The sequence below is a fragment of the Cyanistes caeruleus genome, chromosome 9 (genome assembly GCF_971803275.1).
Source record: "Cyanistes caeruleus chromosome 9, bCyaCae1.hap1.1, whole genome shotgun sequence".
Lineage (NCBI taxonomy): Eukaryota > Metazoa > Chordata > Aves > Passeriformes > Paridae > Cyanistes > Cyanistes caeruleus.
The window spans coordinates 416,055-537,955 of NC_141709.1; the positions used below are offsets into that span (position 1 = coordinate 416,055).

General features: G+C 46.6%; 5 protein-coding genes and 1 long non-coding RNA gene across 24 annotated transcripts; 1 reads left to right on the plus strand and 5 right to left on the minus strand.

Annotated features, from left to right (window-relative positions):
* Positions 1-17,649: 17,649 nt before the first annotated feature.
* On the minus strand, positions 17,650-21,210 carry LOC111932688 (regulator of G protein signaling 1). The gene is made up of 5 exons (XM_023931856.2): positions 20,982-21,210; positions 20,528-20,611; positions 19,831-19,892; positions 19,100-19,263; positions 17,650-18,502 (listed from the first exon to the last, which is right to left on the minus strand). The coding sequence occupies exons 1-5, from the start codon at positions 21,083-21,085 to the stop codon at positions 18,317-18,319; spliced, it is 600 nt and encodes a 199-aa protein (XP_023787624.1). The 5' UTR covers positions 21,086-21,210; the 3' UTR covers positions 17,650-18,316.
* Positions 21,211-33,416: 12,206 nt separating this feature from the next.
* On the minus strand, positions 33,417-41,318 carry LOC147651418 (uncharacterized). Its single transcript, XR_015273714.1, has 2 exons — positions 40,501-41,318; positions 33,417-33,645 (listed from the first exon to the last, which is right to left on the minus strand). It is a non-coding gene; the product is annotated as an uncharacterized LOC147651418 (long non-coding RNA).
* Positions 41,319-51,985: 10,667 nt separating this feature from the next.
* Positions 51,986-57,353, minus strand: RGS21 (regulator of G protein signaling 21). Its single transcript, XM_023931543.2, has 5 exons — positions 57,270-57,353; positions 56,343-56,425; positions 54,843-54,904; positions 53,486-53,652; positions 51,986-52,567 (listed from the first exon to the last, which is right to left on the minus strand). Exons 2-5 carry the CDS (start codon positions 56,351-56,353, stop codon positions 52,364-52,366), a joined length of 444 nt encoding a protein of 147 aa, XP_023787311.1. The 5' UTR covers positions 56,354-56,425; positions 57,270-57,353; the 3' UTR covers positions 51,986-52,363.
* Positions 57,354-64,475: 7,122 nt separating this feature from the next.
* Positions 64,476-72,566, minus strand: RGS18 (regulator of G protein signaling 18). Its single transcript, XM_023931855.2, is given in 6 exon segments — positions 64,476-65,362; positions 67,214-67,380; positions 68,410-68,471; positions 71,553-71,654; positions 72,327-72,391; positions 72,393-72,566. Coding segments are annotated over 6 exon segments (663 nt in total). The 5' UTR covers positions 72,447-72,566; the 3' UTR covers positions 64,476-65,149.
* Positions 72,567-92,966: 20,400 nt separating this feature from the next.
* Positions 92,967-107,807, plus strand: RGS4 (regulator of G protein signaling 4). Of its 19 annotated transcripts, XM_023931854.2 has the most exons (11): positions 94,357-94,843; positions 95,834-95,964; positions 98,641-98,746; positions 98,915-99,024; positions 99,155-99,284; positions 99,382-99,623; positions 100,141-100,377; positions 103,147-103,251; positions 104,237-104,298; positions 104,986-105,152; positions 106,006-107,807. In XM_023931854.2, exons 8-11 carry the CDS (start codon positions 103,157-103,159, stop codon positions 106,255-106,257), a joined length of 576 nt encoding a protein of 191 aa, XP_023787622.1. In that variant the 5' UTR covers positions 94,357-94,843; positions 95,834-95,964; positions 98,641-98,746; positions 98,915-99,024; positions 99,155-99,284; positions 99,382-99,623; positions 100,141-100,377; positions 103,147-103,156; the 3' UTR covers positions 106,258-107,807. The 19 variants fall into 19 exon arrangements, with proteins under 19 accessions (XP_086757619.1, XP_086757617.1, XP_086757618.1 ...); XM_086901499.1 differs by lacking the exons at positions 94,357-94,843; positions 99,382-99,623 and adding an exon at positions 93,488-93,701; XM_086901503.1 differs by lacking the exon at positions 99,382-99,623 and having other exon boundaries at positions 94,218-94,709.
* A 737-nt stretch (positions 107,808-108,544) lies between these two features.
* Positions 108,545-120,667, minus strand: RGS5 (regulator of G protein signaling 5). Its single transcript, XM_086901505.1, has 5 exons — positions 120,459-120,667; positions 115,605-115,715; positions 113,008-113,069; positions 112,724-112,890; positions 108,545-112,254 (listed from the first exon to the last, which is right to left on the minus strand). The coding sequence occupies exons 1-5, from the start codon at positions 120,500-120,502 to the stop codon at positions 112,093-112,095; spliced, it is 546 nt and encodes a 181-aa protein (XP_086757631.1). The 5' UTR covers positions 120,503-120,667; the 3' UTR covers positions 108,545-112,092.
* Positions 120,668-121,901: the final 1,234 nt, after the last annotated feature.

Sequence of the window (121,901 nt, forward strand, 5' to 3'; positions counted from 1 at the left end):
ATGTTGTTTTTGACAGGTTATGGATGAGAGAGACCTGTCTGTGCTGCAGGAGGATGTTCGAGGGTCAGGCTTGCTTGTACCCAGCTCCCAGGGAGTCTGAAGGGAAAGAAATGTTTGTGTGTCCATACCCAGAAAAACAAGCCAGAAACCAATGCATTTTATCACTGAAGAGAAACCCAGAAGACCCTGGTAAAATTTCAGTACACTGTAGATCAAGTAGCACATCCTTTACATGATAATCAGCATAAACCTACACCAATGAATTCACATGAATACTCTACTCCATAGTTTAAGCAAACAGCTGTATTTCAAACTTAGCTTTTTATGCTGAAAGACTAAAACAACAGCAAATGCAGCAATGCAGATGATTTTTTTCTCCTGTAACGCATGGTCAAATAAACATTTACTTCCCAGGAACAAAATGATTTTTTTTATTAAATACTTTTAGTTTTCCCTAGTTTTTAGGGTTTTATTGGGAGAGGAAAACAAAACAAGAACTCTTCCTTGGGGAGGGAGAAGACAGTGCCTAGTGAATTCTATCATCAGCAGAACAGTTAAACAGGTTAATAATTGTATTCCTCTGCTGCCTGATTTCTCCTGTCTTCTTTAAATCTTAAACCCCTGAGTGCCAGAATAAACTTTTTAGCATTTTCAACCATTCTCTTCAATTTCTCATTGCATTGTTGCCATTAGTTTGAAGACTGTGCTTGAGCTTTTGGTAGAGCTGCGATTCAAGAAATCATGGGTAGGAATCTCTTTCCATGTGCCTGTAGATTATTCTCTGGGCTTCATCAGAGCAGGACCGTGCTGGCTCTTGAATATTCCTTATGACTGCTTTCCTTGCTGGACTGTCAGTGTTTATCTGAAACAGAAATGGAGATGGAGGAGTCAGTTCAATGCTGACTGCTGTGATTAGTGGAGGTCAGGAGCAGTGCAGAATGTGGGCTCACAGCTCCAAACGTGAGGGAGTTCAGCAGGAGGAGTTTGGAGTTTGGTTTGCTCCCTACTTCTTCCTAGGAAGAACACTATTTCTTTCTAGGAAGAAGAAGAGAACAGGGACAATTCAGGCAGGAGCTGTCCCGTGGACAGGGCTTGGATGGAGAGGCTGTAGTGCAAGGAGGAGCTGAAAGTTGTTGGTATCCAGCCCTGCTTTCCTCTGCTAAGAATTGTTCCTGGAGCTGCAGTTAAATTGCAGAAAAACCCCTGAATTCTGATGAGTGCACAGTACCAGTGGAAAAAGAATGACTGAAAGTGTTATGGCCTGAGATAAAATTGAGCCTAAATATCAACCTTGTTCAAGAAAAGTTTTAGTTCTGGGAGTTTTCCTGCTGCAATTCATGGTTTGTAGCAGACAAAGTGAAGCTCTGCAGGTTTGTGACAGCAGGAAGGTCTGGAGGACGGCAAAAACACCAGATGAAAGGAACCCTTTGATAATCAGCTCATGGAGAATTCCACTGGTGGTTTTCAGCTTGACCTTGTGGATTAGTGTGGAGATTTGGTTGGTGCTGGTGTCTTTCATGGGTTGAGGTCTTCCTCTTCCAGAGGGGTCATTTGAGTGGCCCCTTTTTAAATGCTGCTGGAATTTGAATATAAACTGTGTTCATATCCTCATGAGCATCTGTTTTTTAAGAGTGGTACGTAATTCTTGTGTTAATAGTGAACATCAAGAAAATGTGAAATTGGGGTGTCCTGAAGCTCCAGAAACCAGACAGCCAATAGCAAGATTCAAATACATGCTATTTAAATAGAAAAAATTGCACAACTTATTTACAACTGTCCTGATTTAAGCCCTTACATTTGATTAATGAATTTGTGGTTGGCAATACTGACATTTCTCTTTTGGAAGTGCAAATGTCTTGCTGAGTCCCCTATAACTGCACATACTAAAAATAAAAACTGAGGATAAAGGACAAGAATTCATTGTTGTGCCATTTGGCATTTAAAACCAACAGAGGGAACTTTAAAATTTGCTCAAGATTTGGATTAGAGGGAGTGGTTTAGTCATTTAAAGCAGCAATTTCTGTCAGCCACCATTTGGAAATCCAGCTGATTTGGGTTTGGCTTCTCCTCGGTGCCAGCAGGGAGGCTGCATTCTGAGACTCTGTAATAATTTCATTGTTACACATAAACCAGAAAATAATGCAGCATGACTTTCTGGTTCTGGCAGCCTGCCACAGGCAGTGGCAGTAAAAGCCAGCCCTGGCTCAGTTTTGCAAGGAGAGTAATGAGCAGGAATGTTTAAAGGTCACAGAACATGTCTGGCTGAGCAGGACGGACTTTTTTCTGTAGCCACTTGTCAGGGGGAAAAATCAAAAGTAATGTGCCTTGGAACCTTTCTTCTCACCCGTTTTACAAATGGGACAGCACTGGATAGAGCTTTTACTTTGCTCTTACATTTACATCTTTACATTTACTCTTGCAAAGACCAGACTGAGATACATATATACAGATATATGGAGAGATATGGATATATGTAGCAATGGCATGATCCCAAACATAGTGAAGAGGTATCAATGGCCTCTGGATCTGATGTTAAAAAGAAAAAAAGAACAGATCCAAGAACTTGGTTCTTTACTGAGTTGTGCATTTTGTGTGTGCTCTTGGTGGATGTAGTTGAAAGATTTGCCTACAGATGAGATGTGTATTCAAATATTAAAATTCTGTGCGGAAAAGAGTTTGGGGGGAGGATGAATAGGAAGTTCTCACTCTCTTTGGTGCAAGAGGAGCTGGGCATTTGTTGTTGGTCTGCTGTGTGACACTGCAGGCATTTCCATAAAATAAAGAATCACCTCATTGTGTGCCTGGGGTTGGATGTAACTTGTAAAGAGCTTCCTGGCCATGGAAATCCTTTTCCTCTGCGATGTTTTCTTCTTATCAGCTTCGCAGGCAAGCCAGAATTCTATGTTTTCATCACTGTGTTCTGTCTTCAAGTAGGTCTTGTAGATCATAGCCCCATCTGTAAATATTTCAGAAGCCAAAATTATATTGCCTATCTATATTCATTATCTTTAGAGTGCTTTGCAGGCAAAAGGGACATTTAAAAAGCAGTCTAATTCTTGATGATACCTTGTAAATATTATTAGATTATGTCAAATCAGGGAATTAATTTCAGCCTCTCGCTCCTACGCTTCAACCTTGCCCTTTCCTGCACCTGCAGGGCTCCCTACTAAATCTAATCCCACAAACACTTTGCCCACCTTTCCTCAAGAGCTGCAAATCCACTGGGTTTAGTCTCTGCCTTTTTATGGGAGTACACCTTTTCATTTTTGGATGTCATAAAACTTTTAAATTAATTACAATTCAATGAGTAGTCTTTTTAAATGTGATGAAAGAGGCATTTTAAGACGGGCATCATTGTGGCTACTGCTGGAAGCTAGAAGTGTTTTCTTTAAAATACATAAATAATATAAATAATATATTATATATTATTTATATATATAATATATATTTTATATATATAATTAAATAATATATAATATATAATATATAATATATCTTTATATAATATATATAATTAATTAATATATAATATATTTATATATAATTTATAATGGAAATAAATATTATAAAATATTTATTATTTTATAATAAATATAAAATTACAAATAATTTTATATTTACATTAAAAATTACAAATAATTTTATGTTTATTATGAAATATAATATTTATTATCTTTTTATAATAAATATTATAAATAAATGTTTATTTATTTTATCTCTTGCTGGTGCTGCATTCTGGCCTTTCAGATTTGTGAAGATGCTGAGCACAGCCTGTCGCCTGGCAGGGGTGGTGATCACATGTGTGCCTGCTGCTTCTGCTGGCATTTTGTCTCTTTCAACAGTTTTCTATTGAGGAGCTTCTCCCTCTGCTGTAACATACTCAGTTGTTTCCAGTTTAAGGTTTTAATCCAGTTAATTAATTTCAATTCCAGTGAAAGATTTTAGAGTTACAAATGCTGTTAATCTTCTCGCTCTTTGTCATTTTTCTGCAGTTTGAAAATACTGCCAGGGGTAATTTTTGGAGGTTAGTGCTGCGGTGTGACTTTTTCATCACTATTTTAAAAAACGTAATTCAGCAGTGATGTTCTGGGCTGCTGGCCGTATGAGAAATTTGGGAGAGCTCTGAGGCCTGTGTGAGGCAGAGGGAGGTGGAGTGGGAAAGTTCAGAACTGCTGCTGCATTTACAGTTCTCACCATCCCTGAATGCCAGAGCTGCCTCCCGGGGCATTCCCCCGCTGTGATTTGGTGTCTTTGGCGTGCACAGCATTTCCCAAGTGAACTTTGTCACTTTTCTGCTAATGTAAGGTGCTGCCCAGTGCTCTGAGTGGGGATGTGGCAGATAAACCAGGATGTGGCAGATAAACCACACCCTCATCATGTCTGTGAAGGAATGGCGTGTGATGGCAGAGATGGGAAGTTTGGGAAGGCGTTTGCGCTGTTTATTTCAGAGTGATGCGTGCCTGGCATGTCACAAAGCTGGTTTGCATCAGTTGTGAGTAAGGCAGCCTATATAATATATTGTATTACTGATTTTGCTTTCTGGGAACTTTTCTCAGCCATCCATCTGGGACACAAACACACAATTACTTACCTTTGCTTGTTACCAGGTTTGCAAAAGACTGGGACCACTGCAGCACTTCCTCCAAAGACACCCTTCAGAAAAGAGGAGAAAAATCATTAGTGCAGGATTAGCTGTGGCTCAAAGTATGAAAAAATTAATTATGTTGTTGAAAATCTGTCCCCTAATTTAAATATGAGCTTAAGTATGAAACTTAGATTTTAAAAGGCTTTCCTGTGTCTTCCAGGTCTTGTGCCTACTATGCTGAGACAAATATTTTTCTCTCTGTAACAAATGCAGTTCCATTTCAAGGTGCTCCATGTAATTCCTCTAGAAATGGCATTCACTTATTTAAACTGTGCTTAGGAGAAACACAAGAAAAGAAATGTCTTTCTTTTCTCCAAAGCAACTTCTTTGGAGACAGGAATTTATCATAGAACCTAGGAATCAAAGAATTCAGGAAATATCGATGTTTGTATTTAGTAGCAAAGTCTTTGGGGCACAAGATCTTATTGTGGTATTTAAAGGCCTTTAAAATCTAAGTTGACTTGTCATCTGAGAGCTGGATATAAGCTCCAAGCATAAGGTAAATAATGAAAGGTTAATGCAGTCTTAGCTGGAAGAGACTTCCATCTCTCACCAGTTGTTTACAGTGCAGTGTGACACATTATTACTAATCTACACTGCCCTTGGAAGTGACTAAAATCAGATTTTACTTTCATGTTTGCTGTTCTTAAGCAATAAGTTCATAAGCTTGTAGGAGTCTCCTGCCTGATTCTGGGAAAGAGCGTGGAAGTAGAGAGGTGAGAGACTAAACAATTTAAGGAAAAACAAATGTCTGAGGGCAGTAGCTCCATTTAAGTGCATGTAGCTCCATTTACACCAACTGATTTTCAAGCATTGCAGTTTTAGGACACCAGTGCTGGTAACCTGGAAAAAATGCCTATGCTTATGTCAGTAAAAGAAAGCCCAGGGGATGTGTTCCAGTGGGTGCTTTCCATCATGTGTCAGCCAAATTTGGAGTAAGATCCCCTCTCATTGAGTATTTGCTTCTCAGGGCAGCTGTAGTTTTGTCAACAGCTATTTAGTGTCACAGGGCTTTTTAAGATTTAAATTAAAATCAAAATTGGCTCTGACATGAGTGCTTCGTGATGCTTTATAGATTTCTGCTGAACAGCCATTACCTGCTCTGTAGCTTTTTTAATTGGTAATGATTTATAATTTATTTATAGCTTGATACAATTCCCTCTTCCTCTTTTGAAAGAGTACATGGTGTCACTAGGTGATTATTTTTTCAGGCTTCCCTGGTCAGTCTGACATGGTCAAAGAAATACAGAGTAAGAGAAATGCTGCCACTGTTGAGCTGTGGCATCAGTAAATCTCTAGTAACTCTGGCTTAAAAAAATGTATTTTTTTCCTTGTTGTGAGCTATTAGCCTTCTCTCTGTGAAAACTCAGGAAGCATGTGGTTATGGGGAGTGAGAATCTCTAGTTCTTTGAATTATTTTTTTTCTCCTTACAAGCTGCTTCTGAGTCATATTTGCTGTTCCTGACGCAGATAATTTTTCACCTCTGTCAGCAATAGCCCTTGTATAGAACGAATGACAATCTCGTCTGTCTCACTGACCATCAGCAGGAGAACCATCTTATTTCCATTTCTGATTATTTGTCTTTAGCATTAATCTGTGAAGCAGAAAGAATCCTGCCTGATGGGGCAGCTGACACAGAGGAAAACCTTTTTACCTTCATACTTTCCTCTAAAAACCAGGAAAGTATGAAGGGCAGTAAGGGAATGGGTTATTATGATCTGTATTAATGCCCCTTTTGATAGCAGTCCTGCTGATAGTAAATGTCTTGCTGCACTGGCTGCAACATGATTGGATTTGCTGAAGTACATCTATTACAGTACATAGTAAAATACATTCCTTTATTAAAAACAATTCTCCAAAAATAACCAAGGCTTTAGAGCTGGGACTCAAAAATTTCAATTGTAGTGTCCTGTGGGAGATGTTTTTCACTTATTGTACGCCCTGCACTGTGAGTGGCTCCCCTCACCACCATGGTGCAGAAATTCTCATCTGGTACTTGGAAACACTGGATTTCTGCCCTGACTTCACCCAAGAGGCAGTTTCAGGGGTCACCAGGTGCTATTGCCGTGGGGGATGTGTCTCAGTAAATCCCTTCTGGGGATCTGGTACCAGCTGAAGGATGGAATCACTCCCCCACCCCAGGGGGACACGTCCCCCAGTCCCTGGCAGAGACCCTGGTGGCACCTGAGGACTTGCAGAAGCCACTTGGCCGTGTCTCTTATGCACCACGTGAATGTTCAGCCTTTGCCAACAGCCTGAATTCTTTTAAAGGAGGGACCCAAAATATCCACCCTTGTAATTCCTCCAGGCCTGAGCGTGGACTCGATCCTGGGTGAGTTGTGCCTTGGTCTGGGGAACAGTGCTGGGGTTCCCAGGGACGGGCACCCCTGTTCTGCAGAGAGCAGAACCCCTGGAGCAGCTGCACCAACTTCAGCTTCCAGGGAAAACCTCCACTGGGAATTCTGAGGGATTTGCTTCTCTTACTCAGCTGCGTGGACTGCAGAACACAAGATTGTTATCCTTACTTACCTAGAACTGATCCCATTCTCTTCTTGCAAAGCCAACAAGTATTTGGGCTCATTCTCCTAAACATGGAAAATATGTCAGTTTTGAATCTGCTGTGCTGAGCTCTGGCTTTCTTATACAAAAACTTATACATATGGCACTGCAATCAATTTTAACAGCGTTCTTATTTTGTACATCTGATCTTTGCCTATGAGTCATTTCTGAAGCATTTGACAAAAATATATTTTGTAACATATGAGAACTTAAAAAAACAAACAAATTACCAGGCAGTCCAGTGGATGTCTCTCAGGGAAGAATAGAAATGTTAATAATTTTCCCTCTTTGCTTCTCCAATTATGAATGGAGATTGAAGGTTGAGCCTGACCCAAAGCAAAATTAAACTAGAAATCTTTTTTTCCCCTGAAAGCTCAGGGTGACCAGGATCAGAGCTCAGAGCTCAAAGTAAGCTGGACAAGGCTGAGTAAGTTGTTAAGTGTCTGAGATTAACATTGGTATTTGTCCAGCATGTATCTCCAAGGCAATGTGTCATATAAAACTTGCCTTTATATTGATATGATATCCATAAGAGATGGTGCTGTTTATTAGGATGAGGCAGTTAAAAATGTTTGTCTAAAAAAGACAAAATTAAAAAAAAAATCTCATGTGACACGGGGTACGTTTAGTCCTTCTCCTTTGGCTTTCAAGCAATGCCAGATGCTGAGTTTACATTGGACTGTAAGTTTGTATAGACCTGCCTGAAATCAAAACAGCCTTATTTATTTAAACTTGGAGTTTCTTTCAGATTTGGGGTTGACTGGCACATAATATTCCTACTGCCACTTTTTTCCTTCCAGCTGAAGCCCTCAGTAAAACACGGGACAATGTTCTGTCCTCTCCCAGCTTTCTGAAGCTGGGAAATGTTTCCTTTGCCTTCAGTGTTGTTTCCCTTCTTTCCCTGGGGTCTATATTCAGTTTTATATAAATCAGGGTCTTACCCAGTGCATTTCCTGCAGGGTATTGAAACTTCATCACTTTGCCCAGCTGCTGCAGCACGACCCCTGCTCACCTCCCCTGCAGCCCTGGAGAGCAGAATTCTGCCTGCTTCAGAATCCTCCCGACTGTGCTCTCTGCTAGGTCTCTGTGGCTTTTCAATGCTTCCACTAGAATTTACCCATCTCACCCTCTGCCTAAAAGTAACCTTTTAAAATACACACTATTCCATATTTAAGGTGAAATTATGCATTAAATTCTGGCATATGGTTATTATTTATCATCTTGTTTTAGGCTCTGTTGCCCAATGCCCTCCGTTTTGGGCATTTTCATATTGCAATCATTCATCTTCTGTACACTGAAATGCAAATGAAATCCAGCCTTGGTGGCTTTTTGAAACCTGGGAAAATTCATGTAGGTTTCTTATACAGAGATGCCCAAGAAATACTAGATGAAGCAATATTAAGTAATCAAATTCAGCTACTTCCATCTGAATTCAATGTGCCAATTATTAATTTTTTCTTCAGGTGATGGCTTTCCTTTGTGTAAGGAAATGTTATTGTTCTCAGGAGCTATTTTAATTTGAGTTAGAAGCTTTAAACTTGTTGAGAACACTCATTTTCCAAGCAATACACATCCAGGGCTTTGTGGTTCTCTCTTCTTTTAAAGTCAGACTCATTTCCTAACAGAGCAAGGAACAGGGCATGCTGACTTTACCTTTACCAGTGCTGATTTGGAACAACTTCCACTGAGGCATAATCTGTGTTTCATTAGTGTGACTTTGGTGTTTCTGCTGACAATGGTCAGCCCTAAAACAAGACAGGAGTAGCACAAAAGCTGCAGCACACCCTGGAGCAGGGTGTTAGTTCTGGATTGTCCAACCCCCACCAGAACAGCCTGTCCCCTGTTACAGTGTCCTGACATCTCTAAATTACATCTTAACTACATCCTTACAGCTCTGCAGTGTTCAGATGGCTTGGATTGTGGAATTTATGTATTTATGATGTGTAGTGTCCTCTCTCTTTGCTTGTCCTAAGACATTAGGCAACCAGGCCACAAGTTCTCTGATGTGTAGGAGCTGTGTTCTTCCTGCAGGAGTGGTGATCAACAGAAAGCCACATGGCTTCTGCAGAAGGAATTGCCTGAGGATAAATTAAACTCAGTGCTGGAATTATTCATGTCTGTAAATGATACAAGCAGTACTGGTCTGGAAATGACTGTTTAACTGTTTTTATGTTTTTTATTGGAGAAATATCAGGAAAACTGATTTGGTGCATCAAAAAATGTGATCTATTTACCTTTGAAATTACAACATGCATTTTAATTTTTCAGCACCCTGTGCCAATGAGTCTGTAAACTACCAAATGTCACAGCTTTTAGTGAACAGCATAACCTTCAGCAGAGAGAAACTGCTGCATCAAAGTTCTGACTGACTGCCCATGTGATGTTATTCAGATTATTTTGTACCAACCATTACACAGAATATTCACATATATAGGGCTAAAGCTGGGTACACACCAGAAACATTTCTAACATGAATGCCTTTGCAATGCTGAGAACTTTACATGCCAAGAGAAAAAAACATGTGTCCCCCACCTATGCTGCATTTTCCTGATCATATTTCAAAGTGCAAAATCTCATACCTACAGAAACTTCTTTTGGGTTGTTTCCCTTGATGTAAAAGCTTCATTTAGTAGTTGCATTTGCTGGGGCAGCTTTCCAAATTTCTTGACCTGCTTTTTTTGTTTTGTTCTTTTCTCTTGGTGTGGATGTTTTCAGTCCCCACTGTCTGTGCCCATGCTGCCCATACCAGTGCCTGGCTCCTCTTTTGGACATATCCCAGGCAAACAGTGGCCATGGCTGCCTTCAGGAAAAGCTCCTCTGGGCTCTGATGCTCCACTGATAGAGCCTGTTTGTACTGGAATTATCTTGACATCTCTACTGTAATGACACAAAGCTGTGCTTTACCTGATTGAAATCTTGCATGTGTGGTCCAAGCCCTGTGAGTAATGTTTTCCATCCCTTTATCAAAGCTCTTTCTATGAAATCTGAAGTCCATGCTGAAATGAGACAAAAAGCACGAGTACCCTTGCACTGAAACCAACTTTCTTCTTACAGGCACATTCTGGAGCCCTTGGGCGTGCTCTGGCTGAACCTTCTTCTGCTCTGACCCATCAGTGTTTGGATTTTGTGTGCTCCCACCTGTCCAACCTGCTACTGCACAGCATCTCAGGGATGTTAAAACTTTCTAAACCTTGTCTGGGATCCTCTGTCACTTTTCCTATAGCTGCTGTCCAGGTTCTGCCTTCATTTTCACTTGGGACTCGTCCACGTTTTGCTCGTTCCTCTCCAGCCAGCTGTTTGGAAGGAGCTGTGCAGTGCTTAGTGAAGTTTGGCAGGGAAAACCTGGCAAGACTGACTGCCAAGATTTGAGAGTAAGCACTGGCTCAGCTGCAGAGTGGTCAGGGGAGGGGATCTTTCTGGAGGGCTTTCTGTCCTCCCTGGGGCGGCTGAGATGGGGATCTTTGGGAATTTGCCATTGCCCATGAGGCACAGAGTGACCCTGTCAGGAGGGGAAGGTTGGTCGTGTCCCAGCCCAGCTCCGTGCTGAGATATTTCTTTCAGTCTTATCTCTCTGCTCGGACTCATCTTCCTTTCCCCTTACAGAGCCTCCCAGGCAGAGCAGGAACTGTGCAGGGCTGGAACTTAGACTGAGGTTTGAGGCTCCAGCAATGCAGTACATTTATTTTATTGCAGCTCACCCTGCTGGTACGCAGGCTTTGTGTCTGAGCTGTGCATCCCTTTTCCCCTGGTGCTGCTGGGGAGGAAATGTGTGTGCTGTGCTCACCTCCAGCAGGACCTGCGCAGAGCATTGAGACCTTGGCCTGTGCTTAGGAAGGGCAAAAGTCAACACTTTGCTGTTGATTGCTATTCCATTAAATCCCATTCTGTATTCATTGTAAGTTTACACAGGATTTTGGAGTATTTCTCCTTCCGTTTCTCTAAGGGGAATGGGCAGGAGCAAATTAAATTGAGTTGATTGTTCAAATAATCACAACAGTGAGATGTTTCAAGTTTGTCTCATGCCTCCTCATACTTCTGATGCTTCGTATGCAGGCAATTATATACTAAAGCACCTGAGGGCCTGAACTTGGCATGTTAAAATGTGTCTATAAAGAATCTCATTTGTAGAACTCCTTACAATTAAAATATGAAAAAACCCCCACCTTATTAATAAATGTGACTCTGGAAAAGTTACAGAATGAAAATCCCTATTATGGTGATAGTCCCCAGTGATTTCTACCAGTATTTAACCATTTGATCTACATTTATTTGGAAAAACCTTATATGTGCTTATGCATGTTCTTTTGCAAAGCCCTAAATATATCTTATTTTTTACTCTAAACTTTATTTGCATTAAAGGAAAACTCATCTAAAATATCATTATTAAAATGAACAATAATGAACTATTTAGGGTTTGGTTTCTTTTCTATCAGCTGATGTTCAGGGAACCACATATAAAATCAGATATCTTTATAAAGTTAAATTGTGCAATGGCTGAGAATCAGTAACCAATGACTTCATGTACAAACATTTCTTTTCTGTATTACAGGCATTAAAAAGTGCTGTAATACTGCTTAAAAGTGAAATAAACTCATCCTGGAGTTTACTCCTGAAGTTTTTTTTGCTATTAAACTGAAGAAAATCCTTCTGCAAACCTCTTGTACAGTGGAGTGGTATTTAGGTGCAGGATTTGTTGCTAGTTTAATGTTTTGTTGTAACCCTGACCATGCTCTAAAGAAAAAATTGAGACTTAATGGGTTGCAAAAACGATTTTACAGTGTGTTTCTCTGTGTCAGCTCTTTCTGCTACCATCACTTGTAGCTCGATACCCAGAACGTTCCCCCCCTCCTTCCCTTGCCAGAGTGCTTAGAGCCCATAAGAGTGGATATTTAGTTGTTAACCAGGTGTGTAAAATGACACGATTTAACCTAAATCCCAGCCTTCTCGTATTGCTCACAAATTCCACTAGATGTCATCTGGTGTCGTGGGAAGGAGAGCTTGGAAGCTCCGTGTCCCTCATCTCTGCCTGGCCCTGGGAGGGTGGAGAGGGTCTGGGAGGGGACACTGAGTGTCACCTTTCCAAATCCTCCCTCCTGGTGAGGCTCTGAGAGCTGCAGGTGAGCTCTGCTGTCCCCTCTGGATGTCCTGTGTGGGATGTGCTGCCAGCTGTGGGGCACAGCCCTGGCACCATGAAGGGATGCACCACACAGGACTCAATTATTGCTGGCTTTATTCCACAGCTGGACGAGAAAAGAAAGAAATGAAGGGAAATGGAGGGGAATCAAAACTGAGAAAATGGCCATGTCATATCAGAGCTGTTTATCTACTGTCAGAGCTGCTCCTTTTCTAGGGATTGACCCTCAGCTGCCACTTTAGCCAGTGTATGTTGACCATGCTGATAGCAACCACCTGTTCTTATCACTGACAATAATTCTCCCAGAGGAGTTCTTGCTCAGTCTTTCATTTCCTTTCCTGCACTCACTCACCTAGCATCACCTTTCTTAATTTTTGTCTTCTCTTCAGGATTCTTCCCCTTCCACAGTATAATAATATAATATAATATAATATAATATAATATAATATAATATAATATAATATAATATAATATAATATAATATAATATAATATAATATAATATAATATAATATAATATAATATAATATAATATAATATAATATAATATAATATAATATAATATAATATAATATAATATAATATAATATAATTCATATCATAAATATAATATAATAAATATCATATAATATCATATTACATATGTTTTATTAAATATTATATATTATATATATTATATATACTATATTATATATTATAAATTATAAATTATAAATTATATATTACATATTATCTATTATCTATTATATATTATAGATATATGATATATGATATATGATATATGATATGTTATATATTATACATTATATATTATATATTATATATTATATATTATATGTTATATGTTATATGTTATATTTTATATTTTATATTTTATATTTATATATTATATATTATAAATTATAAATTATAAATTATAAATTATAAATTATATTCTATTTCAGTAACTACAATGGGAAAATCACTTCAACCATAGATGTTTCCAGAGAAGTGTTTCTCTAATTACACCTTACTTGGTGGTTTTGACAAATCCTGCTGTGAATTTCCTGGCTATAAATTTCAAAATAACCTCACAAAAAGTTAGGTTCTCTGTGCAACAAAGTTCTGCTCACAGGGATGCAGAGAACAGCGTTCACAGCTTCAGTCTTTACAGCAGGTCAAAGCAACCAATAAGTTGTCTGCAGATAATGAGATGATGATGCGATTTTTGTTTCTGGGTAGAAGTTGGCATTGCCTGCTGATAGTCAGTGCCTGAGGAATCTGAACCATTTCCATGTTCATGGCTTTAGGTTTTATCAGTAAGGCTGGACAAATCTGACATTGTGACTCATTTCTGTAAACTCTGTCAACCATTGTCCTGCTGGGTGAGAACAGACTGGAGCCTAGAGAGCACTTCTGGAAACCTGACCTCACTTGTACTCTGTGACCTTTCTGTTCCCTTTTTATTCCTAAAACCTGTGATGTCATTGTGTGAGCCTGATGCTCTGTGGCCATCTCAGCAGGAGAGGAAATCATGCCATGAGAAGCCTGGACTGGTTTTTACAGGAACTTTCACCCTAGCTCTTCAGTAAAGCTTCCCAGAGGTGTGCTGTGGTTTGGGTACCCAGCACTGTGAGACTCTGGGTCACACCAAAGCTCTGCAGTGAACAGGACTTCTCACACCCCCTGCAGGGCTGTCCTCCTTTGGGAGATCCCAGTTCTTCATCTTGTCGTAGTTCAGTGGCAAATTATTGATTGTAGTGTGGGCCAAGTCAGAATGATTGAGCTTCTCCAGGGCTCCCCTTTCCTCCAGATGTTTGTTCCAGCACCCAGAGAGATCCTGGCTGGACTTTGGGCTTTGTTTGAACATCCAGAGTGTGTCCACCGTTTCCTCAGACTGGTATTAAAAATAAACATATTCCCAAACTCATGGCTGGTTGAATTCTGTTCAATATTGAGTCTCTTCTCTGGATCTGAAGCTGCTTTCTTGACCCTCATGGCTGACAAACCATTTACCACAGTAAATACATTACAGACTTTTTCCACAGGTAGTACGGAAATCATGGGTTACTGAGTTATTAGTGTTGTGCAAAGAGTGCTTATCTTGTTTTATTTTTAAAGTTAGCCCTCAAATAGCAGAAACCTTCTGGCCACAGTGCCTTGAAAAAAGCCCCAAACCCCTTGTGACTGCAGTGCTGCCAAGTTTGTAAGGCAGCTGATGCTGCCACTTCAGTACCTTGGCTGTGTCACAGGCTTTGAAGAGAAGCTTTGCTATCTGCTCTGTTTCTTTCTCTCTCTGAGGACAGGACTAGTGTGGTCCTGAAAGGTTTAAATTTCTGCATTTCATGCTCTCCTCAAGCTATTTTTAATTTTATTAATGAAAGGGACCATGTGGCAGCAGGTCACTGAACTAGTTTAGATAAGTGCTGTAAGGCTGTGTGGTGCTTGAAGAAATTGAAGGGAAGTGCTCAGTAGAATGTAAATGTTTGCCATCTCTGGGGGCTTTCAAGGGGGTAATTTCTGGGGATGTTTTGAGAAATGAGGGGGAATGAGTTTATTTCCAAAACAGGCACATTGGTTCTTGTTTGATGCAAATTCCCTTTTAGTGACTAAGACCCTTGAGGCTTTATCTACCCAAACAAAGACAGGGGATAACCTTAAGCTCCTCTAAATTTGTTTCTGAGCATGCAAGACAAATTTTAATCATCCAATAAACATTAAGCTTGTTTTTCAATTTATGTCTCTGTTTAATGACTAAAGATTTAATTTCTAAGAGCTTCATCTGTAGACATTGCACGCTCTGATATAATCAACTCATGTCTATGAATGCAAGATGAGAGCATCTCTTTTTTCCACTTTCTACTGTCTATTTTTTCTTTTCAGACTCATTTCACAACCATAGAGAAGGTGACATGTGAAAAGCCTGTTGCTTCAGAGTGTGGGCTGGGCTGGGTGGCACTGAGTGGTCTGTGGTGGTGAATTCAAACTGTTCATCACTATCTCAGCTTGAATTTCCTTCCTGTTTCACTGTTCATAATAATATAATGTTTCCATGGCTGGCCTGTTCAATATATGGGAGAGATTCATACTATGCTATACCATATTTTTATTTAGGATAGTATTGAAAAACATCTGTTTTGGGTAATTAAGTTTTCCAAATTGGGGTCAAAGACTAGTCAAAGCCAGTCTTCTAAATACACATTCAGGGTCTGCTGGACTCTTGAGCCCTTCCATAAAGAAAACAGCAACAGAGAGAAGTTAATTTGCTTCACAAATGTACCTGGAGATGGTACAGTGGTTGATTTTTCCACTGGAACATTAACAAACAATGAAAATGTTTTTTCAAGGGTAAGGTAGAACACTTAAAGAAAAGTCTGAGTCACTACTGTCAGATCTTAAAGCTTTTCCATGTGCTGTGTCCTGTTTTCCTGCACTGCTCTGTGGCTGATGGCCAGTGAGAGACAGTGAACAGAACAGCAAATTTCCATTCTCTCGTGGCACATCTTCTCCAAAGAGGGAAAGTGAAATGTCATTTAAAGAAGAGGACAAACCTGCAGCTGTGGAACCAATGTGTGATGTTGGGGCTGTTCCTGAGCCCGAGTGGAGGGGGATTAGTGCACCCACCTTGTCCTTGAACCAAGGGTGACAGGAGCCCTGAGTCCTTTGGTCTGTGTGTTCTGTGTCATCCACACCCCTCAGACCTTGGTAAAACCACTTTGGACAGGCCTGCTATAGCAACAGACACAAAATCCAGCATCCCAGAGCCAGGCCTGAATTTCTGCTGTGCTCTTCTTTGCCTGGAGAATTGTGGTCATGTTGTCAGGGGTGCTCGAGTGGGCTGGAATATCTCTGGAGTCAGCAATCTCCAATTTACTTTTATTGTTGATATCATCTACTGCAAATAAGGTGAGAGACTTGAAAATAGCCAAGGTTGTTGTGTTGTGCAGAGTCAAACAGCTTCTTTTTTAAGAAGAAAAATACGTTTCTGCTCTCTCACTCTACCAAATTGTGAAGTAGGGATAGATGCTTGTGGAAGAAAGTCAAAAGTCTGTTCTTCCCTCCTCAGAAACTCTGCTCTATCCTAACTGTGTAATACAAGTTGGTGCAATTGCTATGATAGCTAGCAACAAGCCATTCAAAAATAAATAAAAATCCTAAATATCTGTGCTGTGGGATATTATTTTAGTCAGAAATTTTGAATGGGTGTTTGGCTAAATGACAGCAAAACTGTGAAACCACAGGGGGAGCAAAGGAAGATGGGGGCCATAATAATTGAAGGGATTTACAGTCAGAAGAATAATGTCACTTGAATGCAGTGTCTGTTTAGAGGTCATTAGAGCTGATATTTTGAAGTTCTCTTTTATTTTCTGTGAGCTTGAAGTTAAGCAAGCAGAGACATTTGGTCCACCTAAACCATATCAGAGCAAACATGGTGATGCACCTTGTGTGGAGCACTGTGGTTATTCCTGCTTCACAGCAATTAGGTTTATTCCTAGTGATCCTGGAAAATCAATTCATGTAAGAATGCCAGCTGGAGATTGGTTTACATTATTCCAGGATCATTCAGGTCTTGCAGTCAGAATCTCAGGACCATATGACTTAAAAATAATACTGCAAGAAGTCTTTTCTTCTGCATTGATTAGTCCTGAAAACAAGATGTAATTTGCAATAGTTTCCAGATACTACAGCAGGTGATAGTGGAGGTTGGCACTTCTCTATGTTCCTTCCAGCTGTTTTGTTTCAGATTTTGGTTCTCTTCTGGAGGTCCCAAAGTCCCCAGAGGGTGGCAATAAAAGCATGGTCTGTTCTCACCAGGAGGTGATGTCTCTGAATTTATAGCTTCTCCCTTTGGTACAGAACAGAGCGGGGCTCACAAATCTCATGTTATTCTGGAAAAATGGAAAATTTGCAAGGGTGAGATAAAATCTTGTGTTGCCACCCATGTGATACCAGTGTCTCATGATGGGAACTCATCAAAACCAAGGCATTCTTTGACTTATTTTCATTATAAATTCTCATGTCACGAGGTCTCAAACACTTGAGTTTTGGGAGTGCTCTTGTTCTCGGTTACATATCTCAAGCACTGTCACAAATGTTCTTTTTTGGGGGTGGTGAGGATGGGTCTGTGTAAGTCAGGATTACCTGCTCCAGGTAACTCAGATTATGGTTGTGTAAAATGGGAAAAAAGAGAGGAGTGGTGGAGGTAAAACTGGTATTTGAATATGGAGATGAGAAGTAGTAGCACAGTGAGACTGAAAGGAATTGTGCTTCAGTATTTCAGTAACTACAATGGGAAAATCACTTCAAACAAGATGCAAAACCACCATGAATCTTTATTCCAAAGTATATTTTAATGAAGAATTGCTTATTCTTTTTCAATAAATTAAACAGAAAAGATGCTACATACCTGCCTGTTGAATACAAACTTAATAAAAATACAGCTTATATAATTCTTATATAATTTAAACCATACAGATTTTAAGACACATCAATTTAGAATATATTTACATAGCATAACAACATTGTGGAACTCACACTTATTAACACTTCATGAAAGTTCATCAAACATCACATAAAAGAGAGGTCAGTCTTGTCCTGGCATTTTCTTGTTATGCCCAAAATTGTCAGCCGTCCTAGTTTGTCCTGTGAGCTTGTCAATCCTTTCCCAATGCTCAGCTCCTGAGTCTTGCACTTGCTAACAATCAGCAGATCTTTGGGATGTAAGGCAAGGCTCAGTGTTCATAGAGCAGGTGAAACCTCAGTTTCCCTGTCCTGCCTTGGCTCTGGTGTGTGGGAGGAGGGGATTGTCTCCCTGTGCTGCTCTCACCCTTGGGACAGCCAGCTCTTATCCTGCATCCTCTGGCTGTGGAGCTGCTTGCATCTCCCTCTGCTCCTCCTCCCCAGACAGAGATTTTTCCTTGGCAAGATGCAGCCATTGTGGAGGGTCTCTTCACAGGGTGTTTGACAGAGTCTCCTTGGCTCCTCACGCTTCAGACACTTTATTTTGAAGTGTTAGTTTGCAGCTGGTTCAAAAGGTTCAGGTAGGATTTGGATTTTAAAAATCTGGGATATGAATCCCTTTCCATAAGGATGTACACTGTTTTCTGGGCTTCATCAAAACTTGTGTGAGTTGGGTCTTGAGCCTTTTTGGCTGTTGCTTCCCTCATCTGATAGTCAATATTGATCTGGAACAAAAATAAATAAATGCTGTTAAAAACTTAACTTCAAATGTATTCTCTTTCTATATCTTTGTCAATGCATCCATCTGCAGCCTTAGAACTCTATGATAGTTCAATGTCAGAACTGGAAATTGGGGGAAATCAAATGCCTGTATCCCAGTTAGACACAAAAATTGTTGTTCACTATAGAAATGTAGTTTATTCTGGAGTCGGAATTATTACAGCTCAGCTTGGAGGAACAGCCTCCAGTTACTCAGAGAAATCCTGTGCTGAATGTCTCCAGTTTAAGTGTGACCAACAGACAGAACTTTAACTTTTCCAGAAGGCTGACATATTTTAAAAGACAGGAAATGTTCTGTGGCCAACACAAACGATGTCCAAACACCATCAGCAATTCAAGCTGGGCTGGCCCAGCCAAGAGCAGCCTGTGCTGGGCTCTGCTGGGGGCTGTGAGTGTGTGAGGTCTGATCATGTCCCTGCAGAAGCTGTGATGCCAGAGGGGACCTGACAGCCTGTCTGTGTCTCCTTATGCCACTGAGTGAGGGTCTGGGCATCCCAGTGCAGCCACACCTCCAGCTCTGCACAGGCTGCCTTTATACACACCTGCTTAATGGCATCTGACTGGACAAACTCCTCGTAAATCCTCTCTGCTTTGCCATGTAAGTGATCAGACTTGCTTTTCTTGTAATCCTCACAAGCCAACCAGAACTCGATGTTTTCCTCGCTGAATTCTGACTTCAGGAACTCCCGGAAGACGCCTCGACCACCTAAAGCCAACACAAATAAATCATCATTTACTATATGATACCTGTGGCCAGGGGGGAGAAAATAAATAGCAGGAGTTGGATTGAAATCTGATGTAAAATCTTGCCAAAAGACACTTTTATTCCCTTCTTCATAGATATTCTAATATTAAGGCTCATGGGAGTCTTCCTAATTATGTTCAGTGTTTTTAGATCTGGACTCTGGGTCCTGATCCCATAACAATCCTATAAGAATGGATTCTAGTCCTTCCTAAATCGATTGTCTTTGGGTATAAGTGGTGAGAGAATTCCAGATTAAGGTGATGTATTAAATCCAAGGATTGAAGACTGATCAAAATGAGCTATTTGGGGGTTAATTGCTACCCTGAAAATGGGAAAAGACCCCAAAACCCAACCTGGAAGCCGAGCTGTAGCAGTGTCCAGGTTACACTGGAGCTGTAAAAAGCTGAGGTGTAGCTGCCCATTGTCTGACAGTGTTTATACAACGCTACAGCTTTGCCTATTTGCTGAGATTAGATAAAACTGTGGCCTCAGAGTAGGAACAAAGTCAGACTGAAGTAACAGACTTACTTTGGCTGGCCAAGAGCTTTTCCAAGGACTGTGACCACTGAATAACTTCCTCTGCAGAGAGCCTGAGGTGAAAGGAAAAGAAAAGGCTTCAGGCAAGAAACCATGGGGTTTTGTTTGGATGTCTGAAGGAGGCAACTTTTATAATTTATTATTATATTCCAGAAATATGTGCCAGGTATTTTACTAAATCTATGGCTTTGTCATCATCTGAGATCCTGGAGACAGCCCACATCAAGAAAAATAATCAGAGATGGGAAAAATATGGAGCTATGATGTTTAATTCTGTTCCCAGGAATATAGTCTTTTACTGCAATTGTGATAAAATCAGCTTGTACCTGTATTTCTGCTCCCATATTTTTGCAATAAGAATGGTAATACCCCTACTCCTCATTCAAGTGAAAAGTACTTTTTCTTGTCAGACTTTAGAGAACAGTTACAATGTCCCTCTGATAGAAATGGATTTAAATGAAGTGTCTTCTCCCTCACTGTTTGATGCAAACAAATCAAATCACTAATTGAAAATCATTAACTCCATGAGTAGTTTCTTATTACTTATGTTCACCTCTCCTGCATTTTGGAAATTCTAGATATTTTTACAAGATTTGTTGTTCTAGAAGCAGTTTAGAAATGAAGTAATTGACTATACATTAATCTAGCTGTGACTGTATTTTATAACTTGGTGTGTTTCTGTACTTACATGATATTTCTGGAGCTGGAAGTCTTGATCCCAGATTCAATATGTGGCACCATGCATTTCAAATAACTTTTGAGGTCTGCACCACTGAAACAACGAACAGACACATTTTAATCCATTAGAACTGAAGTTGCACTTAACTTCTATTTAAATTTTCTTCAAACTTTCAAACAGACTCAGCTCCATCCTACGACCAAATTCTGGGAAGTTACATATCCAAGGAATTTTTTAAAAAGACTGAGGCCCCCACAGTATCCAAATTCTCTTTCTGATTACTGAATCCAATAATGGGTATGCCTCAGCTCAAGCTTTTTTTAATGATGTTGCAGTCCTGGGCTTTGAGCAGGTTTTATTCTTTTAGCCTGAACCACAGTGCTAATTCTTAATCTCCAGGATTAGTAGGGTCTTATTTTCACTTCTAACACATTAAATTTTATACTAAGTTGCATGTACTTACAAAGCTTTTTGCTTCTTTTTGTGGCCTTTGCCTTCTGCCAGCTTGCAATCTTCTTTTCCATTTACTTCAGTCATGTTGTTGTGGGAGAAAAAGAATCCTGGCATTTTTCTGGGCTTTAAGGTGAAGCGCCCTTGGCCCCGCGGATCCTCCAGCCCCAGCTGAGAGCTCCCTGCCTCTGCTGTGCCTTTTATTGAGGCAGGCAGCCCTGCAGGCTGGGGGGAGCAGAGCTGTTTATCGTGGATCCTCATCACAAGCTCGGCAAGTTCCCCTTTCAGTGCTCAGTGACGTGAGTCTTTCTTGAGAAAGAAAACAGACAGCGGTGTCTCGTGGTTGAGGTTAAACCAGATGAGGCTGAATTGCTTTGGGGTTGTTATGTGTGACTGTCTATGTCTGTTACCAAAAAAAACCAGCAAACCAAACCACGACCCTCTAGAACTTTGAATTCTTGTCCATTTCTGATAGCTACTTGCAAGTCAGAAGTATTTTTTTGTTTGGTCAACAGAGATGCAAATACTGCAGTTTTTTCCCGACAAAATTCACTTGTTGCATGCCTGTGTCCTGAATTTCATACTTTTCAGTTGGTTAGGTGGGCTCAGCAGAAAACAACAAACTAAAATACCCCAGTAATTAAGTTCCATATGCAACAACCTATTTGCAAGTCCCCTGTTGCCCTTCAAACCACAACATTACCTTACACAGGTTTGTTTAGACAGGTTATGCGAAAATATTTACAAGTGGTTTTCTCAGGAAGGGGTTTTGAAGCAGCAAGAATTTAATTTAGTTTAATTTTTTCGAGTCAGGTTCTTTGGAAGCACAATACCATATTTTAGGAATACCTGCCTAATTTTTAAGTGACTTGGCATGTATAAATATTAATTAGGTTGGAGCTGTGGTTGTAAAAACAGTGTGAGTATCACAGGCTGTTTGAGGGAGGTGTGAGTTGTTCGTACACACTCGAGTTCCACTGCAAAAAAGCAGCCATGGATATAAAGCAAGACAAAGAATTAAGTGTAACTCTCTATTTATCTGTCCAGGATGGTGATTTAGATGTTGAAATATTTAATCTGGTCCCTGAGCATCTCAATTTCTGCCTGTTTGCTTGGGTTCTTTTTTTTTCTGTGATGCTTCAGAGCTGCTGTGGAGTTTTGTTTGTTTTTGTTTCGTTTTTTGTTTTTCACTGAACAGCGTGTATCACCTGTAAGCAGTTTGTGAGTGGTGTGTGCAGGGCTGCAGATGATGCTGGCAGCTCCTGACACATCCCCAGCTTCCCCTGGAGCTGTGATGTTCAGCACTGGGAGCCCGGGAGCCGCCGGCAGATGGGAGAGGACAGATGTGCCAGGACAGATGTGCCAGGACAGATGTGCAAGGGCAGATGTGCAAGGGCAGAGGAGCAAGGACAGATGTGCCAGGACAGATGTGCCAGGACAGAGGAGCAAGGACAGATGTGCAAGGGCACAGGAGCAAGGACAGATGTGCCAGGACAGATGTGCCAGGACAGATGTGCCAGGACAGATGTGCAAGGACAGATGTGCAAGGGCAGAGGAGCAAGGACAGATGTGCAAAGACAGATGTGCAAGGACAGATGTGCCAGGACAGATGTGCAAGGACAGATGTGCAAAGACAGATGTGCAAGGACAGATGTGCCAGGACAGATGTGCCAGGACAGATGTGCAAAGACAGATGTGCCAGGGCAGATGTGCAAGGACAGATGTGCAAGGGCAGATGTGCCAGGACAGATGTGCAAGGGCAGAGGAGCAAGGACAGATGTGCAAAGACAGATGTGCAAGGACAGATGTGCCAGGACAGATGTGCAAGGACAGACGTGCCAGAGAGATGTGCCAGGACAGATGTGCCAGGACAGATGTGCCAGACAGATGTGCCAGACAGATGTGCCAGACAGACCGACACCATCACCATGGTTCTAACGCAGCACAGCCGCTCCCCTGAGTGCTGGCAGTGACACAAAGGTGTTACAGGAATTTATCTCCACGCTGTCAGGTGAGCGCTGCCCTTCGTGCGGGGCAGAGCTGTTGACTGGCCCTTACCCCCTGGACAGGGTGCAGGAGGAAGGAAGGAAGGAAGAGATGTTATCAGTGCTGGATTTATTTCGTGTCTCACCTGCTGGGGTTTGACATTCTGCCCCGCTCAGTCTCATCGCGTTCCCTCACTCAGGAGCTGTCCTCGGTGCCAGCTCCCATTGCTGGGAAGGTCAGGGAGATGCTGCAGCCAGCCCTCCTCAGAGAGGGGCAGCAAAAGGGTGAAAATCAAATTCCTCAGCAGGGAAAATCATTTCCCGTCTCATCTCCCAGAACTCTGTAGCCTCAGGCTAAAAGTGGGGCATAGTCCTGAGCTTTTAGCAGCTGGTAATTATAAATAATCCACCAGTGAAGGTCTGTGAGTGTGAGGGATGGTGGTAATTCCTTGAAGAACAGGAAGGTTTGCTGTTTTGTACCTGTTATCAATGATGAGCTCTTGACAGGTCATTTACAAGATGAGGAATGCCTTTTCCCCATTTAAAATAAAGTTATTATCTTAATTTTTGGGGTTATTTTATATGTATCAACACACATAACAGGTGTTGAGTCGGACCTTCCTGTAGAAAGGAATTCTCATGCCACTGAGTCTCATTGCATCTCACCTTCCTGCAATAAATATTCTCTGGAGTACAGAAAAAATGGCATTCCTGTAATTTATGGCAGGGTGATGCTGCTGTCCCACAGCATTTGAGTTCTATTCTAGGTCACGCAATATTTGAATTATTTTCTGGATCCCACAATATTTTAATTGCTTTCCAGGTCACACAATATTTGAATTATTTTCTGTCTCACACAATATTTTAATTGCTTTCCAGGTACTTTATTCAGTGGAGGATACCAGTGGTGTTAGTGTGGGATAACTCCCAGGTGACTTGCTGCTTGTACAGGTACCATAACAAGGGACCCTGGGGGAGGTGATAACCTTTGCTTTTGGGGTCTTGATGCTACAGGACTCGAATGCAGTCAAAAGTGAAGTAGGAATAAGTGGAATACTGTACTATGAAGGAGGAAAAAGTTGTATCTACTAAGCAGACCACCTGGAATTAGCTGGTGTTCTTATGTTCTGCTGTTTTCATATCCTGAATTGATTGTGCTCTTAGCACACTGGGGAGTCCTCTCCAGTATTCCACCTCACTAACCCCCAATCCCTACATTACAACTGGTGCTCCTTATCCCTGGGGAAAAAAAATAAAATAATTTTTTTAAAAAATAAATCTATATTTCTCTACCTTTATCTCTCTATATGTATATATCAGTGCTGCCTCCCTGGTTCACCCTAAGCCAGGTCTATTTGTAAACCTGTGTAATGATTCATGCAAGAGGGTATGTGTAGAAATGTACAAATGTAGGGAGCTGTGAGTGTCTGATTTGGAGAAGGGATTAACATTTGGCACATAAACTCCTAGCTTAGGGTCACAGAAAGTGTAAAGACAATGTAAAGCCTCAATATCCTCCTATCTTCCTGTAAACACTGCTCAAACTCTGCAGAACCAAAACCTCCTGCATTCATTAGCAGACATATCAAAGTGGGATTATCAGTCACTTTTTTCCTCCACTGTGGACAAATCCTTTCTTCCTCTGAGTGAGTCTGATCTTCAGGGAATCCCTTTTGTTCTCAGTGGAATATTTCACTGACTGATTCCCTCTTTCTGTGCAATCTCTAAGATTTCACTTGTTGAGCCCAGTGCAAGTTTCCCAATCTCAAGAATGGGAAAAACTCCGTAGGAGAATTGGGTACGCGTACAGCTGAAGCGAGAGGGAAAAGAGGAACTGTAAGATTCATAGGGCTGGCAAGAATTTTATTTATTGCTGGAGCAACACTCTGCTGCTACAGACCACAGAAGAACCAGGGAGACACCTGCATGGAGTTTCCCAAGTTAAAAATTCTTTGCTAACTCTGACTTTGGTTACTGTAGGGGATTCTGCTTTATGAAAGAGCTGGACTAGGTCCCACAGGCAGGTTTAGATGCTGGTTCCCTGCATTTTTCATGATTCTATTGTCCTGAACGCTCTGACTTGACATTTTTGGTGACAAAAGTCTACTTATTTTCAACTTCAGAAACACAATGCTTCAAACCAATGTGTATTCATCCATATTCAGGGTCACTGTGCTTGTTTCACAGAAATGTCTGGTGGGATTTTGCGAGATACCAGGAGGAACAGTCATGTCCTGACCCAGCAAAAAGCTTCTCACATAACTTCTTCCCTCCTAATTTTCTCTGGATTTCTTTCAGTTTCATCATGGAATGGCTGGTAACAGAGCTGCCTTTTTAATCTCCCACAACCTTAATCTATCAATAAAATAAAATAATCAATAAAATAATTTTCTCTATTTCATCCATGATGGCCAGTTCCTGCTTGAAATACTCTCTTGCTTAATAACCAGTCTCTTTTCCTGATATTACAGGAAATTGCAAAAAAATATATTTTAAGCCTCATATTTTTAGGGCTTATTAGAATAATCCCAGTATTTGATACAAAACCCTCTTTGTCTTAAGGTTGGCATTGTCTTGGTTGATTCTGTCCAGTAAAAGGACAGAGAAAACCTTTTTGCAGGAACAGCAGCATAGCTGGCTCTCACCAGCTGCTTTCTCTTGGAGGCTTGTGAAGAGTAATTTCATGTTCACAGAAGATGCTTACAAATATTTGCTGATATTCAGCCTGTGTCTGTGATTCATTTTCTATTCTTTATGGTGTGGTATAAGAGAAAAAAAAGTGAGAAAATTTCCAAGGTTACAACACTGGACAAGTTTGGTTAAAGCAAAGAGGACAAAAAGTTCCACAAACTCCAAGTCCCATTTGCTGGTCAAAATGATTTCAAGCTTCTCCTTCTGACTTCTTCTTTTTTGTTTCTTGTTGGTCACTCTTGTCTGGCCATTCATTCTCATCTCTCTCACTCATTCTCCATTTCAGCCCTGCTTTTTTTCTGAGGTTTCTGTTTTGGCTTGGGCAGGTTGTTGTCTTCCTCACGTGGCCAATTCCCAGCTTTTCTGCTGAGCACAAACCTCCCTGGAGTGGATCTGTGCTGAGCTCCAGTGCCCAGCCAGGCTGCAGAACTCCCCTGGCCCATCCCGTAGCTGAGCCTTAGCTCAGCTGTGAAAACAAGTGATTTCTTTGAAATGCCTCTGTCTCTTATGTGACCTAAAGAAATCAACTACTGATAATCCATCTCTCTGTCACTTAAGCGAAATCGAAACTAATTTCTGTGGGAGAGGAAATAGTGTGCATTAAAAAAAAAAAGGTGCTTTTGAGCTGCAGTGATATTCATTTGAAATGTTAACATTTTCTCTCATATTGTGTGGTCAGTCCATAACAGAGTAATAGTAGCCATCATAAATTATTTTTAGAATTATTTTCTGCTACAAGCAAAGTTTTCTGGAAAGAAATCATGAGCCCACCAAGATAAAAATCTTGCTACTGGTTTTAGTGGGCTTGGACTGATTTGGTTGAAAATTGGGTCTTTTAGAGGGCTATTTGTTTATTTTTGAAGTTAAGATGTTCTCCATGTTAAGTTTTGCTCTTCATTAATTTAGTGAGTTCTAATTTTGCAGCCATTAAGGCACGAGTAGGGCTGAATGGCATCAGACTCCTTAAAATACAGGAGGAGTTCTGGATCTGAAAAATAAATGGAGCCCAGTGCCAACCTGCATCAAGGAGTGCCACAAGCTAAACTTTGAGCAGGGATAAACTTTGAGCAGGGATAAACTTTTGAGCAGTGATAAACTTTGAGCAGTGAAAACTCTGAGCAGCACCTGGGGGAGTCTTGTGGCATTGGGTCCGTGAGAGACCTGACACTGAAGGACAAGGGACCAGAGATTTCCTAAAATCTGTTTTTGGCTCTTTCACTTCCTCCCTATAAAATGCCAATGCAGGAACTTTCCTGCGAAATTCCAGTTCAGCCCAAAACTGCCCCGTCTGTCTCTGAAGTATCTGCAGAATGCTTTTAGGGGAAATTTTTTGTCCTTTGGTAGGGTTTCCCCCAGTTTCTGAGGGAGCCTTGTGGAATTTTGGGGGTTTTTCTGCACCGTGGAAGTGAAGGAGAAGCCTGGCAGAGGCTCTTGAAGTCACTGTGAGAGCACACAATGCTGTTTTCCCTGTTTGTATCAAATTATAGGGATGAAAATACAGTTATTAAAATCCATTCTCGTAGGCTTACTGGCTCTGTGCAGAGATGACAACAGGTCCTTCCTTTGTCTCAGCCTCTAAATGTCTCCACATTTGAGCACAGTGCTGTGCTCTCAGCTGCTGTGACTTCAGTTGTGTGCCCAACCCCTCTGACTGCTTCCCATGGCTGCTGTAAGTCACAATTACCTACAGGAAGTTTGATTTGAAACTTTGTTGAATAAATTTATTCTTATGGTTATTATTTTCTCTATGGCATCTTTTAAAGCTTTCAAACTTTCATGGCTTGGCTTTAAAGAAAAATATTATCAGTATTTTATGATGAATGTTGTTGGCATTAAGGGTTGTGTTTGCATGACAGTGCAAGGAATTAGATGTGCATTTCTTCATACTAAAACACATTTCACTGACATGCATATCCAGTAATTCCTTCTTTCTTATAACCATTTCTTAATTTGACTGTAATAAGCTTACACAGTTTATCAGAAACCTGATCCTTTTCTTTCTGGGGCTTTCTATCTGAAATAAATTTACTGTTGAATTTCTGTGAAACCAGGGGACTTTTTGTTCTCAGCAGACACCTGGATGAAGAAGAAATAAAAAAGAGAGAAGACTCTGCAGCACGGTGACTTCTGGGCGATGCTTCCTGTGTCTGCTGCTGGCTAGGGCAGGAAGTGCTCATTGCTCACCATCTGGGAAACACACACATTTCTCTTTACCTCCTCACATCTGCACTGGAGCAGCACCTTGTTCTCATGTGTTATAATATTATATATATATATAAAATAAATATATGATAGTATCTAATCCTCACATCTGCACTGGAGCAGCACCTTGTTCTCATGTGTTATAATATTATATATATATAAAATAAATATATGATAGTATCTAATCCTCACATCTGCACTGGAGCAGCACCTTGTTTCTCATATGTTATAATATTATATATATATAAAATAAATATATGATAGTATCTAATCCTCACATCTGCACTGGAGCAGCACCTTGTTTCTCACGTGTCACCAAGCAGAAGAGTGAGAGCAGGGCCTGTGGCACTGGGGTGTGGAGCAGTTTGCTGGGTTTCCACTGCCAGCATGGAAATGGAATATGGGAGCACAGCACAAGCTTGGCTTTCAAAGCTTGGAGGCTTTGGTTTCATCTGAATCTAAATGGAGAAAAATCAGATGCTTTTTTTCTCTCAGAGATGGTAAAATTCTGTATCTTTCAGTATTGTAATTACAATTAATTACATGTATTATATTATTATATATTATTATAATAATATATAATAATATATGATAGTATCTAATAATATATAATAATCTATTATATTAATTATATCAATCAAATCAAATTATTTGATTGAACGCAGCAAACTGAAACTCATGGTATCCATTTGAAAAATGCTTTTAAGAACTTTTAAGCCACAGAAATATTGCTGAAGCTTTTAGTGGCATTATGCTGATAAAGACATATCTGAAGAATTGCACTTTGGAGTGTCCATTTTATACTTGGTGTTATGAATTTCCTGATTGAGTTTTCACTTCAGTGCCAGCTCAGATTCAGCTCTCTTTAACAAAAAAACCCTCACAAGGATGGGTTCATCCGAAGATCTCCCTGTTAATGGAAACCATCCCAGACACAAGGAGGATCTGTCCTGACACTCAGGAGAACAAGCAGATATATCAGGACTCTATTTTGGCTAAGCAAGGAACTCATGATGGTGCTCAGATTAAAAAAAACTTAAGCAACAACAAAAGAACCCAACCCCAAAAAACCAAAAAACCCAAACAAAATGAACAACAACAACAACAACAAAACCCAAAAATACACAAAAACCCCCACCAAACCCCTCAAAAACAACAACAAAAAACCCCAAATACAACAACCATACCCATCAGCAACACTTAAAAAAACCCCAAAATACAAAAAAACACTCAAACAACAACCAAAAAACCCCAACATCTTACAGGGAGTGGACAAATGGATGTGCTAAACAGAATTGAATTAGAAGCATTGTCTAAACTATGGCTATAGAGAAAATCATCTTTGTGCTGGGTCCTCTCCATCCTTGAAGGTTTTCCAGACCAGACTGGGATAAAGCTGGGAGCAATATGAGCTGATCCTGATCCTGCTGAAAGCAGGGTTTGGACTAGAAACCTCCTCAGTTTATTCCCAGCATGATTTATCCTGAGATTCTGTGTATAACTCATGAATAATGACTGGAATATTCTAATTCAGTTAGAACTACTTGGCAAAGAATGGTAATTGTAGACATTAATCCAGGTTTCCAGCTTGACTTTTTTGAATGAGAAGTACACACTGGAAGTGCAACATTCAAATCCCATTTCTTCCATCTCCCTCTGAAGATACTTGCCTGGTACATAGGTGAAATAGCAGAAAGTTACTTCAAGAAATGGGAAAATTTAAGATAGCTATGAGGGCTCAGTTTAAATCTATAAAGATTTAAAAGCTACATGTTTTCCATTATGATCTCTGAGAAGCAGCTCTTCTTGTGATGAACCAGGAAAGGAAGAGAGTTTTGTTGTATTTCCTGTCATTTACCTTGAATCTCACCTGATGTCTAATTTCACTTCTCAGGAACTGGAATGTTTGCAACAGAGACTTGAATTTCCTTAATTTATCTCATTTACAGTTTTCTGCTGTGTCACAGGGACAGAGCCCATCCATGCTGTTGGTGACCTCCCTCCCTCCCTTCCACATGAATTTCACCCCGAAGCTCTGGGACACCTGGGAACGCTTGAGCTCAGCCTGGGCAGGGTTTTGGGGTACCTGGCCTGGCTGAGGGTGGCCCTGCCTAAGGCAGGGAGCTGGACCTGGCCTTTCAAGGCCCCTTGCAACTCAAAGCACTTCAGGAATTTCTGCAGTGCCTGCCCTGGACTGGCTGCTGCTGGAGAATGCTGGCACAGCCCTGCATCTGGTGGGGTTCCAGCAGCCAGCTTGTCATTCCTGGGAAGAATGGAGGCAAAGGCTCGTTATTAAACTGCAACTCTGCTGCAGTTCTCTGAGCACCAAACTCCTCCTGGATCACTGAACTCCCTTTCCTGGGAAGGATGGAGGCAAAGGCTCGTTATTAAACTGCAACTCTGCTGCAGTTCTCTGAACACCAAACTCCTCCTGGATCACTGAACTCCCCAACCCTAAGGACAGTTATCAGTAAGAAACAAGTGGGTCTGTGTTTGACAAGACAAATGCTCCTGCCTGTATTCACCCATGTCACTGGTGCCTGTGCCCAAGAATGAGTGAATGAATGCTCAGCAAAGCCTTTGGTGTCTGAGTTTCACTGAGCACAGCCTGATCCTTCACACACCTTCTCCTGGCAGGGTTAGGAACAGAGTTTTTGTAGGTGCCCACAGTTTTGCTAAAATGAATATACACCACTTTGTGTCCCTGCATCTCTGTCTCCTCTCTAAAGTGTGTGGGAAATGACTCTGCTCTAATTTACATTTAAATTGCAGGAGATGGGTCCCTGTAATTCTGAACCTCTGCTCAGTTCTTCATTAATCACCTGTCTGGAAGCCCGCAGACCTTGGCTGACAAGAGCACTGAAACGTAATCTTTGTGCAAAAAGAGGGGATGTCATATCCTCAGCATGGATTTTCCTAATATGTGTCATTGTGAAAAACCAAACTCCCCTGTCCCACCAGTTCCCCACCTGTGGTGAAAACTCCTTATTTCAGCCTTGTTTCTGTCACCTCCCCAGAGAACTCAGCCTGCCATTATTCCTGCAGCGTGGGCTGCCCTGCTTGGGATTCCCCACCGCCCGTGTGCCGTACGTGGCTGGAAACCAGGTGAGCTTTGACACATTCCACCACTTCCCTTTCATTTGAAATGAATTTGAAGACAAACACACAAAAAAATGTCGTTTTGCAAAGCAAGATAAGCAGATCTGGAGGGGAGGTTTTGTGTGAGCAGCAGGAAGCGGAACCCACTGAGTTTCATGACAATAATAGTTCTGCTCCTGACTGCTGAGCTTTCTTGTGCTGCTCTGAGTTACCCTGAAAGAGTCATCAAACACTGATGAACATGTTCCTCTAACCTCAGCCGTGGGCCTGGAAACCACAGCCTAGCAAACTTGAGAGAGATACCTGCTCTGCTGGCTGGCACTGCCCAGGCACTGCTGAAAGGAGGCAAAAAGAGACTCTGAAAAATATTTTTCTTTTTTTAAGAGTGTAGATATTTGTAAAAACATGTGTGGGCATTGAGATGTGTATGTAGAACTTGACATTATCTCCAAAATCCTTTTCTCTTTCCACATGTGATACATAACATGCTTGCAGCAGATTGAATGAACAAATGCCTGTTAGGAAATATCTGAAGATATCTACGTGTGTTTTATCAATAACGTTGTTCAAAAGGCACTTTGTGACATCCAAGTCACAAAGTTTCCTCTCACAGTTTATTCTTGGTTTTTATTTAAACCATGTCATGTTTTACACTGGAGCACTGAACTGGAACAGTGCTCAGTGACAGACAGAAGGACAATAAAAATCTACTAAAATTATTATTTTTCTGTATAGAAACACGGGTGTAATTTTCTTAGAATTGTTTAGAATTTGATTGCACCCTTCTTTTTTACCATGAACTCACATAATGTAGGAATAGCCACAGCAAGTGAAGGAAATGGAAGATGATTTAGTTTTTCTGGTGTCACATTCTCATTTTCACACGTGTGTTACTGATTTTGAAGTCCTACTGCTCACTGTATTTGGTTGGGATTTTTTTAAACTGAAGAATAACACCCCCAGATGTTTACTCCTAATGAAAAAGCAAGTTGGGTAATGATGCAATTTGAATTAAAGTCAGAGGTCCTGGTCTGATCACTGCCAAATTTCCCCCTTAACTGTGATGGTAAGAGACACTTCCCTCAGCTTGGAGGCTTTTTCTTTTTAGTTGTCACTTCCTTCCTCTCACTGCTGTTATTCAAACAGAGGAAACTCAAATTCACAGTGAGTATTTTTGTTCTGTTAACATTTGTGTGGGAAAGATGTGTTCTAGACTTTTTTAATAACAGATTGGGATCTATGACCAAAATAAGTAAAGACAATGGTTCAGCAAATAAGAAAGATCCCTTCTGAACTGAATAAGAAATAAGAGTTCACTTGCCCCAGGACACAGATAAATAGTGGAAAATTGATTATAAAATTTCTCCCATCAATACAAAATGGCCTGTACCTGCTTTGTTTATCTTTTTCTAGTGAATTGGCATGCCCTGCCACTTACTTCTCATGTAATAATCAGTTATGAATTACTAGCTTATTTCCAATAGGAAAAATTTTTCTGTGGTTATGTTTTTGTTTGGTCACATTTTGCTTAGAATCTCGAGTGTGGCAGCTTCCCCCTCACATAAACTAATAGTGCTGCTTGGAAAATGACAAAATAAGGATGTTTTATGACTACTGGGCAGGGATGAAATGTATAAAATGACATTCTGCATGACAGGGCCACTCTAACTTTGGCCCTCCACGATAGCACGAGCAGAATACACTAAATGGAAAGCTGCAATGAACTTTGATGAGCATTTAAAATATCATTTCTGTGTTCTCATGGCTCATGCAAACAACCCTGTAAAGTCAGGTCATAATAAAAGAGACCTGACAACACCAACTTGCGTCATTTGAAGCTCAGAATACTGTTTGCATATTGTTCTCTTTTTATAACTTGCCTTGACTGCTATTGTAGCAAGATTTGTATTTTATAAGCCAACCTCTTTTTGACTCCTCTTACGTCCATTGAGTAACCAGCACCACTTTCACTTGTCATCTGGTTTAGTCTCTCTGTGGGTTGCTATGGAACACTCCAAATATTAGGGAACTGCGGAACTGCATAGCCCAAGGCTCCATGTGGTTTCCAGTCACAGAGAAAACAACTGGAAAAATATGATCCATGAACCCAAGAGCCTAAAACAGGCCTCAGAACACTCCAACACGTGGAACACACATTTCATGAAGCTTGTGGCTCACGATGGAGTGAGGATGCTGTTTACCCGACCTGCCCGTTGGCAGGTTCAGGGCAAGACCAAACACGTTTTCAGAGTTTTCTGCTATTTCTGCAAATGTAATTTCTGTGAATTTTGCTTTCTTGCTTTCAGTGGCTCGTGCTGACACCTGTTTCCTTTTTGCCTCGCTTGTGTCATGCCTTGGACTCACAGAGAAGTAGGGGTTTCTTGCCTGATTTCCCAGTCCTGTATGGGCTGCTTGCATTTTCAAGGAAAAAAGTGAGGATGTGATGATGTGAAGACAAGGAAGCATAATTGTCTAAAACCTGTATATTTTTATTTATCAGCTTGGACCTGTAGTTTATCTGGATCCTTGTCCCCTTAGACCATCAACTTTTGCTTCTCATTCTCTTCTTTCTATGAAGCATCTCTTCTGTGCTGGGGACCGTTCAGCTCAGCCTCTCTCTCTGGCAGTGCTGCATGGAAATGTCAAAATGATGGCAGGGCTGTGGGGGAGGTCAGGCTGAGAGGGACTCGAACAGTGGAGCTGGAAAGAAAGAAAAAAGCAAAGGATTGAAAGAGTGAGAGGGCACTTTTCCCATACAACCTGCTGCTGTGCTGTGGAATGAGTCCCAACCCTGTACTTTCTCAAGGCAATAAAATAAAAAAACAACAAAAACTCCTCTCACATTGATTTTTTCCCTAAGTTTGAAAGTACAGTTCAGCTTGAAGCTTCATGTTCTGTGAAAATAGCAATGAAAGCTCAGTCCCAAATGCAAAACTTGCCAAGGGTGTGTGAAGTGAGGTTTTAGAATACATAAAAAGCTCTCAGATTTAAACTCTGCAGTCTCCTGAGCAGTGAGATGTCATTGTGGCACTCCTGGGCTGCCCTGCAGAAAGCTGCTGGCTCCAGAATCCATGCAGAGCTCCAAGGCACTCCTGAACTGCACTGACTGAGAAACACCTGGAGCAGCTGCGGCCACCTGAGCATCCGAGCTGCTCTCCCCAGGGGCTGGCAAAAGGAAACCACTTCAGAATGAGTGGTTTTCCTCTGTCTGGGCAAGGTTTATCAGCCTGTTTCAAAGGTAGCTGATTTCATTGCTACAGTGGCTGACAAGATCTGGTAGGGAGGGCATACCTGAAATTTAGGACAACCCCAGTGCCAGGATTCTTTGGAATAAACTTGAAAATGTGTCACACACACACAGTGCCTGTCTAGCATTCCCCTTCTTTATTCCCTCTGCATGAATTTCCCTCTGCCTTTGGTGGGGTCCCTGCTGAGTATTCATTCCTTTATTGCAGAATATATTGCAGAGGCTGATGAGGAAGTTTTATGCAGCATTCAAAGAGCTGTAGGATGCTCTGTGTAAGTACAAATAAATGACTGTTGTCAGCCTTCCCTGACAGTGAAAAGAACTGATCTTATTTCAAAGGCAGATGAAAGGATCTCTGAGAAATCTGTGATCTCTGAGAAAACTGCTGAGCATTAATACTGATTAGCATTAGGAAGTTTATTCATCATTCTTAGTAGACAGTCTTGGAGCGTGCCAGTGTATTTAATTAAAATGCTCTAATATAAAAACAATACTTGAGTTGCACCTGTATTAATGAGAAAACTCTCTCAACATAATTCAAGATGAATTTTCTGGTTCATTACCAAAAATCCAGCTCAGTGATTCCCTAATCACTGTTGAACCTGGCTAATGGTGTTTTTTCACTTAAACATGAGCAATTTGGAGTAAATACCATGCAAGCATTCTTATTTTAACATGCTATCCAGCCTGTTTGCCAAGGGTGTAATTTATCTAACACAGAGTTCTGGTTACTTGTTGGCTATTTATATAGAGGCATATTCTACACAATAGAGAATTTAAATTTTTTAATTTTTTAATTTTTTTATTTTGCTGAAGTTTTACTCAAAAAAAATACAAAATCCCCAGCACTAACAAAATGACAGCAAAGAAGTTTGGACACTCTGTTCTGGGGTGTATTAATCTTAAGCCCCAACATGTGTACCAGTCTATATTTGCAAATGCAGATTGTGCTTTGTGTGTTCCTGGGACCACTGCTGAATGTCACACTCCTGGTGCCACTGACACAGGTTTCAAACAAAAACAAAGCAAACAAACTAAAAATGGTAGGGGATGCTGCATTCTTTGGGCCTTGGGCCTGCAGAAGTTGAAACCATGAGCTTTTTCATAGAGTTTCTCTCTAAATTGTAATCTCTTTGAAGTTTTGTGAGGAAACAAGTGTCCAGAAGTGGAGATTCTTACACAAAGTGCCTTGTGAATCTGCCTGAACATCAAAACACCTTGAAGACATTTGTAGCTGGTGACAAAGCGGCCTTGTGCAGGCCTGAGGGAGGAAAGCAGACCAGCGTGCTCCCTCAAAATATACAAAGGATTGGAAAGTTGTACATTTTGAATTTAAATCCCTTTTGTCTGGTTTTGTTTGTAAGCTAAGGCCTCCTGTTATCTGCCAGCCCCATTTCCCTGCCAGAGAGCGCAGTGCACGTGTGATGCTGCAGAATTAGAACTGGATTAGAATTAGAGATATGAAAGCTGGAGCTCCAGAGGGCCTGAATCAGTGTGCTGCTCACACACCAGCATTATTTACTGATACAGCAGTGAGAACAGGACGTGAGCAAGAACAGAACGTGACGGAGCAGAAGGAAATAGATCAACTGTTGGCTACGAAAATAGCTGAGAAGTGTTGAGGAGATTGGGAGATAGAGAGTGGGGTTTGGTGTTAGAGCATGAGGCAGTTTCTCATCTGCTGAAACAAGTGTCACTGCAGCACTTCCAGAGTTCTGGGCTGAAACCTGAGTAAGCTGGGTCGAGTTCCTGTGCCTGCCATGGATTTCCTGGATGAGTTAGAGCAAAACTTGCTCTGCTGGATCCACGTCAGCTCTGGGCAGGGTGTCTGCTCCCACATGAGGCAGGGCAGGGTGTCTGGGGAGCCTGGCCAGCGCTGAGATGCTCTGTGGTGAGCTCTTCTGCCTGCACAGCTTCCTACAAAGCTCACCACGAGGTCCCAGAGACGGAGGGCAGTGAGTAAGAGCAGTCCCTGGCTGATTACTCCTCCTGTTAAAACGAAAGCAGACAGCCCCAGCCAGCCCCGAAGGGAAATTGGGGGGCAGAAGGATGTGGCTGTGAGCTGGGGACACACGTCCCACGGAAGCTGCTCTGACACAGCATCCCTCACATGGCCAAACTGGGCTTCACCTGTCCAGGCTAACTGCATGCATCGAATAAATCCATTTATTTATCACATCGATATTTATAATCCTCTCCCTTTACATCAATAAAGTGACAGCACATGTCCACGCCACTTAATAGACCTTCAGAACAAAAGATGCTTTCTTTTCTTCAATTATGCTAATAAGTCATTTTCCAAAGGAAAAAAAAAATATTCTTAAGTTTATTAATAGTGTGGTAGATCATCATGCTAGATACTAAACCTGTAAGAGTGTGCATTTTCAGCATGTGTAATTCAATTTTTAATGACTGACTTTAACAAATATTACAGTGGTTAATCCTGAGAAAAAGGGTTCTAACATATCTTAAAGGCCTGGTCAAAGGAATTTCTACCTCACTTATTTTAGTATTTGGATCTGAGGATGAAGCAGATGTTAAGCCTGACACTGAAAGAAAGATCTTTAATATATTTAATTGAGATTTCTTTAAAATGCATCAGTTATGGTACTATGACTCTGAGCCCAAGCTCAATCACGAAATTGTGATTCATGAACACAAAAGACAATTTATCAAGGAAAATAGGACTGATCAATTTTTGATTTAAACTTCTGTGATTCCAATGTATGTGACACGTAGTTGTGCAGTGAGATGTAATTTGTGTCTGTTTAGACCGTGGAGAGGGTGAGGAGATTTGGGTTTGTTTGATTTGGTTTTTTACCTGACTAATATTTACAGAAAAAATCATGAAGTCCCCCTAATACCACTCAGTGTGGGAAAAAATGGTTTGGAAAGTGAAGCATTTAATAAAAATTGTTAATGAAAAACCAAAGAGAATCTGTTGACACAGGATTAAGGGGATTTTTCTCTTATCACAGAATGCAGCAAATATTTGCCAGTGCCCCACCAAGGCTTCCATCTACAGAGCCCCATCTGCCTCCACCTACACTTTTTTTCTGGAAAAAGTTACATCTTTTGGAGAATATTTGTACCAGGCTATAAAAGCCAAACCCCAGGGAAGGGAGTGAAGCATTTCCTGTGGGCAGACCTGCAGATTTACCTGTGAAACCCCTGCTAATACCAGTGGCTGAGAAAAGAGCAAAGGTGCTCAGTGCACTAAACTGATACAGGTGTTACTCTTATGAATATGTGTAGACACAATCAGGTTTATTAACCTTTGCCTTGGACAAGACTACATAAAGGTTTAAGGGAAATGCTAATCATTATTGATATTTGTGGCTTGGGGATTTGTTTATTATTTTTAAATTAGACACAAAGGAAACAAGACTGTCCTGGTTCAGAGAGCTGTGACTCCAATTGTAAATGAACTCATAAAATTTAGATTTCATATGCATTCCCTTCCATTTCAAATGCACCATAACCTGGTCATCTTTCTGTACTTTTATATAATGCCAAGTTTAGTTTCACATTTCTGATAAAAGGGGCAAGATAAGGTGAAGTCTCTAAGAAATAAAATCCCCTGGTTCTGTGTCTGAAGTTGTTCAGGCCTCAGGCCTTCAGCTGGGATCCGCAGAAATGTAACTGGAGCAGTGCTCCCTAACCAAGGCCATTAATCATTGGCATGATTTTCATGCTCTAACAAATCCTGCTGACAATGAAACAGTGCAACTGCCAGAAGTCTGAGACTGTTTCTCACTGTTAATAGCAACCAGTGTGTATCATAGAATAAATGTGCAACAGCCAGGGTGTTCTGTGTTCTCTCTTTTTGAGCATTATTTGATTAATGTTGGTACACTCAGCTTGCCTGAAGAAAGATTTACTGAGGGGAAAACAGATGACAGGCACAGCTGTAATGTCCCTTGTGAATAGCAATAAACCAGCACCTGGTTCTGCTGATTCTGGAGTCTGTGTGAGGAGTTCTGGGGCTGGTGGGGTTTACAGTAAACTCTACAGTGAGCCTAGATGTCAGGTCACAGAAGTGCTGAGAAGATTAAAGGGCTAAAAAATACCTGCAAAATAAATTCATATAGTGATTCAAAGGTTTTTAAACCCCCCAAAGACCCAGATGACCTAGTTTGATGCGCTGCAAAATAAAAGCTTTACAACTGTGTGCAAGTCAAACCTTCTTTAGAATGTTAGATATCCAGTTTAGAGCTTAGTACCAGTCTATTGTGTCTTAACATGATCTTGTCATTAAACAGTGTCTCATTCTAGTTTGAACTGGTCTTGCTTTTGTATTTCTACTTCTATTATAGGCAATGATGACGTTATTTGTTGATCTGTTCCATGACAAATTAAATAGATTTAACTTATTTGTTTCTTTATTGGTAAGGAGATTACTGGGCCCCAATTATGGTTCTTTCTGTAAGCCCTTTAAATTTGGAAGGGATGGTTTTAACACATGGAGACCAAAACTAGGTATGGGATGGTATTTATGTCCCACTCAATATGCAAGGATATTAATGCCTCTCTGTATGAATAAGCAAAGTACAAAAATGAACTCCCTAATCACATTTGGAATGCACATGCATATGCTATATTGCATTTGGGGATGGTCTCACTCTTTTTTCCATATGTTGAGATTTTTACAGAGTAGTTCATGTTTTTGGAAAACATTTTTAACAAAGTAAAAAAGTCTTATTGGGAGTGTTTCAAAAAGGACACTCCTTATTTGCCAGGGTTGAAAAGAAGAATCCTTGATTTTCCCCAGTCTTTTAAAGAAGGAATCTCCCATCCTGATTTTTAAAGACAATAGTGGAGGTTTTTGTTAATTTGTGATGGGGGACTACATAAATGTTGTCATTCCTTAGTAATAAAGTGTCATCAAGTCTTGTGGAATATGAAGTCATGGAAAAGGACAACTATGACCAGAAATTGCTGCATGCATTTCAAAATTTCTTCCTCATCCCAAAAGCCAGAGAGTGTGAGGCTGCTGCCTAAATATAGGTGCATGCTGTCCCTGCAGGTGCCCTGAAATTTGGAAGGTACAGGGTTGTCAGCTGTGACATTGAACTTGCAGTTTCTGCCCTTCTGAAACAGCAACTAAGGGCAAGTAGGAGCCCATTCAGAATGTAAAATGGCACTAAAGAGCTTTATTAAATAAAAATTGAATCTCCTCCTGGATACTTTTGATGAAGTAGAACAGGGAGCTGTGTTTCTAATCCAAGACTGAGCCTTGTGGTCTGTGCTCCAGGGGTTTGCTGTCCCACAGGTCTGGCCGGTGAGCCTGGTGCTGAAGGCAAACAGGATTCGGAGCTGAGCCTTTCAGTATCCAGGTGATGTAATACCTGTGCCAAGTGGGCAGCTCAGTCATTCCTCAAGATGTTTTAGCTCCTGGAGCACATTTTTGTGCACTCTTGACTCTTTCTCTTTGGAAGCCTTTACCCAGGGATATCTAAACCCTGACCAGTCCCGTCTCCCAGAGCAGAGAAGCAAATCAGTCTCTGCATGTATAAAGCCTTGCTGTCCTCTGCTGGTGACAAACTTTAAATTTTTTAAAAAAACCTTTAGGCTTGCCTTAGCCTACTTTTCTGCAAACTACTGTTCTTTGTGTCCCTCTAAACCCTGGTAAATTTGATGTTTGTTTTATTTTTGTGCCTGTGCTGGAGTGGCTGGGGTCAGCGAGGCCCCAGCGTGTCTCTGACTCCCCCACTGCTCTCGCTTTGCCAGAGGTCTGCAGGCAGAGGGGAGAGAAGGTGTGAAACAGAAGGGCTGTGGGTGCAAGGATGGAACCTCGTGGAAGGGTGAGGTGGTGGGTGGAAGCAGGGTGAGAATTTGTCGTGCTAAGAATAGAAGACACGAGTTTCCCTAGAGAAAAGAAGCTGCCCTGGCCTCTGGGTTCTCACAGCAGCTCCTTTAAAAGGGTGGCACAAATGCTGAAGTCAGAGATTTACTCCCAGACTGGCAAGGAGATGTCTGTAAGCAGCAAAGGGGATGGTGGCCCAGCCTGGGGCAGGATGGGCAGGTCAGGAGTGGTGAGCAGGGGAACACTCCAGGATGACTCAGGCGTGCAGAGCAGCTGGGCACGTCGGCAGAAACTTTCCAGCCAAGTCACCCCCTTCTTTCTGGCTTTTTGAGATGGCCTTTAAACCCTACAGCTGTGGAAATAGCTCCAGTCTACATCTATATATAGATGGAGAGGCTCAAGTGTGGGCCAGAGTGCTATCTCCATCACCCTCCCCCAAGGCAGACAAACCAAAAAAAGCACATGAGGCCACAAGTCCACCCCCAGGCTGAGCAACACTCACCCTCCGTGGGCAGGGACAGGCGTGGGACCACATCACCAGCAGCTCAAAAAACAAACTGCTCCAAACCAAGGAAAAAGACAACGGGGGGCAATGGGAAGTCGGGGCATGAGGGGTTTGGCATAAAGCAAAGCCCCAAACCAGAACTGAAAGTGTGTTTCACCAGGCAGACAGACACCCCTTAGTCACAAGATAAGCAGTAGCTGGAGTGAGGGAGACTTGACACAGCTGTCCTGGGCTCTGCTGCACCTCCACGTGTCCCAGCTTAGCTTGTAAATCACTGGTTATTTCCAAATGAGGGAGGAAATATTGCAGTCATGAAGACAATAGTTTTTATTCTTGTTCTGTCCTCTCCAGCCATATCCTGAGGAAAAAAAAAAACCCAACTTTAAAAAATTTTTTTTAAATTTTTTTTTTAAGAAGTCTGGGGGTTCACTCATCGTTTTCCCATCAGAAAACTTTTGTGGAAAAATCCTGGCCTTCACATACAGAAACAGAATTTTTTTCAGACTGTTCATTCGTATTGCAGGGTCTGGACTTGTAAGGGTCTTGCTGATGAATGAGGTACAAAGAAGTTGAGAGCAAAAAATGTTCTCTGTTACAGCAATATCTGATGAAAGACTCCTCCAGCTGTGTGTCCCTCCACCTCTCTGTGCCCCACTTTGCAGATGGTTTGTGCATGGTGTTTCACAGCTGAATACCGAGGCAGTATTCAGCCCAGTCTGTCGCCTGGAAAAAACCCCAGCCCCAAAGTGCTGTGTTTTCTCAACATGGTCTGGCTCTTCCTCAGGCTTCTTCAGTGAGGATTTGCCTTTCTGCTCAGCAGCTGGGAGGGGAGCACGTGTTTGAGCACTCTCTGGACTGGCTAGAGGACATATGACGCGCTCTGTTGCAAGCACAGAGTGATAAATGGGTGCTTAGTGTGCAGAGGTTAAAGAAACTGTTTAAGAAACCTTCCTTTAATTAGCTCAATATATCTTCCCTTTCTGCTGCCTCTCTTGCCATGAGTTATGAGTTATTTAATGTAGCATCAAGGCACGGGCTTATAGCTCCCATAAATGATGGATATTTGGGGAGATTATTTGACAGGTCACAATCAACATTGCCTTATAGAGTTTGCAGGAGAGTTTGGAAAACACATGTCCCAGGTACACAAGTGCCCACTTAGTGGAAAAATCTTTTACTGTTGTTACAGGCTGGGGCACTCTGGTAACACAGTGGTGGCAGCCTTTAAAGGGCAGCTTTGAAAAGTGAGAGAAAGAGTCAAAAGTGCACATCTGGTGATTGTGGCAGGAGCCAGGACCCATCTGGGTGCCTCAGGAGAAAGGGGGTTTACTCCTCTAATGGGCACCTTGGCACTCCTTTGTGATTTCTTTAAATCTGAGCTAGAGAGGTAACCCAGGCACGGGGCTGGAGGGATTAGAGTGTGACAGGAAGGTGCCTACGCAGAGAATGTTCTTGAGAGGGTGTCAGAGAGCTATTGCTCACCTCTTCTCTTGCTTTGTATTTTAGCCTCATGCTGTACCCATGCCCACAACGATTTTGCATTTTCATATTTCATTGCTAACTTTAATCAAGAGTTTCAATGCACAGTCCCAACACTTCTCCCTTGGGGGTTCAGCTGGGAGCTGAGGAGCAGGAGGCTGGACGAGCAGCCCTCACAGAGACAAAAGCCTTTGCTTCAAATGTGCTCATTCATGCCTCATTTCTGTGCCAGTTTTATTCTCTTTTACACTAGGCTGGTGCTTACTGCAGTGAATGAAACAGAAGCACACCTGAGTTTCAGCTGGGATGTGGCCAGCTGCTTCGTATTTGAAGCATTAATTTGGAAAGACACAGAGCTTCCTTGTGCACAAAATAAACAACCTGTGAACTCCTGGTTTCAAACACAAGAAGTTCTCCTTCCTGCTCTGTGTTTTCAAATCAGTCAAAGCTGTAAGAGATGGATTTGTCCCCTGGGACAGTCTTCAACCAAAGCACAAGGAGTAAACAGCTGGTTCGTCCTGTTTAAGGGACGAGATCTCATTTCCTGCAGTGATGTGTAAAAGAAGGCTGAAGATGGCTGTGGGAGGGGCAACCCAAAAGCTCCTGGAAACATTAAATTTGTCATTGTTTGTCATCCTTCAGAGTCTCTAGGATTCAAGAGCAGGAGAGCCCAGAGGAGCTGATTAGCTGCTGGCCCAGGCAGGCCAGCTAAAATCAAAGCTTTTTGCATCTGGTGCCTCCAGTTCACCTAGCAGTATCTGGATTTCTGTATTCTTCTTTACAAAACATCATGTTTACCACAGTTACACGTCTGTTCACCTTCCAGAGCTTTCCATGCCATCCTCTAACCCTCACCATGAGAGCAGAAGCTGCTCTGAGTCCTCCCTCTGCACCTGGTTCTGGCTTCCTTCTCCTCGCCACCTCCGAGACAACAGGGGCAACCTGGGCTCCTCTCTTGGTTGCCTCTTGTGCTGCTGATACCTGCAGGCTCTCTGCAGCTTCCTGAGCTGTCAGTCCTACCTGGCAGGCAAGGCTGCTGCCTTTCCCACCTCAGAAACAGGCTTGCATGTGTCTGTATAAATGATTTTAAATAGCTTTGGAACGTTGATATCCAGCATTCACTGAAATACATTTAAAATTTGCTTCAAATGTCTGGTGTTCTAATTAATAGGAGGATGCAGATGGTGAAGAACACAGCTCAAAACTCTAATGAGAGCAAATGCTAGCTGTTCTAATTTAATTTTTAAAAGTCATTCAGAGTCTTAATGCCAACAGAGCTATCTATAAAGCTGCCACAAGGTGGTACCACCGTATTTTATAAGATTTTGACATTTTTGTACTAAACCAGCTATTTTCTTACTAGAGGTGCAATGTAGAAGAGATGAGGATGCAAAAAGGTGCCTTTATTTGAAGATAATGCCCCTTTAGTGCTGCAGAGGGGCTCCTGCAGAGGCAGCAGCAGCTGGGTCTGTCTGACAGCACCAAATTACCTGGGCACCAATGTTTGCACTGTGCTCTCCTGCCATAATTATGCAAGATGGATTCTTTAGGTGATGAAATTTCAGCATTAAAATTAAAATTTTTAATGTTTTCCTAACAATGGTATCTGCCTCAATAAGCAAATTAATTTTGGTGTCTGCCCTGATTTTTTCCCTTCCTTCTCCCTCATGTTAGCTGCTCTAAGGTTCTCCAGTTGTTAAGGACAGCTGTGCCTGGGCTGTGCAAAGGCATTCCCCTGAAAATGCCAGGATGTTTAAGTGCCCAGGGAACAGAAACCTGGACAATTCTGCTGTCTGGGAATTAAGCACCAGCTTGGTGTCTGTGTCAGGTGGGGTCAGTGTCCAGCTGGAGTAGGGGCAAAAGGGAATTCTTTAGGGTGGAAGCCCAGCAGCTGTGCCAGTGAGGGTTCCTCTGGTCCATATCTGAGTATCCAGTCTCTTGGGAATGCTGTCCTTTCCCTTGGAACCAACACTGACAATCTTTACAAAGCCTCAGTCTGTAGCTGTGAGCCCACGCCCCTGGTCCCTTGAACCACCCTTCCTGAGACAAGACACAGCCTGTCCTTTGGTTTTCAGCTACTTTAAAATTCATGCTTCACATCTTCTTGACTGACACACCGTGTTTATGCTCTTCTCTTTAATGTTTCTTCATAAATCAAACCTCTGTATCCCTAATTACCCAGTCACTGAGTGCTTGCCTCTCTCAGATAACTGTGGTGCCTCCAATTTCAAAATGCCAATGTATGGAAATTTTAGATAGCAACAGTTCTCTGCCTGTTGCTTGCTGATAGGATTTTGAAGAAGAAATGAGCCCTAAATAGTTCCAGACTGCAGCATTCTGGACATGCATTGGATCCTGGGACCCTGTGTGGGTCTGTATGTTCAGATCCATCTGGACTGCTTTTGCTCCTCGAAGCAGAGCTCGGTGGGTTCTTCTCAATGCGAGGCCAAGCCCCTGGAATTCAGTTTCTGCACTCTGAGCTCTCACTGAAGCCCAAAGGGGCATTGTATAAACTCAGATTGATGGCTGTGCTGGGAGCTGATACAAACCTGAATAAACAAGTTCCTGCACCAAGGCACACGGTGTCTTTCGAGAACATTGCTGTGAGCTGTCACCTGCCCAGGGGGCTGCATCCCAAGCTGTCTTCTCTCACTTATATTGCCTTAACACCTATAAAGCATTATAAAACATTTCTATTTCTCTGTCATTATCCTTATCCTGCTGCCTCTGTGCAGCTTCTCTGCAATTACATTGTACCCACCTCCCTTTTTAATGACAGTGGATTCAATTTGCATATGAATTTCCCTTGCTTTTATATAATTGAAGAATTTGAGAGATCTCCTAGTGGGATATAATTCCTTTTGTCATTTCTCTTTTGTTCATATGGACTGCCAACAAAAGATCAATCCCTCAGTTAGTTTTAAATACACAATCTCAAAAAAAAAAAAAAAAATGGGTAGTAATACAAAATAATATTGAAATTTATTGCAGAAATAAGACATGAGATACAATTTTCTTGTGCAATAAAACCAGATGATTTTGTAGCACAGACTGCAATGTTTTGTAGTGCTTTGTGAACACTCTGTGCTTTGTAAACATATTGGTGAGAAACGGCCCTTTGGAAATTGAAGTTCATTGGGAAATTCCTATGCATAAAACCCTGCTTATACAGAGGATGGAAAAGTGTGAATTAATTCATATTTTCACCCATTCTAAAAAGAAACAAATCAAACCACTCCCTTTAAGAAAGAAGGAAAGGGTTTATTTTTGTAATTATTAAATCTCTAGATACCGTTGCCCTGTAAAATGCATTTTTAGGTATAAAGTAATAATGGTGGCAGGCATGTATTTTTATTAATTCACTTCATAGAAACCTGGGGAGATTTTCATGAGCTTTTTTTTAAAACCAGACTCTTCCATTTGTGCCCTCCTTTACCATTCCTCTAATTCTAATTTCAATGCAGTTTACAGCCTTAACACCTCACCATGTGAGGCAAAACCCCCTGGTGTTAGTCCTAATAAAAATGAGAGAACAAGCCTGGAGGATTACCATTAACAGGCAACTGCAACCAGCAAGCTTATTTTAAAAACATCAAATTATTTGTTATTTAAAATCTATGCCAAATTGCAATCTTGCTATGAAAACCAATGTCTTTGTGGCAAACAGCACTGTCACTGCAGAGGGAGCCACACAAAGGGTGAGAAAAGCTGGAAAAGGGGAAAAATATCAGGAAGTAAAAAGCATGACCCAAGTACAGTTTGTTCTGGTAATTCCTGTCTCAGAAGATGTAATTTTCAATACTGAGTCACTATCAACAGTGAAAAACATTTGGGGCTGTAAAAGGTGTCAGCATTAATGAGTCTGTCTCGTTTGGAATGTGTTGTACTTGCCATTTGACATGAAAAGATATCATGCCACAAAAACCCCTTTTATGCCTTTTATCAAGCCACACTTTTCATTTTAATCCCCTAAAAAGCTCAGCCCTGGCAAGAAATTCAGTAAGTTCAAGAGTTTTTCACTAGTGCTGTTTTATCTCATTACAACAGGCAAAATGATTGCACAGAGATCAAAATCCAGTCCATTTGTTCTGGAAATTAAATTCAAATCAATTTGAAACTATTCCCATTGCAGAGTCGCTGATGGCACTTGGAGGCAAAGTGAAAGCAATGTGCAAGTTCAAAATGGTGCTGAGGAGTTTGGGGGAGAGACTGGGAAAACAGAGCCCAGAACTGGGAAATCAGAGCTCAGGACAGGGAAATCAGAGCTCAGAACTGGGAAATCAGAGCTCAGAGCTGGGGAAATCAGAGCCCAGGACTGGAAAGTCAGAGCCCAGGACTGGGAAATCAGAGCTCAGAACTGGGGAAATCAGAGCTCAGAACTGGGAAATCAGAGCTCAGAGCTGGGGAAATCAGAGCTCAGGACAGGGAAATCAGAGCCCAGAACTGGGAAATCAGAGCTCAGGACAGGGAAATCAGAGCCCAGGACTGGGAAATCAGAGCTCAGGACTGGGAAATCAGAGCTCAGAACTGGGAAATCAGAGCTCAGAGCTGGGGAAATCAGAGCCCAGGACTGGAAAGTCAGAGCCCAGGACTGGGAAATCAGAGCTCAGAACTGGGGAAAACAGAGCCCAGAACTGGGGAAATCAGAGCTCAGAACTGGGGAAAACAGAGCCCAGAATTAGGGAAATCAGAGCTCAGAACTGGGGAAATCAGAGCTCAGAACTGGGAAATCAGAGCTCAGAGCTGGGGAAATCAGAGCTCAGGACAGGGAAATCAGAGCCCAGGACTGGGAAATCAGAGCTCAGAACAGGGAAATCAGAGCCCAGAACTGGGAAATCAGAGCTCAGAACTGGGAAATCAGAGCTCAGAACTGGGGAAATCAGAGCTCAGAGCTGGGGAAATCAGAGCCCAGGACTGGGAAATCAGAGCTCAGAACTGGGGAAAACAGAGCCCAGAACTGGGAAATCAGAGCTCAGAACTGGGAAATCAGAGCCCAGGACTGGGAAATTAGAGCTCAGGACTGGGAAATCAGAGCCCAGGACTGGGAAATCAGAGCTCAGAACTGGGGAAATCAGAGCTCAGAGCTGGGGAAATCAGAGCCCAGGACTGGAAAATCAGAGCCCAGGACTGGAAAATCAGAGCCCAGGACTGGAAAATCAGAGCTCAGAACTGGGGAAAACAGAGCCCAGAACTGGGAAATCAGAGCTCAGAACTGGGAAATCAGAGCCCAGAACTGGGAAATCAGAGCTCAGGACTGGGAAATCAGAGCCCAGGACTGTGAAAACGCCGCTGTTCTGAGCAGCCCTGTCCCAGTCCCAGGTAAAGCACCAGGGGCTGGCAGCTCCCAGTCTGTGCCATGTCACTTTGCAGGGTCAGGGCATTGCTGAGCTTCTCTTGCCAGCCCATTCTGCCTGCATTTGCCTATGCATCTTCCCTCTTGAATACCATGTTTTAAATAACAAACTAGTTCAGCCTGCCAGAGGAGCTTCCCCTGGTCTGTGACGTGAAGAATGAGCTTTCTGCAGTTTGTGATATTTACACTTCGCTGTGTTCTTGCTATTTTATATGATCCATCTATAAGTGAGTGCCCCTCCAGCCCTGGGTACTTCCCAAGATTTGTGGCAGAAATATCTATAAACAGCTGAGAATAACTATTAATATCATTGTTCATGTGTGGTGTGGCCTAAAGACCAAGGACTCTGTAGCCTGCAGTTAATGCAGTGCAGTTATTCTAAATCTTGGAGGGACAAAAATTAATGCATTTTAATTTGGAATTAATAAAATTAATTTGGAATTTGGCTGGAATTTGGCCAACAATTGAAAGGTGAATGCAGTGTATGTCAGCCTTGGGGTGACTGACCAGTGTGGGAGACTGGGCTGGAAAATCTCCCTGAATCCTGTCTTGCTGTATTCCCCATGCAGCTGGAGTCCTGGAGGGGTTTCTGCAACACATTTTTTTGTCCAAAATACCAAATAATTTAGCTACATTATTTCTTCTATTCTCTCCCTGAAAGCATGTTATTTAGAAGCACAGCATACATGAAATTATTCAAGAAACAATTTATTTAAGGATTCCCCTCCTCCTCTTCTTCCCTGGTTTATGATCCTGTTAAGTTGTAGCTACTGTATTAGGAAAAAAATGTTTTCCCTACAGTTTTTACTGAGTACTTGCTTTTGTTTGTCTTTCCAAGACTGTTATGCATAGTGGGGAAAGTATTCATAGAAGTAAAAATAACCTCCATGCAAACCTAAGTGGAGACAGATATGGATTGAGAGACAAATCCAGCTTTACTCATTTTATATGCAAATAACCTAACCCATGCAATACAGGGAAAAAAAAAAAATGTCTCTTTTAGTACAGAGAAATTATGTCATTGCAGCTAGAAACCCTAGCAACAATATAAAAACCCCAAAATTTAAGTAGGGAAGCATTTGATCTAGTATTGACTCATTTTTCTTACTGAAGATCAAAGCATCCAGGACCTCCTTTGAAATATGTAATAAAACAGTGAATCGAATTTCCAGGGTCTAATGTCATAGAAGTTGAAAAGCTGGGGAAAAAAAATGGAAAAGAAACTTTGCTGGGAGGTGTTTTTTCTCCAAATGAATTCAGAATACTTAAAGTAGAGCTTTTAGCAGTAATTTTAGTGCCACTTGTCAGTTCACCAAAACACTTTCTGTTACTAAATATTTCAAATTCATTCCAAATTGCCATATCAGACAATTACCATTCCTAGGCAGTGCACTGTTTGCTGAATGAAGGTGAATATGCATGAGGATCTTTTGTTCATTACCCAATTTCATTTTTTCTTAATGAGCACAGGCTGCTTCTCGAGTTACATGAGACCTTTAATTGGTGTCAACAGCTGTGACAACGCCTCTCTTCATGCTTTTCTCCCTGCCTTGTTTTTAAACCAAAAGGCAGAAACCATGCTTCAATTTCAGATCCATACTGTGCTTTAAAATTCTACCAGCACTGCAGAGTGTAATTGTCATCCAGAAATAAAGATATTCCAGTGATTTCATCAATTTAATTCCCCTGCCTTGCCCTGGCAGGAGTCAAATTGTAAATGGAAGGTTTTCCTTTCTAAGACATAGCATTAAAGTCTGGATGTGGCAGCTGCTCCTCCCCAAAACCCAGGGAGTTTTTTAATCAAAAAAGGTTAATTTTGGTGTGTAGGCTTCAGAATTCCTGTAACTTTTCTGTGTCTAGTCTGGATTTTATTGTCTGGTGTCTGAGCTGACCCCCAGGAGGTGAGCAGGGGCCGTTCCCTTGGCTCAGGGACCGTGGCTCACACCATTTCCCACAGCTGCAGCATCCCTAAGGTGTGTGGTGCAGGGAGAGGACCAGGAGCTCATGTCAGCTTTGATGTGCAGGTGTAGGGCAATGTCAAAGTGGGCATTTTGTCACTGCTGCTCACTGGAAGGGTTTGGCCACACCAGCTCGTGTTGGGGTAAACTGCAGCTGCTGCCGAAGCTGTTTCTGCCTCCTTCCACGACTGAGGTTCATTTCAAAAGATGTATCCTCTCAAAGAGCTGGGTCAGTAATCACCCACATGGCACCAAGAGAGAGCTCTGTACCCAGAACACAAGGGCAGTGTGAGAAGGGCTCTGTTTTCCCAGTGGAGAGCTCAGGGAGGAGGAGGAGGATGAGCAGGGGGTGTCAGCTTTGGGGACAGGACCCTGGGCTCTGCCATCAGTCCAAACGCCCCAGGAGAGCCTTGCACTGAAAATGGCTCACTGGAAATCCTCCTCACAGCTTGTGTGGCTTCTCAGAGTGATGGCTGTGTTTTTCAGCAGCAGACACTGCTCCAGGAATTCCACCTTGGGATCTTTTCTCTCTGGCTCAAATCCAGACAAAAGCCCAAGAGGTTCTCGTGCAAAGCCTGTAATTCTGTGTCTGTTCAGGTAGGCCTTTGCATTGCAGTGTTAGCAGAGAATTTTCTGGCAAAAGAGAAAATACTGAGTTTTCTTCTCCAGCATTTACAGAAACGTGTTGAATTTAACAAACCTTTGACAAGACACAAAGAAGAGTGCCACATAATGCTGTCTGCAGCTGAAAATGTACCTGCCTGACTTTAATCTGTGGTCCTGAGCTTCAGAACAACACTGGTATCGGTCCTGTGTTGAGGACTAATCTGCATTTATTATGCTTATGTACATGCCTATTATTTTTTCTATGCATATTTTATAAATATACAATATATGACTGGAATGAAAACATAGCTTATATGCCTTTAATTTTAAACCTGGGATGGTCCTGTCATGGATGTGATGGGATCTCTGTGTCTGGCTGCTGTTGGAGCTTTAGGATTGGCACTGCATGAAGAAATTGGGGTTTTATTTTTTTTTTTTTAATATGTGGTATTCACTTTGCATTTTTTACTCTCATTTCTATTTGGTAGGATTTTTTTGCTAAATCTGCCTTTTTGTGCTGAGCAAGATTGAGTCTTTTTGGCAAAGTTCAATCTAAATCCCCTAAATTACACTTCTGTTCTTGGCCTTTCCTAAGTCAAATGATCAGAGCATGGATGCTAAGCTGTGACCTTTTTTTGGTGATGCAGGAGAATGAAGCAGCAGTTTTAGACCTAGGAAATAAAGAGAAATAAAGACTACTGCCTCCCATCTTTCACACCTGGGTGTTTTCAAACACTTTCTGAAACAGATCTTTTATAATGCTTAAATGATAAATTAGTTTACAGACCTTTTCAGAATTTGATTGCTAAAACCCAAACCATTTCAGTATGCTGTAGATGCTTTTGTGTAATTGCATATGCCATAGGCAGATAGAGCTCTGAGAGTTTGAGAAATTTCTTGTGAATGGCAATCAAATTGCCTTTGGATACACAGGAATTTATAGTGATCATTTATTTAAATCATGCCAAGTTTCATCTCACGTTTAGCCTCTGAAACAAATTAATAAAAATTTTGTGAAGCTTGATCAACACCAAAAGTTTATTAATTAATTTTGTCAGTTAAAAGTACCAAAGTTTTCATTAAGAGATACTTAATTAGAATTAATTTAGAATTAATACTGTTAATTAGAACAGTAATTAGTACTGTTAATTTACCCTTGAGTCGGGGATGCCCCCTAGAAGTGCCGTTCCTGTACATTTCTCTTAAAAACATTCTAAATTAATTTAAAATCTGTTAAAATCATTCATGGCTCTTCACTGGGCAATTATTCAAATGAATGTCATATGCAGAAGTGAATCCTGAATTCACTGAATATCAAGAATTGTTGTCTCTTTTGACAATGAGGGTGCTGTTGATAGCAGAGGGTGAGCCAGACATGGTGTGGACCTGGTGCTGGTTTCATGCGGCAATGAGAATAATGGCACACATTGTTTTTTATCATGTTTTTCTTCTTGAAAAATCTTACTGCTGCCCCTTGTATTTAGAATTCTTTTCCATAGCATTTCCATAGCAAAGATTATTTCTTCCCTGTATGGTTGAAAGTATTCTTTCTTCAGTAAATCCTGATTTACATGTTTACTTTGCATGTTTACAGCCTAAAACAGTTCTTTATCCCTACTTTTCTGCTTATCTGTATTTTATTGAAATGGACTTAGTCAATGAATTTCATTGGCAGGAATTAATGAAATGATTTCTTTGTGAGTACGTGGGGGGACAGTGCCACCAATGTATTTGGAAAAGCAAAGAAAATTAATTAATTGGAAATGTACAAAGGGAGATTTACTCAGTTGTGGTTTTCTTCCCAAGTGCCTGTGCAATTAATAAATGAGGTTTTTCAATAAAAAAATTAAATTAACACAAAGAAACTTGAAGGCCTTCCTCCAGGAGACAGCTGAATTATGAAACATTAATTTGCTCTGAATGCCAAGAACATTTGTGATAAAGCAGCTGCCTATTTATTAAATATTATCATAGTGTGTTATCGACCATATTTCTACATCTCCTGTTTTGAGTTAGTGTAAAATATGTTTAAAAGAGGATTTAAAATTTTTTGCAAGCTACAAATAAAATGACAAACGAAGGAGTAAAGGTATTCAAATCTCCTGAAAGGGATTTATTTTGGGGGCCATACTTCCAATGAGGAATCAACAGCAAACAAGAAAAGCAAAATATTCTGCTTTAAAATCTCAAATCTCTTTGAAAAATGAAGTAAACGGTGGGAAAAAGTAACAATGGCAAACTTTTTTATTAGGAAGGCAACTCAAGGGTTCTAGCATATTCCATCCTGCTTCTTGAATATTTCTCTAGTGTTATTAGAAAGCATCATGTGTAATTTGTACCTAGAAACAAACTGGCACCGGTGATTCTTGGAAGTGGCTTCTGCAAGCACTTTAATTACAGGTAATTATCTGTACAGAGTGGCAGTGGGAGATGTTCTCCATTCATGAAGCCTCGGTGTTTTTCCTCACAGGAACGGGAGCCACCTCTTCTGATTTCTGTCCTGCTCCTTCTTCAGCAGCTCCTTGTACAGCTCTGACCTCAGGAACCTGGGGAAGGAGTCCTTTGCCATGAGGCAGTAGACTGAGCTCTGAGCAGCATCGAAGCAGCTGAGGGTGGGCTTGGAGATGTTCTGGGAGATGTCGTTTTTGGTGTGGAAGTCAATATTAACCTGTGGGAGGAAAGGAGCGCGAGAGCTGCGTCAGTTTGCTCGGGGAGCTGAGATCTGTTTGTGCCCAGGACACAGGCTGCACTGGAATTTCCTCCCAAATAACCCAGCTGATGCAAATAAACAGGGAGCTCATCCCTTCCTTTTCTAGCAGACTGAATTCTTCATTTTATTTGGCTCTTAAGAAGGTGGCATCACCGAAAAAAAGAAAGGAAAAACTTCCTTTTCCTTCTCATCTTCCTGCCAAATCAAATCCTGTGAAGTACCAATCATCAAAGGGTAAATTAAAAGTGAAGGTACTCAGCATCATTGGCCCTATGCATTTTTAAGGATTTTTTGTTTTAACAATAATATGGATTTCAATCATATGTAAGACATGGGGACATTTAAAGCACTCCTGCTAGCAAAGGCAAAAACAACGTGAAAGTTTAGGGTGCAGAAAGTGAATAATGATTAACGAGCAATTTATTCCTTCTTGGTAATGAAATAATGATAAAATAGAATTCTGTGATGGAAATTTTTGCAATCTCATCGTGTCAAAAATACCTGTACAAAAGAACAAATGCAATCATAAACATACTAATACTCTGGTACCATAAATATGGAAGAAATACTGCTTCCTGTATTATGCAAAGTGGCTAGGGAAAATAAATTCTATTCAGCATAAACTTCCTTAAAGCTTCAGGCAAAAATTTCAGAAGCTGAGGGAAACTTATTCCTGTGTGAAGAGTGTGAAGTGTAAACCACAACATTTTTGCTTCCCAGAGTTGCACAAGGCGTTTGCCTGGTGAATAATGGGCATGAAAATGGGAATTACAGCCAGGCTGAATTGTATTTTCTGTCATTCCTGGAGGTCTGGACCCGAACTTTCCGCTTCATCCAATCCTCGGTACCCAGAGCACACACAGAAAAAACCTTTACCTCCTTTGGAGCATCAGCTTGTATAAAGTCAGAATAAATCTTCTGGGCCTTCGAGGCGATCTTGGTGGAGGATTTGGTTTTCTTGAAGTCCTCGCAGGCCAGCCAGAACTCCACATTCTCCTCACTGAACTCAGACTTGAGAAACGTCCTAAAAGCTGCCAGGCCCTCTGGGGAAAGTGCATCAGACAGTGGGTGGGGGAAAACTGAATGGCAATTTGTGTGTGTGCATACTCACACGTGTGTGTGTGTGTGTGTGTGTACATATATGTAAATATATCTATTTTTACAGGGTGTGTACAGTGTAACCTGTGTATCTGCCACTCTTTTACAAACTAATCTCAGGTCTGAGAAGCTGCTGCAGGGGAAATAAATAGATTAAATTATAGTGAGGGGACTACTCAGAGGGTTTTTCAGTGAGCTGCCAAGCAAGGGTTGCTCCCAGCAGCTGGGGTTTGGTCTCCTTAGCACCGGTACATTTGTTGAAGTGGAGGTTTTGGTCTTCAAAAGGATTTGCAGTGGCTGGGAAATCAGAGATTTGAGGCTGACCCCTGGGCTGAGAAGCAAACAGACACGTGGGTCACACTGTGCTGGTGTGTTCCCCCCTCAGCTGAGCTCCCCTGCCCAAATGGGGCTCCCAAATCCCTGCAAGGAAAGACTGAGGCTTGGGTGAGAGAGGGACTCCTGCTTAATTCTCTGTTCCTCTTTTTATTTTTTTACTTTTTTCACTTTGAAGGGGAAGAATGAAACAAAGGTTTGCCAGGAAGAGACTGTTTTAAAATGAATCCAAATCAGAAGTTCTGAGTAAAGAAAGCTGACAGCACCCAAATTTAGTTGTGTTAGTCAAGTTCCTGCTATCCAGGAACGGTGTGGAGTTACCCCAGGGTCCAGACCCCACACTGCCCTGGGAAATGGGGCAGGGGCAAGGAAATCTCCAAGTTGTGTGTGGTTTGTGGTCTCAGGTCTGTAGAAATGGCATTTCTGGGAGAAGTGACTTCAGATATGTCATTTTGTTTGACTGGAAGTCACTGCACAGCACACGTATTTCTCAGGAATCCCTAAGAAAACGTTTGTGGTTTATTACGTGTAGAAATTACGAAAAATGAAACCATTGCAAGGGGGAATTTAGCAGTTACCTCAATGAAAACTATTTCACAGCATTTCTGCCTGCCCTGGAGCATTGGCCAGCAGGCAGCCTGTGCCTGCAGCTTGGCCAGAGCTCTCAGGACAGCATCAGTCCAGCAGCAGCTCTGACTGCACGGGGAGCTGAGCTGCAGAGCAGCTGAAAGCCCAGCAGGAATGTTTGGCAGATGTTTGACAGAAGTTTTAAAAACACATGCATTTTTCCATCACTTCTTACCTTTACTGGCTAGTACTGTATCCACAGACTCAGCCCAGGCCATGGTTTCCCCAGTGTTTGACCTGTGGAAACAACATCTAGCCCTGAAAATAGCATTGTGGTCTTTGCCCTGTGCAGCCCTGGCTGGCTGCTCAGGACAGGGCTCAGCACTCATCCCAGACAGGGAAAAACAGGGATCTGGGTGCTGCTGACTGGATTGTCCATCCTGGAAATACCCCCAAAGCCTGCAGCTGCTGGGGCTCCAATAAAGCACAGGAGAGGTAGGAATGTTCTAGAGAGTGTACTGAATTTCTTCCTGGGTTCAAAAGGATTAGGCATTAATTTATATGGCACTTTTTGCTTGGAATGACTGGAATTATCTAAAATGTTACCAAGCTAACACTAGTGGGAAACATGGGCCTAGAAGGAGCTTCTCAGTGGTATAAATAACTGAATAAATTCATAGTTTTGGCTCTTCCTCTGCAACTTGCTGTAGGCTTCTGCTAGACATGAGGGCAAGCACTTCATTCTATATAAAATATTGCCAGTTTTCTTAAAAAAACCCAACCAACCAAACCAAAACAAGAAACAAAAAACTCAGAACAAAAAAAAAAAAAAAATCCCAAGCACTCCCAAGTTCTGTAAAAAACATTTTCTGTTCCTAAGTGGGGGACTGAAGCTCAGCTGTCAAAACCCTGCTCCCTGAATCAGAGAGGCTGCTTTGGGATCTGTGTTCCACAGCCACCTCTCAGCATCACCAGTAATGGTAATTTCTAATTGCAAATTTAAGCAGAGATCATACAACACTGTCTGGATATTAAGGGGATGTTATACTTCTGTTATATTCTCTTATAATTCTGACAAGGGATGGTGGCAGTGACACTTTACATAAAACAAGATTTTTTGCAGCTCTCCATTTACTTGTATCCAGAGTGCAAAAAAATTATATATTTTTTTATTTTTTATATTTTTTATAAATTATATTATAAGTAAGAAAAAGATTGTGCATATTTATAAGTCCATGTAAATATGCACATGAGGGAAGCTGGAGTGCAAATATATTGAGTCTGTGAAAATACAAATGAAAACTAAACATAGCAGTTTGTACTTTTTGAGACGTCATGTGATGATGGAACTAATCAGCAGAGAATTTGTTTTAGTGACAATAAGAAACTTTTATCAAATATGCAACAAATTTTCAGGATTTTTATTAAATGCTTATTAGCTTTCTTGTCAAGCAAAAAAGCAAAATGAAAGACCAAGATAAAGCAGGGAGTTTTCCTTCTGGTTCTTATGGGTAATATTGGTTGTTTTAATATTCACTCACCACTCAGGGAATGATCTCACTGACCATGTGGGATTTACTTGAATGGGAATGGCAAGCAGAATTGACAACAAGGAATCAAAATAGTCATATTCCCTTCAAAGGGGAAGGAAAATACAGCTGTACAGATTATTCAAGCTTGGTCATCCTGCCACATAAATCTCCTACGAGTAAAATAGCCATAAACAGCAACTCACTTCACTGGCATTTCTTGTTCCACTCTTTGTCTGTCTGACTGTCTCAGGGAAGGCAGAGTTTCTTTTCCTGACTGATCTCCAAGCTGAAGGCAATGTGACAGCAGGAACAACACAGTTAGCACGTGGATAAGCAAACAGGACATTGCACATTGACAAACCCTTTTCGACATTTTCTTTAAAATCATTTCTTTCAGAAACCTGGCCCATTTCCAGACAGTGCCATTCCCACCTGACAGTGGCCACAGCACAGAAGGACTGGGGGCAATGGGAACACGTTCCTGCCCAGTCACGGGCGCTGGAGGAGTGCAGAGAGGGGCAGCAGGTGCTGAAGGGGCTGGGGCACAGGTCTGATGAGCTGGGCTTGTTCAGCCTGAGAAAAGCCCCAGGGGGGGGCCTTAGTGCTCCCTAGAACTGCCTGAGAAGGGATTGTGGCCAGCTGCTGGTCTATGCAATTTGTCTCTTGCTCTTGATAACTATTCTTTCATGCCCAGCTCTTTGCTTCCTCTGTGTAGCCCTTGCTGTCCCTCATTCTCCTGAACAATCCTTACTGATTGATTTCTTGCCTCCCTCCAAATCTTGTCCTGAGGCCAAATCCTTTATTCAGATTACCCAGATTCCTGGTTCTCAATGTCTCCACTTGGCACAAACTTCCAGTGGTTCAGGAAGTGGGATCCCAGCTGTCCCAACTTAGGCATTTTTGTCTTAGTTATAATGTTTTACACCCAATAGAGCAGTCTTAGGAGTGAGTTTAAGGTTCCATTTGATTTTCCTCCATGGTGCAGTCATGAGCAAAGCTGCCTCCTGCCTGCCTGAGAACATCTTTCTGATTTTAGCCATGTCCACCTTCTATGGTCAGAAGGAAAAGCCCAAACACCACATGCCACGTTTCACCCTTAGCAATGTTAAGAGGTTATCCTTTATCCTTACCTTTTGCAGATCTGTGAAAGAAGTTTCAGGCCAATCTATTTGGTGAACTTCACATGGGACAAAAAAAACAGTAAATGTGGTCAATTGTGCTCCAGGAAGATGAAATCAGATGGAAACAGATATGGAGAGGTGCATTACTGGGATGAGCAGGAGAACTGAATTGTCTTGCAGGAGAGGAATGAAAGACCAGTTTGTCTCTGAGAGGAAAGCAGAGAGGAGCTGTGATTGCCCTCTGAAAACAGAGAGGTAACCTGGTGAGAAAAAATAATTATTTAGCATAATGGCTATATTGACAAAAGAAAAAAAAATGTATATTAGCAGCCAGTGAACAAATTCAGACTGAAAACCAGAATAAAGGCTTCACAAACTGTTGGTTTTTTACAGACTCCCAGAAGAATTTTTTGACCTCTCTATTCCTCTATGCTTTGAAGATAGAACTTCATGTATTTATGAGATTATTTTAAATTGTTGTGTTTGTTAATGGAACACCAGAAATGATGACCTAAGATGCCCTTTTGGTTCCTCATATTACTAAAAATGATTCCTGGTAGCAAAATATGAATCCTTTTGGTAATTCCTTAGCTTTGCATCTGCTTGCTTCTAAACCTTATAGCAGAAGAACAGAAATGTTAATTATCATCCTGATTTTCCTCTGTGATTCTTATTTTGTTTAATTGGTTATTTTCTCTTATTTCCAGAGTACACCCTGTGTGCCAGAGAGGACCAAAAGCCCTTTGTGCATTGTGCTAGTGAGACTAACTTCAGCAGGGGAGAAAACTTCCAGCATCTGTACTGACATCCAATCCTTTGTGCCTGATTCAGCCCCGGGCCTGAGCTTTGGTAAAAGGGAATCAACGTAATTCAAAATCCAACCAATATTTATCTGTGGAGCTTCTGGCTGGGCAGAGTGTAAACAGCTACAGCTGGAATTTTTTAACTGTGCCCTGCCAGAAAAGTCAGTCCAGTTGTGAGGACAGAGTTGGCACTAAATTAGGCAACTCATAATTCTTGGCTGGCTCTATTAATTTCTCAGTGTTTACCTTGTGTCTAATCCCAGTGGTTCTACTATTTACCCTCCTTAGAACTGTGACCATAAATTGATGCATTCTGCTTTTTTTAACGAGGTATTATCATTGTTATATCATAGTTCCAGTAACTCCTGTGAAACTGTGAGAGGGAAGGTTGAGGATCCCTGCCTATTTTTCATTAATACCGTCAGATGATATACATTTATTTCAAAACAAAACTCCAGATAGTGCCACACATGAATGTTTAAAATTTCTGCCTAATAGCCTGAATGATGCAGACATGAATGTCTCTTCAAGATTTTTCAGGACTGATGGATATTTTTCAAGTCAGTCTTAGCAGCCACAGAGCTAGGCTAAAACCCAGGAATATTCTAGCACACACAGTAACTGGATGGATGCAGCTGGATTGCTTTTGCACTTAGGGGCACTGCTCACAGTCCACAAAAGCATTAAGAAGCTGTCAGGGACTCTCATCACTGTACAACATTCTGTCAGTGACTGCTCAGTCTGTGCAAGCTGAAAACATTTCAGGTGTGCAGCAGGTTAATGGAGTTGTTGTGATATTTGTACCAGGACAATGAGAATAAGTTCACTAACCACTAAGTTCAATTTCCCATAGAAACCAGCTGGTTGTACCTCTCTGTGCTTCCTCTGCTTGGAACTTGAGTGTCTGGAAAGAAACTGATATTTCACTGGAATGTCACGAGGAGAAAAAGTGATCTTAGTTATAAAACAAATGCATCAGCTGCTCGTGCTGGTGTGTTGGCTATTCACAGTAACCAGCACCCAGCAAACAAAAGGAAATAGGAGCAGGTAGTAGAGATGGGCTGGAAATGGCACAGGGAATTAGTGCTAAACTTGTGGATCTGGAGCCAGCTGACACACTCAGTTACAGCTTCAGCTCACTCAGAGCTGGACCTGCAGAGCCCTTACCTGCTCAGCTCACTGCAGGGCATTTTTCTCTTTATCTGTCAGGCCTGGGGCTTAACCTTTCAGTTCCTCTGAGGGCTGGGCTATGGATTTCTGAGTCCTCTGCCTTTGATGGCATGGGAGAGCTGAAACCATAGCAAAGGGAATGTGGACCTGTGCCAGTATGACTTGCTAAGGAGTTATTAAATATTTAAATCTCCAGAACTTTCACAGTTTGACTTTTACTGGTGCTCACCTTTTATTCTTTAACTATCTTTAGGCATTAGCTTTGCTGAATTATCTTCCTTCCATGAAAAGCCACTGGCTGTTGAGGGGATTAAGACCTGTCAGTTTTTGTTCCTCGGACCTGGACACTAATCACAACAGTCTAAAGCAATGCTACATATTCAAGCCATTGGTTTATTGAGCTAAGAAATCATTTCCAGTTCCACATGTTCCTAAAAGGGCTGCCTGGTACTCACCTGAGCACAAGGTGAGAAAAGCTCACACTCCAGTGGATGTGCTGGTGCTTCCCTGGAGCAGGCTCAGTGTGTTAATGCTCCTCTGGCAATCCCATTCCATCCAGAGATTTGTTTGGGCAGAGCTGGTTTGTACAAGGCAACCTCAGCAGAGTGAAAAATCAACGTTCTGCTGCCCTGAGCAGTGAAGCCCAGGGGACTTGGGTGCATCCCTTATGTTGGGAGACGCCAGCATGATCCAAGCCGTGCTGGCATCCTCAGAGCATGGAAAGGCCTGGCCCAGGGGATGCAAATTCAGCCTAATCCCAGCACTATGTAAATGCCCCCCTTCCCACCGTGCTGCACAGCATGGGCAGCTCACAAAATAATTGATCTTTTTCCATGTGAATGACTCTGTGTGCCTTCAGTGTGCCACAGACTTGCTTTGCATAAGAAAATGAGCTGTTATTTTCCACCCAAGCAAACTGTGCCCTTCAGGTGAAATGTTTTGATTCCAAGAACAATCTGTCAAAATATTTTACAGCACTCTGGGCTCCTCTTATTCAGGATTTCCAAGTGCTGTACAATCACAAACCTCCACTGGAAAAGAACTGAAAACAATTCTCAAGAAAATGTGAAATCAGGAAAAACTGGAATAGCATTAGCTGCAGAAATTCAAAATGAGGCCATGAATCTGTGAAGAAACAAGAATGTCTTAATTATGAGCAAATTTTATGGTGAAGAAATCAGAGTTCAGAGTTGTCCTTCTTTTGGGCTTCATCCTTATCTTCTGTCCTGCTTGAAAACTCTCAAATGGCTGCTGTAGGGTTTCTTGCTAGTTAATTTTTGTTACCTTTGGTGGAGAAGGCAATGGTAGAGGATAAACTGGAAATCTGGGAGGGCAGATAATTTCCTGTACAGCCCAAGGAAGAATTAGGAGGAGGTTACACAAACAGATTCTGTTTAGGAAAGGAGAGAGGAAAGCTTTGGGAGCTTTATGAGACCAGCCCTCATAAAGTGTTCAGGGCACAGCAAATGGAAGACAGGAACACATTTACAAGGAATAAAGTAAAAATGGAAGTAAGCTTGGGTGGTAGATAGAGGAAATACATTTTTATCTTGGGCACAGAGCCACACAGGAGCTTAAAGGGCATTTGATTGAGGCATTTGACTAAAATGCAAAGAACAGAGTGGGATCTGGGATAGGCAGCTGAGCAAGGACCAAGTTCATGAGTGTATGAATCACTGATGAGAGGAAGATGATTTTCTGCAATTTTTTTTTCTCAGCTGAGGTCTTTGGCAGCATGTGTGGAAAGGAGAGGGAGCTGCATTCAAAGCAGGAGCTAATTAAGGCAGGCTGAGCAGCTGGGGACAAAAGGAGAGGAAAATGATCTGCTGTTTGTGAGTCACTTAAAAGTTGTAGCGTGTAAAAGCATGTAAGAGCTGTGATAGTGATTGCCTGCCTCACTGGAAAATGGAAATCAGTCTTCTTCTTTGAGATTCTTTATCTTAGACTTCATTCTTGCTTCTTGTCAGCTGAAAAATCAGTTGTCTTTAGCTCAATAACAAATCCACAACCCGAAGAAGATATTTGTTCCTGTGTATTTCTTCCTCCCTCGAGTTAAACAAGAACAGCAGATCATAATTCAGCCAATTTAAAGCATCTGGTTAGATGGAAGTGTTGAAACAGGAGAAGCCTCTGTGCCACACAAGTCAGGAGATTGATTCCCTCATGCTTTGTGTCTTGAGACCTCACCTATGTAAGGAGTGAAGTGCAGGGTTTGGGTAGGGCCAATATTGTATTGACAGGAGGAATATTTTGGGAGATCTTGCTAAGCCCTGAGTGGCATAAATATAAATATAAATATAAATATAAATATAAATATAAATATAAATAGCTGCTGCATGAAACAATCTCCAATAGAAGTACTTGCCCAGCAGGCTTTGTATTTGCATTATTTGCATTAAGGCAGCTCAACGAGAGGGTTTGCATAACTGTGGTTCAGATTCTGCCAAAACCAGAGAAGCCTGACTGTGTTCTCTGGTCCTGCCCTCGGATTTCTGCTGTAAATCCATCTGTGCAGGGCCAGTGCTGAGTCTGACCAGGATCACAGACTTGTACTAAATCCATGCCTAGCTCATCTCCAGGACTGCAGCACGACACTAAATAGTAGAGTGCTCATTTTCTCTCACCAAAGGGAGCCTCTTCTAGGAAAAAAAACCCCTTTGCCAGATAATGATGCCATTTTGGTTTATCTCTGTGTCCTTTGCTTTCCTTTCTCTGAGTTTATCTTGACTTTCTTTCTACAGTAGTTCCCATGGCACCAGTCTGCTGCAAATTCAGCTAGGGTTCATAATTATCTTTGGAAAACACACATGCATAAATAGCTACCAGGAATATCTTATTTGTTTGTTTTCATTATAAAACTCATGAGAGGGACTAGCACTGTCAGTACCACAGGCTGATGGGCTTGAGGAAGGCCTCCCTGGAGATAAGCAAAATTTTCCATGTGTCTGTGAAATGAAATAAAGGGCACCTGCTGACTTCTATTTATCATTGCAGACCCTTCTGACTAACAGCTGGGCTTTTGCTAACAAGAAAAAATCTTCCTCAGGGTACTGCATTTGTCATTTGGTTGGATTTTTGAATAGTATTAAATATGTGTAATTTTTTCATTTTTTTCCTTCATGACAATCCACCCAAGATATGGATTCTCCACTGATATGAAGGGACAGAATCACACCAGGGCAGAATTTAGCTGCAAGGCTGTAGGTCTCACGTCTGAGTGGCAACAAACCCAGTGCCAGCACTCAGCTGGGGCTGCTCTCAAACCTGTTCCCTTCTTCCAGCAGGGCTCCTCATCCATGGCACAGGAACATGCACATTTTCAGTGCCTGAGAACTGGAATTCAGGCACTGCTGGTGCTGCCAGAGAGCTCCTCAGCACAGAATCCTCAGGGCTGGAGGTGAATCCACAGTCACCCCTAAGCCCAGAGGCTCTTGAGCTGTTCCAGAGACCCCACTGCTCCCTTGGGCAGCTCCTTCAGCACCTGAGAGCCAGTGAAAAACCCCCATGCCCAGCCCCTGACTGCTTTCACTGTCAGAAAGAAAAACCCCCGTGCCCAGCCCCTGACTGCTTTCACTGTCAGAAAGAGCCTGTGCCTGGTGTTTTGAGGTCAGGGGAGGATGAGGAATAAACCAGCACAGAACATCATCACAGATGTGTTTCCTCTCTGCTCCCCAGGTAAAGGTAAGAGCTCGGAGGTGGCTCCTGGGTCACTGTGGCTCAGCAGCATCTCCAGAGTTTGGATCTCTGTGCACAGAAACGATTCCATCACTATGGCAGTGATTACAGCTAGAATTGAACCCTGGGTGAAGTCCTCTCATCTTCCTCATCAATGTACTGATGATAAATCAAATCCTGTCAACTCTTTAGGCAGATCAGATTTATTGGCAGTTAATAAAGCAGAGAGGGAAACCTGCAGATCCAGCAGTTCACATACACCCCAAATTAACCATGACCACAAAGTGCTATCCTCAGGAGCTGCACCTCTTCTCCTTCAGCACTTACAGAAAGGGGGAGAAAGGGAGAAAGCTTAAATTGCACAAGCAGCAACTGAATATTCGAGTCATAGTTCCAGATAAATCCTGCAGCTGCTTCCTAAACTGGATCAATGTTTAAGATTTTAAGAACTGCCCCAAGCTTCAAGGTATGTCTGCACCAAGACTGTGAATGAAGAGGACAGAATGACTGTGTGTGCCAACTACAGAAAAATACGTCTGTCTTTGATGGTAAAGAAATAGAAAAGATTTCTCCTTCTGCATCTGTAGCCTATAGAGAGGATATTAATGACCAGTGGAACTGAAAATTGCTCTGCCTGAGTCCAAGAGCTGTTAATTTTCAGATACATTTTCAAAATAAAAGGCAGAAAAAAAATTAAAACAAAGTTTAGTAGCAAAGTTGGTGTACCATGACTATTTATAAATAAAAGTAGAAATATTTTTATATATATATAAATATATATAAAATTTTTTATATATATATATACATTGGCATGGCCTGGAATTTAAGGATACACACTGTGTCAAAATAGCATTCTTGGCCCTTTGTTGCTGCTCATTTAGTTGCAAAAAAATTAGAATACATGTATTTGATGCCAAAGCTAATATACACAGCATAACTTAAAAATAGAGAACAGACATGTGGAACAAGAAAAGTGTACCCCAAAAAAATTACATTGGTATTTTAATGTTCTTCTTAAAATAGGCAATGGCTACATTTTAATTACAGATTTAATTGTGTGGTGCCCTTAGTTAAAATTCATGTAACTTTGCATTATACCTGATCATGTTCCTGTGTGTTTTACAGCATGAGAAAATACCACAAATTCTCTGTGCTCAGTGTAGGAAATACTACAAAAAACATAAATACGTGCCCAGACTGGATACAGAGATCCTAACTGCGATGAAACTCTGGCCTAAGCAGTAGAGACCCAGGGTATGAGTTGGATAACATCAAACAGCACTTTATGGGACACCTTTAAGCTGTAAATTCAGATTTTTCCCCCCAAATCTGATCAGAGCTGTATGAAAACTCTGCATGCCGCGGCTTGGCGACACATCCCTACTCCTCCAGGGAAGTGAGGTTGTTGTGCAGCGGCCTGAGGCGGGCTGAGCGCGTTTCCCGGGCGGTGGGCTGGGGTTCGGGGCGCTCCCCGCTGCTGCAGGCTGAGGAAACGGCGCTAGCTGTCCTGCTCCATCAGCCCCTACACCTGTTGTAAATGAAACTGGAATTCTGACAACTAGGTCCCTTGAGTTAATAGCAGTTTAATTAAAAATAAATGCGATTTAGTAAATTGAATAGTGATTTGGTAGAAAAGAACGCAATTTAGTAAAAGAATACAATTAAGTAAAAAATTACAATTTATATATATATTTTTCCAGTAATTAAATATGATTAAAGCATAAGCAAAACCAGCTGGGGTATGGAGGGGGTTCCCCACCCTGCCTCACGTACAAAACAAAACACCTCAAGCTAAACTCATGTACTGTGTGCTTATACAAATTCATTCCTGTTTCCCATCTGTTTCCTCCTATTTCCCATTTTTCTGACTTTATGTCCCTTTCCTTCAAGGCCCATGCCTCACTTGTTGTTAGGGGGTCTCCAGTCTTCTTTTGGGGTCTTTTGGCGAAGGCTTCTCCTCTTCCTCGTTGTCCTTTGGATAACCTCACAGGTTTGCACGTGTGTACTGAGCGTTGTGTTATGGAAATCTACTAATTAGTCTGATAATTACTGGGTTTTAGGGTCCAATGCCTAAAGTCGTTCTAATTTTGTCCATCTCAAGGCCGTTTTCGTCTTGGGACATGACTGATCTTCCAAAATCCATCCTGTACCTCGATTTGTAACATCTGTAAGGGGTGCATCTGCCTCGTGACACCGATTCTTTTGCTTGTTTCTAATAATACCTTCAATAGCAGTTAGAGTTCATTTATCAGGAAGGAATTCCCTGTGTTGCACACGGCAGGAGCGGGAATGGCCCCGCAGCAGGCCGAGGTAGGCCGCGGAGCCGAGGAAGCGGCGGTAGCTGTCCTGCTCCATCAGCGCGTACACGCGGCGCTGCGCGGCCTCGAAGGCGCCACGGCCCGGCTGCCCCACGGCCACTCGTGTCACCTCCCGCGTCTGCCAGTCCAGGTTCACCTGCAGCACCAGGGAACAGAGAGCTGGCTCAGTCAGCTCGGCACAACGCAGGGCCTGTCAGCCACGGCCGCTGCGCCCTGCCTGTTTCACTTCATTTTTATTTTATTATTTGTCCCCCCACAACAGGTTATTAAATCACGGAATCGGTGTGTTCGCCTCCAGTGATGGCTCCCAGAAAGTCTCCTCAAATGTATCATTGGCACCCTGCAGAACTGGTGAACCAGGAGATAAACGCTGACATTTGGCCAAAAGTAACTTTCCAACCCACGGCTGTATCGCTGCAGCGTCCCAGCCTTGCGACACCCCACTATTGCAGCTCTCCCCTCTCTCATTTAGGGGTTAAAGCAGAACTTGTTCTAACGAGGGAACGTTAAGGAATAGTTAAAATTCCTGGACTCTGTGTAGCTTGGGTAGCAGGAAGGTGAGAAAATTCTAATAAATTTTTTTAAAAAATTTAAATGGGTCTCTAGAGGCTTTAGATTGAAAAAGCATTTCCAAATGACTCTTTATTCCATGTGCTGCTGCATTCACCCTGGGATTAATGGTATAAGAATTTTAATTGAATGACAGGCACTGATTCAAGCACAGCATTTTGAAAAATAAGCTAGAATATATATTAAAAAATTGTTAACCCTGTCAAAAAGGGACTTCTATAATGTTTTCCTTTTCCCTCCTGAGAGGTGCCTGTCATTTCCATACAACCAGTTGGAACAAATAGTCTCGATCTAAGAGCTGAAGGGCAATTAGTGATCAGAGAAGGGTCCACTCATCCAAAATGTTATGATCCTATCGAACTCTAGGCTCTGAAATTTGTGTTTGAAAGTGTCCTGCTGGACAAGGAGTCAGAGAAGAGGTGCGAGCTCCAGAGCTGTGTGGTCTCAGCTGAACCCAAGGCAGGAAGGCAGCCCAAAGCCAAGGGTGCAGGGTGACCCACAGCACCCGCTGTGCTGCCTGCACCAGGCTCAGGTTTGGCACAGAAATAAATTGTTTTGTCACTGTGACTTCCCTGGCCTCAGTGTGACTCCTGCTCATCATCATCAGCACTGACAGTGTCAGCACTTGTTACCTGTCCAGAGCTGCTTCCCCACACAGGCACACAGCAGGGAAGGGAAGGAAAAGGGACAGAAGTCCTTAAAAGTGGGCATTTCCTAGGAAAAGCAGATCTGAATCCTGATGCAGTCTGTGGGAATTGCAGGTGGAAACTGCACCACTTTGCAATCCTTCCACTAAAATGAGAATTACACCTTTTCCATCCTTGTCACAGGGAAGCAGAAGTTAGTGTTTAACTTCTGCTGTTCTGGCAAATAAAATAATTACAGGTATTGGCAAGTGACGTATTTGATCTGCTCAGATGTGATGGAATTACAGGAAACTCTAAGTCCAAAAAAACTATTCAAGAGGCTGCTTGTGATTTCACTGAAAAGTTGATAATCTCCCAACCTGTTCATCTCCTTCTTAGGGCAGGCAAAAAAATATTTCTTTTGTTCATTTATGAATCATTTCTAACACACTTCAGAAAAATGACAAAGCTGGAAATATGAAAACTTTTTTTCATTCTTAGGATACTAACAAAAGGCCTTAGTGTTGGTGGGGATTGTGATATCAGCATTGTTTTGTGCTGACAGTGACGTACCAAGGACATGCAATTGGAGGTGGAGGGGTGGAAAAGGGAGCCAAGCAGTGCAAATCCATCCTCCTGCCAGAGTTCTGACTTTTATGAAATTCCTCTTATGTCAGGGGGCTGCAGGATTAGCTCGTGAAGCTGCCTGTGGGCACACACTTCCTAAAAGCAGATTTCACCTGCTGCAGTTGTGTCAGTCAGACCCTGTGTATAAGGAGGAAGGTCTTTACCTCTTTTGGAGCATCTTTCTGTATGAAGGTTTCAAAAATGGCCTTGGCTTTTGGCAGAAGTTCTTGTGCACTTTTGCTTTTCTTGTAATCCTCGCAGGCTATCCAGAACTCAATGTTCTCCTCACTGAACTCCGTTTTCAGAAACTTTGTGAAGGCATCCAGCCCAGCTGCAAAAGGGAAAGTTGAATTGCATTAAAGAATATATCCTTATCTGACAGTTACTCCTTCAAAGTAGTAAAATATGTTTTTCTCCCTTGGGATAATACCACATTACAGATAATTGTCTTAAAATACATAAATGTTTTAAAATAAGTGCAGTTTCTTCATTATGATCCTGCAACTCATCACAGAATTCACAGCATCAGTAAAAAAAATGTTACTAAGGTTTCACAAATTCAGAAAAAAACATTAAGCAAAACATGTATTTATATGTGGAAATGGTGGACTTTATTCCAGCTGAATATCAATTTAGGTTGATCAAAAGACTCTTTGGATCTTTGCTCATAAGCAAACCATTCTTCAGCAGCAATTTCAAATGGGTGGCTTTCAGCATCTCTGTCATTTACTTTATCCTGCTCTTGCTATGCTGAGGATGTTTTCTTTCCCAAGCACACTTCATCTGTGGAAGTAATGCAATTGTGTGGATGTGAGCTGTTCAGGGAACAGGTTTGAGAAGCACACAGTGTCCAGCCCTGCAGCTGAAACGCACGTGTGCCCCTCCAAAGCGAAGGCAGGAACATATGTGCATTTGATAATTATGGGAGCAGCAGGGCCTCTCAAATGATCTTGGATCAAATCAGCTCGGATCCAGTCACTGGCTTGGAAACAAACTCTGTCAGGAGTGACAAGGAATTTTCTTAAGTACATGGAACATATGCAGTCAGGAATATTTGAGCAATATTCAGATTAAATGCTCCTGGTTACTGAAGAGACTCTTTGCTGTCTGCTGTATTTCTTTGTTCAATAAAACACCAAACTCAAAAATAATTTTAAACTGTTTTCACAAGCTGACAGCAAGCTATAGCCTAAGAAGACGAGGGGAGCAGGAAACACCTGCTGCTATAAATGACCCATCATATCTAGTTTAGGTAACTGCCACTTCTAGTTGAGGGCATAACTGGATTTTAGAATTTTCCATCCTCTACCATCCATTTTCCATCCTACCAGTCTGCATGGAGACAGAAAAAACCACTGACCTTTCTCAGAAAGCAGTTTGTCAAAAGACTCTCCCCATCTCACTGCTTCCTCAGGAGACACACTGCGTGAGAAACAGAAAGGAGTTTTGAAGAATTGCTCAGACTGTGCATTTGGGAGATGTGCAACACACATCATCTCTCACCACTGTGGCTCAGGGCTGCTCCACAAAGCCTTTCATCCGACCCTGTGTCCTGCTTTAGGGCAAATCTGGGAGAGAAGGGAGATCACTAAGGGAGATCATTCTCTTAGGGACTTCAGGAACATTTGCTCTAACTCTTTTCTGACATTTTTTCCGGCAGAGTTACACTTGTTTCCTCTTTTTATCAAACCATCAGAGGAGAGGCTTTCTGCTGTGGCTCTTGTGTTGTCCTAGTAATCTTTAAGGGAATTGAGACCATGTAGCATGGTGAAAGTCCTAAGGGAAGCAGGTCTTGTCAGCTGTTTACACTTGAGATTCTGGCACAGAGATTTGGTTTTGAATACTCTCACTCTGAGGCTGTTACAACATTCTGCTTTTAATGAAATATGCATCATTCTATAGCCTGAAGGCAAAACTGTAGCGAGATAGTTTAGGTGTCAGTCTTGCAGGGCAATAGCACGTGTAGTCTGGTTTGTTTACCACAAACATTTCAAATGCTGTGTTATTTTGTGCCTCATTTATAAAACTCTTCATATTCATCAAGTATGACAGCCTGCACGTGTTTCACTTCAAGGAAACAGCAAAGAAAGGAAAAAAATTATCAGTTTCTTTGTGGATGTGAATATTTACAACCATTTTCATTCCAAGGCAAACCACAGGACACTGAAAGTATCAATAAGTGACTGGTCCAGGATTAGTTGGTCAGATCAAGTTCTTATGGACTGAATGTTTCTGGAATATGATCCCACTTCCTCATCAAGGCTTGCTGTTCTGTTGCCTGATTTACAGAGTTTGGGCTCCCTTGGCAAAACCTGTAGGCACATGAAGTTCAGATGAAAGGAAATTCCAATCCCTTTGGGAAGCAATTTAAGCCAGCAATGATCCTGAGTTTGCACAAGACTCAAAAGGAGGAGATTTTTATTTATTTATTTTAATTTTAATAGGTGTCACACGTTCCATAGCTGAAGTCATTGCTTGCAAGAATGAAAACTTTCACTAGAGAGAGGAAAACAGTTTGTGAGGAGAGATACAAATGCTGGAGAAAGGAAATTCAGGAAAGCAGGGGGATTCTGGAGTCAGACAAAATGAAACCTCACTCCCTTACAGAGTTCATTGGTGATGAGAATTACCAAAAGTACACTGAGCTCTGTCAGCTGCAGGCTCCTGCACCTACAGAAATGATTTTGGTCATAGTGATAGATAAAGCCTCATGACTTCAGACCACATACTCAGTCCACAAAGGCATGGGATGCTGGAGAGGATCTTTGCTGGGTTTGGAAACTTCTACTGTGAATTTCTGATTTTCCTTCAGAATCTGCAGCAGCCCTGGAGCCTCACAGACCCCCGAGTGCAGCAGTGAGCTTGTGCAACAACAGACAAACCAAGGTTTGTTCAGCTTTGCCACTTCCTAAACATGAGAACAAACAAATTTAAACTAACAGATAAACATCTAAACTAGAAATTAACTTTCAGTTAACTTCTGTACCGTCACCCCAATTTCCATCTGCAGTGTTTCATTAAATTCTACTTATTTTAGTAGCTCTGTTGGAAAAATGGAAATCATAAAAGCTAAGTAAATCACTTAATAAACATCAAACTATTATCTCACTTTATTATTTGAAAAAGAGTAAATTTTTTTAGTTTGGTTTGGTTTGGTTTGTTTGGGTTTTTTTCCACTTTTGACAAATATAATTGCCACTTTAATCCAAATATAAAGACCAGCAAAAATCTACAAGTTCCTCTTCCATACAAGAACAGTGAAATCTCTGTTAGTCAGGCACCAGCTGAGAGTAACAAGGTAAAAGACAGCTGGCTGGGTGAGGAAGTGATGGTCTGTTAAAAGGGTGAAACTCTTCAAATTCATTGTTTCTGCTCTGAAATATTGAATATTTATAAATATATTCATATATTTACATTAATATTTGAATACTGAATTACAGTCTGGCAGACTGCAAGAATGCAGTGAATGGCTGTACTTTGTATTAAATTTAATTTAAATTTGTATTCAATAGCGGGGCTGCAGGAGCCAGCAGCCCTGTCTGCATGCAGGCAGCTCTGCCTTCTCCTTCCAGATGCAATCTTAGAATGGTTTCACTTGTCTGCAACCAGGATATTGCAGAAGAAGAGCAGGAAACACGGCCTGGGGAGTGTTTGGATACCCCCTCCCAGCCACTGTGCCATGGGTTCTAGGAGCAGAGTTTGGGCCCTTGGGTGACCTCTGCCACGTTCTCGTTAATCAGGAGGGCTTGGAGAAGCAGCTTTGGTCAAAGCAGGCAGCTTGGTCCCAAAGCAGGACCTGCTGAACAAGACAAAAGGCTGTGGCAAGCACTGAAGGGTTCTGGGGAGGTTTGGGTGGAAAGCAAGGGCCGGGACATTTTTTAGGCCACGGCATTGCAGAATTCTACCCAGTCCTTCTTCTCAGGCAGGACCTACAAATGCAATTCTCAATGCATCAATGAGATCTTGGTTCTCCACTGGAGTGAGGGATTAAACTCTTATGGAAGTCAGTAAAGCTGGGATTGTACCCTGCATCTTTGTGGTAAATCCTAGGGACAATCCTACCAGAGTCTGTGGACTTTGGGACAAGAGTATTCAACCAATTATTGCAGTTACTGAAGAGCTCTGCATTCAGTGTTTAACACACCTACGGCATTTGGACATCACAGAAGTCTCTGGAGCACCTGCTTTGCAGTAGGATTTTCCTGCAAGCTGCACTTCTGAGTTGATTGTTGCTCTGCAGAGTCACTGGAGTCCCCCCAAGGCTGCTGGCACAAGGTTTAAACCCCTCTGCAGGTGTGTGGGCACCAGTGGTGTGGGAGCACTGCCGAGTGCTTTGATGCACACCAGGTAATTCTGTGGTGTTTGCATGCCTGGGGAGCTCTGGTCACTTTTCAAGGTGTTCCTGTGCCCCAGAACACACACCCAGGGTACAGGAAACACCCTGAGTCACCCACTGCTCCTCTGAAGGAATCCCCAGCCAGCCCCATCTTTCACAGCGTTTACCTCACTGCCTTTGTCAGGCTTCCAGGTTTGCCAAGGTGATCACCTCCATGGAATTCAGCTCTCTGCAGGAGCAGGCTCAGCCTGTTTCTCTTCTGCTTAGCTCTAAAACAGAATTGGAGCAGATGTTCAAGAAACATCGTAGAAAGTTTTTCCCTCTTCAGCATTCTCCTCTTCTGTGTTATAGATCTCCCTATTTTCACTTTCAGTAATGTTGCTGTCACTTCTCCTACATATATTATTCACATTAATGCTTTTTTCTTCATAGCTTAGCACAAATTTACATATGAAGCACTGGCAAAGGAAAATGGAAATCCTTTCATTTCCAGCATCCTTTTCATTTTTTATTTTAAAGACAAAGGGGCCAAACTTGCCATTAGAGAACATAAACAGTTGGCTCAGCGTCTTCTACTTTTAACGTTTCACAAAGAAAAAAGGAAGTTTTACTTCCTGTCATTTGAAATTTGTGAAGAAAGCTTTCCCGGATCATATTCAGGCTTTAGAGAAGCATTTCTCAGAACTGCTTGCAACCTCTTTTTCTTAGTATTTTTAGATCATTAATTTGATTTGTTTCTTGTCCTCAAAAAAAAACAAGATCTCTTTGAGATAACTCTTTAAGAAGAGTTAATATTTTACACCTATCATTTCTGGGATTGCAGTTCATGAGTTCTCATACATATGTCAAAAATGAAACGAGCTGTGCCCCAAATTCAGCCCCAAAGCGATGCTGGAAGATGTTCCATGTGAGCAGAGGGTTGGCACGAGCTAAGCACTCACCCAGGTTTGTTTGCCTTCTGTGGCTCCTCCTGAACTGCAGATCCCATGGCTCTGTTAATGGGCTTTATCCTCAGAAGCAGAAACGTTGAGCTGGGGGAATAAAAGCAGTGGGTTCTCCATCCTCCTCTGGAACAGCTTGTGGCGAGGCTCCCTTGGCTGCTCGGCCCTGGTCCGTGCTGCCTGGGGCTCTCACATGCTGTCCTGGCCAGCCCTGTGCCCAGAGCAGGTGGCAGGAGGTGGCAGGAGGTGGCAGGAGGTGGCAGGAGGTGGCAGGAGGTGGCAGGAAGTGTCTGTGCCCTGCAGGCTCCGAGGGCAGCTCCGCCTGTGTCCCCGTCACTTGGGGAAGTGACTCTGCAGCTTGGCAGGGCTGGGCTGCTGGGGCTGCTCTGGGCTCCCAAACGCGCCCAGGGCTCCTGGAACCAGCCCTGGTGCCAGTGACACCTCCCAGAACAGCGTGCATCCTTGTCCTCAGCTCCCAGAGCGTCCATCCACCCTCAGATCCTACAGGATCCATCCATCCCCAGCTCCCACAGGATCCATCCATCCCCAGCTCCCCAGGATCCATCCACCCCCAGCTCCACAGGATCCATCCACCCTCAGATCCCACAGGATCCATCCACACCCAACTCCAGAGGATCCATCCACCCTCAGCTCCACAGGATCCATCCGTCCCCAGCTCCACAGGATCCATCCATCCCCAGCTCCCCAGGATCCATCCACCCCCAGCTCCACAGGATCCATCCACCCCCAGCTCCACAGGATCCATCCACCCTCAGATCCCACAGGATCCATCCACCCTCAGATCCCACAGGATCCATCCACCCCCAGCTCCAGAAGATCCATCCACCCTCAGATCCCACAGGATCCATCCATCCCCAGCTCCACAGGATCCATCCACACCCAGCTCCCACAGGATCCATCCATCCCCAGCTCCACAGGATCCATCCACCCTCAGATCCCACAGGATCCATCCATTCCCAGCTCCCCAGGATCCATCCATCCCCAGCTCCAAAGGATCCATCCATCCCCAGCTCCACAGGATCCATCCACCCCCAGCTCCCAGAGGATCCATCCATCCCCAGCTCCACAGGATCCATCCACCCCAGCTCCCACAGGATCCATCCATCCCCAGCTCCCCAGGATCCATCCATCCCCAGCTCCAGAGGATCCATCCACCCCCAGCTCCAGAAGATCCATCCACCCCCAGCTCCCACAGGATCCATCCACCCTCAGATCCCACAGGATCCATCCACACCCAGCTCCCAGAGGATCCATCCATCCCCAGCTCCCCAGGATCCATCCATCCCCAGCTCCAGAGGATCCATCCATCCCCAGCTCCAGAGGATCCATCCACCCCCAGCTCCCCAGGATCCATCCATCCCCAGCTCCAGAGGATCCATCCACCCCCAGCTCCCCAGGATCCATCCACCCCCAGCTCCCCAGGATCCATCCACCCTCAGATCCCACAGGATCCATCCATCCCCAGCTCCACAGGATCCATCCACCCCCAGCTCCCCAGGATCCATCCATCCCCAGCTCCAGAGGATCCATCCACCCCCAGCTCCAGAGGATCCATCCACCTCCAGCTGCCCTCTGCAGCCTCAGGGCCATGTGCTGGCCACAGGTCCACCCACAGCAGCTGACTTCAAACCCAGAGCTCCTCAGCATCTCCTCCAAGCTTTGGCTGATCAATCATTTTGTCAGCAGATATTTTAATTTTTGTGCCACTCTTCAGAAACTACAACCACCCACTTCTAATTTCCAGCTTGTCCACTAAATGCTCTCTCTTTAACTTCTCTGTCTGGATTTATTTTTACTTGTAATCTCCCACCCAGGGTAAAAAGCCTTTGGTTCAGAAAAAAAAAAATAAAAAATTGATTTTTCCATTTTATTTTGTTACTTAATAACCCAAAACTTCCCATTTCAGTTTGCATAAGGTAAAAATGTTTTAATCTTTGAGGTTGTTCAGGACAAATTGCCTCTCCACTTACAAGTCTGATATCAGTTAAATTTCTTGGTTTAAGTTAAGTTTAAGTTAAGTTTCTATTGGAGGTGTCATAGGAATGATACACCTAATAAAGAAACATCTTCAGTGTTAGGTGAAGGAGGCACTGGAAAGGGTTAAATTTAATGCAGTAGTTAATTAATTAGGAATTAAATAGTTCTCATGTTTTTAATGGCAGTGTCTCATTTTGATTTCTCAGCTTTGAGGAGAAGACATCAGCTCATCACCTCCCATCATTTTTTGTGTTTTACTTACTTGGTTCTGGTGTGGCTTTTTTCTTGTGGAGCTGAGGAGGATGGGAATTGGAGACACTAATATTCAAAAGAAATAAAAAAAAAATCCAACTCTACTAGGAATCCAAATTTGTGAAACATTGAAAGAATAAAAAGATTATATCTATTGTGATTTTTTTTTTAAATGTGAAAAACTGAAAAACTCTCATGTGCTACATGTGTGATGCAAATTTTAAATTCAGACTGAATGGGAAACAGTGCACAACTGCCTTTGTAACCCAAGGAACTTTAAGAAGCAGGGTTACAGTTTAAAGCTCATTTTCAATTTCAGAGAAGGCTTTTGCACTGTATCATGCATATTTTAACCACAGCTGCTTGTGATAATTTATTCTGCCTTTTACAGATAAGTAAATAAATATAGACTGCATGATTTTGTGTCACTTTTCTGCAATAGTGGTGGTCACATGAGCTTTTTTTTACCTGTCATGTGTATAAAATACTGTCTGTGCTCTCTGCCATCAGTTTGTTACCTGCTGATTTCTGCTCCCAGAAAACATTTTTAATTGTAGCCACCACAGTCCATCTAGGCTGATTTAAGGAAGATTTGGAGCATGGAATATAATTCAGAGGTGAATTATGAGTGGCCACCGTGCCAGGCAGGGGTGTGATCTCTGGATGGGGATGAGCAGCTGTGTCCCCCCTTCCAGCACCCACCAGCCATGGGCTCAACTCACTCTCCTGCGTGGGTTTTATGCCCCAGATGCTGGAATTTTGTCTGCATTACACCTCAGCAATCGTGTCTTGACTGCAGCAGTGTGCTGTGCACCTCCTGAGAATTCCCTTGGAGGAATGTGGAGAGGGAGGGAATAATCACAAACCATCTTCCCCACACACACACACTTTTTTCCCCCATTAATAGAAAGCTAAAATTAAATCCAGGCCACAAAGTAGCCCAAGTGCCTCCAAGTCAGTCTGTGTTTTGTCAGCACTGCTGCTGGTGCTAATGAGCATCCCTGTTTTGCACTGGAGGCTGCAGTAGTTATAGCAACAGTGTTAATGACCCTGCAAATGCTTCTGGGCCATTTTGGGTGCTGCAAGATGACGATAGAGGAAAATGAATAAGTTATTTTAAAACCAGATAAAACAGACACGGAATATTATGTTGATGACATGACTAGAGATCTAGAAAGCTCTAAAAAAAAAATTGTGATGAGAACTAAATGTTCTGATTCCCAACTGTTTCTCTAACCACTGAAATATATTCACAAATCTGTTGGGAAGGAGGCTACTGATTTTTAAGCCCTCAAATCGAGGTTCTCTCTTAAATGTGAGAACAGTGTTGAGTTAATGTTCTATGCTCTATGAAGAAACACATTTTTCAATGGTTATGTGAATACTAAATGTATTTTCATAACGATGTTCATGTGGCACAAAAGTCAAATTGAATCGAGCATAAAGGGCAGGATGATGAGGTGATTCCTGATCCTTTGGGCCTCCCTGTTCCTTGGCTGAGAAGTGTCTGCACTGGCTCCTGTTGGTGTTTGGCAAGGTCCTGTCACAGCTGATGATTTGTACAGAGGCACGAGCTGTCCTTGGTGGAAGCGATGCTGAGTGACCGTGTTGGCAACCAGAGTGAACCGGACACTGGGAACGTTTCCTTTCCTTCTTTCCAGGAGGCTCTGAGAGGTTCAGGCTTTCAGTCCAGCTGAACAAAGTGCAGCCCAGCCTGAGCAGCTCAGCTCAGCACAAAGAGAAGCTCTCCTTTGTTAATGATCCCACTGCAGCTCTCTCCAAGCTCTTTTCCTTATTTCCCAGCTAAACGCAAACTTCACCTCCTCCGTTTCCTTCCTCCTGTTCTGGCACTGCCCAGGCTCCTCCACAGCCAAGCTCCAGCACTGTTCTTGTCAAATCCAGTCTTGCCAGGATGGCTTTGTTGGGTTAGGTTTCTGCTGAAGGAAAGCAATATTCATCTCTGTGAGAAGAAAAACAAAAAAATCAAAACCAATAGTGTTTTTACTGTTCTATTCTTACAGGAAGAAATAAGCATGGAAAGAAACTTCACTGAAGAGCATGGGCTGAAAACATGAATTTCCACATTTCTTTTTCATGTAAAGACACTTGAAGACTTGAAAATTAAAATTATGTGTTTTGAATTAATGTGTTTTAATTAATACTTCTGCTCTTCAGTCACTTCTGACCAATTTACCCCTCCTCAATATTTATGTTGTTTATTCCTCATTGAAAAGCATAAGTGGACCTAAAATTTAATAATAATATTCCAAGTTATGGTTGTTTTTTTATCTCTTCCCCAGGAAGCAAACCCAGAAGGAAGAGAGTTTTATTGGAAATGTCGAGTAGAGGAACTTGCTGTCTGCTAATTCAGGGAACTTGTTTAGTGGTGCCCTTAAAAGATGCATCCCAGGGGAGGGGGCTGACATGTGAGATTCTTCAGTCAGATGAGGAGAATCCCTGTGACACCTGCACACAGCTCACGTTGGAAAAGCTTCCTTTGTGGCTGCTGTTTAAAAGGAAGGAAACAAAATCGCCTTGTTTCAGATATGAAGCACTGGGAACGGGAATGTAACACTAATGTTATGTTATGTTATGTTATGTTATGTTATGTTATGTTATGTTATGTTATGTTATGTTATGTTTTATGTTATGTTATGTTATGTTATGTTATGTTATGTTTATGTTTTATGTTATGTTTTATGCTATGTTATGTTATGTTATGTTATGTTTTATGCTATGTTATGTTATGTTATGTTATGTTTATGTTATGTTATGCTATGTTATGTTATGTTATGTTATGTTATATGTTATGTGAACATAACATTTATGTTATGTTATGTGAACATAACACTTATGTTATGTTATGTTATATTATATTATTTTATGTTATGTTATGTTAATATAACACTTTGCTTTCGGGGTCTGCCAGCCCAGCATGGCAGAAGGATTTTTTAAGCCATCCCTGATGCAAAGTCAAGCGTGGCACAGCCCTGGGAATCCTCATAGCTTCGTCAGAACTTCTGCCAGGGACAGCGTTTATGTGTGTGCCAAAATGAATTAATTTATTGGGTCTTTGAAAGGTCAGAATAGGAAAGTGCAGCGTTCTCAGCCTGCTCCTTTCCTGCTGGCCAGCATCTCCCATTAGCACATGGGACACACACCAGTGTCACCTTCCATCTCCAGCAGGCTCTGACAGCAGAACATGGTGTGGGAATAAGGAGAACCTTCCCGAGAGACTCCCCTTCCCCATCACAGCTTAAAAACTGCTCCTGTCGGGGTGCTCCTCACAGGAAAAGCTCTCTAGGTCCTGCCCAAAATGTCCTTCCTGCTGGAGCTGTGCACTGCTGTGTTTATTCCTGTCTTACAGAAGCCCAGGACGATTCCTCCCACGACAACCTGGACTTGGAGGTTGTTGTGGTTTTTCCAAGAGAGATTTTATCAGCCCGTGGCAATGGAGCAGACAGCAGCAAGTATTGGCTGAGAGCTCTCTGGTCCTCCTGGGGAAGGTGTGGGGCTGTTTTTAGTCACACACAAGAGGGCTGTGACTCCTGATCCACTGACTGTTATAAAATAAACTCCTGACAGCACACACAGGGATAAAATCTGTGTTGCATCAGGACTGAACCGCTGGGTGCTTTAAGCAGAGCCACCACGCTCAGTGCCAGGCATGTCCTCACTCTGCTCTTCCAGGCAGACAATCAGGAATGTCAGGCTGAGCTCCCAGGGCAGGACCTGTCAAACCTCCACAGTGACTCGGCAATATTATTTTTCCAGCTTATATGTCATTATATTTTATTGTTACTTCTTCCTGACAACACTTTGTTCTGGCATCCTGATTTAGCTGAGGCAAATTGGCTTGCAAAGTGGTGTGGTGGTCTTCCCACCAAAGCAGTAAAAAATTGGTGCCCAGAAAACTTGAAAATGTATAGCTAAATTTCCATATGAATATGTAAATATATTATCTTCAAAGTCTGTCAAAAAAAGACAGAGTCTGAAGATATAAAAACTACGTGTCACTCTGATTTTTCTCTTCAGTAATTATCCAAAGACATTCATCATGAAAATTAGGTAAAAATAATAATGTTACATCACATTTCAGTGCAATCTTCAGAACGACTGAAAAATTTTCCAGGAAGGTTCAACAGATTTTTGAGGATTGGAAAAAGCTGTATTCCAAAATGTAAGCTGGGACTGTTTTATTTCCTAGATTATGAAAGTTTTGCAGAAGTAGTTTTTCTTTTCCTACTCTTAAACTCAGAAATTTAATGAGGAGTTTGGCTTTGAGGCAGGGACACTCCCTGTCAGTCTTTACCAGTCAGCCACAGTCTCACTCCTCTTTGCTAATACCAGAATTCCCAACAAAAGCCTTCTTCAGGCATCAGGGTACCAGCAGCTTCCCCAAAACTGCCATCCAGCCTCTTCAGACCTGCAGGAGCCCTCATGAGAACTTGCTGGGTTTCCTAGCACAGTGAGAGGCTGTGAATCCCAGAGAGCCTTCAGGGCAGCTTCAGGCACAGCAGAGAGAAGGCTTTGCTCCAGTGAAGTCCTTGTGTGAGTGTTTAATTCCAGTAGTGTGAGAAATCTCCTGTGACTCATTCGTTCGTGGTGCTGTGTGAGCTGGCAAAGACCTGAGAGGTTCTGGGACCCAGCAGATGTGAGCAGCAACAGCAGAAACAACCGAACCCATCCTTCATTCTGCACTCCAGGCAGCAGGGTGGATTTTATGGATTCCTCACTGGCACCCCGTGCTGTTATGACCATGACAAAAGACCTTGCCATTTGGGCATTCCTCGAATTTTTCAGGCTTTTAGCCTGAGTCATGGCAGGCTTCATGATTGTTGTGGGTTTGATGTTACACTTCTTAGCTTTTGCACCAGTTGTCCTTGGTGACCTCTGGTTTTCACACCAATTCTCATCTGGCCCAATCTGCCGCTCCTGTCTTTCTCCTCTGTGTTTTTGTGCCACAGCTAGATTAACTGGAATCACAAAAATGAGTTTTGCAGAGCTTGCCAAAAACGCTTCCTCCAAGCAGAGGAAACGTGGTGTTTGCAGTTTCAGTACACACACTAGGAAGGGAACTGTTCTAGTCTCTCTGTTGAGTGAAAACTGGTGATCATTTATCAGCTGATGCTGCCAATTTGATAAACATGAAACTTTAATAAGTTTGATATTGCTGTGGTCACCAAATCTAACACAAACGTTGCACTTCATCTGTTGCCAACCTGAGGACAGACTGTTGATCTGAAATGTGTCCTTGTGGCACGTGTGAAACAATTTCCATTCCAGTCTGCAGGGACCACAAGGCACTTTCTGTAATTCCTAGGGAACGTCTGCAGAGCAGGAGAGCCTCTGCTTTACTCCATCCACAAGGGCCTTTCAAATCCTAATGTAGAGATTTTCACTGAGGAGAAGTAAATTCGGTATTTTCCAACCCGGAATGGTCTCCAAGTTGGAAGCATTTGCTTTCTGATGATCCAGTTCCAGCCTCACCCTGAGAGCTCAGGCACAATTGCCCCGAGGATGGATACACGGGCACCCAGCACTTCCAGCTCCAAAATAAATCACCACAGGTGAGGGCTGACAGCAGCCACGGCTGTCGTGGTGCTCCCTCTGTTGGAAAAGTTCTGACTCGTCCTTTCTCCCTGGCAGAAAGGGCACATGAGCACCTCTGCCCCTCTGCAGTCACTCCTGAAAGAGCTGCTGGCACCTTCCATCCTCCCCAGCTCAGGTTCAGCAGCGTGGACACAGCAGCCTCTCTTAAGGACTGAGAAATAATCAAGATTATTTCATATATTGAATATGAATTCAATATATTATAATATAATAGATTCAATATGATAATAATAATCACATTAATGTTATTGTATATTCATATGTTTCAATATATATTTCATAATGTTATTTCATAATATCGATTCATTCTATCAAGGGCAATAGTCTGATCTTTTGGAAATGTTCTCCCCAGGTGCTTCCCTGTGACAGGACTCAGTTTGGGGTGCTGCAGACACCACAATCTGATTTCCAGCACAGGGCAGAGCCATGGAGGGCACGGGACTGCGGCTCCCGGTGTCACCCTAGGCACAGCTCCTCCAGCCCTCCCACCCTCCTCCCTTTCATTAGCACACTCTAGTTCTTCTCTGGACGTGGTTTGGCCACAGCTTGCCCTGCCAGGGCTTCCCCTGAGGTTTGGAGCTCTCTGTGAGCAGGGTCAGACCTGCAGCCAGCAGAAAGGGAAGCTCTGGTATCCCCACGTGTCCATCACACACCTCCAGCAGATCCCTGCTGTCACACAGAATCCTGGAGCCAGTTTGGTTGGAGAAGACCTCTGAGACCAATCCATGACCCAACCCTGCCTGTGCCCCAGCCCATGGCACTGAGTGCTGTGTCCATTCTTTCCTCAAACACCTCCAGGGGTGGTGACTCCAGCACCTCCCAGGGCATCCCGGTGTCTGATCACCCTTTCCATGAAGAAGCTTTTCCTAATACCCAATCTAAACCTTCTCTGGCACAGCCTAAAACTTTGTTCTCTGGTCCTATCACAAATATCCTGGGAGGAGAGGCTGAACCCCACCTGGCTCCAACCTCCTTTCCTTGTACCCGCAGTTTTGCTGCCTGGTTCACACCAGCTCGTTTCACACATGTGCCAGGATGTGAAGATCCTTCTGAGATCCGCTTGCCTGGGGGGAAAAAGGCTTGGCCCTAGTGATTCTACAAACTCAGAGCATCAGCTCTTAGTTTAAAGATGATCTGCATGGGAGAACCCTTCTGCTCCTGCTGAGAATGACCTGGATGCTCTTATCACCCGCTCGCTTCTGATGGATCTCAGTGTCCAGAGCTGAGCGATCACGCGCTGCTTTCCTGGTCACCCTCTTGCAGTGACACATCCATCAGTGACAAATCTGACAAATCATTTGTGTGGATGGCACAGGCCCTGTTTATCTCTGTCACTTTTGTGGCAGGGCTGTGCAGACGTGGCCAAAGCCACAACTGTTCTCTTGATGTTCGCGCCCGGAGCCATCGCCCAGCGGCCGAGCGCGTGCAGGAACCCGCGTCATCTCAGCTGTAAAAAACAGCTGGGCTGGGAGCTGGGGTCCTTTCCTGCCTTCTGAAGGATCATCTGGCACTGCTTTGCCTCATGTTTGCCATGCTGCACTCATTTAGCCGGTGTGATGGTTATCTGAGCAGAGCTGGAAACAGGGAACCCCAGCAAGCCCTGGGGGCAGAGCCAGAGCAGATACTTCAAAGCAAAATCCTGCCTTGTGCCTGGGACATGTGAGGGAAAGGCTCCTGTGCACAAATGAGCCTCTCTGAAGGCTCACTCAGCCTGCTGCAGAACGTGCTCCTCTTCAGGTGCCTCATTCATCTGCACTTTCTGCTCATCATCACTTGAGGGCAGTTAAGCCCATGACAGGTCTTGCTCTGGCCAAGTGTGATTTGATCAGATGTTAGCATTTTAGCTGTTAAAGTAAAAGCCAGCAAAGCCAAGGAAAAAGCCATTGCTTTGGGGCTGACTGTGTCAGGTTGTGCCAGGGAAACAGTAGCTGTTAATCACCATCTTCTGGGGTGGGAGAGGATGCTCTGTCCCTTTCCTTGAACACTGCCTGCTTCAGCAGATTGGCTGTAGCCCCTGAGATCACAAATGTGTGGGATTATCCTGCAGCACTTCTTGACATAGTCTGGCCTGGGCAGGGCCACGACTCTTGGATGGAATTTGCTGGCAAACAGTGTTAGTCACATGATAAAAATTGTGGTCCAGCGACCAGTGTCCATCTCTCAGTGTGCAGGTGCAGGTGAATGCCACAGCAGTGACAGGAGGCTGAGTAAGTCCAGCCAAAATCAGGTTCTTGGAGAGGATGGAAATTTCCTATCTCTCATGCCCGGTCTGAGTGACTCAGTGGCTTTGTATGGGCCCTGTGTGGGGTCTGTGTTGGCACGTGGGAAGTGAGCACCAGAGCTCTCCAAAGAGAGGGACACAGGGTCCAGGAGGGAAAGCCAAGGTAGGGCCATGAGCCCTCAAATCCCTCAAGGTGTGTGGTGGAAACCAGCCTGCTCCAAAGTGATGCTCAGAGGTGTTTATCTGCCCCACAGCAGGCACAGAGCTGACTGCTGCCTCCTTGCTGCCCTTCTGGCTGCCCTGGTAGTCCCAGTGCCATTCCCCTTCCTCATGAGACCATTGGAGCTCCTCTCCTGAGTGTTTCCTCTCCCTGCATCAGCAGCTGTGAGCTTTGCCAACAGAGGTGTAGGTGATGGACACACACAGCTCCCAACCCGGCCTTAGTGATAAACACTGGGATGAAATATAAGGGGAAGTGGTGTGGTGTGATCTGAGCTGACACTGAAAGAATGAGCAGCATTGCTGTGGCCTTGCAAAGCTCTGAGTAGGCTAATTAGCCTGGATGATGGCATGGCTAATTGGACAAGGCTGGGTGTGGTGCTGGTACAGATGTTTTGCTCGTGTACGCAGGGAGGGAGCCTTCGTGACTGAACTGCCCCTGGATCCTTCCTAACATTCCTGGTTGAAGTTTCCTTTTGGTGGGACCAGACACCTCCTGATCTATAGAAAGGACACAGGATGTCCCTTGCTCTTTGTGAGTGTTGGGCCAGACGGGTTCTGACTCCCAGACCTCGGTTACTCCGTCAGGAGGACCTGAGAAACAAACCAAGGAGCCAACAAGGTGTCCCCAGCCAGCCAGAAAATCACAGCACTAACCCCACGGCCCTCTGCCTCAGCCCAGCAAAGCAGCAGAGGGGCTGTACCTTGGACTCTCCTCTGGGACTCACATTCCAGGCTCTGGCAGGGAATGTGTGGCTCTGCCTGAACCAGGTGCTACAGGTGCTGCTGCTGAGTAATGGGCAGAGGCTTGTGCTCCAGGGAGCAGCTGTTGAACAGAAATCAGAGGGGCCATTTAGCTGAAGTTACAGCAGAATCAAACAAAAAATCCTCAGCCAAATCAGCTGTGTTGCTGCAGGCAGGGCTGTGCTGTGCACACCAGCAGTGGGCAGTCCAAGTCCATCCCAGTGTCCACCCCACAGCCGGGGGTGGGGGGCCTGCAGAGGTGTCCCCCACAGCCAGAAGAAAGCAGAAGTTTTGTCTTGTGTTAGATTTCCCCTCGGTCTTAGCACTGCACTGGGAGCTGGCCCCTGACAGGAGTCTGCTGGCCAGGCAGGAGCTGGGAAGGAGGTTTCAGTGTAAGGAAGAAGATAAAGCAGCTTTGCTTTGTTTTCTGAGATGAATGAGGTGATTTCTTCCCTCCATGTCCCAGGCCCAGGCTCTTGTATTTTTCATGCTTCATTAAAAGTGTTTGTAATTATATGAGTGGCTTCAGAGGCCAATTAAGCCTTCATTTGGAGGCTGCTCTGGGTGCTGGAAGCCCTCCATTAGCCTGGGCTTCTGCCAGGGAAAAACACTACACAGTCTTTAACAACTGTACCAGCTCCTATCTGCTTAATGTTGATTTTCCTATTAAGTTCAGCTAATACTTTTCTAATTGTGTGAGCTGGGCCTGAAGCCAGCCCCGGTGACTTTTGCCAGCTGCTTTCAAGGCTGAATCAGAGACGAGCAAAACCCTCCCGAGCGCTTCCCTGCGCCTCGGCCGCGTCCGCGGGGCAGCTGCTGTCCCCAAAAGTGACCCAGGCTCCTCTGGTGGCCCAGGGGCACTCCCCAGGGCAGCTGCTGTCCCCAAAAGTGACCCAGGCTCCTCTGGTGACCCAGGGGCACTCCCCAGGGCAGCTGCTGTCCCCAAAAGTGACCCAGGCTCCTCTGGTGGCCCAGGGGCACTCCCCAGGGCAGCTGCTGTCCCCAAAAGTGACCCAGGCTCCTCTGGTGGCCCAGGGGCACTCCCCAGGGCAGCTGCTGTCCCCAAAAGTGACCCAGGCTCCTCTGGTGGCCCAGGGGCGCTCCCCAGGGCAGCCCCATCCAGGCAGGAGGTGTGGGTGCAGGGAGCAGACTCAGCAGAGCAGCAGGAGCTGTGTGCAGCTTGCCCCAGCAGGTGCCAGAACGGGACCAAGGGGCAGCCCACACTCTGCTGCCCTGAGCCACAGAGCAGGAATTATTGTGAGGGCTTCTGGAGCAGGGTCACACACTGCAAACTGCCCAGGAGGGGAGAGTCACAAATAGAAGGACGTTCACACACAACGTGCAAGGGAGGGTTGTTGGGGTAGGAGACCTCAGTGGAGGAGCTCAGGGATGCCACTCACCTGCTGTGAATCTGCTGCTCACGAGAGGGTGGTAAGACAAATCCTCCAACCCAAACCATTCCATGATTCCATGAAATTTAAGCAGATGTATAAACCCATTGCTGACCAGCACATCTGATTTTATTTCATAATTGAATTGCTTTCTTTAATTAAAAATGGCCAGGCAATGAAATAACTGAATTTTAAAAATCTTATTTAATGTCAATTAGCTCTGATTAATGGCTGTTCCTTCAAATCAAAATATCAGTATGACAGAAAACACTAGTTTTGAATTTTTCATTTTAGGAACATTACTGTCTTTTAACTTTAAAACCCCTGCAGCTCTAACACAATTATCATGTGCCAGTCGAGTTTTAATGCCTTAATACATCCTAACACTGACAAATACGAGAGACTCTGAGCCTGGGTTTGGAGCTCCTGCAAAGCCCCTTGTTTGAAGCCCCTGTGGGCTCAGCTGGTCACCCAGGGAGCCCGGGCTGTGTGACCAGGTGCTGCCCTGGGGTGACAGCAGGCCACAGCACTGCCACCTTGCTTTGACTCTGCAGATCTTTCTGAGCATTTATTTTTCAAGGGTTTATTCCTCTACTAAGGCAGGATTAAGATTTACATGTTTGAAATAGGAAGCAAGGTCTGGAAGCCAAAATCATATTTCTTTACTTGAGCATAAAGATTAAAATATAAAAACAGCCATTTGACAGCTTCAAAACCCAATTCATGGTGGAATTCCTGGCGGCAAAACGTGGTCTCTGTGTCAGGTGCTTGGTACACAGGGAGGGAAGTTTAGAGAGCTCCTAATCCACTGCAACACAGAACTAGACATCCAAGGAAGTCATTATTGTAGATGGTTTCCTGGTAGCATAAAGAAGCAGGAGGGAGCCAGGCTGTTTCAGAGCAAAGTTGAAAACACTAATTGACTTTTACTCACTGGGAGAGAAGATGCAGCATGACAAATGGCTTTGTGGTTTGAATCATTACAGGCCGAGCAGAGAGCTGCTGGGGCTGCACTGGACAGGAGTGGCCGTGCTGGGGATGCTCACAGCAGTTTGCAAGGTGTGCTACAAAGCACAGGGGGAGTCAGCAGGGGAAGAGAGGCTGGGAAGGGCAGGGAGGAGCTGGCCAGCCCCTGGTGGGTGCCGTGGCCCCTGGGCAGAGCACAGCTCCTGGCTGGAGATGGCTCTGCTGTCTGTGGGCAGGCTCAGGGCACAGGGCAGGGTACCAGAGCCCCCGAGGGCACTGACAGGCCTTGGCTGCCCCAAACAGCCCCACCTGGGCCCCCACCCACCCCCTCTGCTCATGGACCAGGAGCCCCATTTAAACTCAGGGCTTGAGCTCTGTTGTAGGCTGCTCTGTCTCCAAGCCCATCTCCTGCTGAATGTCCCCTACTCTGATCCAGGGCTGTGGCTGGTCCCTGTGCAGCCTGCTCTGCTCAGGTGCTGTGGGATGGTGCCCTGGCTGAGGACACAGGCAGTGCTGGGGTCACGCTCAGCTCCTGCCTGGGGCAGCATCTCCCCCTCTGCTGCCTCCTCACACAGCACACTTTGCAGCACCTCCTCCTGAGAGGGTGGCTGGTCTGCTGAGCTGCACAGGGGTCACCAGACAAAGCCCTGGCCTGTCACCTGCAGGAGAGGTGCCTTCTCCCTACAGCAAACACGTTTCTTTGCTGAAATAATGAGGTATGAGTCCAGTGCTCCCTATTTCACATCATACACATCCGGGCTTATTCTAGCTCTTGGAAGAAGTGAGCTCAGAAATAATCCAAGGGTCAGTTTTCTAACATTAGGCTGGAATTGTCTTTATTTACTTTTACAGACTTGGCCAAAGCTCAAGGCACTCTAATGCTATGTATTCTTCGGTAAACACAATTAACTGGAAACTCAGAAACACTGATATCATCTTTTCCCTTGGGACTGGTCACTGTGAGCTGCTGTCTCCAGCCAGAAATTCAACTTCCTTTTCCCCCGGGGTTGCAGAGTAGGTAGAAATCCATTTAGCTAAAAAAATAATAAAACACAAGTGAACCATTTCGATGATGCAGCCTAGCTTGGCTTAGGGCAGTGGTCAAAGGGCAGCAAAGCTTGGCAAGAGTGGGAAGGTCAGGGTTGTGCAGAGTCACTGGGTCCCTGCTATCCAGCAAGAGCTGGGTGTTTGTCCCCAGGGCAGCCAGGTGGGATTGCTGGGATCAGGACAAGCCATGCACCCAACATTCAGCCACAAATCTCCACAAACCTGGAGACCAAAGCTGAACTTTAAACTCCTGTCGCTCTCTGAAGGAATGCAGCAAGGCTCTCTAGAGCTTCACCAAGCTCCAAGGCACAGGCAGATAAATTATATTTTTAGTGGGAGCTCTTCAAAGCAGTGTTTAAGCCCTTCTCCAGGTGATCCAATCTAGTACTTCATGATCTTACAGCTGGAAAAATCTTGTCTGCTGCCTAATCTAATCCTTACTTGGTGTAACTAAGGACAAACATTTCTTGTCCTTACCCAGCTTGGACACACTAATAGTTTATCATCTTCCTCTGTGTAACTGCAGCCTTTTATGGCTGTGATATTTAGGTACTTCATGTATCATTACCCTGTGTCCCTTTGGTCTGCCCACTTCTAGATTGAACAAACTCTCATTCTTCCATCTTACCTTTTAGGTCTGCAATCTGGACCCTTTCCAGTCGGTCTGCAGCCTCCTTGAAGAGCAATACCCATCTTCCAAGCTCTTACTGGATGTCTGAAGGAGGCAGAGCACCGTGATTTTCCCACGTGTAAGAGATGTGTAACAGAAATATTAAGGCTGAAGTGCAGCCTGAGTTGTAGTGCATGTAAAGAATGGGGAAAAAACAACAGGGTGAGTGAGGATTAAAAGCATGACCTGTACTGACAAGGTGGAGCGCTGCTCCCAGAACTGGGTTTCTAGGATGCCATTCCTGGCTGTAGAAATGAAGAATGTGTTCATGGCATGCCCCAAGGACCTGCACTCTGGTCAGATCACAGCACAGACCTGTCCCACCCAGAGAATGCCATGGAGGCTGCAGCAATTCACACACCACTGCTTTTCCTGATGGGCCATCAGCAAAACAAACATGTCCTGACCAGAGAAGCAGATAAGTCTCAAATCTGAGGGGTTTAGCCTGTGCTGTTGGTGGCAGGAAGGGCAGTGTGTACAGCTTAAGGCTCCCTTTCTGCACACCGTCCTGGTGGCCTTTTACCTCCTGGGAAAAAATGTTTTCTGTGCAGCCAGGTAGTGGATTGAAAGCTTCTGTGTCTCATCCATTCATCCTGCACTGACCTCCAGCAGCCTGTCTGTGTGCATGGCACACTTTGCTCTCCCTCCCCTCATTCCCTGGGCAGGATTGCTCATCTCCAGGCTTTTCCTCATTTCCAGTCTGCAGTTAAACTGTTTCTGAGCTCTGTACATCCTAGGTCCAGCCCTGCCCTTCCATGGCTGCATACCTGGGGATTCTGGACTGATTGGGAAGGGTGAGAGTGTCTCCAGAGAGGCCCCTGGAGGTACTTGCTGCTAAACAAAGCGTTGCTTCACTGAATTGCAAACCCTGGGTAGTTAGGGCAGTTAGTTCATCAGTGGGGGCTGGTTGAGATAGTCGTGTTCCTGCACCAGTACTGAAACAGGTTAACTGGAAACACATTAGCAGCTGCAGAGCACAGAATAGCTGGATAAAAATCTGATGGAGTTTTGTCTGGGAATAATTTCCATGCCCTCAATATGATTATACCTGATTTTGGGTTTCAGATCTGTTACTGGTTTTTTGTGATACCAAGCAGACACTGTTAGACTGTTTAGACACTGTTAGAATTATTTGCTGCAAGACTCTGTTGGTCCAGGGCTGAGGGCAGAATATCCTGCCCCTCCCCTCTCATGAACAACTCCAGGCAATATATGAGAGGCAAATTGCAGTGGGGGAAGAAAATCCTGCTTTTAGAGCTGTCCCCACTCCCCTTCCTGTATGCACTGCGTATTACTTGGTGTGACTCACACAGAACAAAGACAAGCAGGGTTTTAGAGATAATTTCTTCAAAATTTGAGCCTACTTTGATCTCTGCTGCTGACAGAGTCCAGAGTGCCCCCTGTACTGCCCTGATGGGGTTTGGACCAAGTATGCATATATTGGAGAATTTAAAAGCGCAGTGGGGTTCAGCCTCTGTTATCCAGGAGCTGGAAGTAAAGGCAATCTGGCTGGATGTAGGAAAACAGAAAAATACAGCAGCAAACCCACTCTTGTCAGCAGCAGATTTCATGTGGCAAAGGCTCCCTGAGAAGCTCAGCAGGATCCCAGTGATGCACCTTGGAGATGAGAGCACACCATGTGGGTGGCATCTCTGACAGACCTGCTCCCTCCTAGCGTCAGCAGCGTGCTGGGAAGCCTGGGGAGCGTCCCTGGGGATTGGCACCAGGCTGAAGATGCTACAGTGGGATATGCTGGCTCTAGGGCAGTTCTTGAGTGGGAGCAGCCCAAGCCTCCATGAGAAATGCCCTGAGCTGTACGTTCAGGGGTTGGGGCACTTTGTGCCTTTGGCCACCCCCTGAGACCGAGGTGATGGGGATGCAGCTGGCAGGACAGCTGGCCTCTGTGCCTTCCTTCACATCTCATGGGTCAGAGGCTGCTTCCAGAGGTGCTCATTAATGCCCCAGGGGAAAAGTCCTGTTAGAGCACGGAAAGCATCCCAGAGCTCCCCGGGAAGCCGCAGCAGAAGGGCTCTGCAGACCACAGAAACATGCTCAGGGTGGTGCCTTCAGGCTGCTGGAGCACAGGGATCTGAGCACCAGCGATTAGCAGCGAAACCAGGCGGCTTCGGGGCTTCTTTTGATTTCTGCTCCATCCTTCCAGCCTAAGGCACTTCGCACACATCAGGGAGACGGCTCTGCTCTCACATCTTGCCAAGTCAATCAGTTGCGTAATGTGAAACACAGGCAGCAGGAACGTGATCAAGTGCAGAGAAGGGACACATCAAACGCTTTATTGTGGCTCTGGGAGGGGTGAGCCAGGCCTCTCTCTACCCAATTTATCTTTCCCAAACTGCCTTTTTGAGCCTGTTTTGCATCAGCTGCCTGTCACTCTAAATCCAGCTGGGAATTCAAGGTGGCTTCCCTGGAGCCCTTGTTTACCAGAAGAGGAGGGGTAAGCACCCCCTGGAGCCCCCGGAGCAATTCGGAGAGTTTAAATGAGCCTGGTCCTCTGCACTGTACTGAAATGGGGCAGGGAGTGCTCGGGGGCTGTGCAGAGTGCGGGGAGAGGCAGCGTGTGGTGAGACAGGTGAGAGAGCACCTGCACAGGGAGCCACCCTGTCCAGAGGGCTACACCGAGGAAATGGCCTTTTTTCTTAAGAAAAGGCTCAAACTCAGAACTCCTGCAGCTTTTGAGAGGTCTCTAGGCAGGAAATCTGGTGAGCTGCAAGTAGATTTTTTTTTCTGTGTGTCCTGCTGCAGCCAGGAGTAGTTTTTGCACCATCTGAAGGAGCGCAAGCACCGGGGATTGGAGTATCACAGCAGCCTGAGCTCTTGGTTGTTTCCACTCCTGAGCCTTCTGCTTGTCTTTCATCACCAAGTTCTTGCAGATTTCACAGATCCACAGTGCTGATTCAGGGACCGAGCTGCAGATGCACAAGCCCACATCAGAAGGGACAGAGCCTCTGCACGTGGCAGGAATTGCAGCAGCCCGAGGGCGAGCCTGAAAACAGACAGGGAGTGCTGCCTTGTGGATGCTGACCTAGAGAATGACAGATGCCCATTCTGTCCTGTGAAAGGTTTGATGTGATGGCAGGGCATCTGCTGAGCCACACATTTTGGTTGAAGGAAACAGGGTTAAAAGAGGGAGAGCAGCAACAAGGTATGTTGAAGGAAGAGGGGGCAAAAAGAAATCACTCCAATATGAAACCTTCCAGGCATCTGCCACTGTCACAAGCAATTTGCTTCTTTGCCTAACAAACAGCAAGAGCATTTGCTGTTCAAATCATGTCTGGAAGCTGTGGGAGTATATAACGACAGTAAGGGGCTTCTGGGTTTTCTTGCTCCATTTTGAAATTCATCTCCCATCCTTGTTATATTAGCACTATTTTTAGCAGCTCCTACTCAGAATACAAGTGATTCTCCATGATGCCTCTTGAGCACAATATGACAGCAAAGATGGCCGGGTGTCACCAAGCTGAAGAATCATTCTGGAGCCCACGTGTGGCACGGTTCTCTTAGAGATCCCACTGCACTGTCCTAAAGCCCTGGGGTGCTGCTTTCAGCTCAGTGACCTCCCCTGCAGGTCAGCAAGGCCGCTCAGCACATGCAGATGCTCCCTCCAGAGACAGCTGAATGTCCCTGGAGATCCTTGGCTGCTGGACAGTGTTCCCAAGGATCATCTTGTCCAGCTGCTGTGGGACATGTCCTCCTCCTTCCCATGGCTCATCTCGGGGCCTCTCCTCACAGAGTTCCCTGCCCTTTCTGCACATCACTGGCTGTTCTTTCCCTTCCAGCTCTCACGGCCCCAGCCCTTCCCATTCCCAGCTAGCGTGTCTCCATCCCATTTCTCAGCCTGGCCCTGCCTCCAGGGGCACCCCAAGGTGCAGGTGCTCACAGGACAGCAGAAATGCAGCCCTGCAGCACAGGGCAGGAATGTCCCGTGGAGCAGAGGTGAATGCACAGGGCAGCCTGGCCGTGGTGTGCAGCTCCCAGTGACACAGGGAGAGGATGAGCAATGCCCAGGCAGGATTTGCTGGCTGATGGGATGTTGGGTGTGGTGTGATGGCCATCCAGTGCCCTGTGTGGCAGCCCAGGGTCTGTGTCCTTTCCAGGTGGGACAAGTCCATTAGGGAAATCTCATGTTAGATTTTGGTGGGTGAGGTTTAGCTGGACTGACTGGGACTGCAGCATTATTTCACAAAATGGGGAGCACGATTTGTCACAAACTGCAATTTCTTATGATGAACAAATAAGATAAACACTCTGTACTTATGGAATATAGAACTCTTTGTGCGTGATGACAATCAATTTATGTCATGACAATACTGAGCATTGCTACTCCTTTCAGTGTGATGCACATCTTTAGAGCTGGCTTGTCTCTCCAGCGATCAGAGACAGTGTCCTGGAGCTGAACATACTCCATCTGAGGATGTCCAGCTCCATAATGTGCCTTTCTGGCTCCATTTATAACCTTATCCAGTGGAGTATCCCCTTTGATTTTGTGCATTACGTCCTTAGGACCACAAGTCCTCTGTGGATGATCATTTAGGATTGCTGCAGCAGGTGTTGGTCAGACTCCTGTGTGATCCAAGTGATCCTGTGTAAGATGAGCCAGTTATACTGGAGGCTTGATTCAAAACACATGTAGAAGCCCATATTTCTTCCCTTTGTGTTAAAACTTATTTCTAGCTGGAACACCAAAGCAGGGATGTGCCTTGGGATAGCAGCTCACTGCTGAGCCAGTAATTGCAGTCTTTAGCATCCAGCCTGCGTCTGGAGTACCAGAAAGACTGGTTTCAGAAGAGACACTAAAATCTCAGCCACTTGCATCCTGCTGAGGAGTTCAGAAGGATAAAATGTAACAACATGAAACAATTATTTTTATTTTTTTTTTTTTAAAAGCAGAAGTTTCTAAATGATAAGGCATCAAATGTTGTCCCTCTGAGCATCAGCTGCAGGGCACAGCCATGTACCATGTTCCATAGATTTTGCTCACAGCTCTTTCTCTATCTGTTTTTAAAATCTTCCTCTGTGGCACAGTGAAACTCAAGTCTGCTCGGATTTTCAGCACTCCTGCAAGATATATTTTAAATGGCAAGGTGTCCTGACAAAGCAGGGCTCAGCAAGCAGTGTCTGTTTTCCAGAAGGCTCTGCATGTCTGGTGTACAGGGTGAGCAGTCCTGTGCAGCCAGTCCCTGCAGCAATTCACATTTTCCCGGGGTACCAATTCCACATTTTTGCTGCACTGGATGTTTGCCACTTGCAATTTCATTCGTCTGAGTCACCTCCAAGACAGAGGTCAAGAAACTCCAGGCAAGGATCAATTGCTGTCAGCGTTTTCTCTTCTCCCTGTTTGTGAGGTTTAAACTAGCTGCACATCAGGGCCGGCTGATCCTTTGGATAAGTGGCACCTTTTAGAATTGTCCCTCAGGCTGGGGCCACATGAAGACCTTTCACTGCTTCTCAAGCCAGCCCGGCCGTGCATGCAGCCCGCTGGCATCACGGGGTGCCTTTGAGAAGGCTCTGTCTCTCTGCTGCAGCTGCTTGTCCTTGCTTTTGTGTTCCCTGAGCCTGAAATCGGGGTTCTTGCCACTCCATTCACAGGCTTGTCGGATGTCACCTTTTCAATAGCAGGCGTCCCTTGGGACAGATGTCACCTTTTCAATAGCAGGCGTCCCTTGGGACAGGCACTGACAGATGCTTGCTGCCTCCAGCTGCCTTTTGTGAGCCGGCTTAGAGACCTCCCCAATTAAACTGTGACCCGAGCAGGAGAGCTTCCCCGGGACACAGAGCCATGGCCTCACTCACAGAATGTCCCCTGGGCTCTGCACAGGTCAATAAAGCTCCAGCTTTTGCCCCCTGGCACGGACCTTGTGCTACAGCACCTCTGCTCCTGCCAAGCTGCCACTGCAAAGATGGAAGGGAGCGAGAAGGGTCTGTTTAAGACAGCAGATCCCACTACATCTGCAGCGATGAAAGGTTTTGTTTTGTGCCTTGTAAGTTCTCATCCTGCAGTGCGTGTCTGGGCAGAAGACAGCTCACTCACATTGAAGGGCTGGGTTTTTAAAGCTGGAGAACAGGAGCTGCTGCACAGTTGGGTTGCTAGGGTGCAGGAGGCACGAGGAGTGGTTTTGTTGCACACCGTACATAAAGACATCTTCATTTCTGACGCATCAACTCTCTTCCTGCCTCCCTTTATGCCTCCTCCTCCTCCTCCATTCCTTGGGGTGAAGCAGAGGGCCCAGGAGGGAGCGGTGAGTGCTGGCTGAGAGCAGGCGGGGACTGATGGGCCCCACAGGCCCCGCCATGGCCCAGCACAGCTCAGGCTCAAAGGGGCTTTCCCAGAGAAATCAGGCACTGCACACAGCTCCTGCAGAGCAGGAACACACCCAGAAACGGGGATTTAAATAAACAGCAGCTCAGTGTCCATCGCACAGACAGCGAGTGTCTCCCTGCCTGGGGCAACACAGCCCTGGGAATGACCCACACGGCCTTGTAGCAGCTAAGGGCAGCTGGCTTGCACTAAGATTCTTGTTGGAATAACCCAAAGAGCTCTCAGGACAAACAGTGGTTCTTTCCCATTCATTTTAAAATAAAACCATACTGGAAATAAGCCACACTTTCTGATTTTCCCCACAGCTTTTCCCTGGAGCAGCTGGACGGCCGGGACTGGGGCACTTTTCAGTGTGTTAAGGACGGGCTGGATGGCCAGGCCCAGGGATGGTGGTGACTGGAGTTATGTGGTCAGTGGAGCTCCCAGGGGTCACTGCTGGGGCCAGTCTTGTTTAACATCTTTATCAATGATGTGCAAGAGGCGATTGAGTGCACCCTCAGCCACAGCAGGCTGGGTGGGAGTGCTGGAGGGCAGGAAGGCTCTGCAGAGGGATCAGGACAGGCTCCATGAGCCGAGGCCAGCTGAATGAGGCTCAGCAAGGCCAGGTGCTGGGTCCTGTGAAACGCTCCAGGCTGGGGCAGAGTGGCTGCGAAGCAGAAAAAGCAGTCTTTTTTCTGCCCAGCAGAAAAAGACCTGGAGGTGCTGGTCAGGAGTGGGTGAACGTGAGCCAGCTGTGCCCAGGCAGGCAAGAGGGCCAAGGGCATCCTGGTCTGGATCAAGAACGGTGTGGCAGCAGCACCAGGGAAGGGATTGTTCCCCCTGCACTGGGCACTGCTGAGGCCACACCTCAAGTGCTGCTTCCAGTTCTGGGAAGAACTTTCTCACTACAAGAAAGGCGCTGGAGCAGGTCCAGAGAAGGACAGTGAAGGTGCTGAAGGCTCTGGAGAGCACAAGTCCTGTGAGGAGCAGCTGAGGGAGCTGTGGGTGTTCAGCCTGGAGAAAAGGAGGCTCAGGGGTGACCTTATCACTCGCTACCACTGCCTGACAGGAGGCTGTAATAGGGTAGGGGCTGGTCTGTTCTCCCAGGCAGCCAGTGCCAGGGTGAGAGGAAATGGCCTCAAGCTCCACCAGGGAAGGTTCAGTCTGGACACCAGGGAGAATTTCTTCACTGAAAGGGTGGTTAAAGATCAAAGCAAGCTACCCAGGGAAGTGGTGAAGTCACCATCACTGGAGGTAGCACTCAGTGCTATGGTTTAGTTGGGATGGAGGTGCTTGGTGAAAGGCTGACCTCAGAGGTCTTTTCCAACTTTAATGATTTTTCATGATTAAAGTGGTGCCCCAGGGAGGGGTGAGCTGTCCAGCCACAGAGCTGTTCACCTGCTGATGAGTGCAGGAGCACTATTAGCATGGACAGTAGCAGGCACATTGGAAAAGGTGGTGACGTCATTGATACCAGCTGACATGATCTAATGGAAAAAGAGACCTTTTCTAATGAGCTTAATAGTTTTTTCATGAGGAAGTTATGGTGGTGAGATAGATTTATAAGTGAATATGATATGCTATCAATATTTGGTTTAAAGTGTCATAAAATCCATATTAAATGCATTAAAAGTGTCTAAATGAGGCATTTCAAAGTGGTTTTTGTATTGAGAAAGCATCAGTGAACAACCATATGTTGACTGGTTTGTGGTGCAGTGTTATTCAAACTGTCTTAGTGATTAGCAGGAAATGTTTAAAGGGCTGTTAATCAAAATGGATGAGGAGACAGAGATTCGGGAAATTGGACAGTAAGTTACTCAATAGATTTTCCTGTGGCCTGATGGCCATGGAAAAAGAACAATAGCCAGACAAAACAAAACAAAACAAAACAAAACAAAACAACCCCAACCAACCAATCAAATGAAAAAAAAACCCCACCAAAAAAAAATCACACCAAAAAACAACACTTACTTCATTGGCAAATCCAATCCAGGAGAGGAAAAGAACTCATTTGGGCTGAACAAGATTCTTCCTTTGACACAAGCTGAAATATTTTTTTCTGGGTTGTAACAGGACAAGTAGGCAGCTCAAAACCTTGGGGTTGAAGCAAAGAAAAAGACGCCTCCCACCTCTCACTCAGAATGAAGAGGAAATTCCAAGCCTTTAGAAATGACACAAGGCCTGAGCTGTAGGTGCACATACAGGTAGGACACAAGTGAGAGCTTGGGGGAGTTGTCTGGATTGCAGATTTGCTTGTATGAACTGTGTGAAGTGGAGCTAAGGGAGGTTCCAGACGAACGTGCTAACGTGTACAGAGCATCATTTCAGAGGAGAGCAGGCTCACCAAGAAACTCTGACAGCAAACTAAAGCTGCTTTGCCTTCAGGAGCTCCGTCTTGCCATGTGCATGCAGGGCAGGAAGGGGACTGGGCCAGCCTGGAGGCACATCCACGCGCTCCAGAGGTTCCTGTGTGAGCAGCAAAGTTCCCATACTGCAGCAGGGTGACCCATCCCTCCTGCCCGGCTGATCCGGGAGGAGATGGCCTCTCCTCGGGCCACCTCTGGGGACTGGCCACCAGAGCCAGGCAGTCACACAGCCATTGCAGAGCCATGGGAAAGGACAATTCCCTCAGAGCCTGCTGTGGGACAGTGCTTCTGGCTGGGGGGCCCTGTGGGGCCGAGTGTGGCCTCTCCGTGTGTCTCTTAGGGAGGTCAGGCCGCACTCAGTGCCCTGGGACAGGAAATGTTGCTGCTGCAGTGTCAGGCACGGACACAGCTGAGCTCATCCATCCCAGCTCAGACCACAGTGGTGCTTCCAGGGCTCTCTGCTCCCAGCTCTCTCACTGAATTCACTCAAGCCACACGCCTGCGTGGGTAAGATGCAGCCCTCGGTGCTGGAAGGGAATCTTACCTGCTACCGGGTGTCCTGGAGAAAATACCAGCGGTGGGTGCTTGCACTGGAAGGGTTTTTGTGCAAAGAGTGCTTGGGGATATGGAGGAAGCACATTGAGAAGTTCAGCAGTCCAGGTCCCCTGCCCACAGCACTGGGGACGCTCGCCTGGGCAGGAATGTCACCAAAGTGGCTGCATGTGGAGCCTGGGGGCTTGGGGACCAGTGCCAGCCCGGCTGGTGGCAGCTGTGTGGGAGCTGAGTGGATGTGGATGGCCATGGCAGAGGCGTGCAGTGCTCTGCTGTGCACCTTCCCTCGCCCCTGCCCAAGGTGCCCGTGGCTCTGTGGCAGTGATGATGGCTCCCAGCCCCTGCAAGGCAGTCCAGGGGAGGCAGTGTGGCCCTGGCCCAGCAGCACATCCTCGCAGCCCTCCTGGTTCCCAGTGACACACAGCAGCGGCATCTTCCCGGCCCACGGCAGCTGCTCTGGGACGGGAAGGGAAGGCACTGGGCCGGGAGGGCAGCAGCCTGTGGCAATGGCCACGGGAGCACAGCGCTCCTCATGCTCCCTGCCTCCTCCCACGGGCTGCCCTGGCTGCGGTGGAGCCCAGGGAAGCATCCCACGCACTCGTGTGACGCTCTTCCCTGGCAGGGAAAGCTCCCGTTCAGAGCCTCGTCTCCAGCTGCTCGGGATGAGCAGGGATGAGGGGGGCTGAGGGATGCCACGGTGGGTACCACAGGCCTTTACAATCGTGCTGGCTCCAGAGAGCCCCTGGGTGTCTCAGGAGAGCCCCTGGGTGCCTCTGGACAGCCCCTGGGTACCTCTGGAGAGCCCCTGGATTCCTCTGGAGAGCCCCTGGTGCCTCCAAAGCACCGCACACCCCAGGGATGGCCCAGCCCCATCCCAGCCCTGCATCCCAGCCCCATCCCAACCCTGCATCCCAGCCCATCCCAGCCCTGCATCCCAGCCCCATCCCAGCCCTGCATCCCAGCCCCATCCCAACCCTGCATCCCAGCCCATCCCAGCCCTGCATCCCAGCCCTGCATCCCAGCCCCATCCCAACCCTGCATCCCAGCCCCATCCCAGCCCATCCCAGCCCCATCCCAGCCCTGCATCCCAGCCCTGCATCCCAGCCCCATCCCAGCCCTGCATTCCAGCCCCATCCCAGCCCTGCATCCCAGCCCATCCCAGCCCTGCATCCCAGCCCCATCCCAGCCCTGCATCCCAGCCCCATCCCAGCCCTGCATCCCAGCCCCATCCCAGCCCTGCATCCCAGCCTATCCCAGCCCTGCATCCCAGCCCCATCCCAACCCTGCATCCCAGCCCCATCCCAACCCTGCATCCCAGCCCATCCCAGCCCTGCATCCCAGCCCATCCTCAGCTCTGAGTTCTCCACCAGCAGGTGAAGCAAGCCAGGGATGACGTGCCAGGCGTAAAACATGTCATGAGCTGCCGCTTCGCTAGCTGGCAGGGAGGAGGAGGAGGAGGAGGAGGAGGAGAAGAATTTGATGTTGAGCACAGCACAGCCTGTACCCTGGGAGAAGAGGCCTGCCTGTGATGGTGGGAGATGGAAGGGGATACTTTAGATTGGAGACCAGCTGGAGCAGCTGAGAGGATATTAAACTGCAGGAGCTGGGAAACACAGCTTAGAGGAGAAACTGCACAAACCCAAACTCCTCATGGGGGCCAGGCTGAGCCACTCAGTGTTAATGAACTGGAAAAAGGGAAATTTCAACTGCAGCACTTCTAGGAGTCTCCATGCCTGGGCCAGGGGGGATGGTCTTAGTTGCAAAGCCCTTTAGGCTGGCTGTTGTGATTGCAGTGCCAGAAATTCTGATTACAGCCTGCTCACAGAGAAGTTGGGAAATGCAGAAGGTGACCTGATGTTGTCAACACCAGCATCTGAGTGTTGTTACAGCCATGCAGTAAATGTGCTTGCAATCCACAGAGAAGTGTGTCATTCCTAAATCCGGCTCTACAACATTTTGCAGACAAACTGCAGAGTTTTGTGTTCTGCACAGAAGTTCCTTGCTCCAGCAAGCAGCCTTTGGGACCTGCCTGAGCCAGAGCTCTAACCATGCCAGAGAGAAGGGCAAGGTTAGAGTTTGCAAACACCTTGATTTGTGTCAGCCAGATGAGCTCTTGAATTCTTTAAATGTCACTGCACATGTTTGATAGTCAAATTAAATTAATTAGATATTTAGTAAATAATTAGTTACTGTTTTTTCTGTTTGCCATATTCTGCCCTTCGACTTCTCCCCGAAGAGAAGACACCAGAGAGCTCAGGAACCAACTCTGCCAGTGCTCAGCTGCTGCCTGCAGATCCACCCAAGTGCTGTCAGCTCACCAGCTAAAGGAGGAGGACATTCACTCAGGTGAGGTTTTACACTGCCCTGAGCTGGAGCTGATTTCCAGGACTCGCAGGCACATTGCCTCAGGTTTGGCAGCAGGACAGTCACGCTCCTACAAAAGCCCATTCCAGTTAATTAGAGCGTTGCCTTTCAGCACAATTAATGATCTGAGAGGATGCAGCATGCTGAGGGAGGTAAACTCTCCTGGCCTTTGGACTCTGTGCTGCTGGCTGGAGGCTTTAGGGACACAGGAGGGAAAGGCCCATCCTGCAGGTTCTGCAGAGGTGAGCAAAGCACTGGGAGGTTTCTGGGAGAGGGATGCAGCAGTGGGTGGTGTGAGCAGGCAGCCTGCTGCTAATCAGAGGCTCCTTTATCTCTCAGCAGGAGCAGGACTGGAGATGCAGCAGCCCATATGCACGGCCGTCTGCCCAAAGCCTTCCCCTCTTTGATGAGGATGGTACAGGCTGTGCTGAGCTGCAACTCGATAAATATCAGCCAAGTCTCTCTGTCCCTAGAGGGGCAAGTGCCTTCTGCACCATCCAAGGGCTGAGGAGAGGGAGCTGAAATCGCTCCCTTCTCCTTGGAGGTAGAGCAGAGCCAGGGCAGGGCAGACACCCCCGCAGGTGACTCGTGGCTTCATTCTTCAGCACCAAGTACCCTCAGAACTGCTTCAAAGACTTCTCTGGGCAGGCACAATTAAGCCTTTTATTTTAATTAACCATCTTTCCTTGGGGATACCAGAGTCCCAAGGTCTGGCTTTTCATTTTGCAAATACAAATGGAGAAGGTGTTGCATACCTTCTCCATTTGATACCCATACCTAAGGCAGATGTGCTGCCAACATCCTAAATTCCTTTTTTTTTTCCACTCATGTACGTGAGCTGTCCTCAGATCTCTGTGCTGAGACATGCACATTTTAATTCCAATAGCGCTTAGCACCCCCCACCACCCCGAGCTTTTTTTGCAGCCTCACCAAAAATATATATTCACATGACTCTAGAATAAAACTGGAAAGTCTCATCTGCCTGGGTAGTTCCCTGGTGAATTTACATTCTTCTTTCCTTAAGAGCTCTATTTTCTTCATTTGTTGGGATTACAGTAACCTTTTCTGTTTAACATTTTTGTCCCTTTTTTGATCCAGGTTACTTTAAATAGCAGAGGAAAGGAAATTAACAGAGGAACCGGCAAAGCTCATCTCGCTTCTCAGAATTGATTCTCTGACCTTTTTTCCTGTCTGTGCTCCCCCCCATCCCACCCCCCGAAAATCTGCTTTTCATCTGCATCGTTCCAACCTCCTGCAACAGAGGAAGTCCCCGGAGCTTTTTGAGCCCTTTTAAAAGAATCCACCTCTGCAGGCAGACACCGAGCTTCGTTTCTGGTAAGGTTTTCAATCTCTCACCCCTTTGTCTGTGTTTTATACGTCAGCCTGCTCCTGCTGGGTGGGCAGGAAGGGGCCGGGTGCTGCTGCTGAGTCCTGACTGGGTCACCCAGCGCTGCTGGGCTGTCGGGCTCGCCTATAAAACACAGCGCGGTCCCGCAGCCGCCGCAGCCTCTCCTCCTCCTCCTCCTCCTTGTTTTTCCTGGAATACTCATCCGACCTCGGCAGCAAGATGTGCAAGGGACTCGCTGCGCTGCCAGCCACTTGCTTAAAAAGGTACTGTTTATTTCTGAGCATCTGCTGATGGTCTCGCTAGCCCGGAGACACGCTGATGCTTTGGGAGGACAGATCTGGCTCTGATTATTTTGCGAGATTAGAGATAAATGATTGCTGAGAGGCTTTTGCGTTTCGGGTTTTTTTCAGCTAGAAGCAGAATTGCGGAAAGCTGTGGGAGCTCTAAAGCCTTTCTTCCCATCATCCCCATCATCCAAACCGGCGGCTTTTAGCCTTGCGATGTTTTGATATTCCTGTCAGCTGCTTCTGCTGCAGTCTTCGCACCCCTCTTCTCCCTTGACTCCTCTCTGCTAAATTTTCTTGATTCTTTTAATGGGGAAGCAGGGCAGACAGGATGAAAATTAGGGATTATGGCCTGAAATGCGTTTCAGAGGCAGAAATGCAGCCTGGCAGGAGCAGGGACCCGTGTGCCAGCAGGCAGGGATGTGGGGCACGCTGGGTCTGGATGCGGCACCAGCCGGGCTGGGATCGGCCTGAGCTCCCTGGGTGATGCTGAGGGGCCAGGCTGGGCTGTAGCCCAGGGCACAGTGGGTGATGCTGTGGGGCCAGGCTGGGCTGTAGCCCAGGGCACAGTGGGGCTGTAGCCCAGGGCACAGTGGGTGATGCTGTGGGGCCAGGCTGGGCTGTAGCCCAGGGCACAGTGGGGCTGTAGCCCAGGGCACAGTGGGGCTGTTTGGGGCTCATCACACATCGTGTGGTGCCAATCAGGACTGTGGCCCTGCAGGACCTGGCTGCACCCCGGCGTGTGGGATCAGCAGAGCAGAGCCTGCACAGCCCCAAACGTGCCCTCGGCAGCACAGCCTGCCCCACAGCCCAGCACGAGGGGTCTCTAGGCTGGCATGAGCCCTCCTGGAGGGCTGGCACTCCCTTTCAGGTGCTCTGGGGCCTGGAGATGCCCAGGAGGGAGGCACAGAGCTCCCTTCTCATCCAGCCCACCCCAGCTCGTGCGGGTCTTGGAGAGGCAGCGCTGCCTTTCTGCCCACTGGTGCCATCAGCAGCTCTCCTGAGGCTGCTGCCCACAGCTGTGCAGTGAGTTGGGAAAATGTGAGCAGAGACTCAGATGGCTCCCATCTGGAGGATAAAGCTTCCTGCTCATGGTTGGATTTGAAAACAGGTGCTGAAAATACAAGGAAAAAGTGTTGACACTTCCAGTTGGCAGGAACATTTGATGAGGATAAAAAGAAATTTGAAAAAATGCAAGGAAGAATAGTTCATGTCTTTTAAACACCTCTGTGCAGGATTCCCAGCGAAATCCCTCTCTCCCAGAAAGCTGTGGGACTGGCTGCAAGCAGCAGTGTCTTGTTCCCTCCTGCTGCCACCCTTCTGCAGACCTGAGCACTCTCCTTCTCCTGGGCAAGGAGCATGACAGCGCCAGGCAGCCCAAGCCTGGCAGCCCAGAGCCCCTCCATGTGTGCCTGGGCAGAGCCTGGGTGGTGGTGCTGGTCACAGGCACCCTGCTCTGAAGCAGCTGTGAGCTCCCTTTGCTCTCCTGAGCGCTGGAGCTGTTAAGGGAACATTTCTGAGGCAAGCAGTGACATCAGGTATGGCCAGCACGCCTGGCAGGGTGCTGGAGCAGAGAGCAGAGCTGGGAGGCTGAGCAGCTACTGGAGCCCTGTGCCACAGCCTCTTGCTCTTTTCCAGGCTGGGGAGAGGAATTTCCTGCTTTACACTACAGCTGTACCCTGGGGCAGGCCAGGGCTTGTGCCCCTGAGCAAGCAGGAGTGGTTTGCCCACCCCTCAAACTGGAAGGAAACCAAGAGAGGTGCCAAAACCACGATCAGCTGAATATCTAGGAGCTGCTGAGAGGAAATTATTGTCCTGAGCGTGCTGGAAGATGGAACAGAATTAGGGATGAATCTTCAGAGGAGCTTGCCATGGAGCAAGGGAGCAGCTTGCAGCCAGCGTGGGCTGGTTGTGGTGAAGCTCTTGGCTCATCCCCTGATCTCACCCCACAGTCTTGCTCCAAGGCTTTGACTTCCTCCCTTTCCTGTGTGTCATGGGCTTGCTGGGGTGGTCTGCCATGGCCCTGCAGTTCCTGTGGCTGGCTGGGGAGGAGGGGAGGTGGCAGGGGCTGCAGAAAGGATTAGTAAGGGTGGACGAAGCACACGCTGGCAGCTGGGCAGACCAGCTCCAGGAGAGATGACACACACAGCGTGCTGGTGCTTTTCCATCACAATATTTTTACTGTAAACAGTCGGAAAACAGCAGCTTCTCCCCCTTTGCCACCTGCTCCCAGGCTGATGACCTCCTCAGCAAGAAGCTGTTGAACACGAGAAATGACTTCTTTGGCGTTGTTGCATCTGTCCAGAAATAAAAATGTGCATTATGCGATGAGTGGAAAATCAGCCCTGGGGTCCCTGTCAGTGACCTGCATCTGTGTCACTGAGTGATGCTGGAGGAGCCTGTGCAGTGAGGAGGCTGCAGAGGGAGTGCAAAGCATCGTCTTCATCTCCTCCTTGGTTTTTTTGCTTTCAGTGCCAAAGACATGAAGCACCGTCTGGGCTTCTTGCTGCAGAAGTCAGATTCCTGTGACTACAGCTCTTCCCAGGGCAAGAAGGAGAAGGTATCTGCAAGCCAGAGGTAAGAGCAGGTGCTGTCACCTATCTGGCTATCTAATCCCAGACTGGCTGCAGCATGTTGTTTACTCCTCCAGTAGTGTTTGTGCTGCTGCTTCCCAGTCCTTCCTGAGCACCTGTGCTTGGATGTAGTGTGGGAACAGCCCTGAGGTGTTGATAGTCCTGTCAGCTGACCATCCACACCCAAGGACTTCAATTTCCATGAAGAATGCTGAGCTAGAGGTCCCTTCCTGCCACCACTCCCGTGATTCCATAGGAATGAGCACAGGGGAGGGTGTGTACAGTGTCCTGTGCCAGGGAATGATCCATTCCAGACCCAGTGCAACCAGACACATTGCAGGATCAGCATCCCTGCCTCTTTGAGATGGATTTGTGCAGTGGTCCACACAGCTGCACAGAGGTGTAGGCACACAAAACAGCCTGCAGCCTGTCAGGGCATCTCTGCTCTCCCCGAGCTGCAAGGAGAGTTCTCTCTCCAAAGAGGACTCCAAAGGGCAAGCTTTGCTCCTGGAACGGATGAGCCCTAGGGTGTTCCAGGATGAGGGAGGGGATGAATGCAGGAAGTGCTCCCTGTGTGTTTCTAGTTCCCACATTGCTCTCTTGCACATAGCTACTGTTCCCCTGACAGGTTAAAGTAAGAGTTATTGGAGTAAGAGTTATTGGAGTAAGAGTTATTCCAGCTCTGTGCTCCAGCAAGAGATGCAGCCAGGCAAAAAATAAATATGAATTCCACGGCAATTTTTCCAGGAAGATTCATTTCTAGCCCATGGCTGGTGATGAGGATTGCAACCCAAAATTCCCATGAGTTAGATCTGAGATCCCTGGAGGTATCTGTTAAAAAAGCTGGTATTTCATTCTCAGTCTCTTGTGTATGCTCTTAAAAGAATCAGGGAAAAAGATTTTCTAGTGGTGCTGAGAAGCAAACAAAATTTGTCCTTTCTGCACTCCCTTTTACTCAGCCCTGTGTTTCTCCCTTTGTCTCCTCCCAGGCTTAGCCAAGAGGAAGTCAGAAAATGGGCAGACTCTTTGGAAAACTTGATCCATCATGACAGTAAGTGAAGAGGGCCCTTTGGCTGCCTGCAGAGCATGTGTGCTGTGAGCAGCCCTGGGAGGGGACATGGGACATTATCTTCTGGCTCTTAGGGGCACACAGGAGCTCCTCTGGCCACACAGACCTCGGGGAGGGGTGGAGATCCCTTGCTCAGGCCCAAGGGCCAGTCCCAATGTGTTGTGAATGTGGTTTTGGCCTGCTGAGTTGTCTCTTTTGTGAAGGCAACTGGTTCAGCCCTTGTGCAAGAGGGACCTACAGTTAGTGGTGGGTTAAACAAGAACCAAAAACTGAAGATATTATTTGCAGCTGAGCCCATGGGAGACTTTGTCTTCCCATCAGCTGTGGGCTAAACTGATGTCCTTGAGGTTTCCTTCGCATTGTTCCCATGGTCTGAGACTCTGTGGATCGTGCTGGCTGTCTCCTCGAGGCCTCCTGGGAGCACACGAGCTGCCTGTGTTCCCCTGGCAGGGATGGGGAGCAGGCAGCTGGGCCCCACGTGTGACATCCCCATGTGTGACATCCCCACGTGTGACATCCCCACGGGGCCTGTGGGAATCCCAGGCTGGCTGGCACGGACCAGCTGTCCCCACTGGCAGCTCCTTCTGTGGGAAGGAGAGCCCACAGTCCCTGGGGTTTGCTGGAGCTCAGGGACCAGCACTGACCTGCTTCCCTTTGGACAATCCGTAGGAGGGCTGGCTGCTTTCCGTGCTTTCCTCAAATCCGAGTACAGTGAGGAAAACATCGAGTTCTGGGTCAGCTGTGAGGAGTACAAGAAAACCAAGTCACCAGCCAAGCTCAGCCCCAAGGCCAGGAAGATCTATGATGAGTTCATCTCGGTGCAGGCCACGAAAGAGGTATGTGCACTGAGCATTCCTTGGGCAGAGGCACCACCCTGAATTCTGAAGCAGCAGCACAGGCAAGCAGAGGTCAGTGGATTCACAAGAGATGAAGGTTCTGCTTCTCTGCCAGTTAGCAAGGACGTGGTGGGTTTTTTATTGATTTTATATTAAGCTTGGATAGAGAGAAGGTGTGTTTAGTTACAGCCACGTGGCCATCCCATGTGCACACTCAAATGGGAGAGGTCTGTGATCCCAATGTTTCAGCTGCTCCCACGCAGTTTGAGTTTCCTGGCTGGCTCCATCCAGAGGGATGAGTGTCAGTCTCCCCTGACAGCTCTTCTGGTAGCAGGGATGCATTGGTTTCCAGCTTATGCTGGGTACAGATAGCAGATAACAGATAGCAGATAACAGATAGCAGATTACAGATAACAGATAACAGATAACAGATAACAGATAACAGATAGCAGATAACAGATAGCAGATTACAGATAACAGATTACAGATAACAGATTACAGATAACAGATTACAGATAACAGAGTACAGATTACAGATTACAGATAACAGATAACAGATAGCAGATAACAGCAGATAACAGATAGCAGATAGCAGATAGCAGATAACAGATAACAAGTAACAGATTACAGATTACAGATTACAGATTACAGATTACATATTACAGATTACAGATAGCAGATTACAGATAGCAGATAACAGATTACAGATAACAGATTACAGATTCTGGGCTGTCAAACAGCCATTTCAGACAACTGCTTGCCGAGCACACATGGTACAGAGACACTTGGATCTTCCCCTTCCTATTTGACCTTCTGGGACAGGTTCTACTGACACTGTCCCTTTGGTCCCCAGGTGAACTTGGATTCGTGCACACGGGAGAAGACGAGCCACAACATGCTGGAGCCGACACTGTCCTGCTTTGATGAGGCTCAGAGGAAAATATTCACCCTCATGGAGAAAGATTCTTACCGCCGCTTCCTCAAGTCCCCTTACTACCTGGACTTGGTCAGCCCGCCTGGCTCTGGATGTGGGCCCGAAAACTGCAAAAGAAACCACACTCACAGCTTAGACTGCAACTCCAACATCATCTCCCAGTGCGCCTGAGCCTGCAGCGAGGCAGGGCCGGGCTCTTGCAGAATGTATGGCAGCAAAAGCATTCATTGGCATGAAGCAACAGAGCTGTCTCCAGTAGCTGTCTAATGTCCCCGTTGTACCCATGTCATGCAACAGCCAGCATTTGTAACCCAATCCAGGCTCAGTGTGTGTAGCAAACCCTCCTCTGAGGTCGGTGTAGGGGCGCTGGGGTCTGTGTCTGGCAGGAGCTGGGGGCAGTCGCTGTGTGAGCCCTGTGAGCCCGGGAGGCTGCTGGGGAGCCGTGCCAGCCCTGGCACTGCCCACAGAGGGACCAGAGCGGCCGGGTCACGGCTCCTCCTGCGCTCTGGGTGGCTCCCAGACAGGTGTGGGCACAGAGGGAGCCGAGGGAAGCGCTGGGGACTGTGATCTCCCCTTTCCAATCTGCAGAGGGTTAGGTGAAAAGGGCTCGCTGTTCAAAGCTCCCAGGTGTCCAGGCTGCCAGGAGTGTTTGCTCAGAGCTCAGGCTGTGCTGCACTGCAGCACCAGGCACAGGAAGAGCTCCTGCTCTTTCTTGAAGGGAGACCAGAACTTTTTGGGACAGCCTCCCTCGGTTGTCACAGCCACAGTGGCAGGGAAGCTCAGCCTCCCTCGGTCACCACGGGAAGCTCTTGCTCCCTCTGTAGCACCACGTTCATGCTGGCCAAGGACCTTTCCTAGGGCTGTGCAGAGCTGTCACTTTTGGGGAGGCTCATTATTTCCTAAGCTGTTAATTGTGACCTTCACACTCCCAGGTTAAATCCTCCAGCAGAGCAGAGCAGAACAGAAATGTGTTCCTTCTCTGGCAGACAGCTGTGTGTTCCTGAGACTCCAGGGGTGCCATTTGGATTCAGCTTTGCCTCTCCTGGCTTGTGAGGAGCAGTTTGTGAGGGAATAGGACTACAATATCTGAGGAGGAAAGGCCCTGCTTGGGAGTACTTGAAAATGTTGGAGTTTTTGAAGGTGTTATTTATGTATTTCAGCAGTAGCATGGCTCACTTTTCCTGAGGATGGTAGGAGGAAAGTGTCTGTCCCATGACTGCTCTGGGGCTTTGCCAGAAGGCAGCTGATGTTTTAATTGCAGTGGTGAGACACGGCCTTTGCTGTGGCTTTGGCACTGCAGGGGCAGCAGGGGAGGCAGCACCAGGTGTCTCTGTCCCCCAGCCTTGGTCTCTCCTTCACCAGGTATCGCTGCTCTGGCCACTGTGCATCCTGCGCTCTGCATCCCAGCCCAGACAACAGCTCTCACACCGGGGTTTTGGCATGGCAGGAGGAGGCTGTGGCTCTCCAGGCCCATCGAGAAACTTCTATTTTAACATGTGCTTGATTTTGTATTTATGCAGTGTACTAACACCTATCACCATGCATGTTCAGCTAAGAGATGGAGAGGCTTGCTAAAGCTCTGAACATGGCCAAGCATGTGGCTATGTTTTATTTTCCCCTGGTACTGGGAACTCTTGGTAACTATTGCAAAACCTGTATGGATATTTAAATAATGATGAATGCAGTCTAAATAAAAATGTTTGCGTTAGTTCCTTCTAAAATGCCATTGTGTGAGCAAAAGAAAATGCTTGGAGATCCAGTTCACTGGACAAGGTTGCTCTGAAAAGTTATGTGAAAGTTATGTTACAAGTGGCCTCACTAAGAGATTGTTTTAAGTCACAGAAAGATGAAACAGCTGATGAAACAACACTTACATCACATCCTTCAGACACCTTCAGCACCACGAGCCCGGGGGACAGGGGCTTTTTATGGGTGTGACCTTGGCTGACCATCCGCTCAGCATGGGGAATAGCCACTCTCACCGAGGGCCTGGGGTGAGTCTGAGGCTCCCCTTGGCAGCTTTGGAGCAGGGAAGCCCACTCAGGGTGCCCTTCCCTGATGCAGGTGCTTTGCAACCCTGAGCAGACAGAACAAATTTTATCTGGAAGCTGAGCTTGTCCCTGGGCTGTGCCCTGTGAGTGCAGAGAGCAGGGCTGGCCCTTGCTCAGCCCCTGGGGCAGCCCAGCTGCTGCTGCTGGAGCAGGAGCTGACCCTGGGAGCCCGAGGCAGCAGAGGGGCTGGGGGTGCCTGTGCTGCCCTGGCCTTGCAGTGTTTACTGTGGATCAGCCCCCTGGGGTGATTCCCTTTCCAATTTACTGAGAAACCACTGCATCAGTGTGGCAGAAGCTCTCAGAGGCTCTTGGTCTTGCCAGGGCTTTGGGGCACAAGTTTTGGGCGTGCTCTGCAGTGGGTAAGAAAATGCTGCACCTTCAGTACAAAGAGCCAAAATGAAGAGTCCTTTGAGACGGTAGCAGAAATACATGTTTATGTGTGGATTACTGAGTGGTACATGGACATGGGTTAACACAACTCCTCAGTGCACACCTCCCATCCTCCCCACATGAATATCTGCAGTGGAAATCCCACGGAGAGCTCCAGACTGAAAACCTGCAGGGTGTGGGGAGCTGATGTGCCCCTCTGCCTTTGCTCCAGCCATTTGCCACAGCGTGCAGCACCCTCCAGGGAGTGACCAGGGCCTGAGGGGAGCCTGGTGAGCTCTGGGACACTCTGGGCCACTGGGCTTTGGCAGAGCCCAGCCTCAGCACACAGGGCAGGAGCTGGGTGCTTCACCCTGTGATGGATGAGGTGCGAGGCTCTGGGTCGCTGAGGTCACCATAAAACACACATCAAACCATCTCCTGCTGTTCCTCTGGGGGATGCAGCTGCAGGGAGCCCTTTTCCACACGTGCCCGTGGCAGGGAGCAGGTGCCAGGGTGGCGTGGAGGCAGTGCCTGGTGCCCCACGGCCCTGGCTGCAGCGTGGGGTTGCCTTGCCCCACGGCAGAGATGGGGGTCCCTCGGGAACACGATATCTGCCTCCTGCACCTGCCCAGGGTGGCACAGAGCCCACGGGCACAGCGTGGTTCTGGGGGATGCACCTTTGTGCTCGCTCAGCTGGATGGCCGTGGTTTCCCTCAAGAGGGTCTGGGACCACGCAAAGCCCACACACATCCCCTCTGTGATGGACCCCGAGCACCACATCCAGAAACTCTGCTTTTTGGCTCTCTGCCTCAGGGGGTTGGGATGCCCATGTTACAAGTATATATGTGTGTGTATATGTTACGTGTATATATGAGTACAGGAGTACATGTTGTGTTTATATACTGCTATATATGCCAAATTTCATGAGAGCTAGAGTGATAAAATACATGAAGTATCTCATACCAGAAATATGGTTGGCATCAGCCCGATAGTAAATACCTCTGGGCCTGTGGAAAGCTGGGCCATGGGGCTGGTACAGGTGTTGCCACCTTTCTGGGCAAGCCTGCTCGAGTAATTAGCCAAATGACCCTTCTACACAAACACAATTTCCCTAGAGCTCCAAAATGCTTCAGTGGCCACATTTCCTGGCCACCCAGTAGGTCACTGGCAGCCCCCAAGGTAGACTTCCAGCATTTTAGCAGAAATGGAGCCAGGGAGGGATTGCCAACAGGGCTGTTTTGTCTCTCCTGAATCCTGCACCTTTCTGTTCAGCACATACATACCTAGACACCTTCTCCCTGCCCCACGGTTCCTGCTGCTGCACTGACGTCCCAGGCCTTGTGGTGCGTGGCAAGAGCCTCCAGCGGCATCCCGGCCCTGTGGCATTGGTGGTGGTGGCATTTAACTGTGAAACAGGTGAGGGGGTCTGGAAATAGCTGCCAAAGGATGAAGTAGAAATGGAAGATCCAGGTCCTTCTGCAGGGAAGCCTGTTTGGTTTAGCATTTCTGAGTCACGCTGTAAATGAGGAGCTCGAACGTGCTGAACCCACTTGTATTGGCTCCACGGGGACTTTGGGAGGGTGCAGGGAGGGTGTGCAGGCAGAGGTGGGGGAGCAGCCTGCAGCAGGGGGGATGGCCGAGCTCCCCACCCCGCACCCAGCCCTGCTTCTGCCTCCCCCTTGCACTGCCAGGGTCCTGTGCCCTTTTGATGGGACCCTCCTGCTGCTCATGCTCTGCCTTGGGCTCTTTAGGGTCACCCCAGCCACCCTCTGCATTCACCCCAGGGGAATGCCTGTGAGCATCACCCCTGCTGCTCCAGCACCGACTTTCCCAGGCCTTTTGCTCCAGAGCTTAAAAAAAGAGTCACGTTTGTGACTGCCTCCATCCTTCCCCTGCCTCCCCTCTCCTGCCTGGAAGACACAGCCCATTTCCTGCAGCTCGGATTTGTCTGCAGCTCCGATGTATTTTTCTTCATCGCCATAGTGACAACGTATAAATATTTGGGGCTGGTGGAGTTTTGATGGGATTTTGAAAGTCTTGGAGAGGCTGGTGAATCCGTTGTTTGTGTTATTGTGCTTTGCATGGGGTCCCGTGGCTGGCAGAGGGCTGAGCCCCGGGGAAGGGGCTGCTCCGGGGAGCCCGCGGGCAGCACGGATGTTTGCTGGCACCTGCCAGGCTGGATGAAGCAGCTCTTTGCAAGCCATGACCCCGGGGATGATGCACCAGGGAACCAAACGGGAATGAACCATCCAGGCCTGTGGAGCAGGGGTTTATCACATTTCCCTCAAGGCTGAAATGAGACCCCAGGGGCTGCTTTTCATCTGTGTCCTTGCCCCATCCTCAGGTGTGATTTATTCTGTTGGCAGAGGGCTGGCTTTGAACCATTAGAAAGCAGATGGTCCTTTTTCGAGAGAGCCTGTGGAAACACACGGCCTGGGCAGACAGGAGGAGGCAGGAGCAAGAGATGCAGGCTACACAAACTCAGCAGGGTCTGCACTCTGCTCTGGAAGCCAGGGGGTTATTTTTCATGTTTCCAATGACAGCTTTGAGTTTGCGTTTGTTTTTTTGGGTTTGGTTTGGATTTTTCAAATTGGATCTGAACATCTGGAATTTAATCTTTCTTTCCCCCCCCAGCATGACCTCCCTCCCTCCTGTGCTCGACGTCCCTGTGTTGGGTTTGTGCAGAAGCGTTGCTTTGGCGTGCCTACTGCAGGGAGAAGCGGCTGGAAGAGGAGAGCCCTGGGGCAGCCCGGAGCTGCCATCCCAGCACCAGGCAGGCTGTGCCCTGGCACAGGACGGGCCCCGGGAGCTCAGGGCGTCGTGCAAGGCTGGAGCGAGCAGGAGCTCCGAGCTGCTGAACAGTCCTGGTGTTTTGGACCAACAGGTCTCATTTTATCCTCTTGTTTTTGTGTTTGGAGGGGAGCAAACAGGCTGACCCCGAGCTCTCTGTGCCCAGCCCCGGTGCCAGCCGGCTGTGCCGTACAGCGGTCCCTGCCGTGCCTGTCACAGTGCCCTCCTTGCTGTACGTGCCACTGCTGCTGCCTGCTCTGGGAGGAAATGATGCCCAGCAGGCAGTGGAGGTGTCTGAGCTCAGCCTGGCCAGGGAGGGGAGCGCCTGCAGGCACCTGTGCAGTGTCAGCAGCACCCTGGGAACCGGGAGGAGAGAGCGAGCCCGGGCCAAAGCAGCAGTGTGGGCAACGCTGGGAGCAAGATTGTCACGTTCCAAGGAGTCCTGAGAGGACAAAGTCAGCACCTCAGAGCCTCCAGCTACTGCCAAGCTCCGCAGCACCAGGGATGTGTCAGCTGGCCATGTGGCCCCTGGCACTGCAGGGCTGGGGCTGATCCCTCACCCTTCTGGGTCCCAGCACCAGGGACTTTCTGCAAATTGGTCTTTTGTGGGAGAGGAAAGAGATGGCAACAGAGGAAACACCAGGACATCTGACGGTCCAAAGCACGGGGGGAGGTGTTCAGCAACACCCCTGGGTGCTGTTCTAGGGCGGTATGGAGGAAGCAAAGCGGCTGCAGGAGAAGGGGCGGGTGTTTAGACAGAAGCAGTGGGGATGCCTTGCACAGCCCTGCTGCATTGCTACTTGATCAACTCATGATAAAACTCCGACCGCACGAATCTGGGCAGGGAGTCTTTCTCCATCAGGGCAAAGATCCTCTTCTGGGCCATGTCAAAGCTGGTTGGTGATGGCTCCACCAGGTTCTTCATGGTCATAGCCTTGGTGAAGTGGTCGATGTTCACCTGCCATGAGAGTGTAAGAGGGATGGGAGCCTGCCTTTGGAGGGCTGAGCGATGGGCTCCCCTCGCCTGCTCTGTGCCACCAACAGTCACACAAAGGGTGAGGGGAGGCTCATTTCCCTGCAAGAATCACTGGTGGCAAAGCTGTGAGGATGAGCTGTGCCCTGCTGCACAGCACACTTGGGGAGGAAGATCGCTGTACACTGGCATCCCTTATGACTGACATAAGGGCACAGGCGTGTCTGGGGGTGCCTGTGGCTGCAGACAGCCCAGCAGAGGCTGAGCATGCAAACAGGGGCTCCAGGCTTGTGGAGGATGGGAGTGCAGCACGTGGGGGATGGGGCTGCCCCTTGGTGAAGACACAGCCCCCCGAGCCCCTCAGGCCTGCAGCCATCGCTCTCCTTTGGGATGGAGGTGCCAGGGCAGCAGCCTCGTCCCTCCCAGCACCATCTCCTGCCCCGTGGCCACTGACCTCTTTGGGTGCCTCAGTCTGGATGAACTCCTCATAGATCTTTTTGGCCTTCTCCGCCAGCTTCACAGGGGACTTGGTTTTCTTGTAGTCCTCGCAGGCCACCCAGAACTCGGCGTTCTCCTCGCTGAACTCGGAGCGCAGGAAGCTGCGGAAGCTGGCGAGCCCGTCTGGGGGCCAAGGGGGAGGTGAGACCTGGCTGAGCACTGGCCAAGCCCTCGCTGGGCACCCCGGGGGACGTGGGGAGAGGGGAGGGGACCAGGGGGGTGCAGGGGATGGGAACTCACAGGGGTTTTGCAGGAGCTTCTCCAAGGAATCGCGCCACTGCAGAGCCTCCTCCGGAGACGGCCTGAGGAGAGGAAAGAAAGCCCAGGAGGTCCTTGGTTACCCACAGAAGCCTCCCTCGGGGCTCCAGGTTTTTAAACAATGCCTTTGAAAACGGGGAGGAGAGGAGTAACAAGTTGCAGAGGCTCTCAGAGTGGAGGCAGTGCTCTGGGGATGGAATGGGGATGCTGCTGCATCGCAGCACAGGCGCCCTTCTCCAGGGGCAGCCGAGTGCAGGGGGTGGGGATGGGGATGGGGATGGGATGGGGATGGGGATGGGGATGGGATGGGAGGGGATGGGATGGGATGGGATGGGGATGGGGATGGGGATGAGATGGGGATGGGGATGGGATGGGGATGGGGATGGGGATGGGGATGGGGATGGGGATGGGGATGGGGATGGGGATGGGATGGGATGGGATGGGGATGGGGATGGGGATGAGATGGGGATGGGGATGGGGTGGGGATGGGGATGGGGATGGGGATGGGGATGGGGATGGGGATGGGGATGGGGATGGGGATGGGGATGGGGATGGGGATGGGATGGGCTGGGGATGGGATGGGATGGGATGGGATGGGGATGGGGATGGGGATGGGATGGGGATGGGATGGGGATGGGATGGGGATGGGGATGGGGATGGGGATGGGGATGGGGATGGGGATGGGGATGGGGATGGGGATGGGGATGGGATGGGATGGGATGGGATGGGGATGGGGATGGGGATGGGGATGGGGATGGGGATGGGATGGGGATGGGATGGGGATGGGGATGGGGATGGGGATGGGGATGGGGATGGGGACGGGGATGGGGATGGGGATGGGGAGGGTGAATTCCGCCCTGCTTGAGCAGAGCCGGGGCTGGGCTGGAAGCGATTCCTTCTGCAGCCGCGGGGCTCCGGCTCCCAGACGGGAGAGCAGCGCTGGGGCTCGGCGGGCGGCTGGGAAGCATCCCCGTGTTTTCCTGCTGGGGAGGGGAGAGATGCTCCCTCCCCGAGCAGCCGGGCCGGGGTCAGCGCCCCGGGCTCCCGCAGCTCTCCCACGCCCTGCGGGTCAGCGGCCCATGGAAACCTCCGGCCTCTTCCATCTGCCCGCTTCTCCCTCTGCTCTTTAGGATTTTTCAGTGCGATCTTCGCCGTGAGACTGAAGAGTTTTGTGGGGGTTTTTGTTTGTTTGTGGCTTTTTTGTTGTTTTATTTAAGCCCCGAGGAGTTTGAGCACGCTGCCCTGGGCTCCCGGCTCCTTCCCCGCATCCCTGGCAGCGCTGGCTGGAGGGCGAGGGAAGCCCCCCGGATCAACACTGAGTGCTGGGCTGGCTGTGGACAGTCTCCACTCCCTGCAGGCAGTGCTGACTCTGTTCTGTGCTGCAGGGGCCGCACACGGGGGCTGAAATCCCCTGGCTGAGCAGAGCATCCCCTGAGCGGGGAGGGAAGTGGGCAGGACAGCCTGGCCCGGTCCTGGGGGCCCAGGAGCTTCAGCAGTGGGTCTGGGGGAGCTCCAGGTGCCCAGCCCTGTCACACTGCCCAGGAGGCTCCAGTGGGAGAGGAGAGCAGCAGGAATGCCAGGTTTGCTCAGGGTGGCTACCAGCCCTCACTTGCCATGACAGGGGGTTCTTATCCTTCGCTTTCTGGACCCTGAATTGTGTTTGCACTTCTATCAAAAACCGGAGCTCTCCCTGCCCCCGTGTCCCTGTCAGGTGACTTCTCACCCTGCTGAGGAGGAGCATCACTGCAGCAGCCTAACTCAATCCAGATTTCCTGGAAACCACCAAATTCACTTTCCCATTATGTGCCTGTCCCTGGGATGATGTTGGCTGCGAGGGAGATGCTGACAGGTGAGTGATGCCAGAGCAGGAGCAAACAGCTCCTCCAGACAGGGGGGAGTGGAGATGTCCTCTGGCTTTCTGGCTGATGGAGACAAAGGTGCCTCTGTCCCAGAGACATCTGGGCACGGCAGCGATGGGGTGAGAGCCACACGATGGCTCTGCCAGCCCTGCTTGGCACGGGCAGCTCTCACAGGGCAGCGCTGTGGCAGGCAGGAACCGTGCTGGCAAACCCTGCTCATCACAGCCCACAGCCCGGACTGGCAGGAGAAATAATTCATGTTTCACGTGCTTTCAAAAACATTGATAGGCCAGTATTATACACAGCACTGGAGAGCAGTGGCCAAGCCAAGTGAGGAGGTCCCATCACCACGAGCCCTGAGCCAGGTGTAGCCATGGGGCTGTGCACCCAGCTGAGGGACACGCTGCCACCCCAAAGGCAGATGGCTGCAAAGGCTGGCACCTCTGGGCTGAGGCAGGTGACTCAGAGAAGTCCAAGTGCCATATGCCTCTGGGAAAACCTTTATCGAATAACATGAAATCTCATCAAAAGTAAATTGAGTTTCCATGGGAAATCTAGTTTCCATGGAGCTGTATTGGCTGACATGTCTCGAGCCGCCCTGACACGACTTCCTGAGCCTGCCCCTAGCAGGGAGGTGACGAGGAGCCTGCCACGAGCTGCCCTCCACGTGCCAGCCCACAGCAGGGCTCCAGCTCCTCTGCCTCCCAGTGCAGTACTCACTTCTGGGCCTTGGCTGGCTTCTCCGGCTTCTCAGGGTAGGGGATGATGAAGTCAATGGTGGAGTCAGGCTTCTGGAGCAGTGTGCCCAGCTTTGTCTTGATCTCCTTGGCCCTGCAGCAGGGGAGGAGCAGAGACAGTGAGGCAGAGGAAGGGGGCAGTGGGGCACTCACAGTCCCTGCCCTGCACCCACTCTGTAATTAATTCCAGATGAACAAATGGACCCTGATGCTGTGAGGGCTGTGCCTGTTCCAAACAGGCGCTGTGCATTAGCGGCAGCTCTTGATCTCCGTGCTCTGTGCCCATCTGTGGCCAGGATAATTGCATCAGCAGGGCTCTCAGGCTGCTCTGGGGCTGAATTAGGGATGTGTGGGCAGCACTCGGTCTCTACAGAGAGGAGCTTGAGGAGGGGCTGGTGAGGAGGTGAAGGAGCTGCCTTTGGAGAAGGTGCCGTGCTGGGGGGCACCTGCCCCGTGGTGCCACCCCACGCTGTGCCACTCAGAGCAGCACTCAGAGCCCTTCTACAGAGATACAGCTTGTTTATCAGTAAAATCCAGCCCATTCCTGCAATGGGAAGGGTCCTGTGAACAGGCACCTCCTGGGTGCTGCCTTCTCTGGGCAGAAGAAAGGCAGAAACAGTTTGAGGAGCTGAAGAGTGCCAGAGGCTGACTGCCACTTCCCACTGCATCAAGGCCACGCTCCAGACCTGCACTTGGAAAAAACTGGGGGTCCTGGGGCTTGGCTGCAGGCCCAGCTGTCTCCCAAAATGTTCCCTTTCATGCAATACAAGGAGTAATTAGTTCCTGAGCATCTGAAACTGCTGAGGACACTCCCCCCCTTCCCCGCTGCAGCTCAGGGGCGGCAGCAAGAGCAAGGTGAGCTTTGCAGGGAACACTCAGGTGTGCTGCAAGGAGCTGAAGAAATAAAGGGGTGAAAACAGAGCTCCCCAACCCCCATCTTTGTAGGGCAGGGGTTTCCCCTGGCACAGCAACATTTGGTGGTTTCCAGGGCATCTTGCTGGCACGGGAGGTGAGGGAGAGGGGACAGACAGCTCCTCACAGGCTGAGCCGAGCTTTCAGCATGGCTGGCAAAGCTGGGCTGCAGCTCCCTGGCTTTAGGGCTCCCTGCAACTTTCCTCTCTGCTGTTTATTTTCACAAGCCCTCTGTGGATGATTGCTCCATTGCTATGTCTGCTATTTCATTTCAATTCCTTTGATTTTTCCCCTCCTTGTAAAACTCTCTCTGTGTTTTGGTTTCCACCCGCCAGTCCCCACGGGTGACACTTGGAGACCCGGACAGGGGTGTCTGCTGTGCTCCCTGCCAGCTGGCCCCACTGCTGCTGCTGCAGAGACCTGTCTGTCAGCAGCTCTCCTTGCATGGGGTGGGCAGCAGGAGCAGGCAGGGGGAGCAGGGATCACCCACCGTGGGTGCACGGCACACCCAGAAACACAACTTGTCATGGACAGCGTCAGCAGCTACAGGGACAGTGCCCATGGCTAGAGCTTCTGAGGAAACCTCAACCTGGGAGAGCTCAGGACCTCAGGAAAAGGGTGACAAGGTCACCATGCTCCCACACTGAGGTGTCTGGGACAGGGATGCTGCCCCCCATCCTGCTGTGAGCAAATAAGCAAAATGCAGACAAGTGCTCCGAGCCAGAGCTGGCTCCTGCCATCCTGGGCCAGCTCTCCAGCCAGCCTCAGTGCCCCTTGGCACCCTGCTGGCCAGCACTGCTGCTCTGGGGCCATCTGGCACGGTCCTGACCCATCCTGCAGAGGGGAGCAGGTGAGGTGGGCAGGGGAAGGGGCAGCCCCCTAGCACCAAGGCAGTGGGTGGCTGCACAGGGTGCCACAGGAAAGCTGAGAGGACAGGCTGGCCTCTCCCTTGGCTCTGCTTTCCCAGAATCCGTGCCTGTGGCCACAGGTTCCCGCAGGAAGGGGACACAGGGGCTCAGGGAGTGTCTCAGGAGCAGAAACGCTGGGTGCCACCTTGTCCCTCTCCCAGCGCTCGGGGGGATGAGTGGGGATGTTGGCAGTGCCAGGTGCTGTGCAGCAGGGACTGTCCCTTGCAAGCATGGGACCCTGTGTCACACCATGGGGGCTCATCTGGCAGGGGCAGCGGGAAGAGCAGGGGACAGGGGGGCAGGGGGGCAGGGGACAGGGGGGCAGGGACAGGGGGGCAGGGGGGCAGGGGACAGGGACAGTGGATGCCATCAGTGGAGTTCCTGAGCAGGCAGGGGGATGACACGAGCTGTGCTGGGAGCAGGGGCACCGAGAGCCAACGAGAGCCCTCAGTGACCCAAGGAGCTGGGAAGACAGGACTGGGACTCTGCTGCTGTCAGAGCAACACCTGGGGACCCCCTGCCAACACCTACACAAGGTCTGGGTGCAATTGATGGTGGCTTCACACAACAAGGGCTCAGACCTGGCTCAAAAGGTTGCTGATTCCCACCCTCTGGCAGCGATTTATGGCCAGGGGCTGTCAGGCTCAGGAGGCACTGAGGCCCTCAGCAGCCCCATCCTGCTCCACCCCAGGGACCAAGGGACCCCCAGAGCCCTGCAGGTGTGGGGACAGCAGCAGGAGCCTCCCCCAGTGCCAGATCCAGCAGTGGGATCTCGGTGACCTCTGGAGAGGCAGCAGAGATAAGGAAGGTTGTTGAAGGAAGCGAGGAAGGAGTGGGATGAAAGCCTGCAGGCTGAGGGAGGGAAGGGCTATTTAAAGACACCATTCTCCAGCAGATGGATTACAAGTTTTCAAGCAAGGCTTCAGGGAAGGCTAAACAGCAGGGAAAAAAAAGGCAGCTATAAACAAAAAAGGCATTTTTTAAAAAAAAAAACCTCAGCTATGGCCGAGTGAGAAAAAGCAAGAGGACTGTAAATGGTGGAAGGTTAACTGTGAGAACATATGGGAGCAAGCCAAGAAAAAGTCTGAGGAAGAGCTTCCAAGAAGCATTAATAGAAAATATGGGCTCTGTCAAACATATCAAGAGCAAGCAGGGCTGCTGGGGAGGGCCAGGAGAGACTCCAGCTTTAAAAACAAAACAAAAATAGAAGCTCAAAGGAGTTTAAAGCCCTGGCTGAAAGCTGAAGGTGATGCTGTGCCGGGGGCAGGGAGGTGATGAAGGAAATGCCCCTTCACGTGCAGAAGCCTCCAGAGGGGGTTTGAGGAGCCAAAAAGCTGCAGGAATGATGCTGAACGGGCAGCAGTGGCAGCCCCGTGGTGGACACATGGACAAATATGGTCTATTGGAGAGGAGTCAAGGCTCCTCTGGCCGCAGGAAGAGATTCCTCTCGTCCCTCTCTGAAGGGGCCAGGCACAGACGTGCTGGGGAGGGCAGGGGGCTGCAGCCCCTCGGGTCAGGGGGCACCTTGGCTGGCTCTGCAGAGCCCCGGCAGCTGCAGGGGAAGGTGCCAGAGTGGGACAGGCAGCACACAGCTCTGGGGATGGTGCTGGGGAGCGCAGGCAGGGCTGTGCTGGCGCTGGGAGAAGGGGACAGTGACCCAGCAGCAGATCCTGGCTCCCCGGGCCCGGCACTGGGGACAAGCTGGGGGGAGCTGCAGGAAAGCCGTGACAGCGGCACTGGGACAGCTGGAAAGCCTCAGAGCAATGCAAGGTGATGCACAGCCCTGACTCTGCGTGTCAGAGCGTGAGTGGAGCCTGAGAGAGAGAGGATTTGGGGGCACAGCAGAAGAAAAAAACATCGGCATAGCAGCAGTGGGAGAAAATCTTTATTGAGAAGATTTAGTGTTAGGAAGCGTCAGAAGAGCGACAGCGAGGGCGATAGGAGAGCAGAAACACGGGGATCACCCACAGCTGGAAGAGTGCTCCTGGCTGCCCATGGCACAGGAGACTGCAGGGGAGCGGGGAAGGTCAGCCTGGATTCCTCAGGATGGCTGGAGGTTTCCAGCAATGAAACCATCGCGGGCCTGCGCTCCTGTTTGTGCCCGAGATGAGAATTTGCCTTTTGGGCAAGCAGCATCAACCCCCAGGGCACAATTTCAGCTGGAACTTCTCTGGAGCTCCCCTCAGGGCGGTGAATTTCCCAGTCACCCTCACCCAAAAGGCAGCACTAAGGCATTTGCACTGAGGGACTGATTGAGCCTTTTGCTGTTCCCCCCTCAGGTGAGGCATGCAGTGCCCTGCTGCTGCAGTGACACCTCAGCACCCCCTGGGAAACCCGTGGGAGGAGAGGAGAGGACATTTCCAATCAGCAGGGAAATGGCCAGGGCTGGAGCCTGATGGGCTCCCACGGGGTGGAGAGGAGCCCCTGCCAGCACCAGCTGCAGGTTTTGGGGGGAGCAGCAGAGAGATGAGGATGAGGATGGGTTCCACAAGGCGGGCACAGCTGCTGCTCTGTACAGGGCTGAGCCTCACGAGCGGGGCCAGGTCTGGCTGTTCCACGGGTGAGGGACAGACAGGAAAATAAAACAGGATTGGGAGGCACTTTGGATACGGGGCTGTTCCCACCTCAGAAAGGAAAAACCTCTGTCCTGATTTTTTTCCTCCTCTCCTCCTCCGTGTTTCGTGGAAATGAAGATCTGAGGATAAGGGCTGGGTTTGGAGCAGCCCAAAGTCAGCCGGCAGAATGAGCCCGGGACAGAGTGGGGGTTTGGGACCGAAGCAGCGCTCATCCCGAGGATCTCAGCCCCTCTGAGCCCCCCAGCCAGCCCCTCCCTGCTGGGAGCCGCACGATCCCGGTCCCCAGGGGAGATGCTGTCCCCAGGGGAGGTGCTGTCCCTAGGGGAGATGCTGTCCCCAGGGGAGATGCTGTCCCCAAGAGGGATGCTGTCCCCAAGAGGGATGCTGTCCCCAAGAGGGATGCTGCCCCGCGGGCTCCCCGCACCTCCCGGCCGCTCTCACCTCTCCAGGCACGTGTGGGGCAGCGCCGCTAAGCCCTTGCACATCTTGGCAGGCTGCGGTGTCCTGAGCCGTGAGAGGAGCGCGGGTGATGCAGAGGCTGGATGTGCAGCCCGGCTGCCGGCCCCGCTCTAAATAGAGCCGGGTCTGGAGCGGCGCCAGCCCCGCGGCCAATGCGGCTGCAGCCGGCCCGGCCCTTCCCATCCCTGCCCTGCCCAGCCCTGCCCGGCCCTGCCCAGCCCTGCCCTGCCCATCCCTGCCCTGCCCTGCCCTGCCCATCCCTGCCCTGCCCTGCCCAGCCCTGCCCAGCCCTGCCCATCCCTGCCCTGCCCTGCCCTGCCCTGCCCTGCCCTGCCCATCCATCCCTGCCCTGCCCTGCCCATCCCATCCCTGCCCATCCCATCCCTGCCCTGCCCATCCCTGCCCTGCCCTGCCCTGCCCATCCCTGTCCGGCCCTGCCCATCCCTGCCCTGCCCATCCCTGCCCATCCCTGTCCGGCCCTGCCCATCCCTGCCCATCCCTGCCCTGCCCATCCCTGCTCATCCCTGCCCTGCCCATCCCTGCCCTGCCCTGCCCATCCCTGCCCATCCCTGCCCATCCCTGCCCATCCCTGCCCATCCCTGCCCTGCCCATCCCTGCCCTGCCCATCCCTGTCCATCCCATCCCTGCCCATCCCTGCCCTGCCCATCCCTGTCCATCCCATCCCTGCCCATCCCTGCCCTGCCCATCCCTGCCCATCCCTGCCCTGCCCATCCCTGCCCATCCCTGCCCATCCCTGCCCGGCCCTGCCCAGCCCTGCCCTGCCCATCCCTGCCCATCCCTGCCCTGCCCATCCCTGCCCTGCCCATCCCTGCTCATCCCATCCCTGCCCATCCCTGCCCTGCCCATCCCTGCCCTGCCCTGCCCATCCCTGCCCTGCCCTGCCCTGCCCTGCCCATCCCTGCCCTGCCCATCCCATCCCTGCCCGTCCCTTCCCTGTCCATCCCATCCCACCCCTGCCCATCCCTGCCCTGCCCATCCCTGCCCATCCCTGCCCATCCCATCCCTGCCCATCCCATCCCTGCCCATCCCTGCCCTGCCCATCCCTGCCCTGCCCATCCCATCCCTGCCCATCCCTGCCCTGCCCATCCCTGCCCATCCCTGCCCTGCCCATCCCTGCCCATCCCTGCCCTGCCCATCCCTGCCCATCCCTGCCCTGCCCATCCCTGCCCATCCCTGCCCTGCCCATCCCTGCCCATCCCTGCCCTGCCCATCCCTGCCCATCCCTGCCCATCCCATCCCTGCCCATCCCTGCCCATCCCATCCCTGCCCATCCCTGCCCATCCCTCCAGCCTCACACCGGGACAGGAACACGTGTGTTCTATGGGCGCTGGCTTTGTAGCGGTTTGTGGTGGAAACCGAATGAAGCAAAGCTTCAGAGGATGAGCTGCTCGGACAATAATGGCT

What these genes read in the sequence shown, in the direction of transcription:
- LOC111932688 (XM_023931856.2), bottom strand. Translation starts at nt 21,085, where the DNA reads ATGCCAGGATTCTTTTTCTCCCACAACAACATGACTGAAGTAAATGGA. An exon ending in AAAAAGAAGCAAAAAGCTTT is followed by an intron (nt 20,612 to 20,981) that starts GTAAGTACATGC and finishes TCGTTGTTTCAG; the next exon opens with TGGTGCAGACCTCAAAAGTT. An exon ending in TCCAGCTCCAGAAATATCAT is followed by an intron (nt 19,893 to 20,527) that starts GTAAGTACAGAA and finishes CTTTCACCTCAG; the next exon opens with GCTCTCTGCAGAGGAAGTTA.
- RGS21 (XM_023931543.2), bottom strand. An exon ending in TACAGTACTAGCCAGTAAAG is followed by an intron (nt 53,653 to 54,842) that starts GTAAGAAGTGAT and finishes CACTTTCCCCAG; the next exon opens with AGGGCCTGGCAGCTTTTAGG. An exon ending in AAGCTGATGCTCCAAAGGAG is followed by an intron (nt 52,568 to 53,485) that starts GTAAAGGTTTTT and finishes TTCCTCCCACAG; the next exon opens with GTTAATATTGACTTCCACAC.
- RGS4 (XM_023931851.2), top strand. Translation starts at nt 100,610, where the DNA reads ATGTGCAAGGGACTCGCTGCGCTGCCAGCCACTTGCTTAAAAAG. An exon ending in AAGGTATCTGCAAGCCAGAG is followed by an intron (nt 103,252 to 104,236) that starts GTAAGAGCAGGT and finishes GTCTCCTCCCAG; the next exon opens with GCTTAGCCAAGAGGAAGTCA. An exon ending in CGGTGCAGGCCACGAAAGAG is followed by an intron (nt 105,153 to 106,005) that starts GTATGTGCACTG and finishes TTTGGTCCCCAG; the next exon opens with GTGAACTTGGATTCGTGCAC.
- RGS5 (XM_086901505.1), bottom strand. Translation starts at nt 120,502, where the DNA reads ATGTGCAAGGGCTTAGCGGCGCTGCCCCACACGTGCCTGGAGAG. An exon ending in AAGCCAGCCAAGGCCCAGAA is followed by an intron (nt 113,070 to 115,604) that starts GTGAGTACTGCA and finishes TCCTCTCCTCAG; the next exon opens with GCCGTCTCCGGAGGAGGCTC. An exon ending in AGACTGAGGCACCCAAAGAG is followed by an intron (nt 112,255 to 112,723) that starts GTCAGTGGCCAC and finishes CTCTCATGGCAG; the next exon opens with GTGAACATCGACCACTTCAC.